Genomic DNA, 130952 nt, shown 5'->3' with positions numbered 1-130952 from the left:
AGAAAACTTGATCTTTAATTAAAAAAAAAAAAAGCCAAAATGTTCAGTTTTTGGCCCAGCAATTGCAATAGGAAATGCTGCCTGGATGCCTCTTGGGAGTTGTAGTTTTGGTGGCTCAGGCCCCCCTTTCCCCCTCTGGCTTGGGTCACCCAGCTGGATTACATCTTCCATGATGCACCATGGCAGCACGACTAGAAGGTGGACCATGGTGCATCATGGGAGATGTAGTCTGGTGTAGAAGTCCATTCTGTAGAGGAGCATGGCGGCCTGAGGCACCTGAACTATGTCTCCCATAAGGCCTTGGGGTGGGCATTTCTGAGTCAAACTTTTTGGGTTTGGGGCAAAAAATTTAGTTTTCAGCTAAATTGTCATCAATAAACTGAACTTTTCAGTAGGCAGGAAAGTATTTGCCATACAGCTGTGGTTTATATTCCTTACATTTTTTTTTTATCCTATCTAGCGGGTCTGTGGAGTTTCTCCTCATTTATAAAATGAGCTTTAATGATGTTGAAGGTGGACAAATTTCTATGTTCTGTAGGTCTGAAGTTAAGCTGGACCAGGCAAAACCTAATCCAGGGACTCTTACAGTATGACTAATGACTGTTTCCATCGTTAGCAAGGAGGATATCCAGTGAAGGCCCCCTGTGCCATCTGCACATGGAGGTGCTCTAGTGGCTTGAACATAGAACTGGGAGCTAATAATGCCTGAGTTCTGATCCCAGCTCTGCCGCTGACTTGTCCTATGGCCTTGCGGGAGTTACTTTGCCGCTTGGTTCCTCAGTTTCCCCATCTACAAAATGAAGAGACTGACTTATCTCACGGGGCCTTGGGAGGATTAATTCGTTAATGTCCGTGAAGTGTTTTGAACTAGTCAAGCGCTAGGTAAGGGCTAAGCCTGATTATGCAAATAAGGCTCAGCCCTCTGGATCCTGGCAAGATGCCAGTGCAGCCCCCCTGGTGGGGAAAGCTTGGATGCCCCTGAGATGAAAGAATAAAAGAGACTCTGCCGTCCCCACAGTGTGATGCCTGGCAATGCAGGCAGCGTACAAGCATGTCCCTTCCAACTGGAGGGAGGAAGAGCAAGGGGAGGGTGGAATTAAAAAGCCTGGAAGACAAGAGTTATAAGACCTGCTGTGAATTTTTGGACTCCCATTGGCTCTGTGGAGACATGACAGAAACCGGTGTGCATTGGGGAGCAGGTAATTCTTGTAAAACTCATCAAATCCTCAATGAAAAAACCCTGTTTATAGGGGGCCCGCAAATATGTTGCGGGGAAGGGGTTATGTGTGGAATTTTATTCTGTTTGGGCTGGGAGCCTGCACCCAGCACCATGGTATCTGAAGCCAAATGGCAAGGGGTGGTGGGGCATTCAGCGGTGTCACGATGACAGGGCAGGGTGGGAGGGAGCTTTTCAAACCTGCCCTCTATGCTATAGCGCCCATCACAGGGGTGGGGTGAGGATATAAACACAGTCAAGAATGTGAGGTGATTTGGGTGATGGAGGCCATGAGATAGGATTGGGCGTGCTGAACATAAGCCCTATACTGCAAATGGAGATTTCCCCTCTAGTTCAAGTGGCAGGGGCCTGGGATTTTGGAGCGGGAAGCTCTTGCGTTTATCCCCCCCTGTTGCTCTGAAGTTCTGAGTGTCTGCAGCATGCAGCGGAGTGACACGGGTGACTGGAGCTCAGATTTGGGAAGTGGGCTCTCTCCAGACACACCTGTTTGCTAGGCACCCGCCTCCGCATCGCGGGGCGGCTGTTCCATGGCGCTGACTGCAGTACCTGCTACGCTTGCCAGGGGCTGCTGCCAGGAGCAGGCCCTGTGCAGCCAAGGCCTCACCCTCCCTGCCCCCAGCGATGGGGCATCAGCTGGGTAAGGCGGTCCCAGCGGGAAGTGGGGGGGTGAGGACGGACAGATCCCCGGAGAGCAGCCTCCTTCCCCGCCAGGGAGGGTAGAGGGAGCTGAGGCCTGGGAGGTGTGGAGGGAACAGGGGCAGAAGTCAGAGTCGTTCCGGGAGGGGGCGGCTGCCATGTACCAGGGGAAGGGGTTAGGAGTTGGGGAGCAGTGCTGGTGGCCGGGGGAGGTGGGGGGGGGGGCAGGCCTCGTGCCAAAGGGTGGGAGAGGGAGGTCTGCGGAGCCGCGTGTTCGGTCGCCGGCATGGCCGACTCCGCCCTTCGTCTTTCTCTGGCAGGTCCACTGAGTCCCGTGCGTTTCACGGGGCTGGGTCTTTCGTAAGGCAGGATTCTTATGGGGGAGATCCCACGGCACTTCTTGGGACCATAGGGGTTTGCCCGGCCACCCCACGGTTTGTAGCATGCTGTGTGCCTGGCCCTGCCTGCCATACGCTCTCCGCCCTCAGTAGCTGCGAACCAGTGGTGGTGGGTGAAGCCATCCCTCTACCGGGATATTAGCCAGTACTTCCTTGCATTGGCAGGAGCTGCTTGTGACGGCCACAACCCTGCTTCAGGGAGGGAGAATCCACTTCATATGATGATCGGGGCCGCACAGGAGAGGCAGCTGGCTTGCAAGGGGCTCGATCCGTGCGCCCGGCACCTGGCTGCACCCCCGTATCTAGGCAGCTCCCTTGTGGGGGGCTCCCTTGTGGAGAAAAAGTGGCAGCCACTTTCCTCTACTGCAGCTATCCCCCAGCCTCTGGTGGGTTTTCCACTGCGGAACTTGTCTCTCAGGGTCTCCGCTGAAAAGCGGCGCTGTAGAACCAGAGCGGAATCGGCGTAAGACTGTGAGCTCTTTGTGACCTGGACTGTGTCTGTGCTGTGTGTGAGCAGTGCTTTAATATACGGGGCCCCCAGATCCCTATTTGGGGGGGGCCCTCTAGGTGCTACCGCCATCTGAATAATTAATAATAATAATCATAGTCATGGATCTGCTTGGCTCTTAAAAGCAATTTAAAAATGAGCTAATTGAATTCCAGTGGGACCTGTTGGCTGTGTCCATCCATCTGGGGATGTCGCAAGTACCTGATGCCCCTGGGGAGGAGGGAAAGAATCTATTATTCTTGTAAATTTTGTTAACTTCCCAAGCTTTCTCCTGATTAATAACCTCCCCCTCGCTCTTCCCCCTTCAGTGTTTGTACCTAGGCTATTTTCCTTGCTCTCAGCAGGTTTGGGGGGCTTTTAACATTTGTCCTGACTGCTGCGGTTCTTTAAAGGCATCTTGAAATCTTGTATTTCCAAAAGGAAGGTCATGTCAGGTGTTGGGGAAAGCACTGGACATAATTATGCTGTTAATATTAATGGGATCCTTGATGCATCTGCTGCTCAGCCTCCTTCCCCACGATGAATAGCAGCAGTGAATCAAGGCTGCAGCTCGGTTGTATTAGCTCTTCTCCCAGGGCTTATGGGGCGGGGGGAAGGAGGGAAGTCTGAATTAGACCTAAAAATACTCTGACGTTGCATTTATGGAGATGAGGTAATGTATGTTGAGACTGTGGGGGATGAAGGGGACCCAGATTCAGAACTAATGGGATGATTTACAGGAAGAGACTTGGAGATTCTAGACACATGTAGAGGAAGGGCTTGTGAACAGATGAGCCAGTATTAGGGAGCCAGCCTTGTCTCTGGTGCAACTCCAGTGAAGTCAAAGGGCCAGCTCTTTAGCTGGTGTGAGTGGGCGCAGCTGTAGATAGCTCAGAGACTCGGATGGCGTCAGTGGTGCACATTGTCAATGCGGAGACGAGATAAATCATGTAAAGAAGGAATTAACTCAGAGATCCGAGACAAGGGGAATTTATTAGGAGGCTTTAAGAGATCATAAGACGTGAGTTTCAATGTGAATAGGAAACAAGAATTTATTAAGAGGCCAGATTGAAGGTACTTTGTATTGGAAAGAAAGAGAAATCGATAACTCTATCTGAAGGAGGAAGCAGGAGAGAGGAAGCGAGCAACGGTAAGGAGAATTACAAAAATCAATGGTGGGAAAGGCACCAAGGGGCTCATCGGAAGAGCGTGTGAAAAGTCCAAAGGGCAAGAGAGCCACACTGTCGTTCACCACTATCCATGCCAGTGTCACACAGCTGTGGCAAAGAGAGAGCTTTTTGAGTCCTGCTACCCTGGGGATTGCAGGCACCAGTGGCTGTTATTCACAGTGCCGCATTTGCTCAGAGGCAATGCATTCAGAAAGCGAGCAAACACACTTCAGGAAACAAAACAGGCCCATGACCTAGACAGATTTGACGTAGACAAATTAGAGGATTGGGACAAAAGAAATCTGACGAGGTTCAACAAGGACAAGTGCAGTGTCCTGCACTTAGGATGGAAGAATTCCATGCGCTGTTACAGACTAGGGACCGAATGGCTCGGCAGCAGTTCTGCAGAAAAGGACCTAGGGGTTACGGTGGACGAGAAGCTGGGTATGAGTCAACAGTGTGCCCTTGTTGCCAAGAGGGCTAACGGCATATTGGGCTCTATAAGTAGTGGCATTGCCAGCAGATCGAAGGATGTGATCGTCCCCTCTATTCGACGTTGGTGAGGCCTCATCTGGAGTACTGTGTCCAGTTTTGGGCCCCACACTACAAGAAGGATGTGGAGAAATTGGAGAGAGTCCAGCGAAGGGCAACAAAAATGATTAGGGGGCTGGAGCACATGACTTATGAGGAGCGGCTGAGGGAACTGGGATTGTTTCGTCTACAGAAGAGAAGAATGAGGGGGGATTTGATAGCTGCTTTCAACTGTCTGAAAGGTGGTTCCAAAGAGGATGGATCTAGACTGTTCTCAGTGGTAGCAGATGACAGAACGAGGAGTAATGGTCTCCAGTTGCAGTGTGGGAGGTTTATGTTGGATATTAGGAAAAACTTTTTCACTAGGAGGGTGGTGAAGTACTGGAATGGGTTACCTAGGGAGGTGGTGGAATCTCCTTCCTTAGAGGTTTTTAAGGTCAGGCTTGACAAAGCCCTGGCTGGGATGATTTAATTGGGGATTGGTCGTGCTTTGAGCAGGGGGTTGGACTAGATGACCTCCTGAGGTCCCTTCCAACCCTGAGATTCTATGAAATCCTGGAACGCCAGAGACAAGGGCTGGTGTGAGTGGCATATGACTTCATGCATTCCAGTGTGACCAGAAGCTAGTTCCCATTAGTGGCCTGTTTCTAAAAAGGAGGGGGAATGAAGGTAAAGGGTATTGATCACTTGTGTTTCAAATTTTCTGTGCGCTTTACGAAGTATGGTTACAGTGGTCACTTCTTCAGCTGCTGCTGACGTACAGCCACCTCTGGGGGTCGGGGGGGACTGCAGCAGTTGCATAACACACAGTGCTGCTTGGAAAACAATTGTAGTGTAGTGTATCTAGCAAAGGGAATTTTAGGTAGGTAAAATACCCGATCTATCATACCAATAGCACCTCTTGTCCAAGGATCTCAAAGCACTTCGCAAATATTAATCACTTGAGCCCTGCAATGCCCCCGTTGCAGCGCAGATGGAAATGCAGAGGCACAGAGAAGTGAAGTGACTTGACCATGCGGTGTCTCAGTAGCAGAGATGGGACTAGAATCCACAAATGTTAAATCCCCCGTGCTCCTGCCACTAGACAACATGTGCTCAGTATAGCCAAGGAAATGGGAGTGATCTGAATGGTTCCCAAAAGAGCCTCTTCTTTCACGGCACCACACCAGTGAAATACCTTGTCTCCATGAACAATTGCTCTGCCATGAGGGATACAGCAAGACCCTGAGGACCTGGATATGGTACAAGGCCAAATTTCTAGGGCCAAATGATCCCTTTATCACTTGCCAATCATTTAGAAACAGCATGAGTCTGTAGTAGTATACAAAGAAACAAGGCATAATACTGATAATATCCCATGATTACAGCCCAGCTGGTGTATAATAAACACCTCTGATGTGAATGTGCTGAACGGAAACTCTTTGAAATGACTTCCCCTTGGGGCTGTGCTGGGAGAACCAGTGGGAAACTTCAGCTGGTGTGGAGTGCAGCCTGCATGTGGCTCAGGGAGTATTTGATGCTCAGTCTCCGTGGTCTGCGCTAACTTCCAAATGATTTATTAGATGAAATTTAAGGCATTGGCATTGATCTGTAAATGGTGTAAGTCCTGGCTCTGGAGAGATGCCATCTCTCTCCATAGGATCCCTCAATGTTTGCTATTGGGTGCTCAGACTTCTAGCATCCCCTTTTAAATGGGGGATGGGCTGGTGGTCCAGTAGGGCCTTCCTCTCTGGGAGGGGCACCACCGTGGATTTGTGGCCCATCAGAGCACCCTGCAAGGTCTGTCTAGCCTCCAAGGCTTTTGTGGAAGGGGTGGGGTAAGCTGGATCCAGGTGGCTGGAGTGGGGAGAATTCTATCCCAGGTGGGCAGGATTGTGTCTTTGAGGCCATAGAGCCAGCTGAATGGGGGTGTGTGTGTGGGTAATATATAAAATAAGGATACAGAGCTCTTGGAGCGCTGGGCATTTGATAAATGTAAGTGATTTTAATGTTGTGGGTTGGCTGCTCCATTGATTGCCTCAAGAATAATTTTGCAGTGCTGGGTGACTGACTGTTAAGTCCTCAAATACATTATCAGCTGGGCTGTGGTATTTCCTGTGGGTTAAGAAACACCCATCAAATAAAGGCACTTTTGACGGTGAAAACTGGCTGCGCCGCCATAATAAAATCTTACATTCCTATAACATCTTTCATCCTGAAGGGTTCCCTAAGGAATCCGTCTAGCAGCCTGTGTGGGGTGTTGTGACGGCTGTTCATTAGTGCACAGCAACAGTGAAGGACAGGAAGTGAAGGACAATACTGTATTCAGAGGAGACTGGAGGGGGAAATTTGAGAAGACGGAATGTCATTCTCCGAATTGGAATCTGATCGGGACACTGAGAGATGCTGTGGGATCAGGAATTCAGCATTCTGTCTTGTGTGCCTGAGACTGTCAACACGGGGGCTGATCAGTGTCAGTTGGGATGTTCTAGGAGGTGTTTAGTTGCTAGAGAAGGGGACTGGGGGACGGGGCTCCAGGGTGTCACTCCCAGGTCTGGTACTGGCTCTTGGTGACCTTTACCGAATCACTTCTCTCTGTGCCTTACTTTCTCTATCTGTAAAACAGGGGATAGTTTTTGTCTAACTATCTGACTTACATGGCCCCTGTCAGTTTAGTGTCTGATCACCTCCCCGTCTTTAATGCATTTATCCTCTCAACTCCTCTGTGAGGTAGGACATGCTAATGTCCCCCTTGTACTGGCACAGAGAGACTGGGTGACTCACCCAAGGTCCCACATGAAGTCTGTGGAAGAGCAAGGGCTTGGTCTCCCAGGTAGGCACTCTAACCACTGGCTCATCCTTCCTCTCTTAGTAATAGCGACCTTGAGATGTGTTGTGAGGGTCAATTGTTGTCTGTAAAGCACAGTATCGGGACAACTCTTTCCTAGGTTTCTTGCCACATGGATGCTTCTTCACTAGATCTCATCAGATTGTGACATTTGGCTACCACTGATAGGGAACAGATTGGGATGGGTGAGTGGGGTGGGAGGAGGTATTGTTTCATATTCTCTGTGTATATATAAAGTCTGCTGCAGTTTCCACGGTATGCATCTGATGAAGTGAGCTGTAGCTCATGAAAGCTCATGCTCAAATAAATTGGTTAGTCTCTAAGGTGCCACAAGTACTCCTTTTCTTTTTGCGAATACGGACTAACACGGCTGTTACTCTGAAACCTAGAAGACAGAGGTTCCATAGTCCGGTGCCACCTCCTCTCCCTTCCCCCACCCTCCGGCTATCTCATCTCCTGCCCGTGAGGTCTTGTGTGTGAATACATTGGTCTTTGTATTTTTAAAATTCTCTTTGGTGACACCAATCAAGTTGCTCACGTTCTGCAGAAATGATTGAATGTGTTCTTGTGAAGATGTTGGACAACTTCGTTAATGTATTTGCTTAGATTGTTCCTGACCTTGCTTTCCTGCATGCGGCTTGTTTGGAGAGACAAAAGGGGGTAAGGAGGCATGTGCGTTGAGGCTACTGGGTACCTGTTCTCTCTGCTGAGCAGGCCCTGTGCGGTACTATGGAAACATCATCACTCAGTAGGATGACCAGATGTCCTGTTTTTAAAGGGACAATCTTGTTTTTGGGGACTTTTTCTTATATAGGCGCCTATTACCCCCAACCCCATCTCATTTTTTCAGAGTTGCTGTTTGGTCACCCTATCACTCAGTGAATAGGGCTGAATATGAGTGGTGACTCTTTGTCTAAACATTGTACTCAAGTTGGTTGATAGAGAGAGGTTTTGACAGGCAAGCTGCAAAACTGAGGTCAGGTGGGGATGCATAAATATTGCTGTTTGTCTTTGCGGTAAGATCTTTTCTCAGATGGGTCAGGGAAGAGGGGAGCTAGTAACTAAAGTCTAGTCTCTTTCCTGTGGTACAACAGAAGGCCACAATGCTCTGTGGGATGACCCAGTGCTGTTTTAACCGGACCTCTGTTCAGGAAATAGCCAGTGCTGGCATGGACCATCAGTCTGGTGCAGGGTCGCTTTGGTATCGATGCATTAGTGAAATTGTAATGACTCACCTCTTTGAGAGACCCTTCCGTTAGCATGCCATTGGGACCTTTGGATGGTCAAGAATATATTATTGGGAAGAGTTCTATATTGGTAGGGAGGGTGGAGAGAGGAAGGACGAGATGAACTAATAGGTGCATCCGCTCTCATTTCAATGGGTTGTATTCTGTTCCATCTGTCACTGATTCTGGAATACATGCTGCCAATAGAAAGGGAGTAATCAAACTCCTGACCAGTATGGCTGGACAGCAGATGACTTGTGTGGGTGGGTGGGCGCCTGTTGGATGAGGTGATCTGATTACACACCAGCGTTTTGGTGCAGGGCCCAGTGATCCGGTGCTTCATCTCTTGCCCATCATTTTGTGTAAACAATGATTTACTTACCCTTATATAATCAGTTGCTTGCGCTGTTTCTGGTTGGGTGCATTTCCTTCTGTGGCATTTAGTAGTACCCCTGTGGGGAGTGAATTGCTGAATGAAGTCCTCGGCTTATGCCTTTTCACTGCATGCCATGGAGGTAATGCTCTTTGTTGAGAGTACCCACCCAGGTTCTGATTTCCCTTGCACTTGTAAAGCTGCAGTTGCCCCATGGCTGCGTGACTTGCACTTGAAAAATGTGGATCTTTGTTCCCCTCTAGTGGCTGGCTCACATGAGTGGATAAGAGTCTACTACAGCTAGTAGCTGGTGGAGTTACTACTTTAACTCAAGGAATAGAACAGGGGTGGGCAAACTTTTTGGCCTGAGGGCCACATCGGGTTTTGGAAACTGTATGGAGGGCCGGTTAGGGGAGGCTGTGCATACTGTGGAAAATACAGAAGATGTTCTTATACATACAAACCATGAAAAAATGGGTATTTACCACTACAAAAGGTTTTCTCTCCCCAGCCCACTCTCCTGCTGGTAATAGCTTATCTAAAGTGATCACTCTCCTTACTTAGGGGCCAGTGAGCCAGAGAGAACCATAAGGACAGCCTGTGTCCAGTCATCATTACACCTGAGCCTTGTCTCTTCTCTACCAGGAAGAGTGCTTCATTAGCTAGGACCGCAAATGCCTCAGCACTTGTCCCCCGCCCCCGTCAGTTTTCCTGGCTGAAGTGGCTGGCCATAGCTTTTAGCTTTACTACTTCAGCTGATCGCAATTAATATGCAGCTCATGGAATTCAGGTCCTGGTCAAATCACAGGCATTCTTGCCAGCCGAAGGGAGATAGCCTTGTGGGTGACTTACCGTGCAACCTTCAATGCCTAACCATGTAAGAGGATCTCTGGTCACACTGTTGCCACAGTCAGAATCTGCATTGTGTACAACTGTGAGACGTTTTCCTCCAGAGTTCCGTGGCAACAGCTGATCAAAGTGACTCAGAAACAGGTTATTTAAAGACAAGCGTTATTTATTCACCCAGAGGTACATAGCAAGCAGGGGAAAGGGATTGACTAACAAAAGGCCTGTCCATCTGGATCTTACCAAAACTTTATTCTTTCTTTGCAAGTGTTGGGTAAATTCCACTCAGCCCAGACACCCGACTAGTGGCCTTGGAGATATAGACTGCCCCAGGCATGTTCTCCCAGTGTGTCTCTGTCAGAGACTCATCTCCAGCTATTGCTGCCCACTGCTCCCTACCCCCCAACTCCTCTGTAGGCCAGCGTCTTTAATAGTATAGTGCCCCTTTGACCCTAAGCTTGGGCCTGGGGAGAATTTAACCTGCTAACCTGTTTGGAGCCAGGCAGGTGGGCATTTCCCAATTAATGGATCCCCCATCGTTCCCTTAAAGACCTTGGATATCTCTCTCACTGTACAATATGTCATTGTTTCGTTATCTGCTTGTTTTCCCCCAGTGGCCTTCTTTGATTTAACTCCATGCAGTCAGGCAGGATCATATCCAGCAGGTAAACTGCAGGGCATGGGATATTCGTAAAACAACAACACAGAGAGCTCCCTCCTGTTCTGCACTGGGCTTCCAATGTTTCCCTTGTCTTCTCAGTCATGACATTTTGCGGTGGCGTTAATCTTCGTGATTCATCCCTTTGCAGGCCCTCGTGGCCCCGAGCAGTCGCTGAGTAATGCTATGAGTGGTGGTTGTTTTCTTGTTAGCAGGGTACGTGTTTTCTGTCAAACGTGCCTCTCCCTGGAACCGTCTCCTCTGTTCGGAGCACATCTTTGGCTCTTGACGAAGGATAGGTCGTGAGGAGGACCGATGCCCTGCTGCATTGCTTACTAGCTTTTCTTTTCTTTTCTTTTCCAGGTGTGTGTGGCTGCTGTGGTGCGTTGCGTCCCCGTTACAAGAGGCTAGTTGACAATATCTTTCCGGAGGATCCAGAGGTAAATGAGCTTCCTGTTTAATTTAAGCACAATAATTTAACAGCCCCCAGCTTGCTGGAAACAGTCCCAGCATTTTCACATTTCTCCTGTGTGCGGGATTGCAGGGAACTCACTGTCATTCAGGGGTGTTCATCTGCATGCCAGGGGAATGCTGTTGCAGAAAAGGTGACCTCTTAAGGCTCCTCCGGGCCGTACATGGAGGATTTAATTTTCTGTAATTTGCCCTTAATTTTAGTTAGAAGCATTGTGTGTTGGTACCAAAAGCCAAAGCCCTTACCACCTGAGCTATAATGGCCTCTCTGGGTTTGTCTAGACTAGGGTTTAACTAGATTTGTCGTCAGCTCGAGGTGATAACCACAGCTCTAAATGCTAGTCTAAACACTCCCCAAATATTTAATTCAAGACACAAGTGTGTGTGGGTTAACCTGGGCTGAGTCCTGCCACAAACATTAGAGGACTGTTTAGCCTAGTGTTTATGATTACGTTCATTAACTTGAGTTAATTGCAATCAGGTCCATGTCCGTAGCACCGTTTGGCCCCGAATTTGGAAGTACTCGATGCTAGTGACTTGTCTCAAACTCACTCAGTGGCAGAGCCGTGAATAGGAGGAACCTAAGACTCCTGGCTCCCAGGCCTGTCCTGAACAGTAGACAACAGAGCCTGGAATACACATCACTGCCAAGTTTAAAAAGCATCTCACATTGGTTGCTTATTTCCCACATTATGTCACAAGTCTTTGTTTGACATCTGTTCCACTTTGTCTGTAACTGTGACACTCTGAGTGTGTTTCCCAGTCTTGGAGAAGAGCCCGGTGTAAGCTCAAAGGCTTGTCTGTCTCATCCACAAAAGTTGGTCCAATAAAAGATATTACCTCCCCGACTGTGTTTCTTTGACATCTATGTGATTCAGTGGCTGATGTCACAAATGGATGGGTGAGGACATAAACAGGGAAGCAGGAGTGGCAGAAGTGCCTCCAGATTCAAGACTCTTGTTTTCATGCTGAAGTCCTTGGCAGTACAGAATAAGGGAGGAGGAATGTTGAAAACATCTCACATGGGAACAGAATGATTTCTAAAGAAAACTGTTTTTCAAAGCTTTCCATGACACACAAGCAGCTTTCTGGGATAATTACCTGCCCACTCAATGAAAGCGTCAATCCCCCAGCTCTCTTTGAAGATGCTGTCATTGTCCCGCTAAGAGAGATTTTTTTTTATCTCAACAACTTCGTGCCCTGGTACAATGAAGAACTAACTGGAACAGATCCTTTCATACGTTACAGTATAATTTTGTCTGGAGGAACAGATGAAATTTTCTTTTCCCTGAAGAGGTGTTCTGCTGTTGTGTATAAAATAGATGTATAATAAATGCCATGGATGGATGGGAGAACAAGAGGCAAGCTAGCAGCATCCCCGTGTAACTAATTGTGACCACATGCATGCAAATACCACCAGACACGAGTAGGAATTGATGTCTGAGATGCGTGGCTGGTGGTCTCCTAATAGGATGGCAACAGCATCTTCAGAGAGAGCTGGGAGATTGACACGCGTGCTGAAAAGGCAGGTAATTATCCCAGGCTGCTTGTGTAGCCCCAGCAGATGTAAACTACACCAGGTACAGGGCAGAATCCGGCCTAGTACCTTCCACCTTAGTGGCTGAAGATCACTTTGGTCCTAAAGATCATCTTAGGAAGATGGTGAGGTAGTGAGACCTTGCATTTCTACAGCACCTCCCATCTGAGGAGCTCCAAGTTCCCAACATACGGCACCTGGATAGGTGGCCTGACCTCTGCACCATCCCTGCAAAAAAGTGTGTGGCTTGCCGCAGCTGGAGATAAAGCTTGGGGGCAAATGGGGCAAATAGAGTGAAGTGACTTGAAGGCTGATTCAAGCTGGTGGGTTGTCCGCCCCGGAGGCGGAGGTCTCTGTTTAGTCCCAGCCAGGTTCCACAGACACCAGTTCCTCACCAGTGTGCTTCAGGCATGACCCTGAGGGCTGACTTTGCTGCTAGTCAGTCCTTTGACTCTGGACTGAGGCGGCCAGCTTGTGCCAGCTGTGAAGTGCGTGGTGGCTCCTTCACTCATTTCACACAGGCCGCTGGGCAGCAGATCCCTCAATGCTAACGGATACTGACAGCTGACCGGGGGGTTTTGGGCACCTTCCTCTGAAACATCGAGAATCTGGCCAGCGTCCGAGATATGAGATGCTAACTGACTAATTAGGCTATTGGTCTGACCCAGGGTGACAATTGGTGTGACTTCCAGTGCTGTCGATTTCAACCTGGAGGCCGAAAGCTCCATAGCCCCTTCCCCTGTGCCGTTCCTTGGGAATTGCCTTGTAAAAGGCAAAGGAGATCAAACCCCGTGTCGGTCTATTTTCCAGGATGGGCTGGTAAAAACCAACATGGAGAAGCTGACCTTCTATGCGCTGTCTGCGCCGGAGAAGCTAGACCGCATTGGCGCGTACCTTTCGGAGAGGCTGATCCGAGATGTGGGCCGGCACCGATATGGGTAAGAGGCAGCGTGACACTGACTCACAGCAAGAACTACGCGTGTGCAGAAAGAGTGGGTGCCCAAAACATATGGGACAAGGTCCAGGCAAAGACTGAATGAAGCTAATGGGATGAATTGGCGCACCAAGCACTAAAGTATCCATGTGTCCTGGGGGACACCCAAACTACTGTGTTCTCTGTTGCCTGGCCAGCTACACACACATCAGGTTACATCTAGACGATGGTATCTTGTCACCTATGAATGTACACGTGGTGTGAGACCAGGAATTGAATTACTGTGCCGTTCTCCTCTGCACCTACCTATGCCTGGAGCTACACCAAGCTCAGAGTACGCATTCATCCATGCATATGGAGTTCCAAAGCACCTTCCCTGTAGTAGCTAGAAGCTGTTAAGAGGCTTGCAACAGCTACTGCTTACCCAAAGTCATCCATAGCACTGAGGGGCAGGACTGCAAAACATAGCTGATTCCTGCCCACCATTGCTAGAGCGCTGTGCTTGGGCAGGCTCGAGGATTTTGTGGGTTGGTGGGTGACGATGCTGGGTTACACCACAGGCTCTTAACTGATTCGTTTTATGTACCAAGTGTCTGAGATCTTTAGAACTTTCCCCACCCCATTTCTTGCTGAGGAGTGGAGCCATGCTGGCTTGTTGCTGTTAGCCCTGGTCAACTGTTTCTATCTGTTACTTTTTCAAGACTCTGCTCAGGGGAAAAGGGCTACAAGTATCTTTTAATGAAAACTGAGTCTCCTCACTTCTGGTTTATCCTGAATCTTGGGCACCTGTGGCCTTCATAGGGTCCAAGGTCAGAAGAGACCATTGTGATCATCTAATCTGCCCTCCAGCGTACCACAGGCCTGAGAACTGCCCTGAATTAATCCCTGTCTGAATTATGTTTTAGGAAAACATACAGTCCTGATTTTAAAAAATGCCAGTGATGGAGAATCCCCCAGTTGTTGCAATGATTAATTACCCTCACTGTTAAAAATGTGCACCTTGTTTCTAGTCTGAAGCTTCAACTTCCAGCCAGTAGATCTTGTTATGCCTCTTAAAGAACCCTCTGTTATCAAATTTCTGTTCCCTATGTATGTACTTATAGACTTAACCGTCTCTTTGTTCAGCTAAATAGATAGACTCAAGGAGTTCAGTCCCTATAAGGCATTTTCTAATTCTTTAATCGTTCATGGGGCGCAAAGTCCGACTGTCTGTGTCGAGCCTGTTCCTTTGCCCTTGCATCCCTGTGCAGATGGGGTTCTATCCGACCGTACCCCTGGATCCTGTGGCACATTCCTCATGAATCCCGCCAAACCACGCTGCCCCTTCGCCTGGGCACTATATGTGTAAATGGTCATCAAAATCTCTGCTTCATAAAGCCATAGGGATGGCTTCTCCTCCTCCTGGCCCATTAGGTAACCATCCACCACTTTGCAAAGTGAGTGTATACAGCAGCCACCCGTGTTGGGAGGAGCGCAGGTCGTATTTTATGCACACTTTGCATTGGTAGCAATGAGGAAGTAGGATACATGGAAGAGGAGGAGACTTAAGCCCACAATTTGCTTTTCACAGAACCATTGCATTAGCAGGAGGGTTGTAAGTAAGATGCCGTTCTGGGCGCCACGTTTCAGGAAAGATGTGGACAAATTGGAGAGAGTCCAGATGAGAGCAACAAAAATGATAAAAGGTGCAGGAAAGCTGTGAGGGAAGATTTAAAAAATGGGGTTTGTTTCGACTGGAGAAGAGAAGACTGAGAGGGGATGTGAGGAGTCTTCAAGTGCATAAAAGGTTGTTCTAAAGAGAAGTGTGATAAATGGTTCTCCTTACCCTCTGAGGACAGGACAAGAAGCAATGGGCTTAAACTGCAGCAGGGGAGGTTTAGGTTGAACATTAGGGAAAATTTCCTGTCAGGGTGGTTAAGCACTGGAATAAATTGCCCAGGGAGGTTGTGGAATCTCAGTCATTGGAGGTTTATAAGAACACGTTAGGGGATGGTCGAGAGCAGGGGTCGGCAACCTTTCAGAAGTGGTGTGCCGAGTCTTCATTTATTCACTTTTAATTTAAGGTTTCACGAACCAGTCATACATTTTAACGTCTTTTAGAAGGTCTTTCTCTCTAAGTCTATAAGCTATTGTCTGTCTAAGCTATTGTCAGGTGTAAAGTAATCAAGGTTTTCAAAATGTTTAAGAAGCTTCATTTAAAATTAAATTAAAATGCTGATCTTACACTGCCGGCCCGCTCAGCCCGCTGCCAGCCTGGGGTTCCGTTCACCTAGGCCGGCAGCAGGCTGAGTGAGGCCTGCGGCCAGGACCCCGGCTGGCAAGGGGCCGGCAGTCAGAACCCCAGACCGGCAGTGGGCTGAGAGGGGCCGGCGGCCGGGACCCCAGACTGGCAGTGGGTTGAGCGGCTCAGCCCGCTGCCACTCAGTCCACTGCCGGTCTGGGGTTCCGTCCGCTGGCTCCTGCCAGCCAGAGTCCTGGCTGCTGGCCCCCTTCAGCCCGCTGCCAGTCTGGGGTCCTGGCCCTGCCCACATAGAGTGGGTACCTACCTTCTCCCTGGCTCTAGCCCATTCTCTTCCTCTCTCTCTGCACTGAGCTGGGGGTGGGAGTGCACTGAGCACAGGGCTGGGGGTGAAGGAGCAGGCTGGCGGTTGGGGTGTAAAGTCTAGCCAGGAGCTAGAATGAGGGAGGGGGCTTAGGGTTGTGGCAGGAGGTTGGGGTGTGGAGTGCTTACCTGGGCAGCTCCCATTTGGTGTGAGGGTGTAGGTGGGAATGTGGAGGGTGGGTGCAGGAGCTCCCATTTGGTGCTCAGGGTGGGGGTGGGAATGTAGGGGGTGCAAAAGTCAGGGCACAGGGTGTCGGGGGGGCTGCGTATGTTTGGGGGTGCAGGAGTCAGGGCAGGGGGCTGAGGGTGTGTGAGGAGGGTGCAGGAGTCAGGGCTGAGGTCGTGGGGGATGCAGGGATCAGGGCAGAGGGCTGGGGGTGTGTGAGGGGGGTGCAGGAGTCAGGGCATGGGGTGTTGGGGTGTGTGAGGAGGGTGCAGGGGTCAGGGCAGAGGGCTGAAGGGGTGTGTGAGGGCGTGCAGGGGTCAAGCTGAGGGGGTGTGTGAGGAGGTGCAGGGGTCAGGGCTGAGGGTGTGTGAGGAGGGTGCAGGAGTCAGGGCTGGGGTTGTGGGGGATTCAGGGATCAGGGCAGAGGGTATGTGAGGGGGGTGCAGGAGTCAGGGCATGGGGTGTGTGAGGAGGGTGCAGGGGTCAGGGCAGAGGGCTGAGGGCGGTTCAGGGATCAGGGCAGAGGGCTTGGGGTGTGGGCTGGGGTCGTGGGGGTGAGCCCAGCCCCTTGCCCTGAGCGGCTCGCGGCAGGGGGCTGGAGGGGATATTCCCTGATTCCACCCCCTTCCCCACGGCCCCGTCCCCACCTCTTCGCCGCCGCCTCCCTGGAGCAGCGAGTGCGCTGTGGGTCCCCTTCTCCCCCTCTCTCGCAAGGGCCATCAGCTGATGAGTGGCAGGGAGGGAGAGGAGGGGGGGAGGAACCCAGCACGCTGGGGCAAGAGGCAGGGGAGGGGGGAGCTTGGCTGCCCTGCAGCAGTAGCCGGCAGGACCAAGCTTCTTCACCCTGCCCCCGCGGGGTGTGTGTGTGTGTGTGGAGAAGAGCGCACTGGGGCGGGCAGGATTTTTAATGGCACGCTGCTGCCAGGGCAGCTGGGACCCCGGCAGGCAGCAGCGTGCCATTAAAAATCGGCTTGCGTGCCATCGGTTGCCGACTCCTGGTCTAGATAATACATGGTCCTGCCTCAGTGCAGGGGACTGGACTAGATGGCGTACTGAGGTCCTTTCCAGTCCCTACATTTCTGTGGTTCTAGGTTTGTAAGATTCCACCCCTAGGTACCAATTATTACCTTGCTCTAAGGCTCAGATTAACATCTCTTTCTGGGGCAATATAGAATGGGACCTATTGAAGGAAGAGAAACTATTTCATTTGTTCCCTTGACGTTGCAATTTTTTGGCTCAGCCAGTTGACTGGATTCTATATTCTTTCTCCATTTTTCTCTGTCTGTCTTTTATGCAGTGCCATGTCTGGGACTTGCATTGTTTACAAACCTATTCCGTTGGTAGCAGAGCAGTTGCTAAGACTAGACAGCTGCTCTGATTAGAGATGCCAAGTGCTGGAAGAGTGCAGAAGGGATCACTCTTTGAAATAAGGGAGAGATTCATTCTCTTTGCCTCAGGAACAAACCCAAGACTGACAAATGTATCTTAACGCCACAGTGCAGTGGGAAGTTCAGTTTGGCTTTCGTCCTCTGGGAAGAGGTGGCAGAGAGGTGCTCCTAAGAAGTAAAAAAGTTGAAAAACCCTCAGTCTGCTATGAATCAGACATCATGACTGACAAGACACCCCAAAGCTTTGCCTGCTGTTATATACATAAGTGGCTGCTAACGGGGCTCTGCATGCTACCCAGAAGAACGACATGAAGAGAGTCTGACATCTGATGCGAGACTTTCTGGGCACTGTTTTTCCTTCCCCCTCTCCCCCCACACCCTCCCAGTGGTACAGGCATGGAATTGACTTAGTGCATCAGTTCATTCCCTGCAGAAGGGCAGATCTCAAGTCTTTCTCTAATCCCTGAAGTCAAGCTCAGGTCATCACCAGTTGGAATTGACGTGCTTCTTCAGACCAGCATCGTGCTGTGACCTAAACTCAAAAGCAATGAATTGTCGGTCCAGAATAAACAGCCACGGGAGAGCTGCAGAATTTAATTTGTGTTTGCTGATCTCCCGCCTTGTAAAATGAAGTTATAGTCCTTTTAAAAAAAAAGAAAAAAAAATTACAGAATCTTTCTGCAATGGTTGTTCATGCTAGTAGCCCCGCGGGGTGACCTCTGTGATCTGATTTGCTTGCACTTGTATTTTCCTTAATAATTCTCTAGAAATTGTTTGTTTTTTGAACTCTCCTGCAATTGAACCCAGCAGTTACTGGCAGGCAGCAGGTGTCAATCACACCCCAGGACTTCCCAAGTCCCATTTGGCCCTCTGGGCCACCGCTGTGTTCAGTTGTCCCCAAAACAGACTTTCAAATACTGTAATATATGGTTCAGGACACCATTTTTAAAATACACACAGTTGGGCTCGGTCTCACTGTGTTCCACACCAGCGTGAATAGGAGTGTTTTCAATGGAGCTACACTGGTCTAATACTGGGGTAAGTGAGAGTGGAATCAGGCCTGGTACCAACTTGTCAAACACACACCTTCCTTACGTGAAAAGAAAAGGAGGACTTGTGGCAACTTAGAGACTAACCAATTTATTTGAGCATAAGCTTTCGTGAGCTACAGCTCACTTCATCGGATGCATACTGTGGAAAGTGTAGAAGATCTTTTTATATACACACAAAGCATGAAAAAATACCTCCTCCCACCCCACTCTCCTGCTGGTAATAGCTTATCTAAAGTGATCACTCTCCTTAAAATGTGTATGATAATCAAGGTGGGCCATTTCCAGCACAAATCCAGGGTTTAAACACCAACGTCGGGGGGGGGGGGGGGGAGTAGGAAAAAACAAGGGGAAATAGGTTACCTTGCATAATGACTTAACCACTCCCAGTCCTCTATTCAAGCCTAAGTTAATTGTATCCAATTTGCAAATGAATTCCAATTCAACAGTTTCTCGCTGGAGTCTGGATTTGAAGTTTTTTTGTTTTAATATTGCGACCTTTAGGTCTGAGATCGAGTGACCAGAGAGACTGAAGTGTTCTCCGACTGGTTTATGAATGTTATAATTCTTGACATCTGATTTGTGTCCATTTATTCCTCTACGTAAAAGAATAAATGGACACAAATCAGATGTCAAGAATTATAACATTCATAAACCAGTCGGAGAACACTTCAATCTCTCTGGTCACTCGATCTCAGACCTAAAGGTCGCAATATTAAAACAAAAAAACTTCAAATCCAGACTCCAGCGAGAAACTGTTGAACTGGAATTCATTTGCAAATTGGATACAATTAACTTTAGGCTTGAATAGAGACTGGGAGTGGCTAAGTCATTATGCAAGGTAACCTATTTCCCCTTGGTTTTTTCCTACCCCCCCCCCCGACGTTCGTATTTAAACCCTGGATTTGTGCTGGAAATGGCCCACCTTGATTATCATACACATTGTAAGGAGAGTGGTCACTTTAGATAAGCTATTACCAGCAGGAGAGTGGGGTGGGAGGAGGTATTTTTTCATGCTTTGTGTGTATATAAAAAGATCTTCTACACTTTCCACAGTATGCATCCCATGAAGTGAGCTGTAGCTCACGAAAGCTTATGCTCAAATAAATTGGTTAGTCTCTAAGGTGCCACAAGTCCTCCTTTTCTTTTTGCGAATACAGACTAACACGGCTGCTACTCTGAAACCTTCCTTATGTGCTGTTACCAGGACCCCAGGTGCTCCCTGATTTCGTGGCCTTGGCATTAGCACCAGAATCCACCCTTTGAGGCAACTGCATGAACTAAGCCTGGCACCCTTTGGGGAGTGCAGGACAGCAGAGGGGTGTCTGTCTGTGGGGGGTAGCTGGCTATCTACTGCCGTTTTCTCTTCCCCTGCAGGTACATGTCTGTAGCAAGGTAGCTGGCTTTGCACGTTGTATACAGTGCATCTTTCATTCACACCCCGTGCACCTTTTTGGGGGGGCTTCTGCTGGTGTCTTATTAGCACAAAGGCTAAGTGCAGCTAAATGTCTCTGCTTGCAGACAGACCCTTTGTAGTTGGCTCAGATCTCTGCTGTTGCGGCACTCCATTGATCAGCAGTTCTGCGCTTGGCACCAGTGTGCAGACGGATTTTTACCGCTGTATAAATCTTTAGTATTTCTGAAGGTGGAAGGTTAAAGTCTATTGAACAGTAACTCATTTATTCTGGCTGTGGGGGGCTCTCCGTCTCTCTCCTCTGTGTGTTTGGGCGTTCATACCCAAGGCTGTACGGTACACTTCCTAGTTTCCTTTTACAAAGGGATTTGGTGCATTGACATATTTAGCAGCTGATCGCCTGTTCGCTCTGTCCGTTGTTTCTGAGGGTGTATTTTTTTTCATCTGCATCATCTCAACATTCAGGCAAGGCGGCGACCCATGCAAATAGAGCCTCCATCTGCAGATTATTTTCTGCTCGTACTAGAAATCTTTGCTTGGAGATTCTCTTCCTCTGTTGCGCGTCGTTTTCCCCCTTACAGAGCGATATGGTCATTGTTGCATGTGACCAAGGCTACCAAATCTAGGATCTTTAAGGAGTCAGGACATGAAATGTACATTAGCTGTATTCTTGTATCCATGGTTGTCTTGGCTGCTTACTGGACCTCTATGTGACACGGCCTATCCAGGTGGGACTCACTCGGCCATCCTATGTCTTCCTTTCTTGTGACCTCTTTCTAACTCCGAGTGAATTGGAATGGAGTGGTTTTTGTTTTTCACCCTCATCTCCTCTCTGAAAGCCAAGGCTAATCTCTGCTGAATGAAGAGAGCCTCTCTCTAGAATAATATGAATAGTGCTGGGTCATGCCCAGGGACACACTGAGATCAGGGCCCTGTGCTAGGCTCTGTACGGACCCAGAGTAGTACATAACCTTTGCCTCTGAAGCGCTTACGATCTAAATGGAGAGGCCAGACAAAGGGTAGGGGAAAGGGGTATGATAGATGAATGGCGTAATCAACGTGATGGTACCATGAGTTTTTTGGGAGGTGGGTGGTTGGAGTTAGGAGGGGATTAGGGAAGGGGGTGAGGGAAGGTAGGAAGGGGCAGGTGTGGAGTGATGCGGCGGTGAAGAGACTGTGAAGGAGGAGGTGGGAGCAAACAGCCGATCAGCCCCAGTCAAAACTGTAGTAAATCTCATCGTGTCCGTGGAGCTCCATCTCTGCTGCTTCTGCAGCTGCTCCCCGGCTTCCTTCTCGGCTGGCTCCTCCCAGCCCAGTTTCCTTTCCCCAACACCTCACGGCTTGGGGGAAGGGGTGCACTGCGGGCATCCCCCCTGCTCAGTCGGGATCTTGTGGTTAATGCTCCAGGACAAGAGCCAGGTGCTCCAGGAGCTCTTCTTGGATCTGCCATGTGCTTTCCATAACTCAGGAGGCTGAGTGAACTAATGTTTGTAAAGTCGTTTGGGATACTGGGCCAGACGCCCGGCTGGCGTAAATCAGCGTAGCGCCGTTCAGAGCCGCACTGACATACAGCAGCTGATGATCTGGCCCGAGATCACATCCTGATAGGGGCAGAGCCGGGAATAGAAGCCACTGCACTTGTGAGGAGCCTGCTGGGTTCTTGTTTAAATGGGGCAGGCCTCATCTTTTACATGGGGAGGTGGCCCAGGGGGCTGCTGGTCCGAATGGAACGTGGCCCACCGGAGCCCGCAGCCTCTGCTGGCATCAGAGGTGAGGCCCAGGCTGCCGGGGAGGAAGCAGTGAGCTAGTGGGGTGAACCCATCAACAAACCCACACCTGTCTTGGTCCACCAATAGCTGGGGGAGTTCACCTTCCCTGGAGGCTTCATCACCCTCCGAAGGAGCTGCTGCTCCGGGATTGCCTGTATTCCTTCTGAGCTGGCTGGGCCCTTATGGGCCGAGGACAGCACTCACTCTGCCCTGTATGCCTGAGGGAGATCTAAGGCGTTAACGCTCTGCGGGCCAGGCCATTAGGCTGCTCACAGCCACACTAAGTGCATGGGCAGCACTGTCTGCAAGTCCCTGCGACCCTATTCTCCTTTCCTAGGGTATGAGTAACTCCTGTTCAAGCTTAGGGGAAGGGCTCCTGTCATGCTGCTAGAGAAGAGGAACAGTGGTCCAGTGATTAGGGCTGTAGCCTAGGGCTTTGGAGACCTGGGTTCAAGTCCCTGTGTTGCCAAAGACTCTTTGTATGACCTTGGGCAAGTCATTTAGTTGCTCTGTGTCTCAGCTTCTCCATCTGTACAATGGGGATAACACCCTTCCCTGCCTCATACGGGGGTTATGAGGATACTACAGTGATAGGAGCCATATAAGGACCATCGATAGAGATTGGGGCCCGCAGAGTCCAGCTTGGAGGTTGCACTGATCATTGCCAAGCGCAAACAGCTTGGGAGGGTGCTGACTTGACTCTGGGAGACAGAGGATTTTCAGTGTGTTATGATTTTAATCAAATCTGTGATGCAGCACCTGATGCCAAACATCTGTTAGCTGAAGCCAGAGGAGCAGGACCCTGCCCTGCAAAGAGCCAAATAATTCTCATTACGTGCTCCGGGGGGGCAGGCCGTGTTCAAAAAAACATCCCGCCGGGCTGGGTCACATATGCGAAAAGCAAGAGCCCTGATACCAGCGTCTGAGAGATGGAACGGGGACGCTCACGGAGGCTGTAATAATGCCTCTCACTTACTGCAAAGCATGTTGCTGACATTAGCCAACTCATCCTCCCAACAGCCCCAGAGGGTGAGGGAAACTAAGACAGCGAGGTGATGGGACTTGCCCCAGGCGACACATGGGGGCTAGTGTCTGAGGCACGGTTGGAAATTACAAACTCTTGGCTCTGGGGCTTGCACCCTCACCACTAGACTGTCTGCTGCCAGAGGTCTGGAACTAGATCTGCCTTTCCCACACGTGCCTTCCCCGTACATAAACCTTTTCAGTGGGCTGGCTGACTCTTTTGATCAGGTCATGGGATTTTAGTTGGTTTCACTGGGGTAACTCAGAAGTCCAACAGCTGTCTGGAAAGCCCAGTTGTGTTTGCCAATCCCAGGTCCATCTGTAAGACTTGAGTCTGTCTGTGAAATAGCCACTGAGGGTATTGGGACAGATCCATTGACTTCAATGGAGTTACGCTAATTTTTACTAGCTGAGGACCTGATTCTCTGTTGTGAGTGCACTTTAATTTGGGGAAGGGCAATAAATAAATTTCTGGGGCAGCTCACTCCTTCCACGACTGCAGGGTCCAAAGGCTGCTTGGCCTGTCTCTTTGTCATATAACTAGCCAACCAGAGAAGTAATCCAGAGCCATCTGCAGCCTGCATGCACAGACACCTCCAGAGCCGCATCAAAACAACCAGATTCAATTTGTCTTGGAAACCAAATGTGACACAGAACAAATTCTGAAACTGGAACCTAATCAGGCAGCCTGCACTGTGGTGTGTGTCCAATAAAGACTTATTCCCTGATGTTCGCAGTCTCTCCTTCCGTCTCTTTTCTCCTGTTCAAATATAGGAGCATTAGAAAAGAGATTTAATAAGTGACCTGAAAAGACCTGCAGTGACAACTCACTGCAAACAGTCCGGTGAGGTGCCCTTCTGCTTCTCCCTCCGGTGTTCGTCCTTGGAGCTGAGACGCACCTACCACGCTCATTGACATCAGCGAGTGGCGGGGGCCTGACCTTTGAGGGGATGCTGTCGGTGTAAGATGCCTGATGTGGAATTCACCCTCTCTTATGATCCATCAGAGCTGGGGGTGGTGACCGGCAGCGCCAGGGACACTTTTACCCAGGTATTTTCTGGAAAATCAGGGCTGCCTGGAGAGTTTTCTGGCTACACGTGGGGTGCAAGGGCAGCATTACAGATCTGATTTAGTTGAGTCTCTGCGCATACAATGCACTGACTAGGTTCATAGATTAAAGGCCAGGAGAGACCTTTGTGATCCCGGAGTCTGACCTCTTGTCTATAACACAGGGCAGAGATCTTCCCCACAATAATTCCTTTCGAACTAGAGCATATCTTAAAATAAATTAAATAAATAGATTAAAAAAAATCCAGTCTTGATTTAAGAATCGCCAAGTGATAGTGAATCTCTGCAACCCTTGGTAAGCTGTTCTAATGGTTAATTACCCTCCCTGTTTTTAAAAAAAACCCACGCCTTATTTCCAGTCTGAATTTGTTTAGCTGCAACTTCCAGCCTTTGGATCACATTAGACCTTTGTCTGCTAGATTCCCTGCCCTAAAGACTGTGCAGTTGAAGATGGAGAAGACATGGGGCGAGTCATTTGTAGCATGACTAGTACCAGGTGATTGTTTCCTGCTGTTCTTCATCGGGAGGAGGCAAAGGGTCTTTTCGCCTCCAGCAAAGAGATCCGAGTCCAGCCGCCGGTGCTCGCAGATGTTCAGCTGGGGCAGGGCTCTGAGGCATCACTGTGGGTGGTGGGATGTCTGACTTCCCCCAAAGTGCTCTATTTTGCTATCGGGTTATGCTCCCTCTGCCCTGCCTCCTGTTGCGGGGCTCAGGATATTGTAAAAGACCAAAGAGCCTGTGTCCCCATGGACTCAGCTGTAAGAAGACAACCAAGCAGGAAGACCGAATCCGGAATTGGTTGGGTAGCTTTGGAAAACACTATTCAGAGCCTTGTTCTGTTGCTGCCTCCTGGAGCTCTCTGGGCCTTGTGGGGCTGTTATTCCTAGAGAAATGAACGTGTAAAGAGAATCATCGTATTGCTTTTCCAAGTAGCTCTTCCTGCAGCTTATTCCCCACCAGAAGTCCTCTTAACCCTCAGTTTGCACCATTCCAGTTATTTCCCCAGCAGCCTCTTGCAGAGTAATGGGCGCTGGGAGCAGATTAACCCTTTCAGAAGCAAACGTGGGGTTTAATACAAATTGCCCATAATGCTATATTACTGCCTGGGCCAGATCCTCAGCTGGCGTAAATCAGCAGGGCTCCATTGACAGCTGAGGATTGGGCCCTGTGCTGTTGTAGCCTCCAAAGATCTTCATACGCAAACATTAATGACGACAAAGAGTCCCGTGGCACCTTATAGACTAAGAGACATATTGGAGCGTAAGCTTTCGTGGGTGAATCCCCACTTCGTTTTCCTCCAATACGTCTGTTAGTCTGTGAGGTGCCACAGGACTCTTTGGCGCTTTTACAGATCCACACTAACACGGCGACCCCTCTGATACTAAACATTAATGAATTAAACTGAGGATCTGATTCCTTCACGGTGTGTTGTGCAGTAAGCCTGCTTTACAGATGGGGAAACTGAGGCATGGAGTGAAGTGACTGGCTCAGGATTGCACAGTGAGTCAGCAGCAGAGCTGGCAGTTGACCCAAGGGTTCCTGAGACCCAGTCCTCCTGCTCTAATCACTGGGCCTCCTTTCCTACAAGGTGAGTTACTTTTGCAATATGCCGTTTCCCTCAGGTACGTGTGCATTGCCATGGAAGCCTTGGACCAGCTGCTAATGGCCTGTCACTGCCAGAGCATCAACCTGTTCGTGGAGAGCTTCCTGAAGATGGTGGCGAAGCTGCTGGAGTCAGAGAAGCCCAACCTGCAGATCCTGGGTACAAATTCTGTAAGTAGCAGCCTTGGCAAGGCCGAGCCTTTCGTCGTATCTTCTCGTGCAGAATGGTTGTCTTCCTCCCCCTCCTCTGATCCCCCTCCTTTTATAGCGATCCTTTGCAGTGTAATGAGATCCTGGTTCGATTCTGCCCGTTCCAATACGTAGGGGCACAAGAGCATGTTCATACACCAGCTTTTTCCCCCTGGAGAACCAGGTTCAAGCCTTGCCCAGATCACAGGTGGATCGTGATCTCCTCCTTCTCTAGCCACATCTCTGAACCACCGTGTGTGTTGGAAAATCTCCGGTTGGGAGAGGCTCAGGCTCAGGGGGCTGCAGGCCAGGGTGAAAGGGCATGAGTAGGAGCTGGGGCGGGGGCAGAGCTCGTGACGAGAATAGCCGGAGGGCTGTGGATCAGGATTGAGGGGCATCATCAGAGCTGTACGGGGGGAGCCCAGGACTGGGAAAACCGTGAAAGGCCCAGTGGCTTTCCCCACCCCATAAACCTAGTAGAGGGGAATAGCTCGTTCTGTGCTCTGGAGATCAGTAAGTGGAAGAGGGGCACAGGTGGGGGGTGGTGAATAGTGGGTCGGGGAAGAGTGTGTGTGTGTGTGAGAGAGAGAGAAGTCAGAGGTGAGAGGCAGAGAAAGAGACTGAGGGGTGTGGAGTGAGAGAGACAGGGAGGCAAAGAGCTGGAAGGATGGATCCAGTGAGGAGGTGGGAGAGACTGATGGGATGAGAGTGGGAGAGACCCAATGGGGTGAATGGGTGTGGGGGAAGGGTAGGAGGAATAGGGGTGTCAGGAGAGGATGAGATGGGGAATCAGTAGCAGAGAGGGGGAATGGAGACATGGGAAGGGAGCTGTTGAAAGCAGGAGGGGGATTGAGGGAAGTGGGTTGAATTTAGGGGATGGAATGAATGAAGATGGGACAAAGAGGGAGGGAAGGGGCTGTATTAAGCATTAAGCTTGTCCTGGGTCTGGAGGACACCAAGGGGCCAGCGCCCAAAGCTCATGGCCCTACTGAAATGGACCTTTATGGGGCGAGGATTGGGTTTGTCCCTGCTGTCGACCTGCCAGCAGCCCCAGAGGAAATGTGGAGCCTCTGTCATTTCTGTTGCATTCTCACCCTGCAAGTGGCATCTGTGTGAGCGGGGTCGGCGCGCTGGCAGAGGGGGGGATGTGGGGTGAGAAAGACGGTGCATACTGGTGTTGGCTATCTGTGGCTGGGATTGTGCGGTGTCCAAAAGGTGAAGGGGCCTTAAAGGGATATGGTCACTTAGGGGAAAGTTTGCAAAACTGGCCACTCTTTTGGGATGGTCAGTTCTTAGGAGCTTCTCCTAAGCCAGCTACGGCCCGATAATCAGAGGTGTAGGGCACCCGCAGCTGCCGTTGCCTTCACTCGGAGTTGCTGCAATATTGCCAGCCTAAGCATTCAAAAATCGGTAGTCAGGTCCACAGAAATCATGAGACGGAAGGAAAAAACATTCTGTCTCCTTTCCTCTTTGAACTTTTAGGTCACATTCCGAGCACCTCTTCAAGTTGCTTTTTCTGAAACCCTACGAGCCAGAAACATATTAAAAAAAAAAATAAAATAAAAAGAATGAGTTTCATAAAATAACGAGACTCCGGGACTTGGGGCTTTTTGGGGGAAGAAAAAACAAATCTAACAAGTTTCATGATGCAGTCACAAGAGTTGGCAAGGCTGTTGATGGGTACCCAGTGCCTCTGGAAATCAGGCTCAAGGTGTCTGAAGTTGGCCACCCAAGAAATCCGTGACCATGTGTGGGCTCAGAAGTCAAATTTAGCTAAAAGCATGCTGGATACAGTGAAGTGAGACCAGTTAGTCTCCCTGGCTGATTCACATGCTGCTGATCTCACTTCACTGTATCCAGCATGGTCCAGTGGATAAGATGCTGGGCTAGGACATTGGAGACCTGGCTTCTATTCCCAGCTCTGCTAAGGATTCTCTGTGGGACCCTGGCTGAGGCAATTCTCTGTGCCTCAGTTTCCCCAGTTTCTGTACAAGGGGGATAATACCATCCACTCTGGATCTGGAATAAGTTGCAGGGGACAGTGCTGCAGGGTGCGGCTTGACCTTGGTCCTCTTTCTTTGGACCCTGCTCTCCAAGCTTAGCAGAGTCGTTTGCCTGTGAAATCCCAGCTGAAAGGCTCTGCTGATGGCTGGTCTCTGTGGCCAGAGGAGGGTCTTTCCCTTTGTGTTAAGCTGTGACAGTCCTAGACAAATCCCAGGCTGGGTTTTCGTGCTCCGTGTAATGAGCTCTGGCACCCGAGACCCGCTGGGGGATTGTTTAGAGCTCCGTGCCTCTGGACAAAGGCTGAACCATGGAGGGGAGTTGTACAAAGGAGATTCTTAGCAGCAGCTTTATATCCAGAGAGAGCAATGTCGGCTGGAGCAAGCTTAGCCCAGCTGCTATGGCTCGCGCCTGGAGGGGCTGCCTCCCTGCATCTTGTAGCTACGGGAAGCCGGCAGGGTCACAGCTGCAGGAGCGAGCAGGACAGACACTGGCATAGCAAGCCCAGCTGCCAGGATCAAGACCCCTTTCCTTGGCTCAGTCTGTTCTGGTAACTAGCAGGCATGCCGGGGCACTACTTCTTCTCCCAGTCCTTAGCTAGTATTGCCCAGCGCTGAGTGCTGAGAATCAGGACTCCTGGGTTCTTTTCCTGTCTTTCCTCCTGATTTGCTGTGTGGCCTTGGGCAGTCACTTCACTGCTCCGTGCCTCAGTTACCCCCTCTGTAGAGCGGGGATCGTCTCGTTGCTCAGCCCTGCCAAGCTCTTTGAGATCCTCGGATGAATATTGAGCGCTCACCATGAACAATTCTGAACAGCAGGCAGACTCGGTACAAATCATGCTGGGTTCATGTGCAGTTTGTGAGCAGAGAAAGGGCTGAATTAGACAGCAACTGCATTTGCAAGAAATAATTTTGGTCAGCTCAAGTATGTAACATTACCCCCATTCTACAGATGGGAAAACCAAGGCACAGAGTGGTGAAATGACTTCCTCCAAACCACACAGGGTAGAGGTCCCGATTCACAATCCCCTGCTCTAACTACTACGCGTGCTGTCTCCAGCTGGGTAACTGCTCGTACAAGGGCTCTTCATACGTGCGTTTGGTGGGACAACTAGAACCGCTTATTGGTTGCTTCATTTCTCTGGAGTACTAGGTTTATGTGACATTAGTTAGGCTTTTGAAGACCCTGTGGACCTCTTGGAACCTGGCTTGATGGCTTCAGCATTGCTAGTTATAATCCTTTAGGCAGCGGAGACCTGTAGCTTTCTCTGGCTTAGCCATGTGGGTGGGTGACTGTTTACAGCTCTCCTGTTTGAACTCTTGTGGATGCATCTCAAAGTTCCTCGCTTGAGACTTGGCTGTGTAATAGACCATCCTCCTGCTGGATGGGAAACCCTGCTCTTGGGTTACGGCCAGCGGCTGCATCCCAGCTGGCAGGCAGGGCAGCTCTGTGTTGCAGAACAGAACGTTCCCAAGACCAGCGTGGGTTATAAATATCGCCACATAAAAACCGGAGGCACAGTCAAAAGCTTTCACACCCTGTTCTTCAATGATGTTAATTGCTCCAAATTGAAAGTGATGGGAAACTGCCATGGCGCATCCATCAGCAGAGCTATTAATCCACAGACATCAGAGAAGCAAGATCATTGATCGGTCGAGCTAAGTTAGCATAATGCTGCTGTTGGCAGGCTGGCACTGTCTCCTACTGTAATGACTCTGCCCTCAATAGCCACTGGATGGGAATCCTAGGATAGAATTATATTCTCCCAGTAATAAAGCGCATATCTGTTCAGGGAAAGGAGAATCTCCACTAGCTGTCTAAGGCCTATGACACACAGCTGAGCTGTTCTGGGTCCATCAAGTAGAGGGCAGTGGTCTCTTTCTTCCCCACCCCCCAGTTCATTCTGATACACTGTAATACTGAGCACTCTATGAGCAGTCATTTCTTCACATCCCTGCCTCCCTACCTCTGTGGTGTCATTCTGCAGGTGGGAAAACTGAAACACCGGGAGGTTAAGTGTTTTGCCTTAGGCTGCAGAAGAAGTCTGTGGCAGAGCTGGGATTAGAAGTTGGAAGCTCCTTGCTCCCCGTCCAGTGTTTAAAGCATTCAGCAACACTGCCTCCCTAAGTGAAAATTGGAACTCTGTCCAAACACCTCCTAACCTTTAGCGGCTCTGATAAACCAGAGCATGGATCCCAGGGCCCCATTGTGCTAGGGGCTGTACGGACACGCAGTAAAGAGATATTTCCTCCCCCAAAAGGTGGATGAGGCAAACTGCATGGGGCTTGGAGGCAGAGGTGAGGGGTCTGCCAAGTGTGCTCATTGGACCTGCGGGAGTCTCAGCTCGCCACCTGCCCGGGTGTTGCGCAGGCCATGGGAGAGCCATGGAGGCAGAAAGAGGCGACAGACCTGTATTTCGGTTTGTGGCAGCAGCAGCCACCTCCCCTCTTGGGCCGCCTGGAGCGTAGTGATTTTAATGGGAGTTGCTTTTTCACGCTTTTTCAAACGTTCAGCTTGCCGAAGGATTGGAGGTGACAGTCGTCAGCTGCTGGGCTCCAAACATTTCATCCCAGTGCTCGCGCTGTGCTGATCAAACCCTCCTCCGTGCTCACTCGAGCCAACAGGGAGCTGTGAGTGAGTGGGAGGATCAGACCCAAAAGAAAACACTGAGTCTGTCTCAGTCCGGTTCCCCTCCCAGACGCAATGGGGACCGAGCAGCCTAGGATGGAGGGGCAGCAAGTGGGACCCTGCCATGAGTCACTTTGCGGAAAGGAGCGGGGTTTATCAGCAGCTGATCTTTTAAATGAGACGGATGGCCCCCGTAGGCGGGAGGCTGATTGTACCTGGGAAGCATGGAATCACTACTGGAACATGGCCTTCGCAGCCCCGTTCCCTTCAGTTGATTTAATGATGGATTTCGAGCGTGCCCGTGGTCGGTGATCAATTTGGGAGAGTAAAGGGGAGCCATAGAGTCCGGTGAACATGAGGAATATCCATCCAAAGGCACAAGGAAAAACACTGAGCTCAAGGGAAATTCACTGCTGCTGAGCAGGGCTGGATTGTCATGCCTGCCAACCGGAGGGTCAGAGGCTGCTCTTGGTTACTCCGGTTGCAGGCTCAGATGCTGCTCTCAGCTACCGTAGTGTTAATCTGAATCCCTCCGTTAATGTTAATCTCAATCCCTGTGCCAGCAGGCCAGCTGCCTCCCTCAATCCCTTCCTGGCCTGAGGTTGCTCTGCAGCAGGCCAGCCTCAGTTTCCCCCTCTTCAGGGCACTTACAAACTCCACACAGTCTCTCGTGGCTAATGCCAGCCCTGCCTGGGAACGGGTGAATAACAGAAATAATTTAAGAGACCAGGTCAGGGAGGTAATACCTTTCATTGGACCAACTTCTCCAGGTCCAAATAAAGTCCATCAGCCAAGCATCAAACTTCACAGTCAGCCATGGGGCCTCCTACCATATCTCTTCTTGGGTCCCAGTCTGCTCTTTGTGAAGCTGTCGCATCCGGCTGGTGTTTAGCCCTCTGCCTCTGGCCTCCCTTTCTCCAGGTTAGAGTCTCCTGCAGGAGCTTCCTGCTCACAACTTATTCATAGATTCATAGATTCATAGATATTTAGGTCAGAAGGGACCATTATGATCATCTAGTCTGACCTCCTGCACAACGCAGGCCACAGAATTTCACCCACCACTCCTACAAAAAAAACCTCACACCTATATCTGTGCTATTGAAGTCCTCAAATTGTAGTTTAAAGACCTCAAGGAGCAGAGAATCCTCCAGCAAGTGACCCGTGCCCCATGCTACAGAGGAAGGCGAAAAACCTCCAGGGCCTCTTCCAATCTGCCCTGGAGGAAAATTCCTTCCCGACCCCAAATATGGCGATCAGCTAAACCCTGAGCATATGGGCAAGATTCATCAGCCAGATACTACAGAAAATTCTTTCCCAGGTAACTTGGATCTTACCCCATCTAAAACTTGTCTCCTTTACTACAGTTTCCTCCTCCTGTTCCCCTCTGGCTCATTATGGGGAACTCTGGCCCTCCATCAGAGAGGCTGCCTATGAGGCACAGGTGGGCAGGATCAGTTCCCTCTTACAGGGTGGACCTGGCCCTTTGACACCCTCCATGGATTTCAGAGGAGTTGCTGGCACAGCTGAGATCAGAAATTGGACCCGGAGTCTCCTGTGTCTATACAGATCAGGTTCAGCGTGTAGATCAGCTACAAACATCGCCCCTGACGCAGCCCGGGGCCAGTGTGAGGAATGAGGGGCAGGGCGAGGATCATGAAAGCTGTCCCCGCCCGTTCATTCCTTGCCCGTTATTGCTCCAGCAGCGCAGACCGTCGGCAATAGCAATCCAGATCGCGAAGCAGGACAGTCTTGAGGAAGAATTGCCTAGTGGTTAGAGCAGAGGACTGAGGCTCACATGCTGGGGTTCTGTCATTGACCCTGGCTTGGAGTGCATGTGTGGTGCGTATGTATCGAAATGCCTTAGGAATAACAATGGGCCCTGAGGATTTGGCTACTGCCTGGTTTGTGGTATTTCCCTGTGGCTTTTTTCAGTGGTCAGTTGCATTGCTGGCAATGAACTCTTAATAAATTTATTCCAGCTACGTTCTGGTCTGACTTGAGGGGACCCTCTGCCTGCCATGTGGTGTTTTGCACTCCATAATTCAGAGGAACAATTTCTGCAGAGAACCTGCTGTGTGCTTGTGTTGGGAAATGGGCAGCGGTAATGAGATGCTTCCTCCTCTCTCTGCTAAGGAGAAACTGTTTCAGGTGCAGGCTTAATTAAAGGGTATTGTCGCAAACGGTCCCTACTGTAATGGAGCTAATGATGGAGGCGTGAGGATGCTGTTTATAGACAGCCAGGCTGAGTCACACCTGTGAAATCTCGTCTTCGAAATGTCTTCCCTTCGCTGAGTCACGCATTGCTAATCCCCAATACTGATCATTCTCACACGCCCCCAGTGGGGGGGGCTCGTTCCACAGCTCTCTCAGATGTGCCCATCTCAAGGCATTTAGCAGAGATGTGTGCAAATCCTGTTATCGCTGTGTCCCTGAAGGCCTCCATTCGCCCATGCAGATTCTGCACCCTTGGGGAGTCTCTGTAGTGTAGAAATCCGGCTCAGACACACGTAGAAGCCCCAAACCCCCTCTCATCCACGCACACGTGCCTGCATTCCCCTTAGCACATGGGCTTGCTGGACGGGGCATAGGTGCCAACCCGTGTCCCAGCCTGCCCGCGTTGCAGTGAGGACATAAAGCTTGTGTTCTGATAGTCCACAAGTGCTATCCCACAATTCCCAGGGCCTGCTTGTTCCAGCCCTTCTAGATCCCAACTTCCTACTTGCCTCCTATGCCTCGGAAGCAACTTGCTGGTTGAGGTGCAGCTGTTTGGTGTTTAACCCCACGCGGACGGCTCAGCTTTGCACTCTGACTCTCGTGTAACTCTGCATAAGCAGGTCCCCTCTCAGGACTCGGAGGTCCTAGGGTTCAGCAGAGATGTGTGTGGGTCCTGTTATTAATTTTGCTGTGTTTCTCTACTGAAATCGGCGATGGTGCTCGGTGCTGTACGTAAAGGCTTGAGCCTCCAGGAGCTTACAGTGCCGTTCAGATGCATGCATGAGACTTCCAATAGCTGTCGCGTGTCAGGGGTGTTCGCCTGAGTTTGGGGCGACGGGGGTGTGGGGGGAGAATCCTGCGGCGGTTTCTCAACACGACTACCCTGTGAGATAGGGAAGGATCATTATCCCTGTAGTATAGGTGGAGAAGGTGACACACAGTGGGGAAATGATCTGCAGAGCCTCAGCAACTCGGAATTAGAACCCAGGAGTCCTGGTGACCCCACCTGCTCGAACGGCGAATGTTTATTTAAAAAACCTTATTTGAAGTTAGTTCCTTGAATTTTTAATAATTTAACTCATAGAAAATTTCCAGTGTCTGTCAAAGCTGATGCTTTGGTCTTTAGGTACCTGTCTCTGGCTTCTCCTGCTTTGGAGACTTTGAAGTATGCGTGACTGGCGACAGCCCCACTCTGAGCCCAGAGACGCTGCTGGGTGTTTTCAGATATGCTTCAGTCTATGTACAGCAGAGAAAGAGCATCATTACAAACCACAGGTCCCTCTGCACTCTCAATGGTTGGTTTGAGCCTGGGTCGCCAATACAGTTAATCAGGGACTGCTAATGGCTGGTGGAGCCTTTCATCTACAGGTCACTCGCTCCAATCCATCTCGGGGCAGGCAAAGCACAAAGCGATTCCGGTCTGATGGCTGTCTACTGGAGTGAAATGCGTGGTTGGTCTGAGTCTAGGTCCCTATGGACAGATGTTGCCATCCCAATTTATTACGTGTATTAAGGTAGCATCCAGAAGCCCCCCATCCGATCCGGGTCCCATTGTGCTAGGCGCTGGCTAGACAGACAGACAGGGAGACAGTCCCTGCTTTCAGACAGCTCAGTCTGCAGTTGGCACCATGTTGCAGCCCTGGTTGGCAGGCAGAGCAGAGGGGCCACAGATCGAGTGGGCCCTGGGGAATGTTCTCCTTTCTCAGCCCCAGGAAGAGGCCCCTGCAGGCCAGGAAGGAGGCAGATTGGCAGGAGATGGGCAGCATGCAAGAAGCTCCGCTGCCTGTCTGTTGTGCTCTGGAGCTTGTCAATGGGGCATCTTTTGGGAGCACTTAATGTCCCCCTACTCTAAAACAAACCTTCTCCCCAAAAAGGAGAGGCTGCAGCCAACACTGCCGGTGCCAGCCGACATTGAAGGCCTGGGAGCTTTAGGATTCTAGGGTGACAATCAAGGGAAACTAATTAAAATCGGTGTCTTCCGTTGGGATAACTAGCTCCTTCGCTGGCGGGGGGATGGGCAGGAGCATCCTTCCCAGTTCTCTCACCCCGCGGTCCAAGTCTCGTCCCATATCAGCACATGGATGTGTAGTAAGCTAAGCGGGCGGCTGCCTTCTTGTGCAGCCAGTGGTACAAGGTTCGTTATATAACACTGCTGCTTTTCCTGGTAAATAATGGAGGCATTTATAGGTTGAAAGAGGGTCCCTTTTTTCTGGGAACCGTTCCCAACACGGCTGAGCCAGCTTGTTGGATTGCACAAAGCCAGTCTTTCATTTCCTCTTTGGATCTGACATTTTATTAAGAGAGCAAAAATCGTGCGCCTAGAGGCGAATCAGTCCCTTCTGCCCGTGCAATGATCTGAACACCGAAGATAGAGGCTGAGCAAAATGTGCAGATGATACAAAACTACTCAAGAAAGTTTAAGTCACAGGCAGACTGTGAAGAGCTACAAAAGGATCTCTCAAAACTGGGTGACTGGGTAACAAAATGGCAGATGACATTCAGTGTTGATAAATGCAAAGTAATGCACATTGGAAAGCATAATCCCAACTAGACATATAAAATGATGGGGTCTAAATTGGCTGTTACCACTCAAGAAAGAGATCTTGGAGTCATTGTGGACAGTTCTCTGAAAACATCCACTCCATATGCAGTGGCTGTCCAAAAAGCGAACGGAATGCTGGGAATCATGAGGAAAGGGACAGATAACAAGACCGAGAATATCGTATTGCCACTATATAAATCCGTGGTGTGTGCAGATGTGGTTGCCTCATCTCAAAAAAGATGTATTGGAGTTGGAAAAGGTTCAGAAAAGGGCCACGCAAATGAGGAGGGGGATGGAACAGCTTCCATCTGAGGAGAGATTAATAACCCTGGGACTTTTCAGCTTGGAAAAGGGGGATATGATAGAGGCCTATAAAATCAGGACTGGTGTGGAGAAAGTAAATAAGGAAGTGTTAATTACTCCTTCTCATAACACAAGAGCTAGGGATCACCAAATGAAATTAATAGGCAGCAGGTTTAAAACAAACAAAATGAACTTTATCTAACTCTTTTTGGAACCCTGTTATACTTTTTCCACACAACACACAGTTAACCTGTGGAACTCCTTGCCAGAGGATGTCGTGAAGGCCAAGACCAGGGGTCTCAAACACGCGGCCTGCCAGCTCCCCACGTGTGGTCCCCCCCCCCCCCCAGCATTTACCTAGAGTGGCTCCAGCCAGGCATGCACCGGGGGCATGGCAGGCTGCCTGCCCTGCCCCCGCGCCGCTCCGGGAAGCGGCCGGAACCTGGAGGGGTCCCAGGGGTCTGTGTGTTGCCCTGGCTGCTCCTCCAGGTACCTCCCCTGAAGCTCCCATTGGCTGCAGTTCCTCGTTCCTGGCCAATGGGAGCTGCGGGGGCCAGTGCCTGGAGGCACGGCCAGGGCAACACACAGACCCCTGGGCCCTCTTCCCCCGCCCCCCCCCGTTCCAGCCGCTTCCCAGAGCGGTGCAGGGACACAGCAGGCACGGAGCCTGCCCTGCCCCCAGTGCGTGCCGGGCCAGAGCCTGCCCCCTGAATCCCTCCTGCAGCCGAACCCCCTCCTGTACTCCGCACCCCTGCCGCACCCCTCCTGAGCCCCCTGCCATACCCTGCACCCGAGCCTCCTACTGCACCCCAACCCCTCCTGGGAATGGGAGCAGGGAAGGGGTGGGAAGAGGCAGGGCAGGGACGGGGTTTCATGGAAGGGATGGAGCGGGGGCGGGGCTGGGGAAGTGAGGGGTGGGTGGGTGCCAGTGATGCGGCCCTCGGGCCAATTTATTAATCCTCATGTGGCCCTCGTGGTCATCTGAGTTTGAGATCCCTGGCCAAGACTATAACAGTCTTCAAAAAAGAACTAGATAAGTTCATGGAGGATAGGTCCATCCATGGCTACTAGCCAGGATGGGCAGGGATGGTGGCCCTACCCTCTGTTCGCCAGAAGCTGGGTGACGGGATGGATCATTGGGATGGATTACCTGTTCTGTTCATTCCCTCTGGGGCACCTGGCATTGGCCACTGTCGGAAGACCAGATACTGGGCTAGATGGACCTTTGGTCTGACCCAATACGGCCGTTCTTATGTTCTGTGTCGTTTATGCCACCAATAAGACGGACAATTTGGACACTGTTCTCCCAGGAGCCTCGCAGGATAGGCAAGCAGAGAAAAGAAAAAGAATAAAGTCTAGCTGCACCTGACTGGTGGGGGGAGAGAGGAGGACTTGAAGTGCTCACTTTAACTTCGAGTTGCCATGGTGATGGGCACTGTATTAGACACTAGATAGACCTAGCACACTTCAGAGGTAAGTCGTATTCTCCCCGTTTTGCAGATGAAGACATAAGAACGGCCATACTGGGTCAGACCAATGGTCCATCTAGCCCAGTATCCGGTCTTCCGACTGGCCAATGCCAGGTGCTTCAGAGGGAATGAATAGAACAGGGCAATTTTAAGTGATCCGTCCTCTGTCATCCAGTCCCAGCTTCTGGCATTTGGAGGTTTAAAGACACCCAGAGCATGGGGTTGCATCCCTGACCATTTTGGCTAATAGTCATTGATGGACCTATCCTCCATGAACGTATCTAGTTCTTTTTTGAACCCCGTTATACTTTTGGCCTTCACGACATTTCTGGCAATGAGTTCCATGGGTTAACTGTGCATTGTGTGAAGAAATACTTCCTTATGATTGTGTTAAACTTGTTACGTATTAATTTCTTTGGGTGACCCCCTGGCTGTTGTGTTATGCGAAGGCGTAAACACACTTCCCTATTCACTTTCTCCACACCAGCCATGATAAAACCGTAATGAAAGCAAGGGAATCTGAAATAGAAGTGATGCATAAATGTCTCTTTCTGGCAGAGGGAGTGGGTCTCTGCAGTCTTCATTGCTTTGCTCGTGGACAGATGGTAGCTTGAAGCATAGAGCTGATGTGCTGGCTAGAGGCTGGACGTCAGCTCCTGGAATGAAGCATTGCTAGGAGCCTTCTTCCATGAGCAGTCGCTCTTCTCTGGCTGATTTGCTGTGTTGCACTAGTAATTAGGACGGTTTTGGAGATAGCTTTAAGTGGTTGGCTGTAGAGTATCCCTTCCTGCCTCACAATGCCATCCAAACGCGGCTGCTGCTAACAGAACTCTTGTGGCGATGTAAAACTTGCACGTGCTGGCGGATCATGATCTGCCCAGTTGTATAGGTGCAGCACAGTATGAGCCCAGGAATGATCTGTCGGGCTACAGTAGCCAAAACCTCACCAGGGAATTGGTTGTGCCTGCATTTGGAGAATGGAAAAATAAAGCATGTGGAATTGTTAGCAAAAAAGAAAATTTCAAGGACTCTGCCTTTCCCTGGGGAAAAAATAAATGCAATGTGTATTCAAAGTATCACAGCACTGGTAATTTTCTAAGATGTTTGTCTGAGATTAGTCAGGAAAGCAATGACCACCTTCTCTTCATCGTAGCTACTTGCTAGGTGCTCATGTTAGATACCAGTGCTTGCAATTTTATCCTGAGTCTTGTGGTATTTGGTGTTTTTCTGAAAGCTTCAGCTTCAGGTCCTGGAAAGAAACTGCAGAGACTGTCGGCTAAGTCTCTAGCCTTCGTGGTTGCAGAGAAAAGCTTGAAAATGTGACTCTCAAAGGCCAGATCTGTAGATCTGCTGACTTTACTGACACAACAAGTTTTAACTCTGGCTAGCCCCGCTGAGGCAATGCGGCTATGAGTTGGATTCTGTCAGCAGCAGCAGACTTGTCAACTAAGTTCTGCGGGCAGAATCTACACTACTTCCTGGTGGAGATGTTAAAAGCGGGAAGAATCCAGTTGGATTTTCAGAGTCCCATGTTATTGTAAACCTTCACTTTTCAGGCCTAGATTTCCAGGTCCGCTAGAGTAGCACTCAGTGCCCTTCTGAGGGCATTAGATGGCTTTATGCAATCTTTTTAATGCCATCCTTTTCAGATCCTGGAGATACTGAGGTTGACTAGCCTATAATGCAAATTAGAGCAGCCTTGGGGTTGCTCTAAACTTGTCAGTGGAAAAAGGTCCTCAAGGTGCTGCTCCCTCAGCCAGGATCACCAGAGCACATTGCGTTCCCATCTGTCACATCTCCCTTCCAATCTCCTGCCTATCCCTCCACGGTGGGGGCTGGCATAGGGCTGGCTGCTCAGGATTCTCCTACATTAGAGGTGTCCTCAGCGTCTGCCTTAATGCAGCTTTAAGTCCTCTTTGTATCACTGGAGCCCATAAAAGCTATAAGAATTGTAAAAGAGTTTTTGATTATTTGCAGTGGTGGTGTTGTCCGTGTTGGGTCTAGGATATTAGAGAGACGAGGTGGGGGAGGCAATATCTTTTATTGGACCAAATTCTGTTGGTGAAAGAGACAAGCTTTTGCACTGCACAGAGCTTTTTTTCACGTCTGGGAAAGGTACTTGAGTGTCCCAGCCGCTGGAACAGACAGGTTAGCATAAGTAGTTAACACAGTTTTGTAAGAAACCATTCAAGGTGAAGTGACCTGTTAACACCCCTGCAGTCCTAGGACAAAAAGGGGGGTTAGCGGGTGACTGTTTTAATAAGCCACAAACCAGTGTCTTTATTAAGATTGTGATTTTTTTTTAGTGTCTTGTGAAGTTATGAATTTAAGCTCCCAGGCCGGTCTTTTGAAGGTGGTGTTGTGCAGCTTTCCATTGAGGACGAGGACAGATATAGAGTGATCGCTTTGTGAAACGTGTTCACCCACAGGTGACAGGGTGTCTGTCTTCTATCATTTTCCTGTGCAAGTTCATTCGAGAGCGTAGTGGTTATCTGGCTTCACCCACAAAGTCGTTATCGGGGCGTTTGTTGCACTGGATGAGGTACCCTGCATGTTGCGATAGGTATGAATAGGACCCAAGAATCTCAACAGGTGTGTTGTGGGGGATGTTGATCATTGTAGCGGTGGAGATATGTTTGCCGGTTTGGCATCTGTTCTGGCAGGGTCTGGTGCTGCTTTGAGTTGGTGTGACCTGCTCTGTGAGGAGCTTGCTTCTGATGGTGAGGTTTATTAATCAATTTTCTCCCTCCCGCCTTTGCTTTCCTTTCTCTGGGCTGACTTAGTCTCTCATTCATTTTCCCTTTTCCAGTTTGTGAAGTTTGCGAACATTGAAGAGGACACGCCGTCCTACCACAGGAGCTATGATTTCTTTGTGTCACGCTTCAGTGAGATGTGCCACTCTAGTCACGATGAGCTGGAGATCAGAACCAAGTGAGTATGGAATGAAATACATCAGCCCCAACTTCTGTCTAGCAAATGAATAACTGAACAAGTGAACGAAACTTTTGGGGCTTCTCTACTTGGGCGTGGTCAGGAAAGTTAAACTGAATTAACTACAGGTTAAAATTTAAAGGGGATGAGTTAAAACTCATTAACCAGTGTGGATGCTCTTATCCAGAATTCAAGAGGCCTTAATTTGGTTCATCTTAATTCATCTGGAAGCGAATTAAATTAAACTGAATTAAGGCCACTTTAATTGTGAACGAGAATGTCCACACAGGTTTAATGCAGTTTAACGAATTCATTTTGAAAATTAATTTGGATTAATTTGCCTGAGTGTCCCCATGTAGACAAGCCGTTTCATGATGCTTTTCATCTTGGGATCACTGTGCAATGGAGCCTGTGAACAACCTCTGGGAGCTGAAGCCACCTGTGAAATGGAATCCAGTTGCTCTCCATGCCATCCCACAGCTAGTGCTGGTTGGGAATTTTTCGACCAAACGTTTTTTATTTGGAAAATGCCGATGTGTTGGAAGCAAAACTGTTTGAAGAAACATACTGGATTTGCCAGAACTTTAAGCGAGAGAGGTCTCTTGGGTGCAGGATGGAACTGAAAGAGGCAGACGCCCTGCGGGTAACTCAGTGGTTAGAGCACAGGACTTGAATCCACCTCTCCTTCATCCCAGGTGAATGGGTCTCTGTCTGTTTTTTTTCTGTTTTGTTCTGATGTGGAAGGGAAAAGTTTCTGAACTCTTGAAAATATTCACAGGAGAGGAAAACAGTTTTCCCACCTGGATCTATTCCCAGCTACCTAGTAGGGAAAGCTGGTTCTTTTGCCAATGGCTGTTGGGCATAGAGGGTACAAACTCACCCTCTAGGACAACCTTCCAGAGACCACTAGAACTCACTAGAGAGAGGCCATCAAATTGGTAGAGACCCAGTGACTCAGATCAGGGTTGAGACATATGGGTGGGAAGTGTGCATCTAGTGTGTGGTTCAACATAGGACTTCAGTCTCCAGTGCTGTCGATCTGGCTCCTTAGAGCAGCATTAAAATCCACTAATGTGACCGCATGCTTGATTATAATATTGAAATACGGAAAACCGAATCTCTCTAGACACGAGTGTTAATGAGCGACTTGCTTTCCTGTGCTTGGAAGATGCTCCTCGGGAGGATTAATTATGATGAACACAGACAGATTAATGTTGTTTATGGTGATCTTGTCTGCAGTGTATTTAAAAACAACTAGCACTTAAAATTACCTCCTCTCCGTCCCTTGCAAAGCATTCCATAACTGACTGTGATGCTCTGGGGGGTCTCCCAGGCCAAGAAGGGGTTCAGTCAACACCTGTTTGCAGGGGAACTCAATAAGCCTTCCAGCCCTGAGTTCTCCTCCCGGAACATATTTCTGCAACTCCCAGCCCCTCACTGTAATGCTCACACAACCATTACCAAGGTCGCTACTCCTTTAGAGAGACAATATACAGCAGCCTGTTATCTTAACGGGGGTTAACACATCCTTTCCTTCAGTCACGGCACTGAGCTGGTTTATAGCAAACATAAACCAAGTTTGTGAACAAGCGAACCTCGGTGTAAGTGGTCCCATAAGGACAGAAATGGTTACAAACACACACAAGTGAAAATACTCTACTAAGCCTGAAATTCAACAAATGAGAGTCTCTTGTTCAGAGAGGTTGTCTCGCCACAGTCATTATTCCAGCGTGGCTGGCTAGTCCTTAGCCAGGATCCCAACGCAGATTTCAAATCGCTTAGTTTCTTTGGCCTGGTCTACACTAAAAATTTAGGTCGACCTGGCCACATCGCTCAGGGGTGTGAAGAATCCACGCCCCGGTGCAACGTAATGAAGCTGACGTAAGCCTGGGTGTAGACCGCGCTAGGTGGATGGAAGAATTCTCGGGGAGGTGGGTGACCTACACCGACAGGAGAACCCCTAGAGCAGTGTCTACACTGTAGCATTTCAAGTGTAGACAAGCCCTTTGTCTCCTCAGGGGAAGGGCCACTTAAGGGTTTTCTTCCCCTCTCTTTATAGACCACTAAACCTTTGAAATGTGTTCTTCTGAAGTGACTCCCCACATAAAGTTCCTTTCCATGCCGGGTGTAGACGCCATCCTGGCTTCTACCCTGCATGTGATTTTTGCAATGCAAATGATCTTCCTGCAAAGTCCAGTACGAAGCCCCCTGTGCTTGGCCACACCTGGCTTCAGGTGTCCGCCCCTTTCCTTCATCTGGAAAAGCCCATTTATCCACTTCCCCTGGCATGCCTGCGTTAAATATGTTTTAATTGCTTTCCAGCACATCTGTATAAGTCTTTGTAGGGTAACTGTACCCGCATCACGCAAGAACATGAATTAGCAGTGAGTTAGTAGTTTTCCAAAGATATATTACGTGCCATCTTTTGGCGCAATACCACGGCAGCAGTGTGTGAAGCACGCTGAGCCAGCCAGCCAGCTGAGACTCTCTGCTACGTGCCAAGGGGCTCCAGGCCCTCTGGCACTGGGATTCTCTAAGTGTCACCCTGACTGGGTGCCATTTCAGTAACGCCCTGCTGTTCTCTTAACCATATTTTGCCCATGGTTAGGCTGCAGTCTGAGTTTGAATTGCTTCCCCATCTCTCATAGGGAGGTTAGGCATTATAGGAAGCCTTTCAAAGGCCGAGGAATAACAAGCAGAGAGAGGCCAGGGACAGCACAGAGTAATAACCTAGTGCTTCAGAGCTGAGCCAGGAAGTGTGTCTAGCGCCTAAAGGAGAGGTGATCGTTTGGTCTCTGGTCTTGGAGTCTGGAACCTTAGAGCAGCCAATGCTCAGACTATGCACAAACCCAGAGAGAAGGGCATGAAGTTTTGCTGTCCTGGACTATTTTAATGCTGCTGGACAAACTATTAGTAGCTTTATGGTAGCCCTAGGTGCTCTAGCCAGAATCTGGACCTACATTGTCATGGGCGCTGTGCAGTCATATGGTAAGAGACAATCCCTGCCCTAGATTGTAGAGCTAACAATCTAAACGGACTAATGGTGGGAACAGACACACAGAGAGGGGACATGACCCAGGGTGGGTCGTTGGCAGAGCTGGGAATAGAACCTATGGTCCAGAGCTCCCTCCGCTGGACCACCCCACCTTTCAGATAGTCTAGTGCTCAAATAGTGCAGTGATGGGTACCAGTGTGAGAATCTGGCTGGAGAAAGCTTAAGGTCGCAGTCACTTGTAACTTTCAGGTTTTGCTTCTTGGGGCCTGCTGCTTGAAGGAGACTTTTTTTTCTTTTGGAAAGTGGGAATAAAACCACACCAGCCATTTCTGAGAACAGGGAGAGCGATGGGGAAAATATTTTCCCAGAGGGGAAAAGTAACATTGGCAGCTTTGTGTTTTGAAAGTTGTCTGGCTGAAACGGCTGAGACTAGAAAGCTGAAATTTGACAAGGAACGAGCCTTAACTGAGAAGAGATGCCTTGAAGTGTTATAGTGAAAATTGGATGAGATTTGGCTGAGTTCTAAGGCTTTGAAAATTGCATTTTCACACATGAAGAGTCAACCTTTACTATTTGAACAATCAGAAGGAAGAATAATACACTACTCGGCTCCCATATCACGCTTTTCATCTGGTGTCAAAACTCAATAAGGACTGGTGGCTCCAGGTGAGATTCACCTGCTTCTCTAGCAGAGCTGGGTCCATGCGACGAGTGGTACCTGGAGTCGGATTCAGGCTCCAACTGCCCCTGTCCCGAGAGTGGTTGAATTCAGCTCATTGGCAATGGGGAGGAGCCATCACTAAGGCTAGCATTTAGTCGGGGGGATTTTTAATAAAAGTCATGGACAGGTCACAGGCAATAATTAAAAAAAAAAAATTCATGGCCCTTGACCTGTCCATGACTTTTACTAAAAATACCCACCCTGACTAAATCTGGGGGCGGGGGGGGGGGGGGTTGCTGTGGGGGAGAGGGGTGCTCCGGGGGGGGAGGGGCAGGTGGGGGAGAGGGGTGCTGGGGAGGGCAGGGCCAAGTGGGTTTCGGTTGCCACTGGGATTGCAGATGCCCCGACATCCAGGCACATTTGGATCTAGAGTCTAGGCCTATCTCTGTTTGCAGTGGGCTAAGTCCTGAGGTTCCCACTCCGTTTTTACTGATCGAAAGCCTTCACAGACTGCCGCCCCGCTTTACTTCTAGTGACCCAATGGGAAGTCTTTTTGTTTGCCCCCAGGATTAGGGCCTAAGTTTCTTGGGCACGACTCTTGTGTGTGGGGGTTCAGGGACGTGCTGGTCCACACACAGCTGCAGTATGGTCGCCGGAAGGGCTTGCCGGTGACTTACCAGGGGAACATTAAAGTTCATAGTCTGGGGGCTTTTACTCCACTTCCAAACAGTTCATTGAGAAACAAACGCCTAGAAAATGAGGAGAAAATAGCGACTGACCTGTGACCCTTACTCACAGGGTCACGATTTCCAATTGCATGGGGCCTCTTTTTCCCCCAGACCTGGTTTCAGCCAACCCCTCTGTCCGTGACCATCTGACCTGCCCTGGGATACTAGGAAACGGCCTCTGTATTTTAAACAGTTCTGTCCATGTACTTCACGCACCAATTCCCTTGACGCCTCCTGTAGCTCTAATGCCAGTGGACGTTTCTGTTCTCCTGAAGCACAGCTGCTTATCCTCTTTTTAACACCGCCCCAAATTCTTCTAGTCCCAGCCCTCCCACACCTGTTTCACCTGGTAAAAGTCAGCAAGCTGCCTCGGAGCTCGGTCTGTGATTCAGCACCAGGTCCTCAGCTGCGGTAAATCAATGGCTCTCACTGATTTATTCCAGCAGAGGGTCTGATCCTTAGTGTTTATTGATAAATGAGGTTGCAGGGCCAAGTTCAGACCTGAGTCAGTTCCCCTGAAGTTATAATGTATGTCGTGTCTCCAAAAGGAACGGAACACTGCAGGGTTTTTCTCCCCCCGGGATTGCTGGGAAGTCAAGCCATGTCTTTAAACAATGCAGTCATTTTCCAGGGAACAGATGCCGCGTGGGGTGAACCATCCCTTAAGGAGGGTACGTTTTTCTGAGTTATGTCCCTTTAACCACCTTGGGCCTCATATTTTCAGTGGTGCTGCAGTGAGCGAGGCTGGGAGTGAGGATGCCCAGGCATTGATGGCATGTCAGACACAGCTTCTCCAGCCTGGTCTGTTGGCTTTCTTCAGGTTCCCTTGGGGCCTGTGGGGAGGTTAGTGTGTTTGCTTTAGGTCAGGGCTGCTGTATTTGGGGAAAGCGGCAAGCCGTAGGAGCCACAGAGGAATATGAGGCATTTACACCAGATCCTCAGCTGATGTAAATTGATGTAGCTGCATTTACGTCAGTGAAGCGAAGCTGATTCCCGCCGGCGGGGATCTGGCTCAGAGGCCCTTGGGATCCCATCCAGGGAGCGCTGCACCTGTTTAATGATCACCCCACTATGGAATGCAGGATCGGGACCTTCGTAAACCATCCAAGGCAGGGATCTTGTCGGCCGGTTTGTCTTGAAGGCACCTCTTGCAGCCCAATTTAAATAATAAGCATCCCAGAGAAGCATCCATTCGGACCTGGAGGGGGATTGTCAAAGGCAGAAAGGTGCCCAACTCCCATGGAGCCCATTCCAATCTGGAGTATAGTTTAGTGGCTGAGCAGAGTCTCTTTGGGCCGATTTATTCACTGCAGCTTATTTTCCCCTTACTCTGATCAGGGGACATTTTATTTTCCTCTAGCAAGACAATGGTGCAGAAAACTCATTGTTTCCCCCTGACCCATAGAGCACAAATGATCCTGGTTCAATTACGTGCTGGATTGCAAGAGACCTATTCTGCAGTTCCTGGTTCCTGCAGTTGCTGGGAGAGCAATACAGTGGTGCATAGACAATCCAGGAAGTTTTTGGAAAGCGTAGGGGACAATTTCCTGGTGCAAGTGCTAGAGGAGCTAACTAGGGGGGAGCTTTTCTTGACCTGCTGCTCACAAACCGGGAAGAATTAGTGGGGGAAGCAAAAGTGGATGGGAATCTGGGAGGCAGTGACCATGAGTTGGTCGAGTTCAGGATCCTGACACAGGGAAGAAAGGTAAGCAGCAGGATACGGACCCTGGACTTCAGGAAAGCAGACTTCGACTCCCTCAGGGAACGGATGGCCAGGATCCCCTGGGGGACTAACTTGAAGGGGAAAGGAGTCCAGGAGAGCTGGCTGTATTTCAAGGAATCCCTGTTGAGGTTACAGGGACAAACCATCCCGATGAGTCGAAAGAATAGTAAATATGGCAGGTGACCAGCTTGGCCTAACGGTGAAATCCTAGCAGATCTTAAACATAAAAAAGAAGCTTACAAGAAGTGGAAGGTTGGACATATGACCAGGGAAGAGTGTAAAAATATTGCTCGGGCATGTAGGAATGAAATCAGGAGGGCCAAATCGCACCTGGAGCTGCAGCTAGCAAGAGATGTCAAGAGTAACAAGAAGGGTTTCTTCAGGTATGTTGGCAACAAGAAAGAAAGCCAAGGAAAGTGTGGGCCCCTTACTGAATGAGGGAGGCAACCTAGTGACAGAGGATGTGGAAAAAGCTAATGTACTCAATGCTTTTTTTGCCTCTGTCTTCACGAACAAGGTCAGCTCCCAGACTGCTGCGCTGGGCATCACAGCATGGGGAGTAGATGGCCAGTCCTCTGTGGAGAAAGAGGTGGTTAGGGACTATTTAGAAAAGCTGGACGTGCACAAGTCCATGGGGCCGGACGAGTTGCATCCGAGAGTGCTAAAGGAATTGGCGGCTGTGATTGCAGAGCCATTGGCCATTATCTTTGAAAACTCGTGGCGAACGGGGGAAGTCCCGGATGACTGGAAAAAGGCTAAAGTAGTGCCAGTCTTTAAAAAAGGGAAGAAGGAGGATCCGGGGAACTACAGGCCAGTCAGCCTCACCTCAGTCCCCGGAAAAATCATGGAGCAGGTCCTCAAAGAATCAATTCTGAAGCACTTAGAGGAGAGGAAAGTGATCAGGAACAGTCAGCATGGATTCACCAAGGGAAGGTCATGCCTGACTAATCTAATCGCCTTCTATGATGAGATTACTGGTTCTGAGGATGAAAGGAAAGCAGTGGATGTATTGTTTCTTGACTTTAGCAAAGCTTTTGACACGGTCTCCCACAGTATTCTTGTCAGCAAGTTAAAGAAGTATGGTCTGGATGAATGCACTATAAGGTGGGTAGAAAGCTGGCTAGATTGTCGGGCTCAACGGGTAGTGATCAATGGCTCCATGTCTAGTTGGCAGCCGGTGTCAAGTGGAGTGCCCCAGGGGTCGGTCCTGGGGCCAGTTTTGTTCAATATCTTCATAAATGATCTGGAGGATGGTGTAGATTGCACTCTCAGCAAATTTGCGGATGATGCTAAACTGGGAGGAGTGGTAGATACGCTGGAGGGCAGGGATAGGATACAGAAGGACCTAGACAAATTGGAGGATTGGGCCAAAAGAAATCTGATGAGGTTCAATAAGGATAAGTGCAGGGTCCTGCACTTAGGACGGAAAACCCAATGCACCGCTACAGACTAGGGACCGAATGGCTAGGCAGCAGTTCTGCGGAAAAGGACCTAGGGGTGATAGTGGACGAGAAGCTGGATATGAGTCAGCAGTGTGCCCTTGTTGCCAAGAAGGCCAATGGCATTTTGGGATGTATAAGTAGGGGCATAGCGAGCAGATCAAGGGACGTGATCGTCCCCCTCTATTCGACATTGGTGAGGCCTCACCTGGAGTACTGTGTCCAGTTTTGGGCCCCACACTACAAGAAGGATGTGGATAAATTGGAGAGAGTCCAGCGAAGGGCAACAAAAATGATTAGGGGTCTGGAACACATGAGTTATGAGGAGAGGCTGAGGGAACTGGGATTGTTTAGTCTGCAGAAGAGAAGAATGAGGGGAGATTTGATAGCTGCTTTCAACTACCTGAGAGGTGGTTCCAGAGAGGATGGTTCTAGACTATTCTCAGTGGTAGAAGAGGACAGGACAAGGAGTAATGGTCTCAAGTTGCAGTGGGGGAGGTTTAGGCTGGATATTAGGAAAAACTTTTTCACTAGGAGGGTGGTGAAACACTAGAATGCGTTACCTAGGGAGGTGGTAGAATCTCCTTCCTTAGAAGTTTTTAAGGTCAGGCTTGACAAAGCCCTGGCTGGGATGATTTAATTGGGGATTGGTCCTGCTTTGACCAGGGGGTTGGACTAGAGGACCTCCTGAGGTCCCTTCTGTCACGGAGTCCCTGGGCGATGCTCTGGAACTGCTCCCCGTGAAGCCAGTCAGGACTCTGGGGAAGTCTCCTCTCTGGGAGCAGACTGTCTTCAGGACACAAAGCTCACACAGCTTCCACCTTCCTGGGTCTGACCTCGGAGCATTCAGCATCCTCTGCCCCTCCGTGCGCTTCCCACAGCGAGTCCGCTCAGGCGGGGCTCCTGGGGAAGCCAGAGAGTCCTGCACCCCAACTTCGCAGTCAGATGTGACTCTCAGCCAGCCAGTAAAACAGAGGTTTATTAAACGACAGGAACATGGTCTAAAACAGAGCTTGTAGGTACAGAGAACAGGACCCCTCAGCTGGGTCCATTTTGGGGGGCAGTGAGCCAGACAACCACGTCTGCCCTTCACTCCATGTCCCAGCCAGCCCCAAACTGAAACTCCCTCCAGCCCCTCCTCCCCTGGGCTTTGTTCCTTTCCCGGGCCAGGAGGTCACCTGATTCCTTTGTTCTCCAACACTTTAGCTCTCACCTTGCAGGGGGGAAGGGCCCAGGCCATCAGTTGCCAGGAAACAGGGTGTCGGACATTCCCTGTGTCCAGACCCCTGCACACACCTGCCCTCTAGGGCTCTGCAATGATCATATACCCTTACCCCACCACCTAGATACTTAAGAACTGCATAGGGGAAACTGAGGCACCCCCACAATATTCAGAGGAAACATTAAGAACAGTCCCACTTCGTCACACCTTCCAACCCTGATATTCTATGATTCTATGATTCCTGCAATCAGGGGAGAAGTACCCTGTGGTTTTGAGCGTTTTAGTTCTGTTTAACAGCCCTTCTTTGGGAGTTGCCTCGGGGTCAGATAAGTTCACTGGACAGATCTGTGGTTCCATGAATTGGTTTCACAAAGTGTGTTGGGTTATTTTTATTTTTCTGGCTCTAGGAGACCACTGAATATACAGATTGCTGATCTGAGTAAAGGGGTGGTCTTTCCTTGTCATCACAACTGAACAGTTTGGGCTCTGGGCAGAGCGGGGGATTTCTCAGTATGGAGAACATTTTTGTAGTCCGCTAGAAGGGAACCTAGGACCTTCAGAACCGAAAGGACAGCACTCCCGCTAAAGGAGTACCTCTCTTAGCTGTTACAAAGCGGCAGTCTCTTCTTGCTGGAGCCAGCTATTAGAGGGAGATGTGAATGATCATATTATGTTGGACTAGATCTTCAGCTGGTAGAAATTGGCATACCACCATTAAAGTCAATGGAGCGAAGCTAATTTACGTTAGCTGGCCCATTGCTTGTTGGGGTCTGCTAGGACACACAGAGAAATAACACCAGTTGTTATTTGCTTCTAAGTCAAGATGGGCTTGAACCAAAATCCTGTCTCCAAGATCCCTCAGGCTCCGGGGAAGATCAGATCTGGGTCTGCCACTTCATGGCTGCCCTTTATCTTTGTATTGGGCTAAACCAAATCCCCCGATCCAACACCCCCTCCCCACCACATGCTGGGGAAATTTAGATCTTGGTCCAATTGTAAATGTCGCATCCTAGGCCCATCGCTGTTTCTAAGCAGATTGACCTCTCTGTTAAGTGAGAAATAAAGTCAGGAATTCACCCCCTGGCCCTGGCTTGCTAAGCACTACTGGTGCTTTGTCCCTCTCTAGCGCCTTTCACCTAAGGCTCTCAGAACACTTTACAAACTTCAAATTAGTCCTGACAGCAGCCCCTGGGAAAGACAGAAGTAACATTATCTCTAGTTTAGAGATGGGGAAACTGAGGTACGGAGAAGTAAATTTACTTGCCATAGATCACTCTGTCACACAGCTGGAAGGAGAAGCCAGAGCCTGGACCCCGCCGTACACTGTTCTAATTAGAGCAGGTCGGAAAAATGCTAACACAACGTTCTTTTCACTGGAATTTGCCAGTTTGTCAAACTTTAAATGTTCCGTGGAGACAGTTCGGTTTGACAAAGTTCTGTGGGAACCCTACTGGGTTTCCTGCCAGCTCGCCTGCTATGCTTTTCAGCAGCCCATCATCTGGGATGGCGGGAGCAGAGAGGCTAGAAGCTCCTTGGCCGTCTGCACTTCCAGGGCCTGTAGCTCTGGGACAGCCCACCAGACAGACTGCCCTGGAGTCAGAGGTCCTAGGGTCTGTGGCTGCAAAACAGCCCACCAGGCACACTGCCTTGGAGCTTGGGGCTCTGTCCCCTTTTGCAGAGAATTTTTTGCTCTCAATCGGAACAAACCCAGATTCTGAACTCTTGAAATCCTCCATGAAAGGGAATGACCTCCCTTCAAACAGCTAGAGTTCTAACCAGTAGGCCCAGCTCCCAGAGCTGAGAAAGGAAGCCCAGAGTCCTGACTCTCTGTCTTAACCGCTAGATCACATTCCTCTTGCAGAGTTAGGAAAAGAACCCAGGCTTCCTGAATGGCCAGTCCACTGCTCTCACCTCTGGATGACCATCTCTTTCCTAATGTCACACCTGTGGGATGGGTAATCCCCAGCAGTTTGGAGTCACGGGTTCAGACGTTCTAATGAATGGGTAGCACTGTGTCATCCATGTGTTGGTCTTTTGTTTTTGTGTTTTTTGTTTATTTTAATCTTTTCCTTAAGGATCCGGACGTCTGGCATAAAAGGCCTTCAGGGGGTGGTGAGGAAGACGGTTAATGATGAACTCCAAGCGAACATCTGGGACCCGCAGCACATGGACAAAATCGTGCCTTCGCTGCTCTTCAACCTACAGCACGCAGAGGAGGCTGAGAGGTGGGAGTTTGCTTTTCCCTTCCTGGTAGGGGGCGCGGAGCTGCAGATAGCGTTTTTGGTGCTGCTTAGAATTCCCCAGTGCTAGAGTCTGGGTAGCAGCAAACTGTTGTTCTGTTCCCCGAGCAGCGAGGAAGGGTTTGAATTCCTGGAGGGCCCTCTGTCCTTGCTGGGTGAGAAATGGGTGGACCCGGCCTTGGGAGTCTGTCTGGTTTCAGTCGCAGTGTACACGTTGAAGCAGATCCTCAGCTGGCACAAATCGATGTCAACGGAGCTACGCTGGTTTGCAGTGTTGAGGAGCTGACCCATATTTCCTACTATTGCCACAAAAAAGGGATGGCTAAAACAACAAAACGATCTTCTCTTAAACTGCACCCCAACCCCCCGCATCAGGCTTTCTACAGACATCATAAAGAGGTGTAAAAAAAACCAAATAATCCAGACATTTTGTTTCCATTGCAGGTGACCTTTAAGTAGAACTGGGTGACATTTATTTTATTTTATTTTATTTTATTTTATTTTATTTTATTTATTTATTTATTGACAAATGGTAAATTCAATGAAACATCCATTTTCCAGGGGACCAAAACGGTTTGCGAATTTGGGTCGAATCTGGTGGAAATAAAAGAAGAAGAAAATATATATTCAAAAAGACAAAAAAAATTTCAACCATTTAGACACTATATATTTTGATTTTTCATTTTGAAACAATGATTTTGTTTTGAAATGTAGCTAGATTTGACAAAAAACCCCAAAAAGGTTTTTAAACAAGCAAGCAACCAAAAAAAAAAAAACCCTTGAAAATGAAACAAAACAAAAAATGGGGGGGAAATCACTTTTGGTTGAACAAATTGAAAAGTTTCTGCTGGAAACAAACCAATTTTCCAGATCAGTGATTCGCTGAGTGCCTTTCTCAAGTTCTGCAGCTAGCTAGTGGCAGAACCATGAGCCCTGGTTCCCTGCCCTCTGCCATGTAGCCTGCTACCAGCTCTCCGTTTTGTTTATATTCTCTCAAGTGCACAATATTTAATGGGCGTTAGAGTTTGGGGCCTTCGGAAGATTCCTTAAAATGAGGCAACTTGAGTTTTTGTTTGTGGTGTTTTCTCTCTGCGGGACTGAAATTGCCTGCTGGGAAAGTTCTTCATTATGATGATAGCGCTTAGAGGCCCTGTTGTGTTAGTTGCTGTACAGACGCCTGAAAGGAAGCACTCCCTTCCCTGAGCAGCTTGCAATCGAAAGAGACAAGACAAAGGCAGTGTTGTTATCCCCACTTTGCAGATGGGGAACATAGGCACAGAGAGATGAAGTGAAGGGTGTGGGGAAGCTTGAGGCAGAGTTAGGAATTGAACCCATCTCCTGAATCCTAATCAAGATCATTAGCCACCAGCTGTTCGACTCAGCTTGCTTTGCAGAGCTGTCAAGGTGAAAGTGCAGACCTGTGCATTCGCCAGATAAGTCTCAGCTTTTTCTCCGCTCTCTCTACAATTTTAGAGAGGAGTAATTGCCAAGACAGCGTGCCAGCTGTGATGGGAGATTAGGTAAAACCTCTCTCTCTCTCCCTTCCCCATCATATGCCTCAGGCATGTCCACCCCAGCCTGCCTGGTTTTCACAAGCAGACAGGGATTTTTAAGGGAAATTACTCAGGCAATAGATCCGCTTTCTTAAGATGCTTTTACAGACTGGCGAGAAAGGGAAGTATGCATGAATTCTGCCTGGTTTATTTTGAAGGTTAGGAAAGATGCCTTCAAAAATCAAATGTTTGGGCTTAAAACTCCTTCATGGTGTTTGCATAAGCAAAAGGTCCAAGCGGAAGGCCAGATCCTGATGCCAGCACGTATCTGGAGTAACTTGTGAGTAGGCAGCAAGTTACCCTGGATTTGCACCGGTTGACGCGAGGGCAGGTTCTGGCTCTGGGGGGTCTGATTTTCGAAGGAGTGCACAAAATCCCATGTTTCATATTCAAATAGGCATTTATGGTGTGTAAAACACTGCAGTCTCCTGGCTTTGGGTGTCTACCACTGTCCTCTAGTGGTTGGCTCCCAGAAAGAATAAAGGAGCCTTTCTGGGTATGCCTATAGTGCGCACGAAGCCTGGGCTCTGATGCAGGTTGGCGCCCAAGTCTGACCACACACAAATCAGTGTGACTCGGGTCAGCAAGCACTGAGGGCCCAGGCCCTAGGACTCTGCTAGGGGGATGGGTCAGAGCCCAGGTCCTGCTGTGACAGATCCAAGCCCTCTCCTTGTGCAGTGTGGACACAGCTCAGGCTGCAGACCCGCGGTAAATGGTCAGCCCAGTGCAGGACGGATGCATTGGCAGGGCTGAGACACCCGGATCCAGCAATTGTAGTGCAGTGTGGACACTCAAGCCCAGGCTTGGAAACACCAGGTCCCACAGACCCAGGCTTAGTGTGCAGTATAGTGCTCCCATGAAAGGGGTTACCTGAAGTGGTTGAGACCTGTGTATTTGGATGGGGGTTCTAGCCTTGGCTCCCCAGGTGCATGTCTTAAGTTTTTGTAGTGACTGAGTGTGCAGCACGTGGACAGTCTCCTACGGATACACACTGCAGACCAAAGGTCCATCTCCAGCCCCATGGGTCAGAAGCACAGGGCTGGCTGGTAGCAGCGAGCTGGGTGCTTTGCTGCCTCCTTGTCCCTGACGCACTGTCTGGCTGCCTACGCGGGGGTCTGTGCAGCACCCGTCTGGCACTCGGGTGCCATGGCGACATGTTTTTCAAACATGATTCGTATGGAAACCGAGGCAGATCAGTGTGTGTTTTTCAGATTGTTCTCAAGGCGCTGGGGTCTCTCCTCACTCTGATCTGAGTCCGCATTCAAGGGCCCATGGCTAAGGAAGCTCTGACCCCACTCGCCCTCATGGTCCCGTCCATCCTCCAGAGGTACTCATAAGATATATAGTATTGGAATTGGAAAAGGTTCAGAAAAGGGCAACAAAAATGATTAGGGGGCTGGAATAGTTTCCATATGAGGAGAGATTAATAAGACTGGGACTTTTCAGCTTGGAAAAGAGCTGACTAAGGCGGGATATGATAGAGATCTATAAAATCATGACTGGTGTTGAGTAAGTAAATAAGGAAGTGTTTGCTCTTTCTCATAACAGAAGACCTAGGGGTCACCAGATGAAATTAATAGGCAGCAGGTTTAAAACAAATAAAAGGAAGTATTTCTTCACAGAATGTACAGTCAACCTGTGGAACTCCTTGCCAGGGGATGTTGTGAAGGCCAATACTATAACAGGGTTCAAAAAAGAATTAGATAAGTTCATGGAGGATAGGTCCATCAATGGCTATTAGCCAGGAAGGGCAGGGATGGTATCCCTAGCCTGTTTGCCAGAAGCTGAGAATGGTGAACATGGGATGGATCACTTCATGGTTACCTGTTCTGTTCATTCCCTCTGAGGCACCTGGCATTGGCCACTGTTGGAAGACAGGATACTTCGCTAGATGAACCTTTGGTCTGACCCAGTGTGGCCATTCTTAGGCACGTAGCTGCTGTGGGTGGTGATTTAGAAGGAGATGGTTTCTCAAGCAATCAGGGCCAGCCACCATCACAGCCAAGTCCTTGAGTTTGACGCTGTGTTTCCCGGGCAGGAGTGTGGTGGGGGGCTCCCAGTTGGTTTTCGTGTTTGAGTGGAGGCTGCTGGGGTCTGAGCCCACTGGAGCAGCCTCGGGGCTGGGGGGTTCACTACAAGGTATAATAAATAGCAGCGAGCTAGCCCAGAGGTCAGGAATGGCTGGGTAAGGATATCTGAGCACCTCACAATCTTCATTAAAAGAAAAGGAGTACTTGTGGCACCTTAGAGACTAACCAATTTATTTGAGCATGAGCTTTCGTGAGCTACAGCTCACTTCATCAGATGCATACCGTGGAAACTGCAGCAGACTTTATATATACACAGAGAATATGAAACAATACCTCCTCCCACCCCACTGTCCTGCTGGTAATAGCTTATCTAAAGTAATCTTCAGGTTAGGCCATTTCCAGCACAAATCCAGGTTTTCTCACCCTCCACCCCCCCCACACAAACTCACTCTCCTGCTGGTAATAGCTCATCCAAACTGACCACTCTCCAAGTTTAAATCCAAGTTAAATCAGAACATCTGGGGGGGGGGGGGGTAGGAAAAAACAAGAGGAAATAGGCTACCTTGCATAATGACTTAGCCACTCCCAGTCTCTATTTAAGCCTAAATTAATAGTATCCAATTTGCAAATGAATTCCAATTCAGCAGTTTCTCGCTGGAGTCTGGATTTGAAGTTTTTTTGTTTTAAGATAGCGACCTTCATGTCTGTGATTGCGTGACCAGAGAGATTGAAGTGTTCTCCGACTGGTTTATGAATGTTATAATTCTTGACATCTGATTTGTGTCCATTTATTCTTTTACGTAGAGACTGTCCAGTTTGACCAATGTACATGGCAGAGGGGCATTGCTGGCACATGATGGCATAAATCACATTGGTGGATGTGCAGGTGAACGAGCGTCTGATAGCGTGGCTGATGTTATTAGGCCCTGTGATGGTGTCCCCTGAATAGATATGTGGGCACAATTGGCAACGGGCTTTGTTGCAAGGATAAGTTCCTGGGTTAGTGGTTCTGTTGTGTGGTATGTGGTTGTTGGTGAGTATTTGCTTCAGGTTGCGGGGCTGTCTGTAGGCAAGGACTGGCCTGTCTCCCAAGATTTGTGAGAGTGTTGGGTCATCCTTTAGGATAGGTTGTAGATCCTTAATAATGCGTTGGAGGGGATTTAGTTGGGGGCTGAAGGTGACGGCTAGTGGCGTTCTGTTATTTTCTTTGTTAGGCCTGTCCTGTAGTAGGTAACTTCTGGGAACTCTTCTGGCTCTATCAATCTGTTTCTTTACTTCCGCAGGTGGGTATTGTAGTTGTAAGAAAGCTTGACAGAGATCTTGTAGGTGTTTGTCTCTGTCTGAGGGGTTGGAGCAAATGCGGTTGTATCGCAGAGCTTGGCTGTAGACGATGGATCGTGTGGTGTGGTCAGGGTGAAAGCTCACCAACAACCACATACCACACAACAGAACCACTAACCCAGGAACTTATCCTTGCAACAAAGCCCGTTGCCAATTGTGCCCACATATCTATTCAGGGGACACCATCACAGGGCCTAATAACATCAGCCACGCTATCAGAGGCTGGTTCACCTGCACATCCACCAATGTGATTTATGCCATCATGTGCCAGCAATGCCCCTCTGCCATGTACATTGGTCAAACTGGACAGTCTCTACGTAAAAGAATAAATGGACACAAATCAGATGTCAAGAATTATAACATTCATAAACCAGTCGGAGAACACTTCAATCTCTCTGGTCACGCAATCACAGACATGAAGGTCGCTATCTTAAAACAAAAAAACTTCAAATCCAGACTCCAGCGAGAAACTGCTGAATTGGAATTCATTTGCAAATTGGATACTATTAATTTAGGCTTAAATAGAGACTGGGAGTGGCTAAGTCATTATGCAAGGTAGCCTATTTCCTCTTGTTTTTTCCTACCCCCCCGCCCCGATGTTCTGATTTAACTTGGATTTAAACTTGGAGAGTGGTCAGTTTGGATGAGCTATTACCAGCAGGAGAGTGAGTTTGTGTGTGTATGGGGGTGGGTTTTTGGAGGGGGGTGAGGGAGTGAGAGAACCTGGATTTGTGCAGGAAATGGCCTAACTTCATTATCATGCACATTGTGTAAAGAGTTGTCACTTTGGATGGGCTATCACCAGCAGGAGAGTGAATTTGTGTGGGGGGGTGGAGGGTGAGAAAACCTGGATTTGTGCTGGAAATGGCCTAACCTGAAGATTACTTTAGATAAGCTATTACCAGCAGGACAGTGGGGTGGGAGGAGGTATTGTTTCATATTCTCTGTGTATATATAAAGTCTGCTGCAGTTTCCACGGTATGCATCTGATGAAGTGAGCTGTAGCTCACGAAAGCTCATGCTCAAATAAATTGGTTAGTCTCTAAGGTGCCACAAGTACTCCTTTTCTTTTTGCGAATACAGACTAACATGGCTGTTACTCTGAAACCTGTCACAATCTTCATTGTATTTACCCTCCCAGCACCCTGTGGGGTAGGGCAGTGCTGTGGTCCCCATGCCACAGAGACTACACGACTTGCCAGCGTCGCGCAGGGCGTCACCGGTAGAGCAGAGAATGGACCCCGGGGTCCCAATTCTGAATCTAGCACTAACCGCTATGCCATCCTACCTCTCAGAGTCAGCGTGGCCAGTTCAGAGTCTGATGGCACAGAGCGCGGCGTTCTGGCCAGCTGGAGATGGGACGGGGTTTGTGTGACAGCCTCTGTTTAGGTTCATCAGGAGCTTGGATCTTCGATTCCAATAACCCCAGCGTGTTACTCCCGGCTGAGTGTATAAAGCACAAATCGGTTGTTTTGGTGGGGAAGGGGAGAGTCGGAGCTCCCCCTACTGGCCCATTGCAGAATAAACTAGGCACCTCTTAAACCCTGAATCAAATGCCGTCTTTTACTTGGAGCCCTAATTTGTCAGAACAGAGGAATTTCCCACTGTCTGCCTCCATTCCATGGTACATCTGAGCTGTGCCACGCTGGTAAACGTTAGGATCTGCGCGGGTGGGAGAGGTCCACGTGGGCGGAGTCCAGTAGTCAGCATCCCTTCTGTTTATAGATCATCTCTCCTGTCAAAGGAGCCCAGACTGGTCAACGGGTTCACCGCACACAGGGAATCCCTTCGCTGAGCACTGAAATGCAGCCACCCTGGAGCAGAGCAGAGCACAGCAGTTCTATTCTGCATGGTGCAGTGGCATACTGCAAGGAGATGGGACGAGCCGCTCGTGTAGCTGGCATGTAGGGAGGCAGTATGGCTCTCATTATGGGCCCAGATTTCCAGTTCCAAAGGGCGGTTTTTATATTCTGGATGCTGGCGTCCTTCGCAGCGGAGGAGTGGCACTGCTGGGAGTGCAGCGTTGGAAAGAAAGCGAGAGCGTTGCGTTGTGGCACGGGAGAATGAGGGCGTGAAAATCGGTCTCCTTGATTGCTGCTGTACTGAGGGGTTGTACAGATGAGGCTTAATCTCTCTTTCCCTCTCTCTCAGCCGCTCTCCATCTCCCCTGCAAGCAACTGAAAAGGAGAAAGAGAGTCCCACTGAGCTGGCAGAAAGGTGCCTGCGGGAGTTACTGGGGCGAGCGGCTTATGGTAACATTAAGAACGCCATCAAACCTGTTCTCATGTAAGTCACTCAATCAGGTGATTGTCCCTCCACCCTGCCTGCATCTCTCTTGGGCTGGACACTCTGGCTGTCTGTGTTCTCGTTTCCTCATCCCCTTTTGTCCCAGAGGGGGACCCTTTTGTATTGTTGATAATAAGGAACACTAATATTGCTGTGAATTAGTGAGGCTTGGGTCTACGCTACAGAGTTAGGTCGACATAAGGCAGGTTATGTTGACCTAACTATGTCAGAGTCTACACTACAGGGTTGCTCCCACCAATGTAAGTGCCCTACTACACTGATATCATAACTCCACCTCCAGGAGAGGCATAGGGCTCAGGTTGGTGTAGTTAGGGTGAGGCAGTGCCTGTATAAACACTGTGTTCCTTACATCTGCTGTTGGCTGGCTTGTCAATTTCATGGCTCAGCTGGAGCTGTGAAATTGACGAGAAAGTTGGCTCCTTCTCCCCAGCCCGGTTGCTGCCAGGTCTCTACTCCAAGCCAAGCTGCCACCCAGGCTCCTGGCTTGAGCTGCCACTGGGAACCCTGCTGCCCCCTGGGGTCCTGGCTCCTCGCTCCCCATGGGGAGTACGGCAGCTGACTGGACTCTGGGCGCAGACCTCCTCGCCGGAAGTGAGAAGCCCTGGGTTACTGTATCCCAGCTTCTGGCTGGGAGTGGAGGAGGTGAGAAGCCCGGGGGGAGCTGGTGAGGAGCTGCTTGGAGCTGAGAGCCCGGGCTCTCAGCCCCCCACACTACCCTTCTTCAGTCGATGGAAGCGCTCCTGGTGAGGACATGCGCCACCGACAGAAGGAGGGTCATGTGGACATCAGCCACCGCAGTAATTACTGCAGTAGCTGTATATCGGCCTAACATAGGTCTACTTAAGATTGTAGGGTAGACATACCCTTAGTGTCGCTTTGTATGTAATGGAATCATAAGAACATCAGAACAGCCATACTAGGTCAGACCACTGGTCCATCTAGCCCAGTATCCTGTCTTCCAACAGTGGCCAATGCCAGGTGCTTCAGAGGGAATGAATGGAACAGGTAATCATCTAGTGATCAGATCTACTCAGCTGTGTGTCATAAACTTTAGACTGCTTATGGGCAGCGGAGATTCTCTTTTAGTTCAAGTGGCTGTGGGACCTGTGTTTCTGGATCAGGATGAGCTGAGTTCCATCTCTGCTGCTGCTTTGAAGTCAGTGGCTGCAGCCTGGAGCAGAATGGCAGCTCTGATGTCCCGGAGGCAGTGAATTTGTTCCAATACCTAGGGCATTGCACTTTTTCAAGTGCTGTGTACGTGTTTGGTAATCTCCTCCTCCCAACAACTACTTCCCCTAGTGGGCAGGTAACTACTATCAGCCCCAGTTTGGTGAGGAGGGAAACTGAGACACAGAAAAGCTGAATGATTTGCCCATGGTTACAGAGGGACTGAATGGCAGAGCTGGGATAAAGACCTAGGAGTTCCTGGGTCCCCATCCCAGCCATACAGAAGCAAAGTCAGTGAGCACAGTTGTGGACTAACCCCTGAAAGTGAGCAGCTCCTGGTCCTGGGAGGGAATTGCAGAAAAAGGCAGACAAATTAGCTCTTTACAGGGTTTGAGCTTTAGCTGGCAGTTTGCAATTCTACGTCGGCTCCCCCTTCCCGATCTTTGCTCTTCCGCCTCCTTTCACTCCCTGCTCTGACTGCTTCTGTGTTACCTGCCTCCCACGCTGTTTACTTGCTGTTTTCTCTGAGCAAAGGGAAAAGATGCCTTTGCTTGTCGTACCAGCAACTCTACAAGCCTCTGTAATCGTTAAACTAACTCTTCTCTCTCTCTCTTTTTTTTTTCCTTTCCCTGAAGCCATCTAGACAACCACTCGCTCTGGGAGCCAAAGACGTTTGCTATTCGTTGCTTTAAGATCATCATGTACTCCATTCAGGTGAGCCGCTGGAGAGATGGCGTTTTGTGTCATTTCAGTCCTGTAATGAATTGTGAGTGCATGCCCCATTGCTCTCTACTAGGAGGAATCTGAACTGCACAACTTGTGTGTCAGTGGCCCGGTGCTGCTAACTGTGGTGAAGGCCTGTGCTTTTTGAAGAGAAGGATCTAGCTTCTGTCCCTGTTGTCGCTGTGAAAGTCTGAGTAACCACTGCATGCAGTGCTCTGGCAATGATGGACAGATTTGTTGCACCCTATATAAGACCCTGTGGGTAATTCCCTGGAATTAATCTGTATGTGTCAACACAGAGATTTGCTATCAGATGGTTCTTCGCAAATTACATCAACATATAAATACTGATATCTTGCCCTTACACGGTACCTTGCAAAGATGGGGAGGTTGTTACCACCATGTTACAGATGGGGAAATTGAGGCACGGAGGGTAAGTGACTTGCTCAAGGCCATACAGAACTCCTGATTCCCAGTCCTGTGCTCTAACCGCTAGATCATACTACTTCCATGATTTACCTGTGGCACTAGTGACTGATCCTAAACCCGTCATTCAGTCAGTGAGAGTTTGCCTGAGTCGGGACTGCAGGATTGGGGAACGCATTGAATCCTTGTCGTCTTGTTGCTGCCTTTGTCCTTCCCTTTCCTCGTTCATTAGACACGCTCGCAGCCCGGTGCAGCAAATAATGAGAGACCCTCGCTGTGCTGGGTGTCAGGATCCTGCCCTGCACTCTGGAGAAGGACAGAGAAGGCCTATCATGAGGCTGGAGCTCCCAGGAGGAATTCAGGCTGACGCAGCCAGAACTCCTGGGGTGCTCATGCTGGAGTGGGAGTGCAGAGTCCCAGCTGTGCTAGCCGGTTCAGGCAACAGGACCATGGCCCTGCCCTCTTCAGGGAGCTGCTGCATGTGAAGTGGCTAGCAGGGACTATGCTTCCTAATGGGATTCTGGCCAACCCCTGGCAATCCACTCCTGGAGCCCGTCCTTGTGCACCCACTTCGGGCTAGCCAGAATTTGGCCTCGAGATCTCCTGTCTTGGACAGCCAGGGCATTGCAGATACAAGAAGTAATGCCTTAGGCTAGGGGGTCCCATCCACAATTGCTATATCAGGGGACCTCTGTTACCTAGGCAGAGGTCAATTACCTGCCTTGGAATTTGGCCAGGGCTAGCGACCCTTTTTTGCGAGCCAATAAAACGCCGCTCTAAAGGACTGTGTGTGTGTGCGGGACCCAGAATACAGCCTGTCTCTCTCCTTGGGGAGCCATTCTTTCCCTGTTTGTCAGTGCAAAGCAACGTCCCATTGAGTTAGGTGGTATGGCAATATGGTGGAAAAACCTTGTCAAGGGAGCCATAGGGAGCTACCCGTTTCCAGCTTGCTGCTGTTACATCAGTGCACGCCGCCTGTCTCGGCAGAAAGGGAAAGGAGCCGCCCGAGGCTAAGCACAAACTGTGCAGACAGGAGAAAACGATACAGATCAAATTCTGCGCTCAGTCACTCCCGTGGAGCCCCAGTGGCTTAGCAAGATGTTGCCTGGAGGTAAGTGAGGGGAGAATTTGACCCTCATGTGTAGGATACTGGAAAGATATTGAAACAAACTGTGAAATAATCAGTCAGCCTCTGGAGGAGAATAGGGTTAGCAGGAATGGCCAGCATGGCTTTGTCAGGAATAAATCACGGCAAACCCACTTAATTTCCCTCTTTGGCAGGGTCACTGGCCTAGTCACTGGGCGGGAAGCTTTCGACATAGATTCATAGATATTTAGGTCAGAAGGGACCATTATGATCATCTAGTCTGACCTCCTGCACAACGCAGGCCACAGAATTTCACCTACCACTCCTACAAAAAAAAACCTCACACCTATATCTGAGCTATTGAAGTCCTCAAATCGTAGTTTAAAGACTTCAAGGAGCAGAGAATCCTCCAGCAAGTGACCCGTGGCCCATGCTACAGAGGAAGGCGAAAAACCTCCAGGGCCTCTTCCAATCTGCCCTGGAGGAAAATTCCTTCCCGACCCCAAATATGGCGATCAGCTAAACCCTGAGCATATGGGCAAGATTCATCAGCCAGATACTACAGAAAATACTTTCCTGGGTAACTTGGATCTCACCCCATCTAATAGCCCATCACAGGCCATTGGGCCTATTTACCATGAATATTTAATTACCAAAACCATGTTATCCCATCATACCATCTCCTCCATAAACTTATCGAGTTTAATCTTAAAGCCAGATAGATCTTTTGCCCCCAATGCTTCCCTTGGGAGGCTATTCCAAAACTTCACTATACCTTGATTTCAGTGAGGCTTTTGACACAGTCCCACGTGACATTCTCATAAGTAAACTAGGGAAATGTGGGTTTGATGAAGTTACTATAAGGTGGATTCACAACTGGTTGAAAGACTGGAGTAGTTGTCACTGGTTTGCTGTGAAACTGGGAAGATGTATCCAGTACGGCCCTACGGGGGGTTTCCTGGCTCCAGGGCTATTCAGTCTTTTCATTAATGGCTTGGAAAACGGAATGGAGAGTATTCAGATGCCATCACGCTGGGAGGGGTTGCCAGCCCTTTGCAGACGGGATTAGCATTCAAAACCACCTTGACAAACTGGAGAATTGGTCTGAAATCCAAGAGATGAAATTCAATAAAGACAAGTGCAGCGTACTTCACTTAGGAGGGAACTATCAAAAGCACAACTACAAAATGGGGAATAACTGGCTAGGGGGTCGTACTGCTGAGAAGGATCTGGGGCTTATAATGGGTCACAAATTGAATATGAGTCACCAGTGTGATGCAGTTGCGAAAAAGGCTAATATCATTTGGGGTGTATTGACGGGAGCGTCGTATGTGAGACATGGGAGGTAACTGTCTCGCTCTGCTTGGTGCTGCTGAACTGCTGGAGTGGGAGCACTGTGTCCAGTTCTGGGTGCCACCGGTTAGGAAAGACGTGGACAAATTCGAGAGAGTTCAGAGGAGAGCAACAAAAAGGACCTGTGATCAAAGGACCTGTGAGGAAAGGTTACAAACACTGGCCATGTTTAGTTTTGAGAAAAGAAGCCTGTCAGGGGACGTGATAACAGTCTTTGAATATGTTAAGAGCCATTATAAGGAGGATAATTATCAATTGTTCTCCATGTCCTCAGACTGCCTTATCTGCAGCAAGGTTTAGGTTAGATATTTAAGTGAAAACTTTTGAGCTCTCAGGGGAGTTGAGCTCTGGAACAGGCTTCCAAGGGAGGTTGTGGAATCCCTGTCATTGGAGGTTTTTAACAGATTGGCCAAACACCTGTCAGGGATGGTCCAGTTTACTTGGTTCTTCCACAGTGCAGGGGGCTGGACTTGACAACTTTTTGAGGTCCCTTCCAGCCTGACATTTCTATGATTCTATGCTTTATCTTTTTCCCCTTCTTGCTCTGAAGCCCTCCCCTTTCAAGTGACGTTGTTGGATTGAGTTAGGCCCCAGATTTAGGTTTTGTTAGAAAACAGGATTCTAGAAATCCTGAGGTAATTAGAAATGTTTCCATGATCTCTTTGTTTGAATCCCAATGAAAATATATTTCTGTCTGGATTGTCTTCTTGCTTCCCTTCTTTGTTGTCACTTAGCCCATTTACTTTTCACCCGTCGCATTGGTTATTTATCCTTTTTCCACTCTGCGCAGCTGGGCAAACGGAGAGGAAGGACAGCTTGGTGGTTAGGGCATTAGCTGCGGAGACCAGGTTTCAATTCCCAGCTCAGCCACTGACTTCCTGTGGGACCACGTACAAGTCACTTAGCCTCCCTGTTCCTCAGTTTCCCATCCTTACAATGCTGATCGTAGCACTGTCCTGCCTCACAGTGATGTTGTCAGGATAAATCTTTTGCTACTACAGTGATAGGGTACCAAAGATGTCAGTGTCACTTTTGTTTCTCGTTAATTTTGATTTATGGCTCTCTCCTGACAGCTCAGCCCTGCTGTCCTTGGGGAATGCTTACATTAGGAAAGGCACCTGTTTTCATTGCATGTTTTATCTTGTAAACTGCACGATGCCCATTATATTTAGATTAGGTTTTATAAAATCAATTTTTTTTACAAAATCTAAATGCTGGGCGTAAGTAACTCACTAGGGTCCGTTTGAAGGATACACAATCAATACATTCTCCCTTCATAAATACCTGGGGTTAATCACTTATTGGACCAACTCCTGTTGGTGAGAGAGACAAACTTTCGAGCCACACAGAGCTCTTCTTTAGGTCTGGGAGAGGTACTCAGCGTCACAGCGAAATACAAGATCGAATGGATAGTTTAGCATAAATAGTAAGCACATATTGTAAGGGACCAATGCTAAGCTATTTGACCTTGTATTTATCTGTGACGCTCTCAGTGCCTCTTCCAGGCCTGAACAAGAGCTCTGTGTGGCTCAAAAGTTTCTCTCTCACCAACAGAAGTTGGTCCACTAAAAGATATATGACCTCCCCCACTTCATCTCTTTCATATCCTGGGACTGACCCGGTTACAACACCCACGCATACAGGATTAATCATGACAGTGGCTTTTATACATATGTAAACCCTGTAAATCATTTCCCCTATATGAACATCTCCAGACTAAAGTTCCATGCACTAGACTTTTGTAAGTATGTTTCCATTCTGCACGTACATTTCTATTTGGTAGCTCGAAAAGACCTGTTAAGGCATCAGGTGTATTCCTGGGTCAGTGAAGGTTGTTCCCTCCATGGTATATTTCCCTGTGCCTCTTTCCATAAATACACTGGTGCAGTCTGTGCGAGCGCATCTTCTACTGGCTGGACCCAGCCTCTTACTTTCCCTTCGTTAAGGGTGGTCCCCTTGAGATCGAGTGGCAGAGACCAGTGCTTTTGGTGCTGAAGGTTCCTGATTCTGTCCTTCCAGGGGACCTGTCATACCTGCATGTCTGTGGCCATGCTAATGTGCGCATGAAACGAGCCGCTGAGCTCTCCGAGCCAAGGTAGTGGGTGCCATTAGGAGTGACACATTTATCACTCACAGGTGTTAAATTGATCTCAGCACTTGCGGGATTGGCCACAGAATTCCTCCCCAACTCACCTTCCTGCTGCCATCTCCCTGGCGTCAGTGGGATTACACAGGCCGCAGGCAGGCACAGAATTTGGCCTGGTATGGAAGATTCCACACACACAGGTCAATAGTTCAGTGCTGCGTACATCCATTTTTAATGGCCACCATTGTGCGGTCAGGAAAGGCTCTGTGCAGAAGTGACCCCGCACCCTGTGTGCCTTCCAGTTAACTCCGCTGCCTTCCTTGCAGAGGTGGTGCTGCTATGGGAAAGCAGGCTGGATTCTGCCCTCGCATGGGTGTCATCTGCCAGGTGCTGACTGTCAGGCCTTCCTTTCTTGCGCTGGTGTCCGAGGCAGGAATTGCCCCCAAACCGCTAAGGTCGGCCCAGCTCAGCAGCCATATATCAGCGTGGCTCACTCTCTGCTTTCCTTCCAGCCTCAGCATTCCCACTTGGTGATCCAGCAACTCCTGGGACACCTGGATGCCAACAGCAAGAGTGCAGCCACGGTGCGGGCTGGGATCGTGGAGGTCCTGTCGGAGGCAGCTGTCATCGCAGCCTCGGGATCAGTGGGTAAGGAAGGGACCCAGTCCAGTGAGCCTCTGATCATGGCCGGAGGGCACTCCCATGGCTTTCCCTGTCCCTCCAGCGGCTGAGCCTGCATCTGCCTCTCCAGGCTGGAGCTCCCGGCCGGGCTGGAGTGATTCCCTTCAGGCTGGGGCCCGCAGCAGTAACTGATCTGAGAGGCACGGTGGGAGCTGGGTTCTCAGGAGCCAGAAATGGCAGCTCCAGGAGCCATGGCGAAAGCTTGGCCCAGTGCAGGCTGCTGCACTGTAGCAACTGGAAGCATTTGTCAGTTTCCTTTCGAGACCCATTAGACGGGACGGGGCATTGCAGAAGTGCCAGCAGTTACCCAGTACATTGAGATGCCAGCTGGGGATAAAACCCCTATGCAACTGGGAAGGAAATGAAGCAGACAGACAGACACTGGGCTGATGGATTGTTGGTGCCCGCAGTACTGTGTCAACAGGGAATGGTTCAGCCTGGCTCGTTGCTTCCCTTTGCACTGCCAGCAGCTGGCACCATGGGCACCAGGTCAGAGAGCAGGAAGTGTCCGAGCTTCGGGGGGAGAACGGTTTGATTTAGGTTTGTTCCGACTCCCGGCTGGAACGATCTGAGAGTGGCAGGTGGTGCGTTTGGAGAGGCGGACTCCCCGGCAAGGCTTTTACACCTGAGGCCTGCTCCTGCTCCCACCTCTGGCAGCAGCCGAGTGGGACGAGGGAGGTGCCCCTTATGTTGCCTGAGCCCAGCTGGCCTTAGGCGCTGGTGGATTGGGTGGTTCTACGGGGTGAGCTGAGCACACGCAGCCTGGGATTATGAGCTTTAAGGGAGAGCTGCTGGCATTTGGACAGCACATCCACCTGTGGATTCCCTTGTGCTCAGCGCTCCTGCTTCGAGCTGTAGAATCGCAGAATCCGGGCTGGGGGGGGTTTCTGCTGCTTAGCACTTGGGGGCAGAGACCCGGGAGTCCTGGGCTCGGTACCCCTTGCACTCCTGGCCTCCTGACGCACAGTGTGACATAAACGCAGATGAATTAGTTCTGTCCATTTATCAGACGCTCTTAAATCCTGGATTCCCTGGGGGTGTGGGCTTCCCATCTCTGAGCTTCAGTGTCTCAGGCACATCAGGCCAGGGAGCGTTGGCTAGTGTCTGTTGCAGGGGACTGGGAGTTGAGCTCCTAGGCTCAGTTTCTGGCTCTGGCACTGTCTCACCCTGTGACCTAAGGTCGGCAAAAAGCAGCTAATGAGACCGGGTCAGTGGAACAAGGAGATGAGCGGGCAGGTTGTTAGAGATGGTGGTTCACATCAGGATTGTACTGGGCTTTGTTTTTGCATACATTTCCTGCCCCCTCCCCCCCCACCGGCATCTTTTCTGTGTCTTTCTTTCTTGTATTTATATTCCTTACAAGTATGTGGTCACATGTATTCAGGCCAGAGGTGCATCAGAAACACACAGACCCTTGGAGAAACCAGGTAGGTGTTGGCATTATAGGAGCACATCAGGATCTCTTTGTGCTAGGCGCTTCACCAACACGCAGTGAGAGATGGTTTCAGCCCCAAAGAGCCAGCAATCAAAATAGATGAGACAGAAAGGATGGGAGGGGAAACCGAGGCATGGAGCAGTGAAGTGAGTTGCCCAGGATGACACAGCAGGTAGAGGGCAGAGCTGGGAACAGAGTCCTGATTCCCAGCATGCTCTGCACCTTGAAGCCTATGCGACGGAGTGCATCTCCATAGCAAAACTGCCGTGTTCTCTTCTGTAGGCAGCGTAGCTGGAGTCGTGTCAGTCCCAGGATATTAGAGAGACGATGACCTGTAGAAGAGCTCAGGGTGGCTCAAAAGCTTGTCTCTCCGCAACAGAAATTGGTCCAATAAAAGAGGTCACCTCTCCTGCCTTGTCTCTCTCGTGTTCTAGTCTGTTTGTTTCATCTGTTCTCGCTAGGATCTCACATCCCCGTGGTATCTAACCCCCTCCCGATCATGCGTTCAGCAGCATGACTGCACAGCTCTCTTGCTGTTTGTTCTCCCGTCCTCTCCCCACAGGCAGACGTGATTGCAGGGAGTGGCTTGCTTTGTTAGGGTTGTAGGGGATTTGGGGGTTTTCAACACACGCATTTCTCTGTATTTGTGTTAGGGAGAGCGAGTCAAAGAAATGCGCCTTGCAGTCGGAGCAGAAGCGAGGGAGGTTTGTGATGGTCTTTAGCTTCCGGGGGAGTTCCCTGGAGCACTGCGGTGTTACGTGGGGAGGCGCTAACTGCTGTAACCCTGTGCAGATGGCATCAGACCATTGTAACGACCTTGCCGAGCCGTGCTGGCCAGGGCTTTCGAAAGCGCTCGGTGTAGTCCTAGGTCTGTTCCCTGAAAAGTCAGTGGTCATACTCCCCTTTGATGGGAGCAGAGTTAGGTGAAGGCTCAGCCTGTTTGAAAACCTGACCCACTCCCTCCCTCGTGGCCTTGCCTACATCAGAGCTTTGTCCAGATCGCTGTTACCCTCAGTCTCCGTGGTGGCAATGGAGGGAGCGCTGCTTGGGGCTGTTGGCTTTCTCCATCATTTGGCTCATCTGACATGATCAGGATGGTCAAAGGTGGCAACAGCCGGGGTCCCGTCTGGCCAAGCACCGCCCACTGTGGGAGTTGAACCAGTGGTTGCAATTGTGGGATGTGTCGGGGTGGGGACTTATGTCCCAGTCATAAAGACCCCAGGGGCCAAACTCCCCGTTGAGTTGAGTTGGGTTTAACAAGGGCTTTACTTCAGATTGCTAACAAATCACTAGCACCGTTTGGTCCCATCTGTGCTGGCAAACCCCAGACTGTGCTCTCGGAAATGATCCTCGGATGTGGGATCTTTGCTAGTGTAGATGTGAGAGGTAATGTGTGAGGTTCATACTGGTGAGAGGGTTGAGTTTGTGGCACTGTCCACTCTGGCCCTGTGTCTCTGTTGGGGGTCTGAAGAGCAAGGACCATAAGCCTGGGATGTACTCTTCTTTGACAGGTTGCATCCTAGTGTGACCAGCCCCCTCTCGCTTACAGTGGGGCTGCATGTCCCAGTGGGAGTAGCAGGGTTGGCTGAATGGGAGCAATGTGGTGTAGCGGCTAGACCGCTGGCCTGGGTCTCAGGAGATCTTGGTTCAATTCCGGCTCGGCCCTTGGCCTGCTGGGTGACTTTGGGCAAGTCCCTGCCTCTCTTTTTGCCTCAGTTTCCTCATCTGTAAATTGGGGGTAATGATACTGACCTTTAAGCGCTGTAAGAGCTAGGTGGTGGTATTGCTTAATGCCTCTGCCTGCCCTCTCTGCCCTGCTCAGGACCGACTGTGCTGGAAGTGTTCAACACCCTCCTGCGGCAGCTCCGGCTGAGCATCGACTATGAGCTGACAGGCAGCTATGACTGTGCTGTCATCAGTACCAAGATCATCAAGGAGCATGAAGAGAGGATGTTCCAAGAGGCCGTTATCAAGACCACAGGTATGCAGGTCGCGCGCTGTGGGGGCATCGCGTCCTCCATTGGCCGGAGGGACCTGCTCTGCTAACAAGGATGTGTTCAGATAAGGGCGGAGTCATTTGCTGCTGCTGTCGGTCGGGCTGGACAAGGGTGATCTGATGGTTGTGAAAACCAGACCCATAAAACAGGAAACTATCCAAATCACATATCATGCCGAGGAGCAAAATCGGGTAGTCAAGGAGGAGCCAGCTCTACAGTTCTAGTTACAGGGCAGGTCTGCCGGGATCTAATTGGCCGATGTTCCCACATCCTGAGTAAGATTCTTTCTAACACGAGGGAACACCAGGGAAGTGTACATCCAGCCTGACTTGTGAGTCTGCATTGAAACCCACAGACTCGGCTTGGGGTCAGGCCCTAGAGACAAAGGGGGAAGTGCAGCAGTGGCGTTGGGAAAAGGCTCAGGGAAAGTGACATCTGAGCCGATTATGGAACGATCATTGTTTATCCCTAAATGCGTGACCTTACACTTCTCACTATTAAATTTCATCCTATTACTATTACTCCAGTTTACAAGGTCATCCAGATCCTCCTGTAGGATATCCCAGTCCTTCTCTAAATTGGCAATACTTCCCAGCTTTGTGTCATCCGCAAACTTTATTAGCACGCTCCCACTTTTTGTGCCGAGGTCAGTAATAAAAGGATCAAATAAGATTGGTCCCAAAACTGATCCTTGAGGATCTCCACTGGTAACCTCCCTCCACCCTGACAGTTCACCTTTCAGTAGGACCCGCTGTAGTCTCCCTGCTAACCAATTCCTTATCCACCTTTCAATGTTTATATTGATCCCCATCTTTTCCAATTTAACTAATAATTCCCCATGTGGCACGGTATCAAACGCCTTACTGAAATCTAGGTAAATTAGATCCACTGCGTTTCCTTTGTCTAAAAAATCTGTTACTTTCTCAAAGCAGGAGATCAGGTTGCTTTGGCACGGTCTACCTTTTGTAAAACCATGTTGTATTTTGTCCCATTTACCATTGACTTCAGTGTCCTTAACTACTTTGTCCTTCAAAATTTTTTCCAAGACCTTGCATAAACAACTCGGTTTTCCCAATCAGCTCAGTGGAAAACACAAACCCGGGAGTTTCTTGGAATTGTCACCCACTTCTTTATCCTGCCATTTATTTCACTTATGTCTCATTTGTAAATTTCCCAGAGGGGTGAATTGGCTTCCTATAGGAAATCGATACTTTGGCAGAAGTTTGGATCCAGTTTAGATCATAAGTGGCTGTGACTTGGATGGATCTGTCATCTGGGTTCCCATTTGTCCACATCACAGACTCACATCCTGATGGGAGGGGTGCATGGTCAGGAGGGGCTGAAAATCAGGACCGAGGTGCAGAGCAAACAAATGATTGAAAAGCTGTTGTCCTTAGCTTGGCGGTACAGATGAATTGAGGAACAGCAAAAACAATGAGCAGTCCTTGCGGCACCTTAGAGACTAACAAATGTATTTGAGCATAAGCTTTCGTGGGCTAACACTTGTCTAGCAATGACAAAGAAATACCAGCGGAGGGCAGTATCCACCCAAGAATGCCCAAACACAGCCTCATCTCCGAGGCTGAACACAGGGAACTGCAAAGAGATTCTGGCTATAGGCGGAGATTTCCGTTTGCCCTTGTGAGATTTGGGAGCAGTGTAAGAGGTAGTGGGCATGAGCTAACTACGAGGTACCAGCCTCCCTGCAGTTCTAGTTTGTGCCGCAGCCTTTACACTGCTGGAATAGGATCGTTTTGTCTCCAGGTGCCCAGGTGGAGAGGCAGGATGCTGCTGATCCAGGCCTGCCCGTCAGAGGAGCCTCTATTCTGAGCAGTGAATCAGAGGCGCAGCAGCAGGGGTAGCCCATTGCCGGCTTGGCTTGGCTGTCTGTCTTCTGCCTGAGGAGTCCTTGTTCTTGGTGGATCTGAGCTCTGTTCACCCTACCCCTCCCTCGAGGAGGGGCGTGAGTGTAGGGCAGGGACATGAGGGGAGACAGAGAAATCCGAGCGAGGAAGCTGCTGCAGGCCACTGCCTAAGCTCCTTAGGACTTTTGTTCTCTCCGCTGGGAATGGCACTGCAGCCAGCCTGCCTGCTGCTTAGCCCTGGCAGGCCGGTTGTAGCCAAGCCCTGCCGGGGCGGATTCTCCACTCACAGCTCTGAGCAAACCCAGTGGTGCGGTCCCAGGGGGAGGAGGAGAGGGAACGGCCCTGGCTGGGCAGGTTCTGGCCCTCCCTACGCCGGGACGTACTTACCCCTGACCTGGTGACCCTGCGTGCTGCTAAGCCCGGGGCTGAGAGGAGCAGGATATGCCGGAGCATACTGCTCTGAAGGCCACTTCTGCTGCCCGTGTGGTGTTGATTAAGGTGGGCCTTTCCCCCGCTTTTGGCTTTCTGAGGGGCTAAGGGGTCCCGCTTGACGTCTGTCAAGACCAAACGCTAATCGCCTGAGCTGTGTGCTGGTGATGACTTACCCAACCTCTGCTACTGCCATGAAATAAACCCCGCCCATGAATGCCGGTGGGCCACCCCGCTGATCCCGCTCGCGGCAATCCGAGGAGGAAGCCCCCTTGGTGCTCTTCCTGAGGTTCAGCCTGGGGGCTCTCTCTGGCCAGGCGTGTCGTGGGGTAGGTAAACGGACGTGCAGGGCTCAGTTCTGTGTGGGATGCTCGCTGACCGCCGAGGGCAGAGATGGGTGCGCGGGCGTCTGCTGTGGAAATGGGAACTGGGCGTGTGTTCCTCCTGCAGGTTGACCTTGACGGTCTTGCATGGTCTTAGTGCTGTCTGTCTTCTCAGGTTCCTTTGCCAGCACCCTCCCCACCTATCAGAGGTCCGAGGTCATGCTCTTTATAATGAGCAAGGTCCCGCTGCCTTCTCTGCACCACGCTCTAGACGCTGGGAAAGCTGGGTGAGGACAAATTTACTTCTCTTCTCTCCCTGCCCCTCCTGCGGAAAGGGAACCTCTCTCAGGTGACACACTGGAAGCTGATCAAGAATTGGGTTTGGATTCGCTCCAGCAGGGATCCCTGGGGAAGTGTCCCCTGCCTCCCCTGGACATGCACCAGGCCAGACTTTAGTTCATATCCAGAACCAGTTTTCAGGAAGGTCTTTGACTCTTGGGGCCGCTTCTCTGATTCATTGTACAGTAGAAGACTCCTTTCACTTCTAGGTCCCTGGTTCAAATCCAGCCTCCGGTGGTTGAAGGTAGTGTCCATCCATGACCTTTATAAAATGAGCTCCATTCAGCTTTTATTGGATGGGTGCCCAAATCACAGAGCCACCACCACAGTAACCGAGACACCAAAGAGCAAGTGGGCCATGGAGGCTGACCTCCTGTCACCCCCGCCCCCTCAGTCAGTGCTTGGTACATTGGGAGGGCCGTGGCAAGGAAGCTTGCACGGCCATTTCTGTGACTATCGAGACTGCCATGCTTGCCATCTGCATTCACCCTCCAAATTCCCCGTCAAAGCCTCTTTACGGCGCAGTTAGAAAGGCACGTGAATCCAGTGTGTCATGAGCAAAGGGTTTCCCTCTTCCTTCTCACGCTTTGCTGCCTTTTCAGAATGTGACTGAAATCCTTATCCCAGGGCAAGAGAGCTTTGGGAGAGCGGAGCTTTAATAAGAGCGGCCATATTGGGTCAGACCAAGGGTCCATTTAGCCCAGTGTCTTGTCTTCCCACAGTGGCCAGTGCCAGGTGCTTCAGAGGGAATGAACAGAACAGGGCAATTATTGAGTGATCTGTCCCCTGCTGTCTACTCCCAGGATCTGCCAGTCAGAGGCTAAGGACACCCAGAGCGTGAGGTTGCATCCCTGACCATCTTGGCTAATAGCCATTGATGGAGCTATCCTCCATGAACTTACCTAGTTCTTTTTTGAACCCTGTTATAGTCTTGGCCTTCACAACATCCTCTGGCAAGGAGTTCTACAGGTCGACTGTGCGTTGTGTGAAGAAATACTTCCTTTTGTTTGTTTTAAACCTGCTGCTTATTAAATGCTTTAATGCTGCATCTCCATCCTTTCAGGCAGACGTGGCCACAGGAGACTAGTAGCTTGATCCGAATTAGCCATGTGGGTTTGCTTGACTGTTCTGCTAGAGGCTGGAAGTGCGCAGAGGGCTAGGGCTTCGGGCAAGAGACTGAGTCAGGAATCCTGGCTGGTATTCCCCACCCCGTCACTGACTCACTGAATGACCTGGAGCAAGTCGCTCATGGCCTGACTTTCCGGGGTGTGGAGCACTCAGCTGCCACTGAAGACAGTTTCCCTTGTCTCAACCCAGGGGGAATGATACCATGATCACTAGCATCAGCTTGGAGATTAGAGACCGCTCTCCGGCCGGAGTGCAGGTGGCCGACCGCTTGAAGTCACTGACGCCGAAGGGGAGCGTCCATATACGTACACGTCCTACTGTAAATTCTGTGCTCTGATTTACGGGCCTGGCTCCTGGGGAAATAAAGGGTTCTGAAGGCCAAATTCAGCCCTAGTGCTAGAAGTCTAGTTCTGGCTCTAGAGAAGTCTGTCCTTTCCTGGAGGGCGTGCCTGTACGGAGAGGGGGAGGCGTTATAGCTACAGACCACGACAGCTAGAGATAAGACGATGTCCCCATAAGTCGGGTCACGAGTTCAGCCTTGGCCAGTGACTAGAGCCGGGTACAAGTACATTTGGGAAAGGGAATAAAAACCAGGGATGTGACCTAAATCCAGAGATCAGACAAGAATAGCGGCTGCTCGCTGCTGATCACAAACGGAGCTCCCTGAAGGGCTGTCAGTGATAGATGTCAGTCAGGTCCAGATAGTGCAGGAACTGCCTGTTCTTTTCGTGACGAATGCCCTGCTGCTTCTAACTTGTCTCGTGGCTGAATTAGAAGAGCTTAAGGAAGCTAGAAGGACAAAGCAGGTCATAGATCTCTCTGTAGCTTTCCAGAGAGATAGGCCAAGCTATTGTGGTTCCCATTACAGAAGAGGGCATGTCAGATCTTAAAGCATCACCGATAACTGTGTGGTATTTAATGAAGCGCCAGCCCATTTGTGTTAACACAACAGCCCAGAGAGCAGCATTCAAGCTTGTGGCTAGTTTGTGTGTAAAGCTTTTACCCTCAGTGAGTAGAATAATGCTATTTAGTTTTTGCTATGGAAAAGAAACACGAGACTAAGGGTGTTGGGGGACAAAATAGAAACTGCTATTTGGAGCCAGGACAATGGCAGCAAAGATGAGAGATACTAGGCAAAGCGCTTTGGAGGGTGGTGCCAGATTCATATCGCGACTAAATTCTTAGCGCTTGGTGTGTAACAGGATTCGTATGGACAGCCTCATTTACGCTGGTGTAATTCCCTTGACTTCAGCGGAGACACTCCTGATTTGCACCAGTGCAAGATCAGAATCAGGCCCGCTAACTTCAGTGCTGCCCCTGCTGTGAGATCAGAGTCAGGCCGGCGGCCCCCGGCGGGTGAAAGCCAGGCGTTTCCAGGCTCGGGGATGGCAGACTGGAGTCACAGGAGCCATTTAGCGCAGCGCCGCTATCCGCTTCATCCCCAAGAGTTTTAAAATCTTACTAGACACTGCGGGAAAGACGCAGCCGACTCCGTGCGAGGGTGCGAACTCGTCTTTTACCCCGAGGGTTGCTCTTGCTCCTAATGAAGTCGCAGCTCACAACTGATCCTTGTGGGACGTGGCTTCCTGCCAGGTGCTTTAGCCTCGGAGTTCAGAGCTAGAGGGCGCGGAGAGAAGTCTTGTACATGGCCGAAGGACGATCGCGTTTCCCTGCGAACTCCCCGTGATGTTAATTGATCCAGCGAGCACGGACTGAGTTAAAATTCCAGCTGCGTCTACGCTTAAAATGCTACAGGGGTACACCAGCAGCCGCACTGCTTCCGCGTAGCCACTCGCTGCGGTTAATCCCCCTCCCCGAGAAGTGGTAGTTAGGTGGACAGAAGACCTGGCGCTGTCGAGAGGGTGGGTTAGTCTGGCTTAATCGCATCCCCGAGAGACATAGCTATGCCAATGTCCGCTCCCAGTAGAGACCAGCCCCCACATAGGGACCTCAGGATTTGTCTTATTGTGCAGTGACCGGGGATGACTGTAGGATCACTGTCTGCAAATATCAGGAGGGTGTGAATGCTAAGGAGGGAGAGGAATTACGTCTGGTGGCCTGCAGGGGTCTGACTGGGAGCCAAGGGCAGTGACATCTATTGAGCAGTGAGTGCCCCGTATTAAGGTTAGTGGTCTGGCCACCGTTGCTTGAGCTGTTAAAACTGGCCTGGTTGAGGCATGAGGAAATATCCCATAGGGAACACTCCTGCCCTGGCCCTGGCGCAGGGAATAAACTGATGGCTTTGGGTTTGTGTAAGTCTCTTTTCCGTGCCGAGTTCAACGCTGGTTTTTGTCCCCCACAGGGAGAATCGGAATCGCCTGACTCAGATAATGCTGCTGAAATCCCTCCTGCAGGTACGAACGGGGTTGCCTGAGCAGGTGTGGCTGGTTTGGCAGCAAGTGCCCATATAGTCTCAGCACGGCCCTTGCCCTGGGACAGCCGGTGGCGGGCGGGCGGGTGGGCGGGCACCTGCCCTTCCTCAGGAAGGTTTGACTGCTCACCCTCATGCAAAGAACAGTACCCATGTTCGAACACCATATACCAAAGCAAGGACTGGCTGAGTGGCTCCGTGGCTAGTACCCTGCCGTGCCACATGGGTTCGATTTACAGTCCCTCTGTCTGGCTTTTCGAAGCTAGGGACGCGGTGTAGGTTGCAGGTGCAGCCCCGGCCTGTGTGCTGGAAAAGTGGTTGCTGCCCTTCAGGACTCCCCGGGCAGCCTGCCTCTGCACCAGCCCAACCTGTAGCCTGTTGGGGCTGCATGGAAGCTCCCATGCCAAGCTGCTCCCTGTGCCACGAGGGGTTAAAATGGAGCTCGGGCTGGTCCTCTGCAGGCCAGAGCATCTCTTCCGCCCATCCCCCAGCTTTAGGAAATGCTTTTCTCTCCCTGGGACGTTTTCCCCACTGGTCATATCCCTCTCTGCTCTCCCTCCACCTTGTGCAACCTGCAGGTCTCCACGGGCTTCCAGTGTAGTAACATGCTCACGGCCCTGCCTAGCTCTTTCCTGGACAGGCTGCTCTCGGCTGCATTGATGGAAGACGCCGACCTGCGTCTCTTTGTCCTCGAGATACTGATCAGCTTCATTGACCGCCATGGAAACAGGCCCAAGTTTTCAACTATCAGGTGCGTTGGCGTGTTTCACCCCGACGGGTTGTGGCTGGGATCGGACTCTGGTTTTACGTCCGGCACCTACGGCACATGTTACAACAGGCATACACTCACCCTTTAACGCACATTTCCTGAAATTAGTGGTCATTTTCCAAGAAATTAACAGTTTTAGTGTTCGTAAAGAAATGTCGAGAGGCATAATCTGGGGGTGTGATCCCAGGACTGGGAACCAGCAGCGACTGGCTACTGATCCTGCTGCTGATTTCCTCTGGGATGCTGAGCATTTAATCGTGCTGTGACTCAGTTTCCCTTTCTGTAACATGGGGATTGATACTTGCTGTCCTTACGGGGGCAGTTGTGAGGATTATTAACTAACGCCTGTAAAACCCTTTAAAGATGAAACCTACCCAGTACTACTCCCACTGCCTATGCTCACTTCCCAGAGCCTAGATGCCCAACATAATACCCCATTGATTAGGAGCCTTCCAGAACACAGAGACAGGACACTCGGTCAGGGAGCTGACCGTTGAGATGATGATGTTACATACAAGTGAAGGTAACTGCAAACAGAAGCTCTGGGGCAGGAACAGGACAGGGCTACTGCAGAGGACTATGGTCAGGCGATAGCTCAGTCTTTCTACATCTCTTAATAGCTCAGTTTTCTTTAAAAATATGCCACAGGGCCTCCAGCAACGGGTCTTGCCAGACCAGCTTACTCCCTATAAGAGGCGCTGTAGCGGGGCGTGTGGAGGCGGGGATTTGTATTCTACCGAGAAGACTAAGGGAAGGGGCAGTTCTCTGCCTCCTACAGTATTCCGCTGTCTCTGTGTCCTAGATTTCCCTCCCCCCTTGTCTCTCTTTAACTGCAGCACCATCAGTGACATCTCTGTCCTGAAGCTGAAAGTGGACAAGTGTTCCCGCCAAGATACCGTCTTCATGAAGAAGGTAGGGCAGCTGGCCGGCTTTATTTGATGGTAGCCGCTGGCCGGCTTCTGCGCCAGGTCACTCTCCCACAAAATGCATGTGATGCGGCCCGGTTCCCCGTGTCGCGGAGCAGCGTGGCTGCGAAGAGAGGAAAGGTCTCGGTCCACCCGGGTCTGGGAGCACCCAGTGATCGTGTGAGATACGCTGACCGGATTCTAATAGCTGATCTCCACTCACTGCCCTGCGAATGTTCTTTTGCATCCCCAGACCGTCCATGGTTTTCTGTTGCAAGGGGATCTCCCCGCAGAATCCTTTGCGCTGTTTCACAAAATGCTATGGTACCTAACAACGTGTGCACTATTGAGCGGTATAGTGTCAGAGGCAGCATTTACCTTGGATAATTTCACAGCTACAAGTAATCTTACAATGATCACCGACGCAATGTCCTGCCCTGCGTATTCCCCATTGCTATAGAGTAAATGAACCCACTTCTACCCACCCATTCAATCATTGCAACTTCCACAGAATCCCAAGAGAATCTGAAAACTGTTATCTAGTAAGCTACACATGTGCCTTCTGTTCAGTGATGCTCTGGTCGCCTCATTTGTATAACAGGGTTTCTACCCTGTTTATACGCACAAGATTTCCTTTGCAACTAGAAAAGCGAGTTCAAGTTGATGATGAAATCTTAGGACTGGAGAAACTCTCTGGATTCCCCAGACATGATGCTGAGGTGGTGATCCTGAGGCTGAATCCCACGGTTTCTGGCAGTAGGAGAATAAGCTTCCAAACCCCTGCTAATCTGCCCTGGGGGTGGGGGAACAGGTAGAAAGGACTCGCTGCAGTTTCATAGCATCCGTCTCTTAATGTAAATCTGCACAGGCAGCTAGCTGCCTAGTGGAGCCAGGATTTGGTGGCCTGGTTTTGTACGGACCGTTGGGGAAATCCATGGGTTTGTAGACCCGACCTGATGGGGGGGCCCCTCAGGAGCGACCAGAACACAACCAATAAGGAACCTAGTTTGAAACATTGGATAGGAAGCTAGAGGAAAGCCGGACGGCAAAGGGCATGCAGCCTCGCGCCCCGCCTTAGGACAGTGCTTGCATCCTTTCAGTGGGCCTCGTGTGCTTTCCGGACTGGGGATGGTTTTTGGAATTAGGAGCCGGGCCCTGAGATGTGCCGACTTGAGGGGTCTCGGCTCCTTACAGAAGGTGCTCAGCCTCTCACAATACGAGACTCCAAATGGCAGAACTGTTCCCCCTTGAACATCGGTGGGCCAGATTCTGCCCGTGGGAGCTGTAGATGCAACCGAAGGCAGAACGCAGCCAGGCAGCGGCTCCCCTAGAGCAGAGTTGCCGGAGGGCTAATGTCTCTAGTACTTAGCGAAGGCTGGCTAGAAGCACCTGCCTGCGTGACTTGTGCCGTGCTGGGCTGGCTCCCGTTACACCTCTCTGACAAGAACCCGTATTTCCCCTGGGCCCAGTTTACGTGGTGCCGTGTTCTCTTCTCTCCGGCAGCATTCCCAGCAGCTCTACAGACACATCTACCTGACGAGCAAAGAGGAGAGCAACGTGCAGCCTCACTACGAGGCGCTCTACAGCATGCTGGCGCTCATTAGCATCGAGCTGGCCAACGAGGAGGTGGTGGTGGACCTGATCCGCCTGGTGCTGGCCGTGCAGGTAGGATCGTGTGAGCCGTGCAGGCGCCTGGGGGCGGGGCCCACCGTGCAGAGGGCTCCTCTCCCCTCGGTGCAAAGAGGGGATCGACTCAGCTAGGCACGGAGCAGACAGCCCAAAGTGGTGTAAATTCCATATTGGCAAGTGGGTGAAAACAAATTTACCAGGGCTGGATTCTGGGCTCTGTTAGGTTGCTTGACTTAATGGAGTTTTACACTGGCACAGTGGAGATCAGGATGCGGCCCCATGTCTATAATGCCTCCCTTTCCCAGATGGGTGCTGTGATGTTGAGTTAGGGAGGGCCCACGGCGTTGCTCCAGATTTCTGTCTGTGCAAATGAGATCCAAGTTTCGCTCAGCGCGTCGAGGCTGGTACAATTCACATTGTGAGGGGCTGCAGGAGGGAAGTGTGATATGGTACTCCTGGGGGAATTCTGCACCGCTGCACGTGAGTGGAAATATCCCCTCCTCCGCAGATTCTCTTTGCTTCCCCACAGAAAAATGTTGTGTGTGTGGAAACAAAGAGAAGCTGCACCAGTGCACACTAGGTGTGGGTGCGTCTGTTCAGGCAGCCGGGGGAGAGATAAGTCAAGGCGAGGGGAAGTGGGGGGTCTGGGCATGCCCCAGCTGCCCAGGGACATTAGGCCTGGCTGGGTGTGGGGAGGAAGGGGGAGGAGGAGGACGACAGAGTCCGAGTTCCCGCTCCCCTGCACGGAGCATCTGGGGCTGGGTCAGATCAACCCCCGGGAACCTCCCCCAGCTGCAGGAAGCTCTGCACTGTGGGGGGAGGGAAGAGGAGGCTCGGCGGGGGTCTAGGTGTAGGGGTGAGGCTCAGCAGAGGGGGTTGGGTGCGGAGGGGTGTGTCTAGATGCACGGGGGTTGGGTGGACAGGGGGAGTAGCTTCCCATACAGTGACCCCCTCCCCCCACTTCCTGGCCCCATTGCTCTTCAGCCACAGGGAAGGAGTCACTGTGCGGGGAGCTGCTCTCCCTATATGCCTAACCCTCATGCAGCTGGACACTGCACCCCCCACCCCCCCGGCACCCAATCCCCCCCGTCAAGCCTCACACCCCCCTGCACCCAGAACCCTCCCACCGAGTCCCACTGCGTGACACCCCCTACATCAGGAGCCTCCCCGCACCCAGAACCCCTCCACGCCACTGACCCCTCCCGACACCCAAACAGTCACCTCCCTAAGTCTCACACCCTGCATTGGGAGCCCCCCACCCAGACCCCTCTCCCGTGGAGCCCCAGCCAGCTGTACCCTGACTCCCCCCAACCAAACCCACTCCCCCAGCACCCCAGTTCCCTTCCCCTCCCCTCCCCACTGAGCCCTAACTACCTTCACTTGGACTCGCCTGCAGAGTCCCATTCCCCCGACCCTGAACCCCACAATGAACCCCTGTGCATCCAGATCCTCCCTGTACACCCCCCCCACCCCTGCCGAGCTGCCCGCATCCAGGTTGTGCCACACGGAACCCACCCGGTACTCTTGAGGGAATTCTGTACCAAAACTTACAATTTTTAGAATTCTGCAAAATTCTGCATGTTTTACTTGTCAAAATAACACAGTAACAATGTAACCACACCATTTCAATTATTTGCTTACCAGTATTTTAAAATAAATTACCAAAATAATTGAAAATGGTGTGATTGTATTGTGTTGTTTTGACAAATATGCAGAATTTGAAAACCTAGTGTGCAGAATTTTTAATTTTTTGGCCCAGGATTCCTTCAGGAGTAATGTGGGAATGGGAATTACAGCCGCACTTTCATTCTGTCCCCTTGGTTTGCAAGTTCCACCATCTTCGTCTTGACCACAGTCAAGTTTCAAAATCTGAATGAATATTTGAGAACCGTTTCTCTTCCACGTTTGCCCAGTCGGTACCAAACCCTCTTCTCTTTTAGCCTTTCGCTGCGATTAACATTATAATAGTCTTTTTATTTCTCTGCATCAGGTACCCAGAAGCCTCTGGGTACCTTAAGAAAATGGAATAAATAGCAATACAAAAACGAACCAGTAAATGCAATGTAGCCAGTAAACCCAGATGGGAAAACAACAAAACACGAACATGACAGCAGCCCTGCCCTGCCACTCACCTGTCGCACACACAATGGCAGTGAGCAAAGCCACCTGCCAGTAAGATGGAAACATAGTGCCGTATGTTCGGCAAATGCAGACGAACTTAGCTACTACCTTTCTGCGACAGATTGGTTTCAATGGAACATCTACTTAATAGTAGACCGAGAAGATGCATGAAGGAGGGTGTTGTTCTGAGGTGAAGTGGTTGAAGGGACATCCAGCTTCTGAGCCTAAATCGGTGTGGCACGTAGACATCTCGGCATTTGCCCACACGGGGCTAGCACTGAGGTGGAGAAGCAGCTATATGTTCATATCCCATCCATGTTGTAGGCTGCTGGCCTGTCTGCCCAGCCCAGGAAGGAACCAGCATCACCCCTGAGTCTATTCCAGGCCCTGAGCTTTATTTCTTCCCTGTAAATTCAACACGTTAGTCATCTCTTCCCAGCTAACCCGGGGTCTTCTGTAGGGGCCTCTCTATTGCCTTCAGGTTTCCACCATCCGACTTTCCTGCCACAGGGACCAATCTTGCTCCGGTCGCTCTCCATCCCAACTGAGCCACTTGCTGGCTTGTAGACTCCCCTGACGGCTGGCAGGGAGGCAGCTGATCCGTCACAGACGTAGGCGCCCACTCTGTGGGTGCTCTGGGGCTGGAGCACCCCAGGAAAAAAGACAGTGGGTGCTCAGCACCCACCAGACACAGCTGATCAAGCAGTTTGGCGGCTGGGAGAGGGACTTGGGGGAGGGCAGTGAGCAGCTGGTGGGGACCTCAGGGGAGGGCACGGTGCGGGGCAGGAAGAGGCGGAGCGAGGGTGAGGCCTTAGGGGAGGGGGCAGAGTGGGGGCCTTGGGATGGGGGTGGGGGTCTGGGGGGGCACCCCTTGGGTAAAATAAAAATCCGTGCCTATGGTCACAGGCGAGGCTGGGCCCAACTCCCCTTAAAGCGCCAGCTGCCCTGGGACACCTTTTTTTGGTCCCAACCTCTGCCAGTTAGTTTGCTGTCTCCCCATCCGCCTGTCCTTGCTTGGCTAACGAACTAACCCGCTCCCCGGTCTGGCCCCTGCTGCCGGGTCTCTCCCTGTCCGTGGGCTTCGCAGGAGATCGCCCAGATCAACGAGGATAACCTGCCTGTGTACAACCGCTGCGCCCTCTATGCCCTCGGTGCCGCCTACTTGAATCTGATCAGCCAGCTCACCACGGTGCCCGCCTTCTGCCAGCACATCCACGAGGTCAGTGCGCCTTGCACCCCCCCCCACCCAGCTCCTCAGGGTGCAGCTCCAGCGTTGGCTCTTAACTGTACGTTGTGGGAGTGGAGGGGACCCGGCTCTCGGTGGGAGACCTGGGCTTCGAGTGGCATGGTTACCTGGCCAGATCTGTGGCTGGTGGAACTCCCCGAAGGCCTGTAGTGTTACACCAGACACTGACCGGGCCCTAGGTCACCAGGTCAAATCCAGCCCAGGTTGGAAGCTGCTGAAAATCCATCCTGTTGGCTGGGCTATGTGCAATGAGCTTGGAGGGTCTCAGTCAACTGTGACCAGATCGGGGTCTCCATCAGGAAATCCCTCTCCTCCCCCCTGCCCCCCCCCCCCCCGCAGGTAGCACTTACTGGCCCCCTCGCTGATTGTCTCAGCAGGGAAGCCGAAGACTGAATTCCCCGCCCACTCCAAGAAGGGGTGGCTCCAGGGCAGGGTGGAGGCAGGCCCGGGGCTGAGGTAGGGGGGGGTGTGTGGTGGTGGGGGGGTGCTTGTGTGTCCTCTGCCCTTGCAGCGCCTGTTCTGTGGGTAGCTAGAGGATTGTTGTCTCCAGGGCATCGGGCCCCTGTCCCCAGCACTAAATTGGCCTTAACGAAGAAGCCTGAACGGCTGCAGCCGTCGCGTTCGCTTCCCATGGATGTTTGCTAAGTTGGTTGACAAGCCGCTGACAGGTTCTCTTCCCTCCCCTCCCCTCCCCTCCCCACTAGGTCCTCGAGACAAGGCAGAAGGAGGCGCCGTATCTACTCCCAGAAGACGTGTTTGTGGAGACGCCCAGGTAAGCACCTCTGCCATGGAAGGCACTTGTCACCCTTGATTTGAGCTGCGAGCAGCGGCAGAAATCCTGCTGCCCCTGTCAGAACCGTCGCCTGCAGCCAGGCGCCAACAAACTGTGGCCCTTTATAATTCTCCATTAGCAGCCCTTGTGTGGGTTCGAATTGCCAGATGAGTTGAAGGAGGAATCCTGGAGAAGTAGCTGCCAGGGAAACCTCCCAGCCGAGTCATTTCCTTTCCCTTGGGTCCTTCACTGAGTCGAGAACGTGCATCAGCTCAGCCCCGCCCCCCAGGTGGTGGCATCGCCTCCTCCAGGCGGAAATGCCGCGGGGCCTGGTTCTGATCTTGCTCAGACCAGTGTGACTCTGCTGTCGCCAGTGTGAATCAGAGGCGGATCAGGCTCAGTCTTCTGTGCCCATCTGGACCGATCTGGCTGTCTTGGAGGGACGTGGAGCAGTCCCGGTCCCCTGTGCTCACCTGGAAACCCTACAGCCTCTGAACAGCAAGGGCCCAGGTAACCCAAACTGCAGCATGCCAGTGTCGTCACCTGTTTTCCTCCCTGTTCAATCACACAGGCTGACAAAGAGCTTGGATCACTTAGTGCCCGAGGTCTTCTTCCGACAGAGCAAGATCAGCGAGGTGCTGGGAGGCAGCGGCTATAATTCAGACCGGCTCAGCACCCCTTACATCCCCCAGCTGACAGGTATGGTACAGAGCGTCCCTGTGCGCTGCGGCCTTTTTCCGTTGCTGTGTCCTGCCGTGCAAGCAGCATGGCTCCGTGGTTAGCTTCTGAGATTCAAGTCCTTCCTTTGCCATAGACTCCCTGTGTGACCTTGGTCAACTCACTTAGTCTCAGAGCGCCACCTGGACAATGGGGATAACTGCACTGGCCTGCCTCACAGGGGGCCGTGAACATGAATGTATTGTGAGCAGCTCCGATGCTACGGCAGCGGGGGCCAAATAACTACAGGAGAGAGAGAAGTGGAACCGTAGGGTCAGAAAGGACTGCAAGGGTCCCCTCATTTATCCCCTTCTGGGACACAGGATTTGTTGGGTCTAAACCATCCCCGTCAGATGGCTCTAGCCTCCTTCTGAAAACCTTCCACAACCTCTGCATCCTTCCCTCTTCTGACCCAGACAGCCTCCTTCCGAAATGCCTCCGGGTGTCTCCCCTCTCTGCCTTCCTGACGGGTTGGCTCCCCCTGTTTTCCAGATGAAGATCGGTTGTCCAAGAGGAAGAGCATCGGTGAGACCATTTCTCTTCAGGTCGAAGTGGAATCGAGGAACAGTCCCGAGAAAGAGGAGGTACTGGGTGCTGCCGGTTTGCCGCCTGCTCAGGCCAGCCTGAGAACAGTCCTTGTCGTTGCGCCATGTCACCAGCAGGAGGGGTGCTTTTTGAGGCTTGCCTAGACAGCTCCTCTGCTGGTGCCCAGTGTCCTGAGCCGGCTGGATCGGCAGGGGGGCGCTTGCTTGGGACAGCCATTTTCCTATCCAGTCTAGGGATGGCAGAGCCCTATTAGATCATGGAGTGTGAACCCAGAGGGAGATGATTTCCGGCCTGGGACGCTTTTCCTGAGGATTAGAGCATAAACTTTCGTGAGCTACAGCTCACTTCATCGGATGTAGCTCACGAAAGCTCAGGCTCTAATAAATTTGTTAGTCTCTAAGGTGCCACAAGTCCTCCTTTTCTTTTTACGGATACAGACTAACACGGCTGCTACTCTGAAACCTCCCTTAGCCCATTACTTCTAGCCCCGTCCAGAACATTTCCCCTCCCCCCCTCAGTGCTTACACCTTTTAAACTTTTGCACAGTGTTTCCATCTCTCCCACCGTGGGTGCTGTGCAGACTGTGGGTGCTTCCGCCGCCCCCCGGAGCGTTTTTCCCCTTCTTTCCACCGGGTCGAGATCTTGGCGAAGATGCACTCCCGTACGCCCCTCCTGGCCCCCTCCCTAATTGCCTGATGTCTGAGATTAGCTGTTCACCAGCAGCGGACTTGGCTCCATGTCGCACTCGCAGTTAGAGAGCGACTCAGACTAAAACCCCCCGGAAGCTCCATGATCTTCAGGGAATTTCAGATTTGGTCTTAATACAGATCCTCGCTGTGCTTAATACAGATCCTCGCAGCTACGTTAAAGGCACAGGATTTGTGGGAACGAAATACCTATAAAAGACAAGCCTGAGCCTTCCCTTTGGTGTTAAACATTTTCCATCGCCTGACCTGTGTTCTCTCCCCATAAGCTCCTGTTTTAACTGGATAATGCAACATACTTAAGCACCGTATAATTTTTCATTAGTATGCACAGCCGAGCACTCGGTGTCTGCGTCTGGGTGCTGCAGGCCGTGAACAATGGGGTAATAATTCACTCCTCATGTGTTCAGCAGGGCGAGGTGAATAGGCCTTGTGCCCACCAGTGTCCTCCGTATGATTTATAGAGCCTGACTCCCCTGCTGGCGGCCAGGGCTGGGTAATCAAGGCTTGTGTCCCATCCTCGGGGGGAGGAGGAGCTCCCACGTGGTGATTCTGTCCTGCATTTATCTTCTGAGAGCGAGTTTGATTGCTTTGCTCTCTGAAAGCCACTGTTTTGGGCAGCTGCTTCGTTTATCCTTTTCCATAGACTCTGGGCTTCCTACCTCTTGGCGCTAGGGTCACCACCCGTCCCAAAATGGGTAGGACAGCCCCGAAATGTACATTTCATGTCCCGGATTCCCTGTGGTGCCCCTGTGCCTGCCAAGGCTCAGGGGCGATGCCAGCCTCTTCCCATTGTTGGGGGGCTTAGGTGGGCCTTAGCCCTCGCTTGCCACAGGGCCGTGCCTGATGTCTCACCTTTCTCACCTTTCCCCCCCGCGGCCCCCAAGGCTCCATCCCTGGCCAGGCTGTAAGCTGGAGCCCAGCCATGGTAAGAGCCACCCAGAGAGCCCAGGCCACCGTGGGGAGTCCCGCACCCATCACCTGCCCTAGGTGGTGCGCCCCAGGGAGCGGGGATGTGGTCCAGGGGCTGCTCTCAGGCACTCCAGCCCCCTGACCAGGGCAGATGGAGGGTCTGGGGCTCCCCACAGTGGCCCGGGTTCCCTGGGCGGCAGCTCTTACCATGGCCTGACTCTGGCTTCTGGCCTGGCCAGGGGGCGGGGCCTTGGAGGGGAAGAGGAGCAGGGGGTGGGGCCACAGAAGGGGCGGGGCTCCTGCATGTGTCCCGCTTTTGCCTTTTGAAAAGGTGGTTGTCGTAGTCGGCACCTTCATAGATCCATAGAGTTTGAGGCCAGAAGGAACCATTGGACCATGTAGGCTGACCTCCTGTACAGTGCAGGCCATTCAGTTTCACCCAGGCACCCCTGTCTAGAGCCCTGAAAGTTATCGCCTCCTAGTGGTCAGCCACACTACTGGAGGAATCAATCCTCCGAGTGGGCTGGCCCCTAGAACCACATGGTCTGTTACGGAAATGAAATAGCCCCGTCCCCTTTCTTTCTTCTGCTCTCAAAGACAAGCTGCCCTGGAGATATAATCTTTCTTTTGTTGCCCTACCCCTAGAGAGCCCCCGCTGAAGAGATCACGTACGAAACCCTGAAGAAAGCAATTGGTAAGTAACTGAGCGATCTTTCCGAGTGCCACAGAGTTTAAGGCCGGACCGGGACCGTTAGATCATCTTGTCTGACCCTCTCCATGCCACAGGCTGTACATTATCACCCAGCTGCTGCTATGTTAAGCCCAAGTTAGTCTTCACACAGAGGAAAGATCGAGCTGTGTTGGTCACATTGTGTCTGTTCGGGGGTGTAAAACATCCCCTCTTTCTGCTGTTCTGCTCCACGAACGTGACTGGAAGTGTCAGGGTGCAAATTCTGCCCCAGGCCCACCATACTGCCTGGCCAGCGAGTCTTTAACTCTCACACAGAGAGACCCCCCCCTTAGGGCTGGAGAGATGGCCAGCTAATGGTCTGAGCACAGGACTGGGAGCCAGGAACTGCTCAGTTCTAGTCCTGGGCCTGCCACTGACTCTTTCTGACCTTGGGCATGTCGCTTAAGCCAAAGTTTTCAAACGTGTCCTTTGATTTTGGGGTGCGTCGGTGTCTGGGTGCCCAGAATAAGACGTGGGGCCTGATTTTTCCAAAGGTGCTGAGCACCCACAAATCCAAATACAGTAGCTGTGCCGTGTGGAGTTCAGCCTGCTCTCGCCACCTGGCATGCAGGGGAGATGAGGGGTGGTGGGAAGGCACCGCTCTCTGGGTATTCTGTGCACACCAGGGCTCATAGCAGAGCATCCATTCCCCTGGAGCTGGGCAGGACCTGTGCATGGCCCCAGGACCCATGAACGGAACGATTGAGAATCTAGCGCTGTGTGCCTGGTGCTGCACAGAGCTTTTTCACCATTGCTTTGTCGCGCCCCCCCCCCGCCCCCGGGTGCTTTAGTAGACAGCGTCGCCGTGGAGGAGCAGGAGCGAGAGAGGAGGCGGCTGGTGGTGGAGAAGTTCCAGAAAGCTCCCTTTGAAGAGATTGCGGCTCACTGCGGTGCCCGGGTGAGTCTCTGCTTTTGGCCTCTCACCCACCGGCTCTGCATTGCTGTGGAGATGATGGGCCTGTCCCAGTGGGTCACAAAACCAAAGCGTAGCACACCGCAAAGTGTGGATCATGTCCTGGCTAATGGCTAATTTGCTAGGCGATAACACCCTACTACTGCTACCTGCCAGCTAAGCTATTCCTTGAGCTCAAGTGGTGGAGACCGATCTCGTAGTACGTTCCGAGTTCAGATACTGTTGGCGACACATGGGACAGGTTGTTGTGAAAGCACAGGAAGCCATCAGCTCCCTGAAGCTGAGACACCTCTGGAATTAGGTGGTCTTCGGGAGTGACTGATATTTAGACCTTTCTGCTGTAAATACCCCAAAGTCCCTTACGCATCAGAGAGAAGGATCTCATCTGCCAGTGTTGAAATGCAGCCAGCTCGGGGGTAGAACAGAGCAGCTCTCAAGCAGCATACAGCACTGTTGCACTGCCCTTTGGGACAGGAAGTAGAGAATCCCATATCCAATTAAAACCACAGTGGGAAGGCAGAACAGAATTATCCAAGTCTAAATTTGGCCAGGGCACCTTGCTCCTGTGAAATATGTCAGGGAAACACTAACAGCCCCAATTAGTCTGGACTCCAGATCACAATCTCACATGAAAGCTGGGATCTCAAAGCACCACTTCACGCCATGCTGCAGTGTTGATCAGTACAGATGCAGGATGGTACCTGCATCACCAGCACCCCTTCCTGCTTTATGGAGATGTCCTGTGGAGGTGCACTGAGGACTCTGGGTGAAGGAGTGTGTCCCATAGTCAGCTGCACTGGTGCGCTGCACACCGGGCACCCTGCTGTGCCTTGCACAAGGACTTGCAGGACGCAGACCGGCAGCGGTGTGTCCGGGCTCTGCAGTTGTAACAAGCTCTGCCGTGGCGCAAAACCTCAGATTAATGGAATTCTTGTTGTTTGTTGCAGGCCTCGCTGCTGCAGAGCAAGCTGAACCAGATCTTTGAGATCACTATCCGGTGAGCGTCAGACTCTTTGGGGAGAGGACAGTCAGAGGAAGAGGGCTTTCAGGAGCCTGCTTTGCAAGGGCAGGGAGAGGCTTGTAAACTACAATGCTGGGTGGCCCGTGCACGAGGATGGATTGAGACATGCAGGGGGCAGCCACAATCTTACAACTGGAGACATACTTGGCTCTATCAGAACATGGGAGGAAACAGGCCCCCCTGCCCCTAAAAAGCTTCAGGCAAGCCGAGTACACAGGACAACACTGGGAAGGTGCAGAGATACCACCAGTGAGTGCAGAAAGGCTTGGCACAAAGGAGGAGAAGGAAGGTCAGCCTCTCCATTAGATCAGGCCCCACCGACATTCCCTTTGCCTCCAATCTGCTTTGTATGGTTCTCTCCCATGTTCCCAACTCCCCAAAGCTGTCGGTGTCTCTGGTGGGCTTTGGACCCCGGCAGGCCCCCCTTGTCCTCTCCAGTTTGGCTCTAATGTGGAGTCACTAGGTTGGATTTGTTCCTTCACATCAGTTGAGTGGTGATAAGTCTTCACCTTCGGGTAACACAGTGACAGGCTCCTGAGTTGGGAGGGGGAAAGCTTTTGCAATCTTCACAGCGAGCAAGAGTTGGGCAGAACCATGGCCGGGCTGGGTCCTGTTTTTCCGGTTTGATGAAATGTGGGAGTCCACCTGTAACTCTCCTCTGTATCTCTGACATTCCAGACCACCCCCGAGCCCATCCGGTACCATCACAGCAGCTTATGGCCAGCCCCAGAACCACTCCATCCCGGTGTATGAGATGAAGTTCCCAGATCTCTGCGTGTACTGAGAGTCGAAGCGCATGCCGAGAGAAGGCCAAGGCCTTATGCAACTGGAGCCAAGGGGGAAACGCGCCTTCTGCATGAATGAAAATGAGTCTCTTGAACTCAATAACCCTAAAGGAAAACCCCTCTTGGTGGACTCTTTGGCAGTCTTCCCTCTTCCAGAGCTACGTGGCCCGAGACCACCCCACAATCCTTCAGCCATTTACACAAATCGAATGTACTTTTTTTGCCACCCTATTTCTTCTCAGCTAGTTCAGGGTTTGACAATGCATGAGACTCAAGGGCCTTCAGGAAACAGTTTGAGTTGTGACTCCAGCAGTGACAAGTCGGGGAGCGCACAGGGGTAGCTGAGTTTTGCTTTAGCTTCCCTTTTTAGAAGCAGGTTAGAATTTTTTTGCGGGGGGGTGTTAGATCTTACCCCGGAAAGAGTTTGGCATGTTGATGTCCCACTACATAAAGCAGACCTATGTCAGTGACAGGTGTCACTCACGTTTATCTGCCTTTGGTCAGTTTAGGAGAGTTCTGTCTTAGCAAGGAGCTGCTGTCCAAACTTGAGGTCTTCTGTATTTTAAAGACAGACTAAGTGTACTTGAACATAGGACCCAAACTTGTTGCGAAAGGTGAATCCTAGTTGCCTTAAGACAGTCCAAAGCAGTCAAAGAGGCAGATTGACCCAGGACGTAAAATTAGTCATCACAGTTGGATGCATATTTTAAAAAAAAAAGGATTATTTTTGTGCTGCAGGGTCCTATACATCAGATGTATATTTGCCTTTCCAGTAATGCTGGTTTAAGAAGACAAAGAGGTTGATTGACAGACCGGTACAATCAAGGCAAACACCCTTAAACTTTTCCTGCATGTTCTCAACTGAAAGGGAAATGACTCCTGTAATGAACCAGCTTGTGTGTGTGTCTCCCACTCTGTGGAGTGAGTGCCTAGAATCCCAACGGCTCAGCCCTATACTGCTAACAGCTAAAAGAGGTTCTCTGTTAGAGCCAAGTGGCAGGGGGTCGTGGGCTTCTGGAGGAGGAGGACCTGCTCTGTGAGCCAATCGAAGTTGCCAGTGGTACGCAGCAGATGGGGAGACCCTTTAAGTCCTAGGTGGTTATAGATTTGTTGCATACCTGACTTTTAAAATCCATGTTTCAGTGGGGATTGTCTTGCGGAAGACCCGGACCCGGATCTTACAGGCTGTGGGTGAGGGCTGTACTGATGTGCAGGCGGGACTAAGGGTGGGACAGCCTTGGAGAACCCAGAAAGAAGCAGCTGCAGGAGTGAAATGGGAATGGAGGGGAAAGCGCATTAACCCTTTGAACTCTGGCATTTCCCAGATGCCAGCCCAAATGGGGCGTTAGACTGTGTGCTGCGTGCAGACGGTTCAGGGAGTGCATGGAGGCACCTCCTCTAGTTAAGATAATGATTACCCCCCATTTTCACATGAGCCCAGTGTTTCTTTGGGACTGAAATTTCCCACGTTTGGGCTCTGTCTCACTCTCGCTTTCAGCAAAATCCCTCTGGCAAAGGGACCTAAAATAAAATGAAAAAATTCTGTTTTTTGAACCATTCCAAACGGTTAAAACAACAACACAAGGCGACAGCAAAAACAGCTGAAGTGTGAAAGTGGTGACTTTGTGCAGGCAGAGGAGGGTCTGTCATCTGCCAGCTTCAAAACAGGAGTTCAAAGGAGTTTCCCATCCTTACACCTGCCCCTGGATTCTCCCTTCAATCGTTGTGGCTTGATAATCCCATTTTCTTGTTCCCAAATATGTTTTCCTTTCCTCTAAAAACGTACACCTCATTTGCCATCTGAATTTGTCTAGCTTCAGCTGTCAGCCTTTGGATCGTATTAGACCATTCTTTACTAGATTGAAGGGCTGATTTTTAAATATTTGCTCCTCATGTAGGTACTGATAGATTGTGATCAAGTCAGGCCTTAATCTTCTCACTGTTAAGCTAAATAGATTGAGCTCCCTGTGCCTATCATTATAAGGCAGGTTTTCCAAGCCTTTACTCATTCTCCTGGCTCTTCTCTGAACCCTCTCCAGTTTATCAACATCCTTCTTGAACGGTGGGCACCAGCACTGGACACAGGATTCCAGCAGCGGTCGCACCGGTGCCAAATACAGCGGTAAAATAACCTCTCTACTCCTGCTAGAGATTGCCTTGTTTATGCGTCCAAGGATTGCATTCATCCTTTTGGCCACAGCGTCACACGGGAAGCCAAATATACACGACCCTAAAATCTTTGTCAGAGTCACCGATTCCTGAATAGAGTCCCCCATCCTGTAAGCATGGCCTGCATGCTTTGTTCTTAGATGTATATATCTCCTGAGGCCTTGTCTACACAAACTTGCACCAGTTTTATGAAACCATTTTAGTTTCTTCGGTGCAAGCACCTGTGTAAGGACACTCTTAGTTCGGTTTGATTGGGCTAATTCAGTGCAGCTTACATTTGTTCTTGATTGATAAATAAGCTTGGTTTAAACCAGCATAAGAGGGTCCATGCGGCCTTTCGCAGCGATGTAACGAAATCGGCATAAAATGGCGTAAAATGCACACCAAGGACCTGATTCTCCCCTGCCTTGCAACTTGTGTGCTCATTGACACCTGTGCAAAGTGAGAGCTAAGTGCGTGAAAATGCTGCCAGATCCAAAGGGCAGAGTTTTACAGGCACTTTGCACAGATGTGAGTGATGTCACAAGGTGCTAGACGGGACAGTCAGACCTGCTTTGCTGCTCAACACAGAGCAAACAAACTGACCAGGCAGAGATCAACCATTCCAGTCTCTGATCTGTTGTAACCGTAGGAGAGAAAAGATTTTCCGACAGAAATGTGATTTATTATGTGGGTGAAAATTCCTCCCTTCTGAACTGCTCAGTGTTCAGTTTCTTGGGATGTGATAATTCCTCTAGTTCTCAGTTGTCCGGGTAGAAAAGACCTGAGTTCGCAATGTAACAAGAAAACAATAAGGAACAGAAAACCCTTTTCAAAGAATACACCATTCAGGCCGCCTTCTTTCGTCATAAAGAAACAAAAGACCACACAGCCACTCTTCCCACCCTTTGCATCGAAGGGAGTATCTTGTTTTGGTAAGGTTTTGTTTTTAACATACGTCCCTAATAGGGTTTATTTTAATTATTTGTATTGGTTAACCATATTTTTTGCTACATGTTATGTTAGAGAAGGCAGGTCAATGAAACACACCTTGCTATTGAAGCAGAAAGCAGTGGGGTTGGAATGGTCCTTGGTTCCTGGGGGAGTTCATAGCACCATCTCGGACCACCCCTGCAGCTGGTTCTATCCTGGCACGAATCAACTTTACTCTGAGTTTAGCCAAGTAAACTCTGAAGAATGGTGCAATTCTAGCAGCCCAGGCCGGTATTCAGGACCATTTCCCTTCAGCAGCAGAAAGCCTGAGCACAAGTCAGAAGGCGGAGAAGAGAATTGATTCTGGTGCTTTATGGCCCCAGATCTTGTCCTGCCCGCCTCTGGGCCCCACCGCGCCTGCTGATAGAAGGCAGTGGAGTTGGGGAGGGGGGTTCTGCTGTGCAGCTCCCAGAGAGTCTGCCTCAGAGGCCAAGCCTGGGCTCTCTGCAGCACAAGGAGCCCATCTGCCCAGGCATGTTGGGTGCCTCTTGCAGGGTGGGAACCTAGCCAGTGGATCGGGATGGGCACGCGGCTCCTGCCAGTGTAGGTGGAGCAGTGGCTGGAAAGACTCCTCCCTGCCCTGGTGGGGGTCCCACACAAAGTCCACTTACTCCGGCTTTGCGCCAGGGAGGAGGGAGTGGAAACGTGAGGGCAAATAGCACGGCCAGGGCTCAGCTACCGGGACGATGGGCCTAACCAAGGCAAGGTCGGTCAGAGTTAGAAAGCAGCAGGCGGGTTTGTCACCGGAACTTCCCGTAGGAGGCCAAATCTAGCCCTCCCTGGCATGGATAGTCAAGGCCCACCAGGCCTGGGGAGCTGCAGGACAATGCTGGGTGGGGAGGTTTTAGCGGAGGGACGTGGGATCGGACAGCTGCTGCCTCCAGACATTAGCCCATGTTAACCGCAGACACATGCTATGGCTAGCGGCTCAGATCACCTGCCCTCTGAGGAGAAGGGTGAAGCGCCCCTGTGGCACCAGCCCCTCCGAGCGGTTTAACCTGATGTGTTGAGCCGCTCCAAGGCGTAGACTCAGTGTAGACAAAACCCTGCATTGAACCTGCCTTCTTCCCTCAGGGCACAGGGTCTGCACCTTGGTGCCAGAGCCCGAGGCAATGTCTGGCTATGGAGGGGCCCACGTGCCAGCTGCCATCTCAGAGCGGCAGTTTCTCCTCCAACAATCTCCCCAGGTGCCCCTTGGCCCCCAAGATTCTCCTTCCCAGGCTATTCGCCCCCATAACCCTCCAGGCTCTATCTCCAAATCCCCCTTCCAGACTCAGACTTGCAGCCTGACTTCTCCGCTGCCCCCAACCCTCCAGTATCCTGGTCACCACTGGCTTTCCTGGCCCCAAAGCCTTCCTTGCTGTGGAAGGGGAGAGTCCATGGGAATCTTGTCACCCCTGGTGTTTGGGGCACCCTGAGGTGGCTATGTCTGAAGCATCCCATGTGGAGCTGGATGAACCTGAGCAGCAAGTGGTTTCAGTTTTTTGAGGGGCAGGGGGAATGTGCAGGTCTTGGGGGAGAAAATGGAGATTTGTTTATTGTCCATGCAAGTGGGCAAGATTTCTGGGGTCCCTGGCAAAGTGCCACGGTGCAGCCCTTGGCATCCCAAATTTTGGACACACCTTGCGGTAAAGGGGGAAGTTAAGGCCCGAGTGAGAACTCCGAGGGAAGCTCTAATAGAGAGGAAAGGATTGTGTGTGTGTGCACGTGCACCACTGTTATCTATTGGAAAGAATCAGAACGGCTTGGCTGTGTGTCATAAGCCCTATACTGCAAACAGCTAATGGGGATTCTCCTTTAGCCCAAGGGGCTGGGACCTGTGCTTGTGGAGCAGGCAGTTCTGAATTTTTTTTCCCGTGAAGCTCTTGAGTGCAGGCAGTGTGTGGCCGGTCGCAGCTGCGAAGTCCTGAACCGAGCATGGGTTTGTTACAACAGTTACAGTAGCTCATTCTTCCGAAAAATTCCTTTTTCATTCGTGGCACTTCCCTGGCTGGGAGGGAGCCAGTGCTGACGCCTTGGGTCCCCCCTTCAACTTGCCTCAAGGGGGAGAGCAGGAGTGGGAAGCAATGAGATGCAGAAGCAGCATTTTGCTTTTTCCTTCACAGAGAACCCCTTCCCAAGACGTGCCGGCCTCTCCTCTAACGGCTGCATGTTGGGTGAAGCCTCACGCTCCATTAGTAACTGTCTGGGACTGACCGCTCAGGAGCGGAGCTGAAAGTTTGAGAAAACGGGGAGCACTGTGACCCGTCACAGGTGTACAGCATTTAGCTGGGGGGACAAGGGTTATTTTATTAGTGACGCTCCCTGTCCCGAAGTGGGAGTAACCGATGTAAATAACTTGCGTACGCTTAGAAAAACCAGCTGTTAAACAGTAAGTTCCTCTGAACGACTGCCTCCCTATAATCCCTGGCCATACATACAAAGCGCTCGGTCTAGAGGACAGGAAAGGGTGGGAGGCATGACCACATTGTTGAAGCGGGTTGCGCTCCATGGGAATAACTTTGTAATAGGAGCCCATCCCATTAGAGCTGGTCTGTGGCGGGGTGGTGACCCGCTCCGGAGGCTGGAACGCTAATTCCCCGGGTGACCAGCAGGAGGCGCCGCAGGGGTGAGTCCCTGCACCGCTACAGGGTTGAAGGCTTTTCTTGGGAAAATGGGGTTTTGTCAAACAACATTTTTCAAGAAAAAGTTGTTTGAAAAAAAATTCTTTTTGTTTAAATTCAAAACAAAAAATGTTGGAAAAAACGCCGAAGTTTTTCCCTTCAAAGCTGCGAGAAAACGCCCCCTTTCTGGATTCCCCCCCCCCCCCCGCCTTCCCACTACAAAATTAAGGGGGGAAAGTTTAAAAGTGAGAGAAAATAACACCTTTGCCCCTCAAAACTTGTATTTTCTTTCCACTTTTGGATATCCTGTCTCTTGAGGTGAGAGAAAATAACATAAAATACTTTGACTTTTTCCCCCAGGAGCGGGAGGAAAAAGGGGGAGTGTTTTTGTTTCCCCCCCCGACCAAAATGAACCAAAACTCTTCAAACTGAAATGTCACAAACCCCAAAATGTGTGCAAAAATGTAGAACAAAAATAAAATATTTTAGTTATTTTTAATTGCGGCAGTAAAAGACTGGGTCCAGTTAGCTCTATATGGTAAATAGGAAGCTAGATTTGGCCGTTACGACAGGGCTGCTACTGCCCCACCATAATACCAGGCACTCCGGTTACCATTGTTCATGGAGCCCAACTTTTTCTTCCGAGGGAAGGGTGAGTGTGTCTGGGTCGCAGTCTGCTCACCTGGGCCACGTTGCCCTGAGACTCGGGCAGCAGTCGCGTGGATTCCATTTCTGGTCTCCGCTTCTCCCCCCTCCTCGGCCATATGGGGTCACGAGCCTTTTAGTAGCAGCAAGCAGCTTCCCAGTTGTCTTCTAACATGCCTCGAATCCAGTGGAAGGAGAGGGTGTGGGGAAGGTCCGGAGCAGGGCTTAGTTTGTAAAGAAAGAGGCGTGAGGCTCAAGCAATTTTTTTACTTTCATAACTGATGCAGCAGGCCCAGAGGTGCCGGGGCTAGGAACTGCCAGGCCCAGAGGTGCTGGGGCTAGGAACTGCCAGGCCCAGAGGTGCCGGGACTCAGCCCTGGCATAAATGAAGCACTGGTATGGAGACACAGTAGGGCATTGCCTACATGGCTTCTGCTTCACTGGTGACCAGCACAAATATAAACGAGGCTCAGTTGGCTGTTGGATTTTCTAGCAGTCTTGTCTAAACTTGCTCAGAGTAGGGTTAGACAACACAGGGTTAAAATGTCAATGGTTGGTGCGTACTAGTGCAATCACTGACTGTACTAGTGCAACCATGGGAGATGTGAATAAAAATGCCGGTGTAGATACAGCCAAGGACGTGTGGTCTACCCAGGCCAACCAAATCAAGAGTGGTCTTCTTGGTTCACTGCAAAAATCTTGCGTGTGGGGGTTACTTGCAATTGGTCAGGTTAAGTCACATGGTACTGATTCTATTTCCTGATTGTGTAAGTGCACAAGCAAGCACTTCCCAGTGCTGGTATTCGTACGTGCAAATGAAAATGTCATTCCTGTGACAGTTCATGCTAGTCGCTCAAATGCTCATATTAAAATTCACCCAGCTCTACCAACAGTGGGACAAATCCTGAAGTCCTTACTTGGGTTTGTACTTGGCCAACTTCCCCTTAAAGGCAATGGAAGTTTTGCCTCAATAAGGACATCATGGTTTTGCCCATTATTTGGCAAGAGTAACAGAAGCATCCTGCAGAACGGGTTGGATGGTGGGACAGAAAATCAGAGACGGGACATTGGAGTAGCTGGACAATTGGCCATAGGGTGACCAGACAGCAAATGTGACAAATCAGGACGAGGGTTGGGGGGTAATAGGTGCCTATATAAGACAAAGCCTCAAACTGAGGGACTGTCTCTATAAAATTGGGACAGCTGGTCACCCTAATTGGCCATTATGTCAATTCCTGCATTGGCTTAACTGGCAGGGAGTGATTCTTGAACTTCCTCTAAAACCATGTGGGGCGGTGTCCTAGCTGAGACTGATTGGAACCCCCTTTACTGTAGGCTTGCCCCAAATTGCAAACAAGCATGTCTTGTTTCAGCCTGTGGTGAGACGCTTCCACCCACTCCTCCTTGGAAATAGTTTCCGATATTTGCACTAAGAGTTGAATTTTGACACGTGATCTCCATCTGTAAATGTCTCCAGCCGTGCATTGTGATTGTACGTACCGTTTAGACCTTGGGAGTATAGATAGTGTATATATAATTAGATATAAATATATTTATATAAGCCTGTTATAGGTGCATGGTCAAGTTTCCATTTCTGTGTTTCAGGAACATTAGATCATTTTCTGTGTGAGTAACCGAGGGCAGGAATAAGTTGTTTTGAGTTGCTAAAGGTCACATTTTGGTAAGGGGCTTTGTTGATATTTTCAAGTAAGTCATCTCTGCCCTTTTCAAATAAATGTTAATGTTGCTCTGTTATGGTGCTTTGAGATTTTTCATAATGGGAATGCGTCGCTGAGAGCCAAGAATGTTTACTACCCCTCGACACCGATTTCATGGAGACAACAGGAAACACAGCAACAGTTTGTTTGTTTTTCCTTCTGTGGGTGTATGTAGAGGGCATGTTAAAGCTGGAGATGAGCATAAACTGGGTTTCTTGGCCCTGATTCTCCTCCCTTACTCTAGATTTACACAGTGCACCTCCAACCAAGTCAATAGGCCAGATCCTTAGCTGGTGTAAATTGACATTGCTCCTTTGACTTCAGTCAAGCTATGCTGCCTTACCCGGGTTGAAGTTCTAGTCTAGGAGAGCAAAGAATTGGAAAAACAGGTCCCTTTATATCCCTCTCTCATATCCTTAAGAACACAAGGACGGCAACACTGGGTCAGACCAATGGTCCATCTAGCCCAGTGTCCTGTCTTTCGACAGTGGCAAGTGCCAGGTGCTTCAGAAGGAACGAACAGAACAGGGCAATCATTGAGTGATCCATTCTGTCATCCAGTCCCAGCTTCTGGCAGTTGGAGGTTTAGAGCATCAGTGGCATGGGGTTGCATCCCTGACCATCTTAGCTAATAGCTATTGATGGACCTATCCTCCATGAACTTATCTAGTTCTTTTTTGAACCCTGTTATACTTCTGGCCTTCACAACATCCCCTGTTAATGAGTTCCACAGGTTGACTGTACGTTATGTGAGGAAGTGCTTCCTTTTGTTTGTGTTAAACCTGCTGCCTGTTAATTTCATCAGGTGAGCCCTGGTTCTTGTGTTATGTGAAGGAGTACATAACACTTCCTTATCCACTTTCTCCACACCAGTCATGATTTTATATACCTCTAAGATAGACAACTGTTTTGAGTGCCACGATCCATCTAGGCTAACTATGGCCTCACTTAGGTTTACCATCCTTTTAGATATGCTGAACTGAGATGCCTGGAAAAGTCCTATGTCACCTTTTAGACAGAGAATCTTTCTGTAGTATGGAAGGTTTCAGAGTAGCTGCCGTGTTAGTCTGTATCCACAAAAAGTAGTACTTGTGGTACCTTAGAGACCTTAGTAGCCCACGAAAGCTTATGCTCAAATAAATTTGTTAGTCTCTAAGGTACCACAAATACTCCTGTTCTTTTTTTGTAGTAGGGAAGAGAATTCTAGCCCTGATATGAAACTCTATAGGATGGGCCAGAAAACAGAGAAATGATCATCTCTATTAAATTGTGTAGATTCTTAACTGGCAAGTAACTCTCTAGGTGGGAATGAACAGCTTGCTAACACTTCATGGAAGGAAATTGGAAAGCCCATCTCCTGGTGTGACAGTGGTCGTCTTGGCCAAGTCCAGGGCTTTACCCAGGGACCTCCAGATCTAACTGGATGAGTCTCTAGAGCTCGAGCACGGGACCCAGGCTCTGTAACTGCCGGGTATGCTCTGCGGATTGGGCAGAGAGGGAGGCGGAGCACACACAGATACATCTGCACAGGAAGAAACTTCAGATCTGATATTTATTTATTTCTGAGCTTTATAAAAAGGCCTCCTGTTGATCTCGGGGCACGTGTACGTTCTTCCTTAGAGCTCACTGAAAATACACCCAGCTCCAGCTCTTCCAGAGGTTGGCAGAAATACAGAGAGACCATCCCTCTCCCTCCGGCCCTTCTCAGGCACAGAGATTGGGTCTTGCACTGAGCCCAGGCAATCCGCATGCTTGAGCTGTCAAACCAATATGGACACACATGGCCGCTTCCAAGGCTTCCCCTCTTCACACACTGAGAATGCTCTGCCGGCAGCCTCCTCCCATTAAATCTAGGACCTCGGGTGACTTCAACTACTGCGGCAGATCGGGAGTTTGGTAGCTCTGCTCACTAAAAAAAAAATCCTGCCCCCAGATCCTTTCCCTGCCCGCTCAGCTGCATTTGAGCAGGAGAATGGTGGTGGTGGAGCCCCACTTAGCCACCCAAGCGCTGTTAGAAACCACAGTGCAGAGCCTGAGGCTACTCCAGCCCGTTGGCAGCGTTGCCGTGGTGCTGGGGCAGCACTTCAGTGTAGACACGGAGCTCTGGTCTACACTACAGAGTCGGGTCGATGCAGGGCAGCCTACGTCGACCTAACTCTGGAAGCGACTACACTTAAATGTCGCTCCCACCGACGTCGCTGCCCCGCTATGCCGACTTCGTAACTCCACCCCCAGGAGAGTCATGGGCGATGTGGTTAGGTCGACACAGGGTCAGGGTCGATGCTGCAGGGCTTTCGTCGACCGTTACTGGCTTTCCCACGAGGCCCCACGCCGCCAGTACAATCGGCACACGCCCTCCTGGTGAGCACGTGCTCCGCTGCCGCAAGGAGTGAAGTGTAAACACGCACAAGCGACGTAATTACAGAGGACAGTGGGGTGGGAGGAGGTATTGTTTCATATTCTCTGTGTATATATAAAGTCTGCTGCAGTTTCCACGGTATGCATCTGATGAAGTGAGCTGTGGCTCACGAAAGCTCATGCTCAAATAAATTGGTTAGTCTCTAAGGTGCCACAAGTACTCCTTTTCTTTTTGTAATTACAGAGGCAGCTGTATGCTAGGTTGACTTAATTTTGTAGTGTAACCATGGCCTTCTTACGGCGCTGGGAGCGGTTCTCCCATCGCTGTATGTAAACCCCCCTCTCCCAGAGGCGATAGCTAGGTTGATGGAAGGCTTCTTCCGTTTTCCTAGCACTGTCTATGCCAGGGGTTAGGTCAGCTTAGCCAGGTCTCTCAGGGATGTGGATTTTTCACACCCCTGAGCACCGTAATGTAGCTTTTCAGTGTCGACCAGGCCTGACAGTCATGCACAGCCATCCTCTGGAGGCTGCTCCCACCTTCACGAGTGGCTGGGGAAGGAGACCGCAATACGGCCAGGGCCTCTTACAGCCCCGCTAGAATGCATCCGAGAGCCGTACCTAATGCATGCGCTGCTGCGGGAGTGACTGAAGGACACTAGCTCAGGTACTTGAACAGCACCTGTCGCTTTGGTACCTAAAAGAGAGAACCAGGAAAGCCGGGCAACAACTAGGCCCAGCAAGAGCCAACCCCTTCTCCCAGTGCTTCGGGGTGAGAGCAGGGGAAGGAGATTCACTCCGAATTACCGTTCAGCACGGACCACGTCCTATCTCTGCCCCGCACCTGCCTCAGCTGGGACTTTTCTTTGAGCTGCCGGAGTCCCCCTCCTAAACTCCAGCCTCTTCTCTGCCTTTGGTTGCGAACCAGCAAACGCTGGCAAACAATTTCTTTTGAAATCCTACTGTGAGAGAGCAGAGGGAGCTGCCTGCAGGCAGCTTGAAGCCTGAAGCAGGCTTGCTAAAGGACCTGGCCAGAAACACCTGCTCTGGGGAGGGCCCCTCAAGCGCCTGGTTCCTTATAAGATTGCTGAAGCAGTTCTTGAGGGAAGCTGTTACCCTGAGCAGGGCAGCTGCTAGGCAAACCCCAGAATGGGACACCTCCAAAGGAAGGATCCCTTTTGCTCACCCAAGCACGGGGGTAAGAGCCAGCCCCTGGGCCACTGAGTTTGGCCTCTGAGTTTCTTTTGTTTGAATGAACTCAGCCTAGTCAAGGGGGTGAATGGGTGAGCGAGCACGTGGAGGCTGGGAACAGGGGCCTGGAAGAGGGGGGATAAAGAGCAAGGGCAGTGTGGAAGCACCCCATTCACAAGGGGGCGCATGACGGCGGCCAGCTTGTTTGCGCATAACAAATAGACCCCCTTCTCCAGGGGAATCTGGACAACTGTGGGACTCCCTAATTCCCAAACACTCAGCGTCCTGACACACACCGGGGTGGAGACATCCCAAGATGAACGGTCCTCGGGCCAGGCTTTCCCTTGCCTCACTGAAGCTGAGACCAACTCTCCCTCTCACCAAGCAATGAGCCAGCCTTAGCTGACCTTCCCTTGTCCCAGAGAAGCAGGCCCTGCCGCCCTGCTCCAGCTGGCTTTAGTCCTTGGCCCTCTGTCTTCAACTTGGCTTCTGTTTAGGCCTAGATGGGACATAGCTTCCCCTAGGCGGCAGCAATCCCCACCCCCCATCTCCTCCTCCCCATTATGTCCTCTTTCTCTCTGATTATTAGAGCTGGAAGCCTGCCCGCTTCTGGCAGGCGGAGCTGGGGTTGCCATCTTTCTAAGGGCTGGTAACTGCACCCTCGAGGCCCCACCCCCTGCTCCGCCTCTTCCCTCGAGGTCCCACCCCCTGCTCCGCCTCTTCCCTCGAGGCCCCACCCCCTGCTCCACCTCTTTCCCCCCCCCCGCCATGATCAAAGGAACCCGGGACCCCAGGGCTTGTCAAACGGCACCCAGACGCACGAGCTGAAACCCGGACTGCCGGGGTGAAGACCCTCGGCTGAGCTACCTTTGTCGTGAAGTGCGCACGCATCGTGATCGACTCCTTACAGAGAAGCAAATGGGTAACTTGTAGTAGTAGGAACTGAGCCCGATTTCAGGGAGTCTGGAGCATTAGGCCTGACGAGGGTGAGCGTCCCACTGGATTGTGACCAAACTGGCCCCTTTCCTTCCCTTAGATCAGCAGTTCTCAAACTGCGGGTCGGGACCCCAAAGTGGGTTGCGACTCGTGACCCCATTTTAATGGGGTCGCCAGGGCTGGCCTAGACTTGCTGAGACCTGGGGCCAGAGCCGAAGCCTGAGCCCCACTGCCAGGGCTGAAGCCGAAGACTGAGGGCTTCAGCCCTGGGCAGCGAGGCTCAGGTTATGGGCCCCCTGCCTGGGTCTGAATCCCTTGGGCTTCAGCTTTGGCCTCCTTGCGCAGGGTCGTGGAGCTCAGGCCTTGGCTTCTTCCCTCCCGCTCCGGGCAGCGGGGCTCGGGCAGGCTCAGGCTTCAGTCCCCCTCTCCTGGGTTGTGTAGTAATTTTTGTTGTCAGAAGGGGGTCTCAGTGCATTGAAGCTTGAGTACCTCTGGATTAGATAGATCCTGAGTCAGTTATCGACGGTATTCCTATAGGGCCCGATCCAAAGTCCAGATTTCCATTGATTTCAAAGGCCTCTCTGTGCTCTGGCGAGGGCCCTCATCTGAAGAGCTGAACCTACTGCCCTAAGGATGGCAGGCAATCACTCATCAACTCACAGAAACATAGGGCTGGAAGGGACCTCGAGAAGCCATCAAGTCCAGCCCCCTGCGCTGAAGTAGGACCAAGTAAACTTAGACCCTCCCTGATAGCTGTTTTGTCCAACTTGTTTTTAAAAGTATCCAAGGATGGGAATGCGGCGACCTACCTTGGAGGCCTGTTCCAGAGCTCAGCTAAAATGCCAGCCACTTCATTGGTATAGCTCATCTTCTTCTTCCAACGTCATTTCCCATCCTCCTGGTGCTGCTGTCTGACAGGCAGCACTTTGGCTGATGTGTCTGACATCTGTTTGCCCACCATCTGCGTCAGTGAGGTAGAGGTAAACATTTAGGTTGGGATTCGTTTTGGGAACATCCCCTGTCTGAAACATGATCTGGCAGGAACATGTTGAGAGTTCTCGCCAATCCATTGCTGGCATCTTTCGCCGTGTGAAGGGGCAAGGGGCCCTTAGAACTGATGGCTTTGGAAATATGTGCTTCTGTTTAGTCAGCGTGCAGAGCGGGCCTTTTTCTTATTGTGCTGCATACATCACTGGAATACAAACCAGCCTTGAGAAGTGGAACCTCTTGACCATAGACCAGTGCTCCCCAGCTGGTGTCTGGGAGTTATTTGATATCCACATAGCAGCAATTCTCTTTTAAGAACAGAAGAGCAGCCTTACGGGGTCAGACCAAAGATCCATCTAGCCCAGTCTCTGGTCTTCCGACAGTGGCCAATGCCAGGTGCACCAGAGGGAATGGACAGAACAGGTCATCATCAAGTGATCCATCCCCTGTCGCCCATTCCTAGCTTCTGGCAAACAGAGGCTAGGGACACCATTTCTGCCCATCCTGGCTAATAGCCATTGATGGATCTAGCCTCCATGAATTTACCTAGTTCTTTTCTGAGCCCTGTTATAGTCTGGGCCTTCGCAAAGTGCCTTTGTTGCACTTTATACAGTACTCATTTGTTCCACCCTTTCTACGTAACCCTCCACCCCCCGTTGTCCTTCTGAAGCTACCCACAATCAACTGGTGCTTCAAATGGGTCTCAGGAGGCGGTTTGAGAGAAGCCAATGAACAAGGGCATGTTTCAGCAGACGCACGTCAAAGCTAGACGTTCGTCTCTCTTCTCATCCTTCACCCCAGGTCATCGAGATGTGTAAACTCGTATCGTCAGTCCTTGAGAAATAATATAGCCAGAGAACAGTAAGCAAAGCAGCCTTCGCTGCTAAGTGCACTGCTTGTCATTCAGATTTTCAGGGTTGCAATTAACCACCCTTGTGCAGGGAAAAAATCGGCCCTGAGAATCCAAGGGGTTAATGTGACCCTGTCACATTACCACACGAAATGGTGACACGTAGCTGGGGATTTCAAGTACAGAGACGTCAGCCTTCTTAGTTCCAACAACCACCGTTTATTATTAACGATGACTGTGATGTTTTGTGAACCTTGGACCACTTTTTAGCAAAGGAGCTTGTAGTTGGGGTACGCCTGCTAGCCCCCCAGGTATTTCACCACCACTCAAGCTGTCCTCTGCTGTACCCCGTAGAAGTAACATGAATGGTTAGAAAGAACATCAGAATTCCTAATAGGCTTAAAGGGCATTTCCTGCTTCGGAAGTTATAACTATTCCGAGCTCATTAAACTCAGAGATCAACAGCACCCGTTAGGAACTGCGGAAATAGCTTGGACCATATGGGTGTCTGGTTTGTTCTTCGGTTCCTGATTTCCTCATTCTCCTCTTCCCCTGCTTCCTCCAGCTGAGGATACAGTTGCCAAATCACTGTTATGACAACATGAATGTCTAAGACAACAGGGCCCTTCTATTGGCTCCCTTGTCCACCCCATTGACTTCAGCAGGGGTGACACCTGCTTACATCAGAAACTGATCCAATATTTAGCTCTTCAGAGCAGGGTCTGCCTGCTACTCAGCGTTTGTTCCTCTATGGCAGAGCACAGGGGAGTCTGCCACAGACTCAACTCCTGAAAAAACTGGCTCATTCACTGGGTGGGTAAAAGAGAGGGGAGACTCCCTGGCTGAGGGAGACCTGGGGTTTCTACAGCTGGGGGAGAGAGACATGAGCAGGGACTGGAACAAGTTGGGGATTTTGCTAGGAAGCCTCCGAAGCATACTGGAATGTCCAGCGTTGAGTTAATTAACGCAAAAGCATCTGGCGGTGCTGGGCAGCAAGGAGAGTGGTGATGAGGTTGTTGTTGGTGAGTCTCATGGTGCAGCTAAGGCAAAAGAGGGATAGCACCCATATGGCATGCAGGGCCGGCTCAAGGTTTTTTTGCTGCCCCAAGCAAAAAAAAATTTTGGCCGCCCCCCCCCCCCTTTTGGCATTTACATGTTTGCACTTTGCAATGTTTCTTATTTTTTGTTTTGACTGTTTAAAATTTAAAAAAAAAGTGAAAACAGAATTTGTAGTTAGTGAAATAAAACAATTTTCTACGAGTGTACTCATTTAATTTTAACAAAATCACAGTTGCAAACAATTTGAGTTCAACGATATACTGTAATGAAAAACGTTGATGTCTTCCGGTGTGCCCAGTTTCTCATAAATTAAAAGAATTTATATGAACTGAACGTTTCTGGTTTTTATACTTGCGTAGTCTTTTAATAATTCAGTGAAATCTAAATTTTTTTGCAGTGGTACTTTCAACTGAAATTAATGCAAGTCCTGACAAACGATTTTGAGACATGGTGGACCTCAAATAATTTTTTAGTAATTTCAGTTTTGAGACACTGCGCTCGCCAGAAGCCACTGGTACTGGTAATGTTAAAAGAATGCGTAATGCTATAGCAGTGTTTGGCATGAAAAATCATTTCTTGCTATAAATTCTAATATTTTTAGAGGAGAAGTTTTAGGACTTATTAGCTCAGATAAAGCTATTAATTCATCATACAGTTCTACTCCTTCAGTGTCAGCAGCGTTGTCAGTACTGAACGCTAAATGTAGGTCTTGGCAGTGCTTCTTGAGGTCTTCTTTGGAAAACTGATTTTTAATATTTCCAATATCTTATGCAAATTCAAAAGTTTCACAATGACAATGCAACTGATAAAATCTTTCTTCAATGGAAGTTATAGCTACATCCAAAACCAAAAAACAACATCTTTGGTCTGTGAATACACTACACGATCTATTAATTTGTTCCGCATTTTTCATTTTTTTCTTCATACTGGATGGCATAAATCGACAATTTGACTCATTAAATGGATATTCAAATGTAGGATCTAGTTTTGAAGGACCTTTTTTCACAATTATCATATAATTATCATAAAATAATCATTAGCATTACATCAGTAATTATTGTCGGCCATGTACTTGGATCCGATCGTTTGTTGGTCTCTTCACCTTCCAATAATTGTTCTTCAGTTTTAGATTTGGATAACAGTTCTTCATTTCTGGACTCTTCAGTTTAAGAGGCAAATCTCTGGATGGATTGTGATTATTCGTCTTTATCAGTTAGCGAAGATAATCTCTGGTCGGATTGTTGTTCATCTTTATCAATTGATAAAGATAATCTTTGGTTTGATTGGTCTTCATCAGTTAATGAATAATCACTTTCAATGGATTGCTTAGAGTTTTCTCCTTGATTGTCGACTTTTTTAAAATACTTATTTGGAGTAAGAAAGAGTTTTTCTAATTGTTTGCTGTTTCTCTCTTTGTTGCCAGTAGGCAGCACCAGAAAGTCGTTTTCGTTTTTGTCCCGGCATTTTAGCCCCATAACCACTGGCACCAACGCAACACGGAAATTGGAGCGAATGGCGCCGAGAGGGTGGCACAGTACACACAAGTAATCGTGATTCTTGATTTAATCAATAACCGTTAACGTTTACACATTTATGCACGTTCACATTATGAGTGACCGTGTCACGACGTGACACTATTTTTCACGTCACGCTCCTATCGCACTACTGGAGATTTTTTTGATCTTCATGTATTAGTTTTTTTTAAGTACATTGGTGGATTTTTCCAAAAAAAAAAAAAAAGGGGGTGGCCAGAACGCCGCCCCTGGAAATGTGCCACCCCAAGCACATGCTTGCTTTGCTGATGCCTTGAGCTGGTCCTGACAGTACACAAGCACTCCAAATATCAGGGATGCAAATTCAGATATCTCTTGGAGGGGCAAATTCCAGTCCCTGCCCCCTGAGTAGGAACCTTGTTCATAGAATATCAGGGTTGGGAGGGACCTAAGGAGGTCATCTAGTCCAAACCCCTACTCAAAGCAGAACCAATCCCCAACTTGTTCCGGTCCCTGCTCATGTCTTTCTCCCCCAGCTGTAGAAACCCCAGGTCTCCTCTCTTTTACCCATCCAGTGAATGAGCCAGTTTTTTCAGGAGTTGAGTCTTGGTAAATAGTTCCAATGGTTAATTACCCTCACTGTTAAATTGTACACCTTAATTCCCATCTGAATTTATTTAGCCTCAACTTCCAGCCATTGGCTTGTGTTATCTGAAAGACTGAAAGAGCCCGTCATCAAATATTTATTCCCCATGTAGGTACTTATAAACCGTCATCAAGTCAGCTCTTAAGCATGCTGGATCCTTCCGGTGCTGGGGTGCCATGGAGCTGTACATTGTGTGTTTGAAATACACATTTTTTCAATCTGAGAGGATCAGCCTTTGATAAGCTAGACAGTTGCTTCCCTTTATTGTGCCAAGGACGCGCTATGGAGTTCAGACTGAAGAGTTAGTGAGAGAACATACAACAAATTTCATGCATTAGAACGGTGCGTAATATCCCCATTATTATTCAACTGATCACTTTTTTTTTAGTTCTTTTTTCTTCAATGTTAGTTCATTACGTCAATTTCATCCATGCACAACTCGGCTTCTGCAAGCGATCTCTATTATTAGTAGTAATTTTCATTCCCTTTAAATGTTCTCAGTGATTTTTATGCTGATGGAAGCTGCTGTAGTTAACAGCCTTGGAGACTGGAGTCCTCTGTCTAGCCAGCCACACGTAGCCTGACAAAATCTTTGTCTGCACCCAAAAGATGCACCTAAAAGCAGTGTATATACATTGATTTAGGTTAATTAGAGAGACAAGAGGAGAGGGGGGAGTGAGGTGATATCTTTTATTGGACCCAGAGCTCTGTGTACGCTCAAAAGCTTCTCTCTCTCACCAACAGAAGTTGGCCCAGTAAAAGAGATGACCTCACCCACCTTGTCTATCTAATCTCCTGGGACTGACACAATTACAACAACACTGCACACAACATTAGGTTAATTTGGTCAGAGAATTAAGCTAATTTGATATAAACTGGCTGTAAACTGATTTATGGATGTCTCCATGGGAGTTTGCACTAGTTTAACGAAATAGATTTTAAAACCCATTTCAGGTAAATTGGAGCATAGACCATTTTTTTTCCCAGGTTCACTGGGACTAATTTTGAGTTCATTTACACGGGTATATGTCAAGAATAACTCCACTGAAGTCTATAGAGCTTCACCAGGGTGAGATCAGACTCAGACCCATTCACCGGGCTCTGCGGATGCCTCCTTCAGGGTGGCGTTGCAGGAGCAGGTGCGGGAGAAGTGCTGATTTCTCCTGCAATGGAATTTTGCTGAAGAGTTTTTCCGCCTTGCAGCCTGCTCCCGAGCTGGATCTGCGGGTCTAGAATGGGACAATTTTCTTGAGCTTCCCCGTTAGTGCTGAGACTGGAACATCTCAGATGAGGCCTCACACACTAGTTCCCGGGTGCTGGATTGGTCACATGAGGCTTTGCAGCACACTATGGCTCAATGTTCTGTTTCTGAGGGACAGAGCAGTGAGCTGAGACTTTCCAAAGTCGAGGAGCATCAAGACTGCCTGTCAGCTATTCTGTCGCTGGTTCTGAAGGACATGGATTACGCACTCCTCTCCTTGTGCTGCTCGCAGGAAGCTACGTACTAGTGACATTCATGGAATCGTCTAGTCACACGCTGAAAGTGTGCCTAACCCTCATTTTGGCTGAGAAACCCTGATGTCTCCTCTCATTCTAAAGACCTTCCAGACAGAAAGCAAAAGTTGAAACCCACATTGCATTTCTAGAGTGCTTCCGTCTGTGGATCTCAAAGCCTATAACTGGCATTCACTTCAGCCTTGCACCAGCCCTGGGAATTATTTATTATTCTGATTTATTTATTTATGCTTTGAATTCACGGTCAAAATGAAAATGAAAATGGTCTTTGCAGCAGCATTCTGAACGGATATCCGTGGGGCAATATTGCATTTGTCAAGGTCGGAGACAAGAATGTTGCAGTATTCAAGATGCAAGATGAGAACCTGGGTGAGAGTTTTAGCTCTATGGATGGATAGACATGGCTGTGTCTTAAGACTTAAGTAACGTGCATATGGTCACTGAAGACGTCTGTGCCAGAGCTGGAACATGTGCCAGAATTCTTGACTGCCAATGTTTTGCAAATGAGCCACAAGACTGTCCGTTCCACTGAGGCGGTGAAAAGCAAAGTGTTGCGTGTGACGGTGTGAATGGTGCCTTACTGACATGGTAGTTCGGGGCCTGAACCAAAGCCCACTGAAGACATCTGACAGACTGCCCCGGACTGCAGTAGGTTTTGGATCAGGCCTTGCTAGTGTACTAAATGCTACGTCTGTGCAGTATTTAGAGTGGCTGCAAAATGCTTTGCTGCCTCCGGTTGGTGGTGTCTGCTGCTTTTACCTTGTGTTGGATCCCACCCAGGTCTCTATCCTCCAAAGTCTCCATTCTGGATCCTAGCTGTCCTGTCATCCCATTAGGGGCCAACTCTATCAAACTACCCAGACACGGAAGCTTGCCTGCTCTCCTTTGGTCCAACCCAGTTACTCCTGGATCATTGTTCAGACCCTAATTGCTCCCACCAGACAGCAAGTTGGAATGATTCAGGTTGTGGAATAAAGATGCTAATTATTTAGCTTTGTAGGCCGGAGCCTCGTGTGGAATTGGAATATTTCCACCAGCCTCCTTGCACACAAATTAACTGAGGTTTAAACACCTCTGCGACCTGACCAAGATCTCACAGTACAAGCAGACTCATTAGATCCCCGCTGTGTGTTGTCCTCCGAGTCCAGTTTAACCGTCAGTGCACTTTTCTGTGTGACGTCCACCTCAAGCAATCCAGGCACAAGCAGATCCCAGGCCACAGTTAGTCAAGTATTTATCACAGCAAGAATTAAGCTTCCTGTCTACATCCACTAGGCCAAGTCCTTAAGGCCCAAAGGCCAAAACGTTCAGAGGTAGGTACTTACATTTAAGCACCTAAATAAATAGAAGTCCTGAAAATGGAGCTAGCTGGAGAGTGATCTGGGTTGTGTTTGGTCTGCAAGCAGGCTATGTCTTGATGATGGTGAAAATCAGGCCAATTACATCGACGCCTAAAGATGGATTTACATCCCTAGCTTAAGGCCCCTGAATTAGAAAATTTTGGCCTAAGTGACTTTTCCAAGGTCTCACTAATCAGCCTCGTTATTGTTACTCTCTGCTGTCAAGTGCCATCTTCAGTTCAAACCTCTAGAGCCACCTTCTAGCTTTTCTCAGTAGGTCGTTCACTTGCTGTTGCAATGCGGTGGGGGGGTAGGAGTAGGGGGATGGTATAGTCCAGCTTGGTGCAGGTGGATGTGAATTACCTCTCCAATCTGCTTGCACATAACAAGGACTGCCACTGTCCTTTTTAAATAAACTATTGGCCTTAACAACTCCAGTTTCCATTCACTCTGGCATTGTCCACTGAAGTCCAGGGGAGTCTTTCCAGTGACTTGAGTGGGATTTGGATCAGACTGTATACACCACTGGTTCATCATTCATGACATCACAGGGCTGGCCTTTGAAGTAGGCCTGGCACACCTGGGGTGACTGAACGTGTCATGCTGGCCGACCAGGTGTCAGCTCATGCCAAGGTCCCCAGGCCTCAGTTGAACTCTGACCAACACCTAGCTAGAATCATTCCTGCTCACCCACTGTTAGTATTGCTAAAATAAGTATTAGGATTATCTGACTGTGTTTACACTTTACTGAATGCTTGAGAGTTGCTGCCTGCATTAATCTCCCTTATAATGTCTGTAGCCCATATTGTATTGCAATATTTAAACATTTGTAGTGTGAGTCTCTGCAACTGTGTAAATCACCAAACAGGAGATGGATATTAACTAGTGTGGAATGCTGGTCTCCAGCCGAAGGTGTTACATCCTGCCCAACAGGGATGGCCCATGGACACCAGATGGACTATTGTGGAACATTAAAGAGGATAAAAGACTTTGTTTAGTCTTCTCCCCCACGAAAGAGTCACGCAAGTGGATTCCTCCCGGCAGCTCAGAGCAGAAAGCTGGGGGAGGAGGTGGGGGGGAATAAAACCCCCCTAATAAGAAGGAACTGGATCTCTTTGCTGCTTGGACTCGGTGGCACAAGGTTGTCCAGGCATAAGCAAGAGAACACCAGTGCTTAGCCTGGGTTAGCCCTAAAGGACATACAGAGCTTGCTTATCATAGAAGTGTCTGTTACCTTTTGAAACTTAAGATTGTAACTCATTGTGTGCGTGTGTTCACTGGCTTTCACCTCATAAACAGCTCTCTCGTTTCCTTTTCCTATATAATAAATACGTAGATAGCTTGTTATAGTACTGGCTCCAAGTGTTGTCTTTGGTGTGAGATCTAAAATGCAATTGACCGTGGGAAAGTGACTGTTTTTTTGGGACTGGGTGTAGCCTGAATATTGCTGTGATTCTTGGCATAAGGGACCCTCTGTCACAAAGGCAGGCTCACCTGGGTGGCGAGACAGATTGGAGTACCCACAGGCACGGTCTGTGACTCCATGGTTAGGCTGCTACAGTGCCTGAGCAGTTTACACTTGATAATTGCTTGGGGAAATCTAAATCTACAACTCACCGCCAATTTGGAATTTGTGCCCTGGTTCTTAACAGTCTGTCCTGAGGTTGGTAACCATGCTCTTGAGCTGCTGCAGGACAATTTGACCGAGTGTTCTGGGTCCATCTCACCCACCAGCCCCTTCCACCAACATCTTCCCCTCCACATCTCCAGCCTGTCTTCCAGAATCACATTCCTGACTGACTGTGTGTGAAGTTTTAAAGGTTTCTAGTGGGCAGGTTGCATTTCAGTCACTCTGGACTCATTGGGTATGTCTACATTGCAATCCGGAGTGGTGATAGCAGCATGCCTTGGTGTACCCCTGCTAGCTTTGATCTAACTAAATCAAAGTTAGCTCAAGTAACAATAACAGCGAAGCTCAGCCTGCCCAGGGTACATACTTGAGCGGCAGCTGCCCATGCTGCCATGGCTTCACTGATCTCGTTACTCGAGCTAGGTTTGCTCTGATTCTAGTTAGATCAAAGCCTGCTTGGCTATGTCTACACACGCTGCAGTCATACTTCGTGACTGCAGTGTATGCAGACCTTTCGTCAGTGGCTCCTTCTGGGAAGTCAATAAGTGTTCACCTGAGTAAGGAGCGGCTGAAAGCTGGCCAGGGGCTTCAGGGTTTGACCTGGTGCCTTCACTCCCTGTACTGCTCGAACGAGGAGTCAGAGGGTCTAGCACTTACTCAGGTGGCAAGTTCTTTGAAGCAGTGACTGTCTTTCCATTATATATGTGCTAGGTGCCTGGCACCGTGGGGCCCTTACGAGCTACTGCATTAAGAGTGGCAATCTTGGTGATAAACTCCCGTGGGATAAATCAGGGGTGGCCAACCTGTGGCTCCGGAGCCCCATGTGGCTCTTCAGACGTTAACATGCGGCTCCTTGTCCAGGCACCGACTCCGGGGCTGGAGCTACAGGAGCCAACTTTCCAATGTGCTGGGGGTGCTCATGGCTCTGCCACAGGCCCTGTCCCCACTCCACCCTTTCCTGCGCCCTCCCCTGAGTCTGCCGTGGCCTCGCTCCTCCCCCTCCCCCCCAGAACCTCCTGCACGCCACGAAACAGCTGACTGGGAGGTGCAGGGAGGGAGGGGGAGGCGCTGATCAGTGGGGCTGCCGGTGGGTGGGAGGTGCTGGGAGGCTGCTGACGTGTTACTGTGGCTCTTTGGCAATGTACATTGGTAAATTCTGGCTCCTTCTCAGGCTCAGGTTGGCCACCCCTGGGCTAAATGGTTATCTGAGTAATGGCAGTACAAAAATTCAGCTCTTTGGTTTTTGGCGTGTGGCAAATTGCTGGCATTACTATGATGGGTCTCACGCTTTCTCTTCTTGGGTGGGGGTTCAGGGCACTGTTTCTTGTCCCTGAACTGGGGTATTAACTGCCCCACTAGTGTCCTAGAGGAGGGGGGTGGAGAGGGAGGGACCCGGGCCTGCCCTCTACTCTGGGTCCCAGCCCAGGGGCCCTAGGGATAGCAGTAAACCACTTGAACTAGCAGTTCCTTCCCCTGGGCTACTTCCCTCTCCTGCCCTTCAGCTTGTGGGGCTTCCTGCCCTCCCTCTGCACAAACCGGGTGTCCCTTTACCTAGGCTCTTGGTCTTCTTAGCCCACCTCAGCACTTCTCCAAACTCTCCTCTGCTTCCCTCCAAACTGCTCTCTGCTCCAACACCAATCCACTCTGCTTCAACTCCTTCCCTTGTCTGATTGAAGCAGGGGGTTTTTATCAGGTGACTGGCTTCAGGTGCTTTAATTAGTTTATAGCAAACTTTCTTCCCTCTACAGGGAATAAGGCTCCCTTCGAACCCTCTCCTGCTGCCCTCTGGCCATGCTGCATCACAGGCTTCTGCCTGTTCGATTTGCCTAGCTTGAGTGGCACTTCCCAACTTTGCTAGATTTATAGTTCTGTCCACGCAGGAGTTCTTTTGTGCAGCAGGTCTGTGTTTATTCCACCTTGGCATTTGGAACTGCTGCCCTTCCTGCAGCAATGCTGGGCTTGACTCTGGAAGATTAAAAATGTAGACAGCGGAGGAGTGAAAAGAGAGTGGTCCCATGCTAGCAAACTAGCTAATGAAGACAATCAATCCTCAGGCTTCAGGATATCAGCTGCTGGCCTATGCAGCTCAGGAAGGAAATTTCCCCTCTGATTTGCAGCCTTGAGCGATTGGCCATTGTGAGGGTCTTTGCCTTCCGCTCGTTACTCCTAGAGCCAAGATAGATTGGTCACAGGTGTGCTCTGGAGGGAGAATACAGGACTAAATGATCAGTGCATGAGCTGGTGTGGCGGAAAGCAGGATGCTGGACCTGTGATACAGGGCTAAATCCTCACTTGATGTACATTGTGGGAGGTCTTTAGGGGTCAGCGAAGCTCTGGTGAATTACAGCATCTGAGGTCTGGCCAAAGGGCTAGTATGGCAATTTCCCTGTCGCTCTCAGGGTCAGGCCTTGCATTCCGTCAGCCTGCTGCATCGTTAGATTTGTATTCACCACCGAGGCGGGAGTAGGCTGAGCCTGGATGTGGGGTGGTAGAGGTCCTGTCCGCAGAGAATAAATCTGAGTTCACACTCTACATGGGCAGACACAACAGGTTAATTTAAGAGCTGGGGGGAAGGACAGTAAGGCGGCAGGGTTAGAGCGGTGCAGCGAGCTAACACACAGGCCTTTCACTTGAGGCCAGCTTCAGAACCTGGGTTAGGGGCTTTGCCGAACTGAGTTCGAGGCTCCCCCCTTTATCGCGCACATCAGAGAATCGTCACCCAGGGCGACAGGATTGAACGCTAGCAGCTGTCTCCAGTAAGAAGTTCTGGGCTGAGCTGCTCGGGCTCGAGGCAGTGGCTGGTGGAAGGATGGTGCCCTGAGGGCTGAGATGTATTGGCAGAACTGCTGGGGAGCAGAGGGGAGGAGCTCAAATATAGAATCGTCGGAGTGGAAGGGACCTCGAGAGGTCATCTAGTCCAGTCCCCTGCACTCATGGCAGGACTAAGTGTTATCTAGACCAGTGGTTCCCAAACTTGTTCTGCCGCTTGCGCAGGGAAAGCCCCTGGCGGGCCGGGCCGGCTTGTTCACCTGCCGCGTCCGCAGGTTCGGCCGATCGCGGTTCCCCCGGGGTTCGCTGCTCCAGGCCAACGGGAGCTGCTGGAAGCGGCGTGGGCTGAGGGACGTACTGGCCGCCGCTTTCAGCAGCTCCCATGGGCCTGGAGCAGCGAACCCCGGCCACTGGGAGCCGCGATCGGCCGAACCTGCGGACACGGCAGGTGAACAAGCCGGCCCAGCCCACCAGGGGCTTTCCCTACACAAGCATTGGAACAAGTTTGGGAATCACTGGTCTAGACCATCCCTGACAGGTGTTTGTCTGACCTGCTCTTAAAAATCTCCAATGACAGAGATTCCACAACCTCCCATGGCAATTTGTTCCAGTTCTTAACGATCCTGACAGATAGGAAGTTTTTCCTAATGTCCGACCTAGATCTCCCTTGCTGCGATTTAAGCCCATTGCTTCCTATCCTGTCCTCATTGAATAAGGAGAACAATTGCTCATCCTCCTCTTTGTAACAAACTTATGGACTTGAAGACTGTTATCATGTTCCCAATCTGTCTTGTCTTCTCCAGATAAACAAACCCAATTTTTTTCAATATTCCCTTATGTTTTCTAGACCTTTAATCATGTTTGTTGCTCTTCTCTGGATTTTTTCCAATTTCTCCACATCTTTCCTGAAGTGGGGTGTCCAGAATGGGGGACACTACTCCAGTTGAGGCCTTATCAATGCTGAGTAGAGCAGAAGAATTACCAGTTCTGTCTTAATTACAACACTCCTGCTAATACATCCCAAAATGGTGTTAGCTGTTTTTGGAATAGTATTACCTTGTTGATCCATATTTAGTTTGTGATTAACTATAGCCCCCAACTCCTTTTCTGCAGTACTCCTTCCTAGGCAGTCATTTCCCATTTTGTAGGTGTGCAAACTGATTGTTCCTTCCTAAGTATAGTATTTTGCATTTGTCTTTGTTGAATTTCACCCTATTTAATTCAGACTATTTCTCCAGTTTATCAAAATAATTTTGAATTCTTATCCTGTCCTCCACAGTGCTTGCAACCCCTCCCAGCTTATCATCGGCAAACTTTAGGAGTGTACTGTATGCCATTATCCAAGTCATTTATAAAGCTTGTATAGACCCGGACCCAGGACAGATCCCTGTGGGACCCCACTTGATATACCCTTCCAGCTTGACCTGTGATCCATTGATAACTACTTTCTGAGTACAATTTTCTAAGCAAGTGTGCACCCACCTTGTAGTAGGTTTGTCTAGGACTCTAGGCTATATTTCCCTAGTTTGCTTATGAGAAGGTCATGTGAGACATTATCAACAGCCTTACTAAAGTCCAGATATATCTACCACTTTCCTCCTACCCACAAGTCTTGTTACCCTGTCAAAGAAGAATACTAGATTGGTTTGACATGATTTGTTCTTGACAAATCCATGTTGATGTATCACCTTATTATCTTTAGTTGTTTACAATTTTTTGTTTTATTATTTGCTCCATTATCTTTCTGGGTACCAAAGTTAAGCTGGGTGGTCTGTAATTCCCTGGGTTGTCCTTATTCTCCTCTTTTATAGATAGGTACTATATTTGCCCCTTTCCAGTCTTCGGGGATCTCTCCCCCCCTCCACGAATTCTCAGGAGATCATGATTGAGGTGCACTGGCAGAGCTGGGAGTGGGAAACCCAGGACTAGAACATCAAAGGATTTGTTGCAAGTCTGGACTGATGTTTGTGAGATGTGGTGGAAATTAGCACAGTGCCTGCCCGCTCTGTCCCTATTCACTGTTCTTATGTTGCAAAGGATTTAATACATTCACCAGTCCTGTCTATCTGCTTCCAGGTGTTGACTTTCAGGCTGTAGCTTGTCTCATCCACTTGAAACGCACAAGAACCTTTGCCAGAGAAAGCAGCTCACGCCAGACAGAGCCAGAGACGCTGCAGAGTCCTGCTTAGCTTGCAAAACTGTATTATTATTTGAATCCATCATTTACAGTATTGTACAGCTTGTTTCAAATATGAAAATAATCTGGCAGGGCAAAACTAGATATGCACTCATCAAAGCATCTCTTTCCTCATATGTACAGTACGGATGTTTTTATTTCAATGGATTGATTTTTAATCTGTGCACATTCAAAATCAGAATAAGAACATGAAATCATTTCCTAATAGCAAACTGCTTAATAATAATAATAATAATTAGTAACAACATAATAAGTGATCATTGTAACTGTATCTAAGTGAAACACATGCCAGTGGGATCTTGAAGCTAAGTTGGGTCTCCTTGGGGATCTGTTTGCAAGTTACATCCCCACCCTCCACTCCCTCCCTCACCTTACTGGCCTTTCTTGTAGGCATTTTTGATTATGGCATTCTTAAAAAGAGTCATTAAAGGGGTCTGGCTGTTCTCCGATGTCATGAAGCCCCCGTATCGCTTGTCTTTGGGCGGGGTGTTCCATCGGAAATGGTGCATCTTGTAGGACTCTCCATCTTTCTTCTCTTCCTCCTCTGAGACCATCTCTTCCTCACTCGCTGGGCTTTCCAGGGACTCGAACTCGGGGTAGTCCAGTTCCATAGAAAGGTCTCTTCTGAACTCCAGTGGGTAGCTCTCAGCGGACTCCTCTTCCACCCCATTGGGATAGACCTTGATGGGTCTCCTCTTCCTGCCTACTGGCTTTCCCCATCGGAAATGCTCCATTGAGTAGGATCGTTTGCTGTCTTGTCTTTCGAGGGCAGCTCTTTCTTCTTCCTTGTCTTCTTTTTGAGCTGGGGAAGCATCAGGGAAGAAGCCAAAGAGGAGATTGCTGGGGATCTCTTCTCGCTTGTGGCCAGTGACGCTGCTGCTGTTCTTCCTGCCGAACTTGTTCCAGCGGAAGTGGCTCATGACGTACTTCCGGATGTTCTCAGACAGAGGCTGCAGGTGGCCGTTACCTGGGTACACAGGTGACTCAGCAGACAGGTCCAGTTTGCAGGCTTTGATGCACGCCTGGGTGAGGAGAAAGGAAATGCTTCAACTAGACACACATTTGCTATGTGGGGCTCATGTCATGTAATGTCCAGGCATGGAGCTGACCTATGGCCTTTCTATTTCTCTCTGTGAGTAACTGTACCTAGAAGTGCCTTCAGAGTCTTCCAGCAGCACAGCTGTTTATTAATAGCACCAATACTCTGCAAGCCCATCTCAGGGTCTAAAGCACTCTACAAACAGTGAGCCGGGTCCTCCGCTGCTCTGAATTGCTATTGCGCCGCTGAAGCCAATGGAACTATGCTGATTTACACCAGCTGAGGATCTGGCCATTCAGTCTCCCCTTGTGAGGCAGGTGTGTGCAATTATTTTCATTTTACAGAAGGAGAAACGGGGGCCCAGAGAGGGGCGGTGACTTGCCCAAGATCACACAGGGAGTCCTTAGCAGAGCTGGGCATAGAAGCCACGTCTTTTAACTCCGAGTCCGAAGTGCTAACTGCCCGGCCGTGTATTGAGTGGTATAAAGCAGACCCCTGAAGGGGAGCGAGCTGGGCAGGTTGCTCGCATTTGGCCAGGGAAAGAAACTTCCAAGCCCGCTCCTTTTTCCCTGACTCCGCTTGTTTGCTCTGTTACTTGCAACCAAGACCTCCCCAGAGGCCAGAGCATCTTATAACCATCATGCCACTTCCTGTAGCAGGGGAACAGGGCTGGCCTTACCACGAGGCGAACTCAGGCGGCCGCCTCCGGCGCTAGACTGTAGGGGGCGCCGCTAGGACTCAGCGTTTCAAAGTTTTGGCCCACGTGAGGGGGCGTCATTTCAGCTCCCCACCTCAGGTGCCAAAATGTTGTGGGCCGGCCCTGCGGGGGAACCCTTGCAAAGGGTTAGCTGAGGAGGGGCTGGGGCTGAGGAACCTGTGGTCTTAAATAGGCTGCTGCAGCATCCTCCCTGCTTCGTGCAACAGGAGGTTCTTCTAGGGCCGCCAGTCAGCCGTGACCCAGCGTCTGTCCGGAGTCACGTGCACAATTCCCGCTGCTGGCAGCAGGAGATGGCAGGCGTATGTGGGAGGGCTGGGGTTGGCCCTGTGGTTCTGTTATGTAAAGATCGATGCAGATTTTAACTATAAACTGTTGTCTTCAGGAGTTCATAACCCAGGAATTGCTTACGGTGTGGACGGCACCACAGCACCAGATGGTGCAGAGCCTGGTGAGTCCTGTGACCAGGGCGGCAAGAGAGCCCAGGGAATCCGACTGTGTAACACGGCTCTGGCAGAGGGCCCAGGGGCCTCTCGCTGAACTGTGGAGCTGGAGGTTGTGGCTGGGATAAGGCATCGTGGGCAAAGCGCAAGCAACCCACAAGCCCCGAGGCGAAGAACACGCCAGGGACTACGATACAGTCAAGGCAGCATCACAGATCGGCTGGGTCCGTCGTGGGAGGGATACCGACAGAGATTTAGGGCTGCGAATTGGACAGAGGAAATAAGGCCCAGAGCTTCCACACGCAGACTGGCTGACTAGGCTACCGGGCCGAGGCTGGAAAGCCAGGGGCTGGAGGAAAGGATGGATACGGTGGTTTTAGAGCAGCGTTCGCAGTCTCTCCAAGGTGGCAGGCGTCTGTGGGTGCTGGCATTGACCCTCGACTTTGGACAGTGCTGTGATGCTCGCCGAAGAGTTCTTAGAGGCTGACTTACCAGGAGAACAGTCTGTCCCCTGAGGGGACAGGAGATGGGGAAGGAAAGTGTCAATGCCCAGGCAGGAAGAATCTAAGGGGTCCTCCTCTGCTAGCGGGGGAGACAGTTTGTTACTGGTGTGGGCACTCAGGACATATAAAGAGACTGTCAGCGTATGGACTGCGGGTTGGCAGAATTCTGCGGGTGGACTGGGGTGCCCAGGAGAAAACGAGTGTCTACCCATAGGGTCAAAGTCGTCAGGAAGCGGGTGAAGGGGTTAATGGACTCGGCAGCCAGAGTGTTTGCTTGTTCGGGTAGATCGGGCGAAACCCCACTGAATGCTGCCTGGGAGGGGATTGAAACTGGAATGCATACGTGGGGAAAGGAAATGCTGCCCTTTAGTGAAAATCCTCTTTGAGGTCAAGGGAAGGTTTAAATAGAAACAGGTGGGGATGGTGAAGGCTTTGCCCCATCCAGTCGTTTTGGGACTGGAAACCCTTTGCCTTGATGGAAGGAGGAAACTCCCGGAGAGCACGGAGTTGGTTATGGGGTGTGAAACACAAGACTGAAGAAGGGGGAGATCAAAAAGAAAGAGAAGAACCTAGCTAGGAAGACACAAGCCGGGAAGAGGAAAAAGAGCCTGGAGCAGAGAGAGAGCTGGTAGAGAAGGAAGAGGAAATGGAGGTGAACAGAGGCTGGTGACCGAGCCCTATGTGGGTTTACCTGCTGAAGAAGGGGTCCCCCAGGCAGCCCCAGGAGCAGACCAGCAGGAGAAAGAGCCTTTAGCCAAACGGGGTCCAGAACAAAATGTCAGGGCGGGTGAAAGGAGCACCGAACCAGTGGAGCCGCGATGGAGTACAGAGGAAGGTCAGCCAAGAGACAGTCCTGCCGAACGCCCTTGGTATGAGGATGGAGGGGCGGAGACGGCCTCTGCCCACAGATTGTTCTTTCTGGGGGTGGAAAGCAGAGAACACCCTTTGAGGGGCTGCAAAGAGCTCGGCCCAAGAGACCATGGAGCATCGGGGAAAAGAGAGGGAGGTGTGTTGAATCAGTAGCTAACTGCAGGCTCTGTCGCTCTAATACCCACCAGAATGTATTAACTGGACCTAACTGGAAGGCAGGCCGTTAGCAGAAGGTGTCCATTAACTGAGCAGAGCTGCAGCTGAAGGGCTAATTGAAGGGGCAGCAGCCTCAGCAGGGGGGACTATGCAGCTGGACAAGTAGGAAGTGCTGGAGAGGTGGGCGCCTGAAGGAAGACGGAGGTAGGCAGGATGCACGGCTGCTAGGACTGGAAGCACGTGGGAAGCTGGCTAGGGACTGTAGATATACGTAAATAAAGCTATAGGCTGCAGCCTGCTGGAAGAATACAATCGAACGTGGTGGTGGTGAAGGAGACCTGGAGTGCTTGTGGTCCGTGATTAAGGCCTGAAAGGACTCTCAGGGGACAGCCCCACAGCCAGCAACTGTTGCAAAAATGGTATCGGTGACCGAGAGGTCGAATCCCGATGACCTCGCTCAGGTCATTGACTTCTGCCAGCCGTGTCCTGCACCTAGTGAGTTCACTGGGAGCTGTGACGGCTCAGCACCTCTGTACGTCAGGCCGTGTGTGCTCAGGTGCCAAGCCAAAGCAGGCGTAGGCCCCCAGCTTTTGGCACCCTGGTGTGACAGTGTTGGTGTAAATGACTAGCCCAAGGCCAAAGAGGGGGTCAGCACCAGAGCGGGGGTTAAACCCTCTCCTGGCTTCCTCGCCCACGCTGCCATTAGATGGGGGTCCAGCTCCTTTCTTACCAGCTTTTGGCAAAGGGGGCAAACCTTCAAATGGCTGAACTGGAAGAAGTGTCCCCTTTGCCTGCTCAGTAGACATCCCCTTGCAAGTCCGGTGCCAGGTAACTAACCCTTCCTCCATGGGGGGGCGAGGGGGAGGGGAGAAATGAAATCCTGCCCTTCCGGCAGATGGAGTCTGTCTCTTCCATCTCTAGCTGCGATGTGCGCACTCCATTACCAATGGGCCGTCTGCAGCTTAAAAACCTAAAAGCTGGCTAGTGAGGGAGAGCGCCTAACCTGGTGGTAGGCAGACAGCGAAGGCTGTCTTGTCGCCCTATATGCGCAATGCAGAGTGCAGGGGAGCAGGCAGGGGGTGGAAAACTCCCCTGCAATCTTTGCAAACCCCCTAACTGCAGCAGGAGACCTCGTGTCATTGCGATTGCTCTGCCGGGGCCTGCTCCTCTCAGCTGTTGGGAATCTGCATTGCTCGATTGCCTTCCCTGGAGCTATGCCCACTTATACCAGCTGGCGACCTGGCTTAAAGGGTAGCTGGACATATTGCTCTGAGCAGCCGTGCAGCAGTTCTATGGCATACCGAGGGCCATGGCTGCCTCTGAGCGACCCCAGGGACTGAGACTGGACCCGTGTCCTCCCACGGCCCGCATCGGTGCAGCCACCAAGAACTGTACAAGCTTCCATGACTCTGCATCCACTGCACCTCTGCAGGGTAAGGGAACAGAATCACCCGCATTTTACCACTGGGCAACTGAAACCCCTGGCTATTGAAGCGAACTGCCCAAGGTCTGTGACTGATCTGGGAATCTCCCAACTCCCAGTCCTGCACCTTCGCTGAAGATGCTCCTTCCTGCACTGTTGGGAACAGTGCTTGGGAGTGGGGGAGCTGTCTTACCGGGGCTTTCCCAGAGCTGATTTCCGATTTGCTTCCAGAAAGAGATGTCAAGGAGTTGTTTGGGTTTTTTTAATGTATTTAATTCTGAGCGTGGCTCAGATGTTAGGAATGGGAAATGTGTATTGTGCCTCCATCCACCCAGTTTAGTGCAGGACAGAGCCCGAGTCCCATTTTAGAGCCGCGACGTTCCCCCTGAGCACCCAGGGCCGGAGCCACTCACCAAAAGGCCGACTTCCGTGCTGAGGTCCTTGCACCTGCTGCTCTGCGAGCACTGGCTGTTCACGCCGCCGGCCGCGTGAAAGAGCAGCACGCCCAGAATCGCCAGCAGGCCGCTCCGTACGGGTTTCAGCATCTTCGGGATGGAGCTCGGACTCCTGAGGAAACAGAACGGGTGGGGGTGATGCCAAGTGTAATCGCCGCGATGTTTGTCAGCCGTGCCGGCAGCTGTTAGCCGGCACCTCGGCAGCCAGGTGAGTCCAGCGCGGTTGCACAAGACGGACAGAAAGAGGGTTATGCACAATGAGCTTGCCAAACAGGTCCAGTCAAATGTAACTCCTGCACTGGGAGCGGGGGCGTCTCCTGAGAAGACATTTGTATCTGTTAGACCTGGACCCAACTCCCAGATGAAAGCCGCCCGACGGTGTGGGGATGGAGGCTTTCAGAATTTGGACCTGGGCCTGGGTTTGAATTTCCAAGTTTCGCTCCTGTCTCTCTCTGTTCAGCCTAGCCAGAATCACAGACATGACCCTCGACGTCCAGGGGAGGGGCTGGCATTCAAACCCAGAGCTGGAGTTAAATTCCACATAATTTCTCTCTAATGCAGTGGTCCCCGAACTTTTTACCTCACGCCCCCTTCCTGGAGCCGGGAGTGGGGCTGCAGCTGAGGGTGGGGCTGGGTGGTGCTTCTTCCCTGCCTCCTGTGGGGGCTGGCCCAGGCCCCAGCCGCACCATCCCCCCCCAAACGGTCTTCCGGGCCCCCCAAGGGGGGCGCGTGAGCCCCACAGTTTGGAGACCTCTGCGCTAATCAGTCCAATTGCCGATCTGACTATTGGCCGACTTTGGAAGGATGGGAGTTGGGTTTCCAGCCCTGCTATAGAGCTTAGGGCCGCAGAAGGATGCTGGAGCTGAGTCCTAGCCCTGCACAGCCATGGGATGTGCCCAGATGCCACAATGACAGGCATGGCATAAACACCGGGATGGATGGGCAGTGAGCCCCAGCACAACTCTCAGATAGGGCAGGGGCTTACAGTAGCTGAGTTCCAGCTCAGCAGGCAGGGATCCCATCCCAGTGCACTGCTGTGAGGGATGCTATTCTGAATAGTACCCTGAAACTTTGAAGGTTTACGAGGTCACGAGTCGTTTCTCAGACTCACTACAGGCAACGTCTGTTTGTAATAGAAAGTTTTGATTGGGCGGGTATGTAGATAATGTAAAAAGCCCTGGTTCCATCCATGGAATTTTTAAATGCTCCTTTTGATACATTTACCCCACCCCGTTCCCTTTATCTCTTAAAAATCATGTAAAAATAATTGGGATGAAATAAGGTATTCCTTTGGGGTTTACGGGTTTCACTGCCTCTGGGGCTTGGATCAGTTACAAAGCAGGCTGAGTCCTCAGCTGGGGTAAATTACCGTTGCCTCACTGAAGCCATGTTGCGTTGTACAAATACCCCGGTGGGGACTTCAATAGAGAGATGCCGGTTGACACCTGCTGAAGATCTGGCCCTGTATTTTTAGGTAGTATCCGTCGTAAAGGAGGTTAATCACAGACACCGGGTCTGGAGAAACTTCTCTTCTGCAGAGAGCAGCTTTTATAGGTAGGTGAAATGAGTTTAGCTCATTCTCTGTGCTCTGGGTCAGACTGCCTTAGTTCGGTGACAGATGCAGTTCCCCTCCTGTCATTTCTGCAGAACCATTGTAGCTAACTGAGAAGCAGGCTCCATTCTAATCTAATCAGCATAATTGCTAACTGCAGCCCTGGCCTTGTAAAAGTCCTGCACAAAAGCAATGTGTATTCTTAAAGGACAACAGTTATCTCACCCTGCAGGGCAGGCAGCATATTAGAAGGTTACCGCCATCCATTCTGATTCCAGTATCTTTACCAATGGCAATGGTGTCGGAAGCAGAGAGAACACAACTTGGGTTTCGGGTGCACTGGAAGTGCCAGCCAGTCGGAAAATCTTGGGATGTGAAAGTTAGAGGGTAAATTTGGAGCTAGACTCCGGTTTCTTGCCCTACGAAGCACGTGCAGTGCATAGGAAATCACCCTCATTCTCTGTACCTGGAGTTCTCGCTTCATTGTATAACACCAAGTTATAGCCGTTACTTGAACATTATTGCTGACGGCATTAGCAATGCTCGCTGGGCCTGTCTCTCATACTTTCATCGGAGGGACTAAAAGCCTGTTGCAGCTACTGATGCATTCAGCCTCACATATGCCTCTGAGTTATACAAATATCCCCCTCACAGTTCTGCAGAAAGGGGAACGTGTACAGAAGGAATGTGTCCAAAGTCACTCAGGGAGTGTTCTGGAGACTCAGAAATAGAACGGAGGATGCTGGACTCCCAGTCTCTTGCACTAACCACTAGGTAACTCTCTTTATTAACAGATTAGAGATTCAGAATCTGCAATTATATCCACAGCCACATACAGATCACACTATCCCCAGTCAAAATGCAGCTTGGCTTTTGTTCTGTTGAATACAAGACAATATGATTACCCAATGTTATCTCTTTCATTCCTAATTAAAAAGCTTCTCTTTCGGGAAGGAACCCAGCTCCTTGAATTTGATTCTATGTGGAGGGAAAAAGCGAGACTTTCTTGGATGGCGTTTGCTACCTAAAGGTCCATCTAAGGATAGATAAATGCAAGTAGGGTTGCTAATTGAAAAATATTAGCAATGCATTCTTCAGAACGTAAGCCCCTCTGATTGACTCACTGCTACAGCTTACAGTGAACCGAGCTGCCTTGTATAGAAATTTCTTATTGTTGTTCCCATTCTCCTAACCTCTCTCTGCCTAGACTTAGATGGCAAGGCTCTTGAACAGGGACTGTCCTTGCAGCGCATATGACAGAGTGGTTGCTTCTGTAAATAATAGATGAAGATTTAGTCATCAGATGCTTGTAGACAGCACTTGGAAGTTGCAGTGGGGGGTCAGAAGCTGATGTGCTTTGAAAATGCCACTCTAAATCTTGGTGAAGAACACAGCTGGAACACCTCTTGGGGGTGTAGAACAACGGTGTGCAAACTTTCCAGTTGTGCCCCCCTTTCCATTCCCGGAATTTGTCATCCCACCCCACTCCATTACTTGTAGTCTGAGGTAATCCCCTACTTCTGTGCTACTGCTGGCCATGGGGCTGCCTTCAGAGCTGGGCAGCCAGAGAGCGGCATCTGCTGGCCAGGGCCCTGCCACCCTGACTTCTGCGCTGCTGCTGGCAGAGAGAGCGGTGCCTGCTGGCTGGGCCGTTCATATTGTTTGTGGCACAAAAGGGCTATTTTTTTAACCCCACGCCCCTCCTGCCCTGCAACACCCACTCAATTTTGAGACCGCTCCCGCTATTATGGCAGCGCGTCCTGTGGGATCCCAGTGTCTTCACCCCCCGCCCCCCTCCCCAAGAACCTCTTGCCCCCACCCCCGGGGGTGTGTGCCCCCAGCTTGTGCCCCACTGGTGGAGAAGGTAGATTTCAGGACCTGGGCTAGCTCTTAGTGCTGTAAAAGGCTGAGGAAAAGAACCGTAATTAGCATTCCTCACCCAGGGAGAACTTCAGCTGAGGTCAATGGGATTTGAAGGAGGACTGCATTAGAGCCAGTCTTTTCTTAGAAACGTGCTTTTTGACAAAAAAAAAAGGGGGCCTTTGACTAAATGGACATTTTTGTGAGAAAAACTTTGTGTGTGTTGAGGTTTCTCAGGTGGTGTTAAAAACAAAATAAAAAATGGCCGCAAACCGAACCAGGAATGCACATGTTTCTTTGTTCTACAACCGCAGCCTGAAGTTTGTTGGTTTTCAGCTGAAAGTTCAGAAATATTTGGGGAGGGGTTGGGTTGTTTTTTTTGGTTAAACCCTGAAAAATGCCGCAAAAATCTGTGGTAAAAATGAAAAAGGTTTGGGTTGTTTTTCTAACTATTTTCATGGAAAATAAGATACTCTTTTCCACCTGCTCTTCTTACCACTGTATGGGATTGGGCCCGTTGACTTTCCCTTACACCATGACTGGTCTCATTGAAGTCAATGGACAAAAGTTCTATTTCATGTGAGTGAGGCCAGGTCTACACAAGGACCTTTTACCAATACGGTATCCCAGCAAAGCCCTCCTAGAATGGATGCAGCTATACCAGCAAGCTGTGCTTCGTGCTGGTAGAGTAAAACCACCTCTGTGATAGAAACATGCCCTGACACCACCCCGTGTGAGCAAAAGAGCTTTTTTGCTGGTACTGCTATGTTGACACTGCCAGTTTTGCCAGCAAAACTCTATCGGGGTCATACCTCTTCATGCCCCTGTCCGACATAGGCTATGTCTACCCTACAATCTTAAGTTGGCCTGTGTTAGGTTGGCTTACAGCCACCACATTAATTACTGCGGTGGCCGATGTCCACACTACCCTCCTTCTTTCGGTGGTACACGTCCTCACCAGGAGTGCTTCTACTGACTGAAGAGGCCAGGGCTCTCAGCTCCACGCAGCTCCCCACCGGGAGTCCAGCTGCCCCCTGGAACTTCTCACCTCCCCGCCAAGAGTGGGGGAAAGCTGCCTGCAGCTTCTCACCTCTGGTGGGGAGATCCACACGCGGAGTCCGGCTGGCTGCTGTGCTCCCAGTGGGGAACAGGGAATTGGGACCCCAGAGGCAGCAGGGCTTCTAGCAGGGAGTGGGGAGCCTCAGCAGCAGCTCAAGCCAGGAGCCTGGGTGGCAGCCTGGATTGGAGTGGAGACCCAGCAGCAGCCTAGCTGGGGAGCTGAGCTGTGAAATTGATGAGAATGACAACCAACAGCTGATATAAGGAACCCAGTGTCTACACAGACCCTGCGTCACCCTAACTACACCAACATAAGCCCTACATCTCTCGTTGAGGTGGTTTTATGATGTCAATATAGCCGGGGAGTTACATCAGCAGGAGGAAAGGAGTACTTGTGGCACCTTAGAGACTAACAAATTTATTTGAGCATAAGCTTTCGTGAGCTGTAGCTGTAGCTTTCATGTAGCTCACGAAAGCTTATGCTCAAATAAATTGGTTAGTCTCTAAGGTGCCACAAGTACTCCTTTTCTTTTTGCGAATACAGACTAACACAGCTGCTACTCTGAAACCTGTCATCAGCAGGAGGAGCATTTCAGTGTGCACACCTCCAGTTTTGTGGACAAAAGCTGACTTCTGTCGACAAAATTGTGTAGTGTAGACAAGGCCATAGTTGTGCTGCCAGAAGTCTGTAGTGTCGACCTGGTCTGAAGTTCTCTCGCTTTGGCCCTGGTGGTTTTCCCTGAAGGCAGGGATTTGGTATGATTGTTTCCTTAACTTGACTGACCAAACATCACTGCTGTTATCATCAACACTGTTAACAGATTCCTCTTGGTTAATACACCACAAGACAGTAGTTTGCTGGGGAGCAGATTTGCAGCTAGGACACAGGGAAGCTTTTAATAACACAGGTTATAAAAGAGAACAGATCAAACCCAAAATAAAAAATGTCCTCTCCTGATCTTTTGTCAGCGTGCAACCACCAGTAACTTTTGACATTATTAAGGAGGGTGAGAAAGTACAAAAGGGCTTGGAGCTGTGGACAGAGACAGAGAGGGGTTTTGTAATATATTTGGAAAACAGAACAATCCACAGCAAAATAGAGGAACAACAGAAAAATAAAGGCTCTAGGTAAGAATTTATTAAATATTTAGGTCCAAGGAAGAATGGGGAGAGGGGCTTAGTTGGTAGGGGGTTTTTTTGGGGGGGGAAAGGGGAGTGTTGTGTTTACTGGCTTCCCCTTGCAGTTAAATCACTGACCATGAGTAATTTATCTTAGCATGCAAATGAATTGTAACATATCTCTAATATTAACTATTTCCCCTTAGAGCAAAGTGGGCTTAGCAGTCAAGTGTCATTCCTTCAAGACTCACATAACAATTGGGACAATCAATCTTGAGTTGATCCCATTCTGAAATATGCCATCGAAAGACCAAGGCTAGTGGGAATACTGGGGTTTGTCCTCTGATAGCTTTATAGCTCCCTGGAAAGGCTAATTCCTTTAAATCACACCTGATCTGAAATATTTCTGCTGGGTTACAGCTAAAGGACAACAGCTTGTTCTTTATCTATGCAAGGAACAAAGGCATAAGACACTGCCCCTGTGTTCCTGTCTTAACGGGAGTGGAGAAAAGATCAGAGCAGAAGGAATAAAGAGGAAGAGCCGGAGTCGTTCCGACTTACCTGTTGCTGTGGAGTGTGATCTTGGCTTCTCAGTCTGATGCCTCGCTCTCGGTCTCTGACTGACTGTAGCTCCCAGCTCCAGTCCTGGCTCTTTTTATACCACAGGCTGGGCTTTGTGCAGGGCGTTTCATCCAAGACAACCTTCCGGACAGACCTTTTGAAGCAACAGGAAAAGGGCTGGGGAGAAGGGGGCGTGTGGGGTGGGGATATGGGCAAAGAAGCCAGTGACGAGGGAATGTTCCAGGTGTGGAACAGAACAAAAGATTAGCAAACAGTGTCTGGAAGACGAACGTTTGCTGGATCTAGCCCCATGGTAAATGGGGAGAGATTAGCATCTCCCTGTGAGCCGGAACTCCGGGTGGAGCATGGTAAAGTTTTCCAGTCATGCTTGCTAATTGCATTTCCAGAGCGGAGATAGCAGGCTTTAATTAAAAATCAAACACCCCTTTAGAGCAGGTATTAGTGAGCAATAAAGGTATCACTTCTGGATCCTGGTGCTGTTTATCACATGCACGTTGGCGGGGTCGTTAGTCACTGTTCAGTCTCAGATGCTGGACGCCATGGGTCTTTGCAGATTCTTGTTTGTCTTGAGCAGAAAAAGATATTGTTCTCCTGCATTTTAAAAAGTGAATATTGTGCTGGTGAAAGGTGGCAGGTCGACAGCTCTGGGCCGCATGGAACAGGTCCAGCATGGACAGTAGCAGTGCAAGCTCCCGCATGTTATCTTGCTAAGGTGCATCAACCCTATCTGGAGGCCAGAGGAGAAAATCCATCTCCATGGCCCAGTCAATCCTTGGCCCCTCTGCTGAGATTGTCAGCCAGGAGACCAGCTGCAGCCAACTGTAGGTTTGAGGTGTGGACACTGGGAGGTGGACTGGGACTCACCAGACTCAAGATACTCTAATAGGGTTGGCCTTGGATACTGGATATTTAAAATACATTCCTGTTGGTATTGTGGTAGCATCTAGGAATCTTCATCAAGGAGCAAGGCCTGTTATCATAGAATCATAGAATATTAGGGTTGGAAGAGACCTCAGGAGGTCATCTAGTTAAACTCCCTGCTCAAAGCAGGACCAACCCCAACTAAATCATCCCAGCCAGGGCTTTGTCAAGCTGGGCCTTAAAAACTTCTTAGGATGGAGATTCCAGCACCTCCCTAGGTAACCCATTCCAGTGCTTCACCACCCTCCTAGTGAAATAATTTTTCCTAATATCCAAGCTAGACCTCTCCCATGGCAACTTGAGACCATTGCTTCTTGTTCTGTTATGGCCAAGCAAAGAAGACAGTCCTTCCCCCACGGTGCTTACAGTCATGTCAGGGCTCAAGAGGTGGGCAAACCAGACAAAGGAGGTGGGATCTATTGGAACTCAATCGAGAAATCTCAGCTTGCATCAACTTCCTTTATGCCCAATGCCTTGTGAGGTAGTGTGATTCTGAGGTGACCTTTCACCTTTAAATCTCCCCCACTGCAACTTGAGACCATTACTCCTTGTTCTGTCATCCGCTACCACTGAGAACAGTCTAGATCCATCCTCTTTGGAACCCCCTTTCAGGCAGTTGAAAGCAGCTATCAAATCCCCCCTCATTCTTCTCTTCCATAGACTAAACATCCCCAGTTCCCTCAGCCTCTCCTCATAAGTCATGTGTTCCAGTCCCCTAATCCTTGTTGTTGCCCTCCGCTGGACTCTTTCCAATTTTTGCACATCCTTCTTGTAGTGTGGGGCCCAAAACTGGACACAGTACTCCAGATGAGGCCTCACCAATGTCGAATAGAGGGGAACGATCAGATCCCTCGATCTGCTGGCAATGCCCCTATTTATACATCCCAAAATGCCATTGGCCTTCTTGGCAACAAGGGCACACTGCTGACTCATATCCAGCTTCTCGTCCACTGTCACCCCTAGGTCCTTTTCCGCAGAACTGCTGCCGAGCCATTCGGTCCCTAGTCTGTAGCGGTGCATCTGCGACTGATCCACAGAGGGAAAGAAATTTGAAGAAAAAAAATCATCACATAAATCTGAATATTTAATAAATTGAGGGACACTCTGATTGCTCCAGGGACATTCAACAAACAGAAAACAAGGCAAAATTTGATGATTAAATTCTGCCTAGTGCATTATTTGCATTGCTCTAATATACCATCCTGAGCTCTTTATTCTTTCTTCTTACTTCATTGACTGTGCTGGAAATTTGCCTTAGGGACAGACTCTTACGTGTCCTGCACCCCTTTACTCCCTCTGCTGGCTACCTGCATTGCTGCCTTGGTTTTCTCTGAGTGTGCTTCTCGGATTGCTCCTGAGGCGGCTTCATGGTGCTCTGCTCTGTACTGGGGCTCATGGCAAAGCCATCGCTGATCGCCCAGCAATAACCGTGTAAGGCCCTCTGGGTGAAAACCACTGTCCAAAACATCAGTTGTTCTCACGATTGTCTCCTGCTCCAGTTTTACCTGCTTTAATTTTAGCTCAGTGCATTCCATCAGCTGACCCTCTCCTTTTAAAATCGAGAAGGCCTGCTCAGAGACATCCCACAGGCAATTCATCTCCTTGTCAATGCACATAACGACCTGAGCTGCCTCCACTCTCCGTGCCATGGCCCTTGCTGTGAAATTCTTTTCCTTGACAGCAGAGCAATTCTGAGACATTTTATGAGCCCGACCAATGGCTAAAAGGTGTCCATGATTTTCACTTTAAAGGATCCTCCATCATCATCATCAAGCCGCTCTGATCTTTTTATTTTTACAGGGATTGAGACATTTACAGGGGAAATGCGAAGGTAAAGTACCACATTGGAATAACTTTTCCAGTCTGTGCTGAACACCTCCAATGCACGCAGTCCAAGGAGGGTACTCACATGGGATGAGATTTTCGCTTCAGAGCTCACCCTGGCTGGCCAGCACCCACCCCAGAGTTGAGCATCTGGTATTACAATTTCATCCCCTTTCGCTTTAGAATGGAGATGGGTTCCGGCGCGAAGTTTGGACTTTAGATCCAAATTCCCATCGTTCAAAGGCGTTC

At 50.2% G+C, this 130952-nt stretch overlaps 2 protein-coding genes across 3 annotated transcripts; one reads left to right on the top strand and one right to left on the bottom strand.

Moving 5' to 3' along the window:
* Positions 1 to 13206: 13206 nt before the first annotated feature.
* On the top strand, positions 13207 to 89227 carry EFR3B (EFR3 homolog B). Of its 2 annotated transcripts, none has more exons than XM_077811498.1 (21): positions 13207 to 13334; positions 25432 to 25582; positions 39567 to 39688; positions 50532 to 50681; positions 57772 to 57906; positions 59730 to 59808; positions 65282 to 65417; positions 68708 to 68866; positions 71675 to 71786; positions 75269 to 75320; positions 75916 to 76088; positions 76943 to 77018; positions 78515 to 78676; positions 81849 to 81980; positions 82712 to 82779; positions 83351 to 83478; positions 83989 to 84080; positions 86304 to 86352; positions 87180 to 87286; positions 88249 to 88298; positions 89001 to 89227. In XM_077811498.1, exons 1-21 carry the CDS (start codon positions 13228 to 13230, stop codon positions 89104 to 89106), a joined length of 2346 nt encoding a protein of 781 aa, XP_077667624.1. In that variant the 5' UTR covers positions 13207 to 13227; the 3' UTR covers positions 89107 to 89227. The 2 variants fall into 2 exon arrangements, with proteins under 2 accessions (XP_077667624.1, XP_077667625.1); XM_077811499.1 differs by having other exon boundaries at positions 83989 to 84087; positions 86308 to 86352; positions 87183 to 87286.
* A 27326-nt stretch (positions 89228 to 116553) lies between these two features.
* On the bottom strand, positions 116554 to 121876 carry POMC (proopiomelanocortin). The gene is made up of 2 exons (XM_077811497.1): positions 121745 to 121876; positions 116554 to 117204 (listed from the first exon to the last, which is right to left on the bottom strand). Exons 1-2 carry the CDS (start codon positions 121874 to 121876, stop codon positions 116554 to 116556), a joined length of 783 nt encoding a protein of 260 aa, XP_077667623.1.
* Positions 121877 to 130952: the final 9076 nt, after the last annotated feature.

The sequence above is a fragment of the Eretmochelys imbricata genome, chromosome 3, assembly GCF_965152235.1.
Source record: "Eretmochelys imbricata isolate rEreImb1 chromosome 3, rEreImb1.hap1, whole genome shotgun sequence".
Taxonomy (NCBI): domain Eukaryota; kingdom Metazoa; phylum Chordata; order Testudines; family Cheloniidae; genus Eretmochelys; species Eretmochelys imbricata.
The sequence above is the reverse complement of the archived record's forward strand: the minus strand, read 5'-3'. Positions and strand labels throughout refer to the sequence as shown.

Bases quoted from the DNA above. Each gene is read 5' to 3' on its own strand.
- EFR3B (XM_077811498.1), top strand. From the start codon at position 13,228: ATGGAGAAGCTGACCTTCTATGCGCTGTCTGCGCCGGAGAAGCTAGAC. The intron at 39,689-50,531 runs GTGAGTATGGAA...CTTTTCCTTAAG, and splicing joins GAGCTGGAGATCAGAACCAA to GATCCGGACGTCTGGCATAA. The intron at 87,287-88,248 runs GTGAGTCTCTGC...TGTTTGTTGCAG, and splicing joins CGGCTCACTGCGGTGCCCGG to GCCTCGCTGCTGCAGAGCAA.
- POMC (XM_077811497.1), bottom strand. From the start codon at position 121,876: ATGCTGAAACCCGTACGGAGCGGCCTGCTGGCGATTCTGGGCGTGCTG. The intron at 117,205-121,744 runs GTGAGTGGCTCC...CTCCTCACCCAG, and splicing joins GCACGGAAGTCGGCCTTTTG to GCGTGCATCAAAGCCTGCAA.